Genomic DNA, 144,179 nt, shown 5'->3' on the forward strand with positions numbered 1-144,179 from the left:
TAGAACCAAAACTTAACCCTATCAAAAATGTGACTCCTCTCTGATTTTGTCATGCCCAATCTAAAAATATCACTAAAAATAATCTGATCATAGGCACAATCATTCACATTAGTAGTTGATAACTCTTTCTTACTGTTGCTCACATTATCCAAGCCACTAAGCATTTCACATTCACCATGAAAACATTCATCATGAATCAATACAAGGTTTCCATGCTCTCTAAGTGACACATCCATTCTCGTTATATCATCCACTATGACACACCTTGGAAGTATGATTCATCACACAAGTAGATGGCTGTTGTAAATGCTGAAAACACACATATACATCGTCATTGTCATCAACATTAGGTGTTTCCACCTCAAAAATCAAGAGCATATCCAACTCATCTTTTGAATCCTCTTGTATATAGGGGCCCTCATCAAAGAGTTCACTCAAATCCAGCAAGCTTTCTTTATCAAAATCAACATATGAGGCCTTTTGATGCTGATCAACATAGTGGATCTCATAGGCATACTCATCTTCAACTATGTGAACCTTTGAATTCTCATTTGCTACCATACCTCCAAGTTCATCATAGCTATTATTTTGAAGTTTAAAAAATGTTATGCCTTCATATTCATTGTTGGCTTCTTCCCTCTCATAGTCATAACTTGTGTCAACCAAAGAATACTGCCATCCCAAGCTACCGCTGGTCTCATTGTCTGATTCAACACAAGAGTATGAAACTTCCATTATATCAACCGACATTGAGGTAAAATGGTCTTGTATTCTTTGTGCTTCTTGTTCATCGACCTCATCATGGTACATAGGCAACTCAATCTAAGAAGAATATGAGGTACCATAATCTTGTTCACTAAAATTAGGCTCACATAAGACATATGAACTTACTTCTTCAGCCTCATGGAGATCACTTTCACATATTGACAAGACATCATCTTTATCTAAAAGTGCATCCTCTTCTTCAAAAAGTGGATTCGAGACCACATATGAATTAGTCTCAAGCATGTCATTGCAAAATACATGCTGGTTCATATCAATTGTTTCATCATACAATTGATTCTCACTTGTTTATACCATGTCCACTTGCTGGTCACTAAATGTCACCTCATCTATCTCAGGTGTGCATTGCTCTTGGATTTCACACATGTCAAATTGTTTTGCCATGTCATCCTCTTGTGAAATAAACTCACCATCAACATCTTCCTCTTCTTAATCATATGTAAGACATGAAGCCTCAACCTCTTCATCTTGCTCATACTCATACTCACCAACATCACTGAGGTTTTCCCCATTCTCACATGCTACAGCTGAGTCCAAATCTGATCCATACTCTTCATCCTGAGCATTAGGATAGCAAACCATATAATCCCCATCATGAGAATAAGTTGCACCATCATCTTCATAATCACTTTGATCAAAACTAGCATGGTTTTCAACATTTGCATGCACAAAATCAGCACTATGTCTTTGTGGTTCACTTGCTAATTAAAATGTCGTGTTATTGACACCCATGCCACAAATTATTCCTCTTTACTCAAAATCATCACAAGGCTGCCCTTGAGTTCTTACCACTGCCATGTTCTCATTTCTTTCGAACACCATTGTTTTATTACTGCTCAAAGATTGAATATACACCAATGGGTCAATGGCACCTTCATACTGCTGGTAAGAAACACAAGAGTCAACTTGATATTCATTCAGGCATATCACTGATTTTAGGACAACATGCTCATATTGATGTAGAATATCATTTGCAGGTTCATGCACATAACCAAGTCACTCATAGGTGTAGCTTTGAATAGGCTCTTGAGGCATGGACACTTCTTGAGGCACACTTGCTTCATCAAAACACATTGCATCAACTCTAGGTTCATAAACATCACTATGAAAAACTTGCTAATCAACATCTTGCAAAGGAATACATGAAGGGACAACAGGCTGGAAATCACCTCTAACTTTGGAACCATCTTGTTTGCTTGCACACCGAGCTCCCTTTTCTGGCTTCAACTTCATGCTCATCTTAAACTTGGAGACTTTCTCCAAAAAATTTGCTATCTGATAGGCCTAATATAAACTTTCAGGGTTTTCATTTCTCAGCCTATAACTCATCTTTGCATCAAAGGCTCCAAGGTAGACTACCAATGCAATATCATCAGACAATCTAATATCCTTAGGAATCCTCTTCAATGTCTTAGCAAATCGAAGATTCAAAGCTGAGACAAGTTCATCTTCTCCAATGTGAATCTCCATGAAATCTTGGATTAATGAGGAATTAGGGATCTTCTCACCAAACTGCTCTTTGAATGCTGATTGAAGCTCTTCCCATGAGCTGATTGAACTTGGTAACCCATTAGAGAACCACTCTCTTGCATCCTCTTTCAAAGAATGCACAAATAATCTCATGAAGACGTCTTCATGGTCAACCTCATAGTCTTCCATTAACTCATTGAACCGCTGCAAATGTTTCTTAGCTGATTCCTCTTTTGAACCACCAAACTTAGGATGCTTTTCTCTGATTTCAGGTGGGATAGGGTTTGGGAAACACACAATGTCATCAAACCTCAAGGCCTGATACCTTTGAATGATGAAATCTCTTTGACTACTTGGTTGGGACTGATTTCTCAACACATTAACATTGGGAGCCAAGTAGGGATACATATTGGGATACATTACAAATATTCTCACATAAGCCTTTGAAAGAAAACTACAAGAAACCTATGAATGCTTGTGATTACAAACTCTTCAAAGAGAACATACAACTACAACAACATGCTGATTTATCATAAAAAAGTAAAACTCAAAAAATAACTTTAGTATGTAAAACTTTTATTACAACTTCCCTCTATCAATGCTAATATCATCAAGTAGGGAAACATTCAAGTGCACAATATTCAAAACATTGTTCTCAACAAGACTTCTGAGAATACATGGAAGTATGCAACTGCTGGTCACTTTATTCTTTGATGATAATTTTAATGTTTGGAGCTTGCATTATCTCTTCACTGGGATCTTTGACAGAGTCACCACCTCCTTGCAGAGGAACAAGCTTTGAACAACAGAGAGCTATCCAAAAACTTAGTTTTCTAAATTCTCCACCAATAGAGCCACTTAAAACTCCATCATACAAGATGCAACAAAACTTCCTCCAGGCTGAGAACACACTTGATGTCTGAAACAAAGTTCAGATTCTTGACTTTCTTGACTCTTTCCAAATGGATTTATGGCCTTATCCCCACCAGAGTCGCCAATCTATTGGTTCCCAAATTAGTAGGTCCAAGTCCTAGAGGAATTACCACTAACTCATAATCAGACCTAAAAAAGGATTTGGCCAACAAACAAGACTCAATCACAATGACTGAGATCTCCTACACTTTTGGCTTCACAAGACCAAGGCGGGTGAACCTATTTAATGTCCTAATAACTTTCAAATTCAACTACTCTTGACATTACATGCTACAATGGATCATCTTAATGAAAATATACAAAGGAAAGATGGATTAACTCCTGGTTATGGCTTTAACCTTAGTTTCTATGGATCTATTAACTTCATTGAGGGAAGGGGGATTTCTACAATAATCCTACTCCTAATGTAGAACATAAATAACTTTTAATATAATTTGGAACCAATAGAACCAACATTTGAAAATAATTGACCAATGCCAGAGAAAGGGCATTGGAATCACATAAAAGATTATCTAAGTTGTTGCATCATAAACATGCTTTGAAGACCTTTGAATGCAAAAAATAATGCACAGAGCCAAAAAAATACCTCAAAATTTTTACACTCTTTGATTTTGATGATTTGGTGGGCGATTTATAGGTTTTTGGGCCTTCCAAGCATGATGGTGACCTCTTTTTTGTGCCAACATGCCTAGATTTTTTAGCTACACCCAAATTTTCCTTGAAAAATGTGCCCTAGCAAATTTGACCCCAAATTTCAACTGCTTTGATGTAAGAATAGTCGATCTTAGGTTTTTTTGATGTTGCTGATGCGATGGTGATGCCTATTTTCCCTCAAAAGTGACAAAAAAATCACCCATGAATAGATCCACAAAAAAGCAAATTTGGGACCCTATAACACTTTTGAGTAAGCAAACCCTCAAAAATTGAGAAGGGGCTTGCCAAATTTCAGCTTTGATATCATGTTGAAGTTTCAAAGCTTTGATACCATGTTGAATGTTTAAAGATCTGATACCATTTTGAATTTCACAACACAAGCCTGTAAGATCAAATAGAAAACAAGAACACCTTCCACAAGAGAGAGTTGCACAAATGAATGCTATGTTACTCAAAAGAAAAGACCATAGAACTACATGATGAATTACAATTGTACAACGAGGTGCTTATGAAGAAAGCACTGAGCTAAATTTAGGAGAAATAAAGTGCAAGCATGAGGAGCTAAATAAAGCTCAACTCTAGCTAAACTCGATGCATAAAAGCTAAAGTAGGTGCACAAATAAAATAAGCACACCTAAGTGAACTTAAGAAAAAAAACATAACTAGTTGTAGAAAAACAACTAATACCTAAATATGCTCTAACATGGATGAGTATATTTTATTTCCTAAAATAAATGATCCTTTCATATGAGATTCTAAAACCTTATTTATTTCAAATTGATACACCAAAAAAATAGTTTATAAATTCTTATACAAACAATTTTTTTTATACCTATACTAATAAATAATCCCACATTGGTTGGAAGGATTAGTTGTGAACAACATATACAGTCTAGTACGTGCCTTGATCTTATCCCACTGGGATAATACTATAATAAAATGACCATAAAATTATATAATGGTTGATTGGTCGTGCATTTATGCACTTTCTTTTTTATTTCCCCCTACTTTCTTTTCTTGGTCAAATATCTAAAGCTTTCTTCACAACAAGGTTTTAAGAAAATATTTTTTTGTTAACTTGTATATGCCTAATATTATATGTGTATATCTGAATTTTATCTTTGCCTAAAACATCCTTGTATCTATATTTAAACTCCATTGGTTAAAATGCTTGGTCTACAACATCATATATATTCCTATATACCATGTTCTTTATGACCAAGAGGTGATTTCTGAATGGAAGTGTCTTTCTTTCTAATATGTACTAGTTAATTGATTGTAGATGAATATGTTTACTTTTTGGGGCATCCCTCTCTTTTTTATGGTTTTTATAAAAAATTCCTTCCTAGAATTTTATTTTTACAAAATGTCTCTCTTTAAGTTAGACACACCTGAAAAAGAACTTGAAATTACTTTTACAACTTTGCAAATTGTCATATCGAGTTTTATAAAATAAATTTCTGCTACGAAATTACTAGTTAAAATGATCTCTTTTCAAATCATATCTACTTTATAGAAATATCTTCAAAATATTTCTACAATCTATTGAATTCAATTCTAAGAAGTAGATTTTTCTATTAAATTATGGAATTAGACCTCACTCCCTTCAAGTCATATATCAAAACAAACAAAATAGTCATATCTAATATTCAAATAGATTTTCCTATCAAATCATGAATTTAAACCTCTCCCTTCAAGTCATATATATAACTACAAAAATACTCACACCCATATTAAAGTAGATTCTCCTATCAAAATGTAAAACCAAATCTTCCCTTTCAAATCATATGTATAAAAACATTGAATTTAGTCATATTCAATTTTACAAAATTATTTTTGTTATCAAATCATATAATTAAGCTAACTCCATATTATTATATATAATTATATATATATCCTCACCACATCAAATTTTACAATAGATTCTCCTCTGAAATAATAAACTTTAAAAAAAAAAAAGATATAACCCCCCAAAAATTCTCTAATCCAATTGTGGGGCTGTTAACAAGTCATTTCATTCTATTTTTCCATGATGCAAAGAAAAATAAAAAATACTGCTGTGGAATGATATGGATAAGAAAAAGATTGTCCCCACTAAACTCTTTGCTATTTCGAGGACAAAAGACGCCGCTCCCTTTTCCAACTTGTCTTCATATTTGTAATGAAACATTATAGTTTAATTATTTAATGCATAATAAATATACTATTTATATTTAAATAATTCTGTAAGATAAAAAGTTAAGAATAACAAATTTTAATAAAATAAATAATAAAATCTAAATAAATGAATTACTGGCATTTAGTTTTAGTCTTGTTAGGAAATTGTGTTTATAGATCTGTAATTTTTTTTTATTATTTCAAATTTACTTTTGCAATTATAAAAATGATTTTATATCTATGAATTTAAATTATGTTGATATTGAGCTTACTAGTTTTGATATCAACTTTTACAACTTGTGTTTGAAAGGAGTAGCATCAAACAACTAGCCTATAGCTCAACAACAACAAAGAAAGAGCAACAAGGAAAAGACCTATAACACAAAAGATCAAAGAAAGAAAGCTAACAAAAAAACTAACACAGATTTTTCAAGACTTCCGTGGCTTCAACTTCCATCTGGTCCAGATTTAGAAACACCTTCCTCAAATCTTGTAGTTCAATATTATCCCGCTCTTGGTTTTCTTGAGATGCCCACGGGTCCGTGTTGATGGACCACAATCATCCTTAACTTGTTTACCCTTCTCTACCAAATCAACCTCAATAACAATGTTGTCCCCTAATTTCAAAGCCTACACATTCTACCACTAATTCACAAGGGTTTTAATCCCTTCTGCATTGCTATAAATAGTTTTATAGATCATGTTAACCAAGTTCATAAGGTTTTCAACAATTCTCCTTATTTTTGCTTCTAAAACCCAACCTACCTTCATAATCCGTATTCAAATAAGCCACATCATTAGCAACATTCTCAAGGATTGAAATCAATCTTGTCTTTCCTTCATTTGTAATCAAATTGCCATCTCTAGCCCATAAACTAGACCCACCACCACCTTGCTCCAACTCAACCATTTTTCTTTTGGTGGACTAGATATTAACATTCACCTGATTCATTTCCAAGAACAACCATTTTGAAATCCAAAATTGGTCAACCACAACATCCTTGGCAATGCCTAGATGATCAAAATGGTTCTTGAGATTACTCCCAAGAAAAGGTGAGTCCTTTTGTAGGTCCCTAGGGAAGGTGGGGTGATTGGTTATGTCCTCCTTAGCTGGATTAGATGAGGGAGGGGAAGGGACTGCTCCCATGGAGCCTTCCCCCACACCCACCACATTCTTTATTACCTTCATGTTATTCTAACGTGACTGATCTACTTTTCTTCTTTAAGCTTTGTTCCTTTTTAGTCTTATCCCTTGTTTCAATGCATTGCTTTTGCTGTTACTTACTGCTTACAGATAGTGATACTTCCTTGGACTATGATCTAGCTTAGTTCATTAACTATCTTATTATATTTCTCTTTCTTGCATCTATCAAAAGAAAGGGGTTTTTGATCTTTGAGAACTTACAGCTCTGTCATGTTGTTTAATATGGAAACACATATAGGGTTTTCATGCCACATAGGGTTTTGTAGACACAAACTTGTCCTCATGTTGCACTTGCCATCTTCAATTCTTGCTCACTGATTCTTATGTTGCTCTTCTCTGCAACATGAATATGGCTTTCTTTCAACCATAATGGCTACCTCCTTAAGCATATGATGACTTGAACTATTATATATTTCTATAAAACATGTGTCATGGCTGGCCTTAATCTTCTACAAGGATAGTCTTTTCATGTATTTCTCTACTACAAATATAGCCATGACAATGTCCTTTTGATGCTTATGATATTGGTGAATGAGGCCACTCTAGTCATAATGCTTTGCTCTTTTTGATGCAAGGATTCTTAGCCAACATTTTCTTTTAGTTTCTTCATATGCAGCAGAAGGAATGTTCTCTAAAGCACCTGATTGCATCCAACTTGCACCTTTAAGGATATATAAAGGAGCCACCAACCTCTATAATTTGTCTTGACAATGAAACATGTCATTGTGCTCATGTGATGAACAACTACTTCTATGACTATTATCATGAGTGCGTTGAGGTGGCACACTTTTGACTGTCTTTTGCTTTACTATATATTGGCATCCTTAATGGATTGTCATATGATTTCTTGACCTACCACTGTTATTGTCTCCCTTTCATAGAGTTTCAACTTATTTGAATATCAATGTGTTTTTTATCTGCACTCTTGCTATCTTCTCAGTTTGGGTTTAGTGTAGGATTTCAGGCTTGTCATCTCTTAAATCCTTTTCTCTGTCCTAATACAAAGCACTACTGAACTCTAGAATACAGTGGATGGTATTGAAAAAGATGCATTCTTTGTATTCTCCTTCTTTAACTGTGGAAATGTCCCTTCACTATCCATTTTGCCTTGGTATCCTCCATTTCCTTTTTCTTGTGCATCTATCTCACTATACAAACTTAAAAAAGGTCTACCCTTTTGACTGCATTTCTCTCTTGACGGTGGTAAGATCACTGTGATCCTTCCTTGGCCTTAATTATATCTTTGATTGCTTCATGGGATTGTATCCGCTGCCCTCAATGACTATCATTCATAGTCTCTTTGTGGTCTGCTCTGTCCTGGGCTGCTTACTATCTTTACTCTTTTCTTTAAATCTTAAGATTGATGGCCACCTTATTCATATCAGTATTTTCCTTCTTAGGATTGTAAATGGAATCTTTTGCAAAAACCCTACCCTTGGAAATATTTGCTCTCTATCAAACCCATTACGTTATTTAAGGAAAGATCATGATATTGTCCAATGAATAGAATGTCAAAAAGCTTTTTTTGTAGAGTAGAGCCTCAAAAAACCTACCTCAACGTGAGTCTTTGCTTAACTGTTCCTTTAACACTACTCTTTGACTACTCCTTTCATGCATAAATCCTTATATATCATGGGGAAACTGCTCCTTGACAACTCTTGATGATGTAGCAGAGGTCTAAATGTGTTTGCATGAATGAAAGACATGGGATGATTGCATGGACACTTCATCATGTTCTTTTCTATAGCTTAAACTTATAGCAACCCTATTCTCCACATTAGGGAAAGCCAGAAACAAAGCTTCAAGCAAACTCCATAGAAACCCTAATCTTGCAAAGAATTAAGTGATTAAAAGTTTAAACCTTTGATTCCCTCCATGCACGATACGTGATCTTCTTTAATTTTGAGAATCTTTTGACCCTCTCTAACCTCTTCCAATGTGGATTTTACAAGTTGAAGTTTATTTCCCTCCATGATACGTGGCTTCCCCATTGGAAAATATTAAAATTTTGCCAAAGAAAAGTGAAAATACTCTTCTCAAACTTTATAGACACAAATAATCTCATGTCTCCATGGGACTGCTTAAGTGAAATTTTTGCTTAAAATTAAGCGGCCAGAGTGTTCCCATGCAAATTTTTAATTAAGAGGAAAGGATAAATTGGAATCCTTTTCTATCGGGGCGCTGGAAATATGCAACAACTGCTTATTGAGAAGATTGACATGTGGCTCTCCAAAACAATTTCCCTCTTTTGATTTGTTTCCAATTTTTTCTCCATAATTTATGTGACCAATTAGAATTAAATATTTCTTTTAATAATGCAATTTAAGATGACTGCTTATTTTATAAGTAGTAAAATTTTACATTCATGGGACCACCAGCTCCACAAATTAATGCTAAAAAAATTGAGCAGCGACTGCTAGCCAAAATAAGCTAAGCAGCCGCATGGGGACCTGCCCTAAGAGGTATTTTATATAGCTTTTAGAATTTTTAAACCCCTATAAAACCTCTATACAATGCTTTGGAATCATTATAAAGCCTATTTTCGGCCTTGGAGAAAAAATATGTAACCATTTTTTCAATTGTGTTTAATTTTTTTTTATCCTAACTAAATTTTATGAGACTCTTATAGGAATGGGTTCTAGGTTTCACAAGTGAAAGACTATAACTTTGATTACATAATTTGGTGTCTGCATAGACATACTTTAAATTATTTACCATGGGTCTTAATTATTTATTCATGACTACCGACTTGCTATGGGCATAATTAGTCAAGTCCTAGGTTATAATATTTTTTAATTCTCTTATTGAAATATTAAAGAAATACCATTTATTGATTACCAAATCTGAAAGAAAAAGAGCAAGTTCCTTATCATATGCATTTCTTTCTAACCTTCCATTTTTCATCTTATGAACCTCATCTCTTTATTATGAAAGTGTTATTCTCCTTGTTTAGGCTTGAGATTTTGTTTTTTGTGAGTGGATCCATGGTTTTGAACACTAATAAATTGAAGAAAATATGTATTAATAAAAATTGAAATACATAATTACAATTTAGTTAATTACAATTTATTTTGTTTCTTTGATTAAAATATTTGAGTATACAAGCATAGCAACAAAAAAATATTTTACATGAAATAAGAGTAAATACATGTATCCAAATAAATTAATAAACAACGATATACATGACATATATAAAACAAATTTGAGAATTACATTATTACTCAACCTACAACCCAAAAATACAAATTATGGTGAAAAAAAGTGGATTGAATATATGGTTTTACTTATATAGCCTTAAATTTAGATATTTTTTTGCTATTTTTATGATATTAGAACTCCTAGTTACATCGTCAAATATTTTTTCAAAATAAATCTAATTTTTTTATAAGAACTCTTAATTTTAGCATGAAAAATATTTAGCTAAATATTGGTCGTTTTGGCCACTTGGGAAAAAAAAAATCTACTATTGCTACTCCAAGAGGTATGATATTGATAGAAATATTGTTGCATATATATGTTTCTAAATGAATAGAAGGATTATCTAATTACATAATGAGATGTATTAATTTGTAGTAGAACAAACTTGTAGGCTAGTTTTGAAGGGAAGATACCTAATAGAGATAAGTTTACAGATTGTTGTAGGGTCTCAAAACAAGTATAAAACAACAACACATATTTGTTAATTTTTCATTTTACAAAGTCAAAAAAAAGGGATTGGTAGAAGGAATGAAGGTGATGTCTTACATGTATCTAGTAATGGATATTTTTTTGTCGTAAAACATTTTTCTTAAATGTAATCACCTTTAATGTAACCAGTATATTTCTTATTTTAAACTATTTCATAGTTGAGAAGCCAAATGAAATCAATATCTCATGAATGTAAATCTTATTAAAATTGGATGACGTTGTAGTCTAAAATTGTAAAATTACGAGAGTGCATTTTAATTTATAGCTTAAGAGGAGCAAGAGATTGTAGTGCCGATTGTTTTGAATTATGGCTTAGACATATTGAATTTAGTTTGGAATAGATATTATCATCCATGTGTTTATTTTTTAGAGTTCTAATATACATAAATATTTACACAATTCTCTTGACTAATATTCCCACATCCTCATCCATTCTTACAAGACTTTGTTAGAGTTGGTATTTATCATCCAATTTTGAATCAATATATTCTATTGCAATAAAGAAGTTTGATTTTTATTTACCATTACTAAGTAATTTACCTTGACAACATGAAATAGTTAAAACAAATTCAGAATCTTGTTGTAAGGTGATAGAATAATTTTATCCTTTTCCTAAATATATATCTAGATTCTTTAGTTTATGGCTTGATCCATTTAATGTTTTGAGTTATCATATTCTACTTCTAGCCTACATATTTTCTTGCATGTAAGGTACATTGAATACAATTCGACCAATAAATATAAGAATGCATCTTTTATTGTCACATTTGACCCGCAAGAATTTTCTAATGATTTTTAATGAGTTAATGATAACATATTTTGAATGAAACAAACATGATGAAATGTACATATAACTATTAAAAAATTTCATAAAATAATTTTGTTAGTTTAGTACAATAATTTAATTTTTAATTGTTCAAGATAACATTTCTACAAAAATAATTTATATTATGAGACTAAACCATCATTTGTTTCTTATGACTCAAGAATTAGGTTGAGTTATGTTAAAAACAAGATATATTGAATACTACAATTATATATTTTGACAATGTCAAAAAATGTGAAACAAAACAACAAAGTAAAAATTTTCATTCCTTACATATATTATAAATTTTTTAATTTTTTTTTTATCTTGACACCCTTCCATGAGATCCCACTCTACATCTCACTCCCTAAAAATCATACACATAGATACATAAAATAGTCATTTTCAATTTAAAAAAAGATTTTTCTATCGAATCGTATAATTAAACCTTTCTCTCTCCCTTTCTCTATATAGATATATATATTTATATTTCAACTCCATTCAAATCATATATAAATGAATAGAATAGACATATTCAATTTTAAAATAAATTCTCCTATCAAACTACAAAATTAAAAATAGCTATTTAAATAAAAAATTATTATATGGGAAAACAATTTCCAATCCAACTATGGGGTTAAAAGTAACAGGTCAATTGTTTCTTGTCTTTTGTTTTTACGCTCCTTCATTGATGCAGGAAAGATAAAGACTGGTGTGGAATATGCGGGCCAACTATATTCCAATGATATCGTGGAATCGGCGTGTAAAGCGTGAATGTACAATTATTGGTAAGAGTCTTGAAAAAAACGCAGAGTTTGTCCCCACTAATCTCCCACTCCTTTCTTTACATTTTCTAATAACATTTGACGTGCATATGCTCTCACTTTCAACCTTCTCTTCGCATTTGTAATACAGTATTATATAGTTTAACTCATTAATACAGAATGGATAGACTATCTAGAGTTTAAATAAGTCTTTTAAGATAAAAAGTATGCAATGGTAAATATTAATAGAATAATTATTAGAACTTAAATTAATGAAATATTGTAGTTAGTTTTGAACTTGTTACATAATTATTTAGCTATATTGACCTCATTTTTTATGATTTCGATTGGCATTCAGCATGACTTTATTTCTAGTGGGCTCATTAAGGACCTTTCAACTTCACCAACAGATCAAGGGCCCATTGACAACTCTATTTATATATTTGAGTTATATTAATTTTGATACTCTTGTTGCATTTATTTTTAGATTTTGTTTTGGTAAAGAGTATTGTAGATGGATATCTTTTAGGAGTTTGGAAGTTTATGCATATTTTCCTTTCATCAAACATGGGTCACTAAGCTAGTGATAAAGAATAGTGGTCAAAGATGACAAATAGTTATACAAGATGTCTAAAATATTGTAGTATTTTTCTGATGTTGAAGTATTCATAAACTAGCTAATACTACTTGTATTGCTAGTGTTGGCTTTAAAAGCATTGGTTCATATAGCATAGATGGGACAAATACCCTAACATCTCCTTCAACCCACCCCAAGGATTAGGCCCATAGAATAGTAGGGGCCTACCCAACACATTATATAGTTCCCACACAACAACAACAACTATATATTGACTACCTATAGAATGGTAGAGGTGCAATGAACAATACTATCAGGTTGGGTGGGGACCAAGGGGCTAAGTAACAAATTTTATGTCTTGGTCATCCTTCAAATGAATTATTTCTTCTATTATACAACACCTTGACATCTAATAAGTATTTTATATTTTAATCTACTTATAAGTAATAATTAAAAGACAAAAAAAATCCAATAAAAAATTCAAATTTGAATTCTAAATTTATGATATAATCACTAATATAATAACTCACAAAAGGTGGTTATTGCATCTTTTTATGTTATCTTCTTGCTTGCACTATTATGTGTTCTAAATAATTTGCAAAGTATGTGATTGCTTGTCTTTCATTTGCCTATTGATATTGACAATCAATCCAATGTATCTCAATAAAATCTACATAAACATTCCACACCTTTTACACATGGTTTCCAGCCCCAATTCCTACTTGTCTCAATCAATTAAATTATATGTTTTCCTCCTAATACCAAAGTGATATATTAGATCACCTTTTGGTTGATTAAAACATCTGAATTTTAATGCATGTGATAAGATATTGCATTATAGTTGAATCATGCAAGTCAAGTTTCCACCATTATGTAATTTGGAAGAAAAATAAACCAAATCAAATTTCCAATAGATTGAGATCCTCTAAATTAAGATAAATGCATAAGCCCCATCAATAGTTCTAAAAATAATGTTTAAAATATCATTACGACTATTCAAGTTCCCTTAGAATATGGTTATAACATCAAGTAAAATGGACTTTAAAATGTGCTTTGAGACTATTTTAATCATTTAAAAAACTTAGAATGAGTATGTGCAAAAATTATCTCGTATTAGTTAGAAGAATTGGTCGAAAAGTATAAGTATTCTAGTATACCGTGATCCTTATGACAATGGAGATGAGGCAATTTAGTGGAAGTTTCCTTCCTATACTTAAACTAATGGTTAGTTTATTTTGGATGTGTATATTATCTTTCTCAAACTTTCCTCTTCTCTTTCTGGATATGGAACAAAATATTTTCATAAGAGCTTCTTAAATTTTCTTTTCTCTCAAGTTTGATACACTTAAAAAACTTATGTTTTAAGATTATTTATATAATTAAAATTCATGTTATAACTATACCCATAAAATAATGTCACATTGGTTGGCATGCTTGATGCTGAAATACATGTACAGTTCAATATATCTTGATCTACAATCAATGGGATGATGTAATACTAAAATTTAACCTAGCATTAATTTAATGGCTGATTGGTAACAGATTGTTGGAGTATAGACTCGCTCCAAGAGCTACAAACTACAAAATAACCTTCACGAGAGAGAGGAATAGTTTACCAAGAAATGAAATTGTATTGAGATGAGAATAAATAAACAAATCCATTATTTATAAAAGATGCAAGGGTAGGTAGGGAGTAAGTATAACAAACTACCCTACTACAAATATTAATGCAACCTAGGAAATCTTAGATGATAACTAACTTAAGGATAGACTTAAGCATGGTGAGTAAATACTAGTTTTCTATAATAAACCCCCTTAAGTGCAACTTAGGGACAAGTCTACTATGCAATATGAGAAAGATGCAAGATGGGTCTTGACAAATATGCCATGTTAGGTACCCATGTACAATGCAAATGCAAGTAAATGAAATCTCTCACGGATGTAGAAAATGAGAAAACCACATGTGGCAAAAATAATCTCAAAAAAGGAGAAGAAACAAGGTGCATGTATAAAGGACTCAATCACACCCCCAAAGGACTACATACATCATATATATACAATCAAATATCCCCCCATAGGAAGGAAAAAAGGAGACAACATAAGCCTCCCATGATGAAGAAGATCCAATGTCGATGAAGTTTGCCTGGAAACAAAAGATGTTCCAATGCCTACAAACAACACAACTCCCCTTAGGAAGAAACAAGTTGATGTAGGAGCATCCCTGGTTCTTGGCAATCTTGCATCAACCAAAAATATTTTCTGTTTGTTTTCTATTTTGCAGTTTCAACATTTCTTTCTATATTTTCTTGCATTGGCTCACCGGATCTTGTGGAGCTGGATTTTTCTTGAGGACATGATCATTTTCCTTATTCCTAAACCGCAGAACATTTGGGTCATTTTCCGGCAAGTTATTGATTCCAGATTTTGAGACAGTTTTCTGGCACAGGAACCACTTGGACCTATTTGCATTGGTGAATCTATCAGATCCTTTCCATAGCTTGTGGATCCCAGTTCATTGATTTCGATGTTCTTTGGCGTGTGGCCGACCTTCCCTTTGATCTGCACTTCATCCTTTGGATTTTTTGGAGGAATCTCTTTGGTGGAGGCCAACCAGTTGGTTTTACATATTTGATCCCTTTTGGCCGATCGGGTCCCCTTGGATTGTATAAATAATTGTAATTGAGCATTAGAAATTGGTAAGATAGAACATAGAGATAGATCCTCAGATTTAGAGGTTCGAAGTTGACCCATTTTGTAATTCAGGATGTATGTAGCAAGCCAGTTAGTCGAATCTTGTAATCCAGATGTTATCGATTATCTGTGATCAGTTTTCATGATCTAATTCATTTAGTTCTGCATTGCCTCCATCGTATCCTCTTGTTTCCATTGTGTTTACTCTTGTTGCACAGTCCAAATTGATCTCTTTGAGGTCCCTCCTAACTGGTGACTATGCTAAGTGTTATCAGAGCGAGATTTCATTCCAGAGATTGCGTTGTCTTGAGAATTTTGTTACAGGGCAATGGATTGTGGATCTAACCTACAACTGCAAAGGACTGGCATGAAGATGACACGAAGAGGAAATAGGAATGGTGGAGCACGTGGGAATGCAAACCCTATTTTGATGGAAATATTGTGAGGGATTGTAGCTCGGTTGGAAGCTGTTGAGACATCCTAGAGAAGAGGCTGACCCATTGAAGATGTGAGTGAAGTTGAAGAAGAAGCACCGATAGAACAAGTAGCAAATCCACCGGCGATCGATCCTGATGAAGAGAGGTTCTTGAGGGTCTTAAGTAGGACGGACACTATACCACATTTTACCCCACCGGAGTATGATGGAAAGTTGGATTCAGATGAATTAATGGATTGGATCTTCAAGATGGAGAAGTATTTTGATTTCGAGAACACCGCAGAAGAAAGGAAGGTAAAGTATGTCTGTACTCGATTGAAAGGTCATACATCTCTTTGGTGGGAACATTTGCAGGTTGTAGATAGAGAAGAGGAAAAGAGAAGATCAAATCATGGGAGTGTATGGTTGCTAAGTTAAAATCAAAGTTTATGCTAGCTGATTATCAAGTAAATGTATTCCGGAAGTTGCAGAACTTGAAGCAGAAAGAATCTAGTGTGAAGGAGTATACCGAAGCATTCTATAAGTTGAATATCAGATTTGGACATGCCGATGATGAAATTGAACAAGTTGTGAGATATTTAAATGGATTGCGAATGTCTATACATGATGAACTCAGTTTGATCAAGTTGCAAAGTGTTGAAGAAGCTTACTAGGATGCCTATAAATTAGTACATTTAGAATGCAACAAGGTCAAACACATGAAAAATGTGAGAATATTAACTTTTACAAAAAAACAGTGCTCAATTTTAAGATATTGATAAAAAAATTATTACACATTGATCAATTTCACATAAAATTGACCCATTTTATTACATGTACACTAAAAATAAGAAAAATTTCATATGGAGAGATAAATCTTGCTTTCCAATTATTCATTGGAATTAACCAAAAATTGATGATACATTGATTTTATTTGTGAGGGGGAATTGACCTCTTGCATACACGTACTTCAACATTCGTCTTTGATAGGTGAAAATACAAAGATTTAATAACTATTAATTCTCACCAAAACAATTTTCCCTCTATTTTAAATACCTCCTTTTTAAATTGATAACTTTAAACAACTTATTGAAATGATGAAGTTTAATGATATACTATTGTCACAAAAAATGATGTGCTAATTTTTCCTTGCTATTTGCTGGAGGAGAGTCATAGTCTTGCAAGGTGCTTGGAACCATTGAAAGATAGAATAAATATTCTCCATGCAAATCTATTCACTTAATTAGCAAAAGTTAGTGTGAGGATTACCAAATGTAACTCTTCATTGATAATTCTCAAATTAAAGGCAACAAAAATAAAGACTACATGTCATGTTTGGGACTGAAGGCATGGATTTGGTGAGTGGGATGCTGGATGAAGAATGTGACCAGATCATTTTGTACGTCAATGCTACCTATGAGTGTTGTTTATAACCCAACAAGTGACTTTGACTTCTTCTAATTTAAGCCATGCAAAGACTCCTTTTGAGGTAGCTGCGACTTGGAGTTCTAAGAATAAAATATTTGATTTGTTCATGCACAGGGGTTATGTGAGGCATGCGGGAGGTGCCATGAGGCCACAAAATTTCGACTTCCCAATCGATCCCTTAGAAATATTCTCAACCCACATTACAAGAGGCGATAGTACATTGGCAGACTGCTAAACAAAATGTTTTGTACACCTTATAAAAATAACCCCCAGGAATATCTTCATAAATATATAAGGTGACGAGGGAGATTTGGCAGTGCTCGATGACACAAAAAGGGAATCACTTCCTTATCAACCCTCCACAATAATAGTTTGCTAAATGCACAAATCCGCAATGTTGGTTTGATTTGTAGTAGGCCATGAGCACAAGCAGGTGAATGGATTGAGCTGAAATGCAAAATGGCGACGTGCATAAGGGTGTTGCTTGAATTTTGCCTCTACACCAATGGTGAAGAAACTAGAAGCCTTGTAGCACCTTCACAACTGGCATGAAAAGTAAGTTTAGCGCCAATTTGATTTTCCATGGGGGTTGCGGGATGAAATCCTCCTATTGCAGGTTGGAGAGAAGATAGAAAGCTCTACTTTGTGAGTACTTGAAGCATCCACAATAAAACCTACCTTTGTGCTTTCTCTATTAACTTAATGGTACAAATTAGCTGTCTCAATGGTAGTTTCCAAAAAAAATTTCAGATGAAAATAATTTAAGCTTTGTTTATTAAACCCTTAGCATCAAATAAATGGTGCAGGTATAAGTTTAGAGATATATTTGAGGTTCAATGTATTGGAACTCTTTACTCGAGCATGAATTAGAATAGAGATGCTAAAAAAAATTTAGTAGAAATCTTTAACACACCTTACACAAAATATTTGTAAATAGATTGATCTCGGCCAATAAATTTCTTGTAAATAAGATTTTTTATCCAAAAGATAAAATGAGTAGGGGATCACTTGGTTCTTTGCTAAAAGCATTGCTTTTTCACCCAAAAAAAACTATACAATACAAAATTTTGTATAGTGTATGGTCGTATGCTATAATTTACAAGAGCAAAAAATGTGCAAAAAAAGGAGTTAATATTTTTCATTAAACAAAGAGCATCTCTTTGTTTTACAAACCTTCTAGCCTTAATGAGAATGATGGTTTGACTCAATGACACTCCAACAATAGAGCTATGTGTGGAGTCACTTAGTTGTGAGAAGGAGATATACAAACTTGAAGAGAGAACTGGTATGCAAAAAGACAAGAAAGTTGCACATTCTTTATGCAAGCAATGAACTAGCACTATCAACAAAAACTAAATCTAATACAATGTTAGGATTAGCCATAATCAAGATGCACAATGTAACTTTCTACAAGTGAAACCTAATTAACTCAAATAGTGATGTTTATCATATATGATAAGAGTGTGTACATATAGATAGAGTGATTAGATCAAATCAGAAATCCATCCCAACATTCAATGAATAGTAACAAGTAAATTCTAACAATTGATGACATGTATTTTGGATAAGCTTGACCAATTCTCCAAATTACCACACAACCTACTTAAAATGACTTAAAATTATGTTCAAAATTAAAATATAATTATTAAGACTAAATAAATTAGTATAACATTTTACGTAACACTTTTCTTTAAATCATTTCTATAACAAAAGTCTACCATATCCACTTCTACAAGTAGATTTTCCTATCAAATCATATAATTAAAGAGTTTTCGCAAAGTCTTGTTTTTTCTTTCTTTTTCCACGATGCAGGGAAAGATAGAGACTGCTGCAGAACGTGGAGGAGACCAACGATATTCGCGTGCACACCGTGAAATGTAGAATTATTGGTCAGAATCTTGAAAAAACACTCTCGTCCATCTGCAACCCCATACCTTGCTATTCCAATGACATTTGACATCACATATTCCTTACGTTCCTTTTTTCTTTTACATTTTCCTTTTTTCCTTTACCCCGGTTGAGGGTTTAACAGATCTGAACTTAGAGTGCAGACACTGCGACTGCGTTTCAAGTTATTGTGGTGTGTAGGGGCTATGGCGACGGAAACGGTGGAACACTATCTTAAAAACATCTCTTCAGATGTTATAAAGCTGGGAGTTTCCTTGTTAGCGCTTGCTTATTTCATCTATCTAATCAAATCAGATGCACAGCAAGCGTACAGAAAAGGAGCACACTGGCTTCCGGGAAACGCCTTCATTCTGAGTGCCTTCACAATTCAACTTCTCTCCTACCTCGACATGTCGACTGTCAACATTTCAGACAAGCCCAGCTACAGCGAGATGATATTGCTGCTTGGAAATCATCTCTTAATTGAAAGCCAGAGACTCATAATTTGTGTGTTTATGGGCTATCTGTTGCCCGGAATGGCCCGTCATGGCTCCGGGGGGCAGTGGGGTGATATCTCTGCCTTGACCATCAGTTTAATCACTGATATCACCTCCGAGCTCTTCTTCCTTCATAAGAGCAAAGATCTCTTCCGACTCCTCACGGAGCAGAAAACCGTCCAAAAGATAGACTACGGTTATCAATATGAGATGGCTGAACAATTCAAGCAACAACCGTCTATTCGAGCATGGTTCATGGTATCCAGCGTGGGTATATTGGTATCTGTTATATTCCTCATCCTTTTCTTGGTCTGCGCCATTCTTGCAGGTAACACTATTCGAGGAGTTCTTTCTCAGAGGATTTTGGCGTCTCTCCCGTCAAAAGAGACGGAAAAGTCATGGAAAGGGTTTGAAGAAGAGGTGTTGAGATCTTGGATTGTGGCTCGCGCTTGCCGCCCGGAATATGTTATAGCGAGGTCTGTTTTGAGTTCAGCAGCTGGTATGGTGGTCACTCTTCGCATTATTTTGTCCTTACTCAAATTCAGCTATGTACAATATAAGAGTGTTATTCTTCGGCATGACGGGCTGGACGAATTAAGGAAGGTGAGATTGGTGTTTCAGTGGGTGTTCGTGTTAATAGGTTGGATAGCCATATGCTGGAGATGGATGACTGCTGTCATCTACTTTCCCAGGCTGAAAAATACAAGCAGATTATTTACCGTCGAGGATTTCTGGACAAGGGCCATCTGCCAGACGAGATTTGGCTGGAAAAGCTCTAATGTTCTGCTTGAAGAAGAGATTTCGAAAGCAAATTCAGTGAAAAGTATCAAATTGCGTGTTTACTTGTGTTTGCTGCGTTCAGCGCAGGCTTTTGTGGCAGGTTTTCTCATTCGACTGCAGAGTTTGGTGGTGTTGTTGGGCAAAATTTGTTGGTTTCTGTCGGAGATTGTAATCGGCAAGCTCCTCTGGACATTCACTTTGGGCCGCAAAGACCTGTCTTTGGATAGCGAGTTTATCAAGTATCGCCCAGTTTTGAAGCGGATCCGCATGCCGGGAGAAAGACCAGGCAGTCTCTGGTTAGCCAACAAAAAAGCTTTTCAGCTAACAAAGGATCGTATGCAAGAGGGATACAAGGACGCCGGAGAATTCTCAGATTTAGTTTCACTGATTAGCCACAGATGCACATCTTCAGGTATTAAAAACCTTGTTGACGAATTTGAGTCATTACCGGTTGTGAAAGCATATTTCCCCAATCTTGATAAAATGTGCTGGAAGATGACAGCTGTGTCTTACCTCAAAATCATAGTAAACATTTTCCCTACCTCTGACCGTCAGCGTGTGGACAGAGCCATGAAAGCCTTCGATCAGGCAAAGGATTTCATGAATTTCTTAGACAGCTCAGAGATCGAAGAAGCCAATGAAATGGAATTTCTAGACAGACTGGGGATGGAGGCCGATCAGATGAGCAAGGCCGCAGACATGGAGTTCAATAGGCTGAAATATGCTTCCACGGAAAGAAATATAAATATTCCTCCAGTGGAAGAGATTCAAAACCTAATGAATTCGGCTCAGCAGCTTCTGAAAAAAAACATGTTGTTTGATAAAGATGCCGATACTGATGATGTGGGGTTACAAGACTCCAAGGACTTGACGGAAATAGCGCCCAGCTACAGCCTGTTCAGAGTGTGCAAACACTTGCTGCAAAACACTGGTAACGATGTGATGGAGTTGGAAGATCTGTGGAATAAAATAGAAGATCAATTGGGTAATGTTTTTGCTTATTGTGTTTTACAAGTTTCAGTTCAGTTGGTGAAAAAGTGCAGGGACTGGGCAAGTGATTTTGAGGAAGAGAAAATATGGGACGCAGTTTCCATTGCAGGGAAGGTGAAGTGGGTGTCGGAAAGATGTGATGCCATGCCCAACTGGACTGAGGAACAGGAAAGCCCCACCGTGTGCCCAGCTTAAGGAATATTAAATATGTTGTGCTTTCTCCTTTAGTTTGCTTTTTGAGTGCCTTTCAAAGTGTGCCCTTTCTGATGTAACTGTACAGAAGTAAAGCTTATTTAGATTCTGTGTGCTACTTTTGTATGCCTTTGACAAATAGCTGGTAGGTTCTCCTTATTTTCTTGCAAATTGTACAATGCTTGTTTGCTTGGAGTCAGTTGCAGTCTATTGCATAAGGGAATTGTTGGAGATGGCTCTTATGAGTAGTGTTAAGAAGGTATGAAATGGAAAAGTGTGCATACTATGTATTTCATGTAATCTTGTCTATGGTGTTAAGGCAATAAAAAGTTTAACAATAAATTATGGTTGAAATGATTTTCAATAGCTAAACTGGCATTTCATATAATGGATTTCTGTAATAGCAATTTATCTTCTATTTCAGAATCACCTTTTATTGTAGTTGGTCTATTGTTTCTGAATTATCTTTCAGTTTGTTAAGAAATATACATTTCTAATTATTTAAATAATTTAATGTTTTAAAATTATTATGTATGATTTGATTTATGTATGTTGTTTATCAGAGGTAAATTGTCCATGTCATTTAAACAATTTTATCTTATTATTTAAAGAGAAAAAATTATAATAGACACTTATGAATTTTAGACTTGCACATTTTTTATTTTCTATATCATGTATTTGATGTCAAAGAAAAAAAGTGATATAATAATTAATCCTTATTAATTTTTCGTATAAATTGTGATTAAGCTTATTTTTAATAATCAAAGTGAACCTTCTACAATGAAGTTTTGTGGTATCCATTTCACCTTCTATTTAAGAAACACTTTTTTTTTTTACTTCTTCTATCTTCTCTTTAATTACCTTCCAATCTATTAAAAAATTTGCATATTGCATTATTTAAATAATTGAGATTATTACATGTATTTTGAAATATATATATGTTATTTATTGAATAGATGTCAAATTAGTCTAATTAATTAAATAATTTAACATTATTATCCATCTAAAAGATAACAAAAGATTAGATAATTTGTATATCCAAGAATTATATAATTATACTTACAATTTTATTTATTTATTATAATATTCATTTAATTTTAGTTAATAAGTTATTTTCTTTTTATGTACATTTTAATTTTACATATAAAATAATTGACATTCACTATTTAGTATTTTTTTAAATTTTATTTACTTTGAAATATTATGTAAGTATTGGATATTTACATGTTTCTTTTTACAAGTTTAATTATATAGTTTTACTATTTGATTTTTTTGTGTGTCAACTAGGGTGCTTTGTAATTTGTAGGATTTTTCTAGCATTTGTTTGAATGTGTTGTGGTCCTTTTGCATTTGATAGGCCCAAGGGCCTTTCCTTACAAATTTAAATAGCCTCAATTTTTCATTCTTTTGAAACTATTGTTGTTGGAGTTGAAAGCTTTACAATGATATCCCATGGCTTCCTCATTTATACGACACCAAAAATTCATCTTGAAGGTGTTGCATGAGGTAATTATCCTAACCCACCTAATATTGTTCTTCTAGTTTCAAGTTTGATAAATCCTATAATTGGATTGAAAATTTCACTGGTTTGAGATATTTCATGGGAAGTATTCCCCTTGAAAGTGTTCTTTGCAACTAGATTAAACAATCTCGGAGCCCATATGGGAATTGTTTTGTTGTCATGCAAAAGCTTACAATTTTTTACATTTAACTAAAAATAATCATGCTGATTTTGTTCTCACTTTAGGCCTATGAATTGTCCATTGCTCTATAGTCATATTCAAACATTTGAATTGTGCCTTTTCGGTGACAAAAATAATCTCTTTGTGTCCTAGTTTGGGCTGAATTCTCAATTCTCCCTCTAGGTTTCTTGCACATTGTTGCTAACATTACTTCCATAGTGGGTGTTTCTTTTTGTGTAGATTAAAAAAACTCTCATATTCCTTTATATAATCATCATGTTTGAATTGAGGTTGACATTTCAAGGGACCTTAAAGAGGTAGTGGATATTGAAATCAACCAAACTCATTATTTTGGGAGGATTCAATATATTAAACTCCTGAACACTTTTTATCAACACAAATCCTTGGATCATGAGATCAAGGATTATCCACTTGTTTCACTATGGACCAAACTGACTCCTTAGCCCTTTATGGAGTCACTTCTTCTTGTATATGAGAAGACATGTTTCTCTATAGTAGTTAATTGAAAACCTAGTAATGTTGACACTTTCAAACCTACTCCAAAACCCTTAGGCTTGTGATTTTTACTTCAACAATTTTGAAAGTCAATCATGATGCAGAGCATCCACACACTAAACCATATTAGGGAGATTATTCCTCCCAACTTACCTATTCAATAGGTACTAACCCTAACACAACTTCACAATTCGCCTCACAAGGCTACTAATCCACTCACAAGGCTTCAATAGCCCAAAACACATTTCTTGTTCACCAACTCCTTATCCAACCACTCACACACATTCTAACATACATATTCAACCATATTCAACCCACATCCATGCTCTAAAGCACTTAAATACCTTCAACCCCTTTATGGTCACTCAACCTAGACCATCCCCTATTAGGACTTCCACTCTTCCACCAATGTCGACTCACAATATGCAATGGTTTCTTACAAACACACATAATCTCTTGTCACTCCTAAAAGGCTTCTCAACATGTTCAAACTTGGATCTCTCCACCCACCTAACCTCCAAAAATGACATAACAATGTTTATTGAGGATTCATTGTTTTTAGGACAATCAATAATATGTTTAGGATCAGTCGATATCATGTGGATGCTTCTCACTTCATGGGGTCTTCAAACACTCCTAAAGGCTTCAAATAACCTCCTAGACCTTCCTCAAATCTCTCCCACTCTAACTCTCATCAACATTCACTCAATCTTGCACAAAAAATAGAGATGTTCATATCACTGTCAAATTAGGACAATCAACTAAGTGCAGGGACAATCATAAAATTTATTGGTTTGATTAGCCATTAGGGTTTCCAACCTCTTGGAACATGTTTGAGGCACCTTCATACCCTCTTCTAATTCTCCACCAATATTTACAAACCCTCCTTATAGTTCAACACATTCAAACACCACCAATACACTATTGTTCATAGTCTGAGACATTGAAACCAATCACATTACCATCTATTTACATATGCCAACATTGATATGAGATCCCAAAAGAAAAGTATAAATAAAATACATGGAATTTCTCTTTGTTACACCAATTTTTGTCCCTTGGTCAATGTGAAATGGAGGCTATTTACATTTTTTTCAAAACACTGTTTACCCTACCTAGGGTTTTAATAGTTTTTACAAAAATTAAGAGATCTCTCTCAAAACTTAATGAAAGGAAATGAAACAAAGATCAAAATCATGATAATTCTCCCTTCTATCATTACCAAATTCCTTATAATGCAAATGGAAGAGTTTCCAATGAGAAAAACATGAAAAAATCAGACCATCACGTCTGAAACATACAACCAAAATGCAACAAAATCATAATCTTTATTGATGTTCTTCTTCAATACATTGAAAAATCAACCACACTCAATGTCGGAAGGGAATTTTTAAAAATTCTCTAGGCCTCTCATCATTTGTAACCATTTTTACAACTTGATTTGAATAACCAACATATAATTACCTCCAAAATGCAATTTTTTTTGACATTTTTTGCTCAAATGGAACCTAGACCTAATCAAAGATGCACATGACCCAAAAATGACTCAAATATGTCCAAATAGGTTTAAAACACTCTGATACATCATAGAACTCCATACTAGACCCATTTACACACATTTGTGATATCTTGACAATTTTTGACAATCTTGTCAATATGATTTCATTATGACTCAAAACCCTATCTAATGATCTCAAAGACACTTATTACATCAAGAATGGTCATGATTGACATTATTACATAAAATTAACTCAAAATATTTATGATATTGCATCATGGCCTCATTAAAGCATTAAGGTCTATTAGGTGCTCCTGCACCAAATCAACAAATGTATGCCAATCACAATAGCATCTTCTAATTCTGAACATATTTTGGTCTCTTTGAAACCTTTAGATTGTGAAAATTGGCATAATTCACCACTTGTGACTGGAAAAAGAGGATCTCACATTCTATCCAGACATTTAGAAGAAATTGATTTTGTGCCACAAAAAAAAAGTTAGCTTAGCTCAATGTTCAAATGTGTATCTATGCATCTCTCAACAACATGATTCAGAATAGTTATTCTTCTCTTAATGGGATGGATAATGAGGAAATGAATCTTTATTGTTAAATGAATTTTATTTCTTGGAGTGTGAGAGGTATCATAGAATTCCCTCAAAAATACTTTGTTCATAATGTTTGTTCTAAAATTATTTATGATTAGACATTATTTTCCTTAAGGAGGTCAAAATATATGGTTTATTTTCCTTTTTAGTGCATGTCATGTAATTTGGCCTTCCAATTTTTCTCTTTTTTCCAACCATGAGGTTGGCCATAATGGAGTTTTCATCTTTCTCTTGCCTATGTGGCATCAAATTTTCCAAATGTTATTTCTTATGTATCAAACCATTGGTGAAAGTTTTCTTGTTAAGAGGATCTCCCTTCCCAATTTTAAGAAACAACTTGTTAATGTTATTTTTTCAATGGTTCTTTTCTCACTCTTTTCAAGGATGAATAGAATATCAAATATACTCTCAAGTGTCTTGAAATTTTTTGTCAAGCCTCCAACTCTAGCATACAATGAAGAATACCTTGTGTTATAGACAATTTTGTTGAAAGCCTACCTACCTAGGATCTTTCATTTGAAAATGGATTGATCATGGGGAATTTTTTTAATTTCTAGATATTTTTATTCCTTTTCATGCAAAACCTTTTGAGCTCTAGAAATTTTTCTTTGTAAAAATTGAGAAGATCTATAGGTTTATATTTTCTTTATGTTAGGGAATATTTATCTGTCCTACACATTAATAATGTTTTTACGTTATATTAATATGGGTAATATGAGAACACGTGGTATAATCTATTAATTACATGTATCACCCTAACCCATCTTTAAGTAGTTGAGTCTCACCCTCTTTCATATTTATTTGTCACCTCCCATAACCATTTGTTTTTCCTTACCTAAGTAGGTATAGCCATGTAATTTTGGAATTTACTTGGTAGGTAAAACTATTGCTAATTTTGTCCATTAGGAGTTATTACTCCTCTTAGAATTATTTGTCCCTTGTACTATCATAAAGGGTATACCTTAATAATTACTAACTAGGTTTAGATCCGCTTTGGTGGATGTACCTAATTTATTCTTCATTAAGCCTAGTTTAAGGATCTTTTTCATAAACTTAGTTCATTCCCCTATTCTTGACCTTGTTCATGGCTCAAATTTCCAAGACTATTGTGCTAGCCATCCTTGTCTTAAAAAAATGCACTCAACTTTTGAAGAATGAAATTCATCTTTTCCAATTATGGGAATTTAGATTTCTTTGTCAACCTTTCCTAATTTTTTTTTTTGAAAAGATTTAGATTACATATAAATACAACTCCTTTTCCCATTTCAAAGTCTATCAAGTTAAAATATATAATCATATCATCAAAGTAATGAATTCAAGCATAGATTAACATTCAAGAAGCAAAGCATTACATCATACAAGTCTAATACAATGATCATGATCACTTACATTATATTTCTTCATGTTAAAAGCATACACTAACATGTTACAGGATTTTAATCTATCACATCAAGCCTTCTTTGAGATTCCATGAAATATTATCGTACTTGAGGTAAATGTTGTTAATTTAGCATTTGATTACTTTTTTAGCCCGTGTCCTTGATTTATGGAAGACCCTATACAACACGACCATTTACCCCCACTTTATGGGTGCACAGATTTAGATCCAACAATAGCAAAATTATATGAGTGAAAAGTAGACAATGATAGATTATTATAGAATTTGAATGGATGAAAAAACTTGGACTAATTAGCCTAATGCCCCTATCTTACTATTTTGAATTGAATTTTTTAGAGACAATAGGACATGACATCCTAACTACATTTCTAATTATCTATTAAAGTCATAGACTCCTTCACATTAGTGAACCCAAAACCCCTATTTGACACAGTATACTACAAATTTTAGATCTAATTTCCTCTTAATGTATCTATTTCAAATCTACCTTACTGGATCATTTATTTATTCTATGTTTGTTATTTTTGTTAAATTCAATCTTTTTTCTATCATTGACCTAGATTACATAAAAATACTTCAAAGTCTCATTTCTTTTGTAAACAAGGAACATAATGCAAGATCATAGCTCTCTTTTAGGAATTTAGTTAGTCCTATTCATGTTGTAATGCTATGAAAGGAATTGGGATCTTTATTTTGTATCAATTGGTCTAGGATTCCATTTCCCAACATTTCATTTTAGAGAACCTAGCCTAGCTTACATTTGAAAGAATTTGTTTTTCTTTCATATCTCATTTCACTTGATTAATAGGTCAAATTAATTACATGCATTTAGTTAGACGGTTAACCAAAATTTCATCTTGGTGGACCTAATGTATCTTATGCTTTCATGTACCTCTAATTTATTGTAGTCATTTATACATTTTATTTCTTATATACTTGCACTTAATTGGTTAATTAATAGAAGCATTATTATATCATATTATATTTATTATAAAAATTGTGTGATAAACCAAAACTCTAAAAACAAAAATAAACCTCTCTCTTCTTCTTTAGATTTCTTATTTCCATTTCTTTATAGTATTACTCAAGTGTTTTTGAAACTTATACTTATTAATGAGTTTCATAACCCATTGTTCTAAATCTAATATTATTGCAAGAAGTTATAAGCTCATAACTTCCTACTCTTTGACTAGTGTTGGTGTTAAGCCTTGGTTGCATATTGACTTGTTCCCATCAAGAAACTCAAGAGATAAAATGATGCCCTAGTCCAAAACCTACCTTCCCTATTATACCTTAAACCAATTCACCTCATATTTATTAAGATAAGCATGACCCTATAATTTAAGTGCCTAGAAAACAATTGAAGAAGCTAGACAAGGAATTGGAAGGATTTCAACAATTTCTGAGTATAGAGAACTTGTCCAAAGAGGATGTCCCTCTTATTATGAATTTAAGCATATTGATATAGGGTAAATCACATGGTGTAGATATTATATATATAGTATAGCTCACATAGTAGATGAAAACAATATGATAGTAGCTAGTTGCTTAGAATTTCTTAGATATGTTGCTCATCAAAACCAAATGGAGATAAAATTATCAATACAGATGATGGTACCTTATATTCCTACATTCACTTTGATCATGTTTATTACTACACAAAATGATAATTCTACTCATGTTAATCTTGGGCCTAATCCTTTTAATCAATATTCTTATGTTCCATCTTCCTCTACTCTTTTATTTATTTTTAAAAATTACCTCCATACCTTTAACCAATCCTGTCCAGTTATCACCTACCATAATATCCCATAACCTACCATTAATTTTAGTGCACCTTCACATTCCAAATTCTTCCAAACTAATTCAACTAAATGATTATGCCATTAACCAATTATTGAAAAATGTATCTTCATTAGAAAAATAGTTAGCCAACATAAAAAGAACCCAATCAAAACCAACCCTTCTACCATATTGCACAAGTATGCCACTTTAATATACCATTCTAAAGTCTACCATTCCACCAAAACTTGAGAAATGTAATTTGAAAGGAGATCTTGGTACTCATCTGACAACTTTACTAATTTATGTTGTGATTTTATTCTTGAGGATTCTCTTCATGCAATTTTTTTTCCTAGGTCATTAAAATATATGGTTGTTGTAGGATTTGAAAAATAAAGTGCTACAAAGAGTAATCAAAACCCTCAAAGATTCAAGTCTCAACTATCCACTTGGAACAAACCCTCGGATAACTATGATCACTGACTTTGGTCACTATTTTAAGATAACAAATATTTGATAAGCTATATTAATTAATTAAATTGTTTAGACTTCAAAAGATAAAAAAAATAGGTCATAGAGGCCTCCTAGGTATATTAGTGAGTTCTTTGCCTAGGACAAATGCATGATTCTTGGATGAATGTGCACATTTTGGTGACCACTGACAAGCATGTTGGAGAGGCCACCATGCTTATAGCATAAGAACCAAAAAGGTACATAATGAACTGTGTCATATTTTGAAGACTAAATACTATGTGTAGCATTGTAAATTGTATCCCTAGACAATTCCATCCTCACCTAGGCCTCATTTTTTCTTTTTGACCTCCCATACCTTGATTCTATTTTAATTCTTCTCAAACCCACCTAAATTTAGCATTCTTTGTACCTATGCAGGAGCAGGTTCAAATTTGAGTCCTAATTGGCAAGATTAGGATGTCATGGGTGCGATGGTCCTTCCAAAATGGGGCCCAAATTTAGACCCTGCAACACTCACATTTTAGGTGTAGGAAAATATTTTTCTTATCAACCTACCTAAAATTTCATATATATTTTCTATAGTTAGGTATAAAAGAAAGAGTAACACCCTCATTTGGGTATCTCTATAATTTTCTAATTGCACTTTTACAAATTCAAGCGAGCAAGCAATTGAGCATAATCAAGGTAGTGAAGGAAAGGTCAAAGTTAAAATTTCAAGCATTCATGATAGCATCCATGATCAATATTTTATGAAATTAGCCTTGGCATGAAGACTTCAATGCAGGGTTCATCAAAGTATCAAGCTCCAATTCAAGCATTTCAAATTCAGATTTAGCCTCATCCTCAAAATTCAAGCTTTTCAACTCAGTCAATTCCATTATCAAATTTAATTTTAAATTTAATCCAAGGTTTGACCTAAGGAAAACCCCCATCAACAACACCATTTTTATTCTTTTTAGGTGTAGGTAATAAATCTAGGAGCCATGGATAGAGATTCTAGTAGAGGAGACACTAACGATCAATTCTTATTTTTGTAGAGGAAAAAATCAAAGGACCAAGTCATCGAGTGCCACATGATCCCAATAATTTCCAATGAACCTCTAGGAACATATTTTGAGTGACATCCTAATTCTCAAAGATTATTATATATCCATATTTGACAATAGGGACCAAGATGCATAGTGCCATATGGTCTCATACTTTCAGGATGAAAATGCTATTATAGGTACTCCTCAATTTCTTCTACGTAGACCTAGCTTTGTATCTTCATTTTGTGTTTGTAACTTGTTTTTCTTATTGTTTTATGTCAATTCTCTATCATTCACCCTAGAACTAGCTTTCAAATTACACTCTCTCAATTGCGTCTACAACTAAACAAAAGAAATAGAATTCAATCAATATTTATCATCCCTCTCTTTTTAATATAATTGAGGTTGGATCTATTGAATTCAATCTCCTTTTAATGTTTTGTATGGAAATAAGTGGACTTCCTAGTTTACATTTTCTTAGCTTCTGAATGCCCTTACTCCATTTTTATACATTACATTTTGGTGAAGCCAACATTGTGCTTGCATTAATTCTGATTTTTAGATCTGACTTGTATGTATTCTATCAAATTTGCACTCATATATCATTTATGCACTTAATTTGCATAAATTTAGAGGTTCAATGCACAAAATTTCAAACTTATTTTGATAAAATTCACTTGTGGGTTGCATAATTTCTTATTTATACGTTTAGATCTTATTGTTATGGCATGCCATTTTCAAATATAAAGGCATTTCATAAATCAACTTACTTTATTTATTGGTTAATCAGTCATCTTACAAGGAAATGATTGATTAACCTTCAATGCACCTTACAAAATACTTGCAAATATATTGAATTGGGTTAAAAAATTTCTTGCAAATATAGATTTTCACCCAAAAGACAAAATGGGTAGGGGTTAGTTGGTCCTCTGCTAACGAAAATTTCTTTTTCACCCCAAAATTCATACAATATTAAGTTTTGTATAGTGTACAATCATATGGTATAATTTATAAGAGTGGGACTTGTGCAAAAAATGAAGTTACTATTTTTTGCTAAACAAAGAGTATTTATTTGTTTCTCAAACCTTCTAGACTTAATGGCAATGATGGTTTGACTCCATGACACTATTTGTGTGTGGAGTCACTTAGTTGCGAGAAGAAGACACACAAACTTGAAGAGACAAGTTGTATGTGAGAAGCCAATAAAGTTGAATAATCTTTATGCAAGCAACAAACTAGCAGTTTCAACTAAAAGTAACTCTAGTCCCATGTTAGAATTCCCTAGGATCAAAATGCACAATGTAACTTTCTACAAGTGAAACTTAATTAGCTCAAATAGTGATGTTTATCATATATAATGAGAAAGTGTACATATAGGTAGAGTGATTGAATGAAATTAAAAGTCCATCGCAACATTCATTAAATGATGACAACTTCATTCCACCAAATGAAAAAAAAATGATGACAAATGTTTTAGATGAACTTGACCAACTCTGTAAATTACCACAAAACTTACTTAAAATGACTTAAAAATCATGTACAAAATATAATATATAATTATTTAGACTAAATAAATTACTATAATGTTTTACCCTAACACCTTTAAAAAGTATACCTTATCCAGTTCTACAGGGAGATTTTTCTATCGAATCATATAAATAAAGTGTCGTTTCTTAAAAAGTCTTTTTTTTTCTTCCAGCTCCTCACCGACCGGAAAACTGTCCAAAAGATAGACTATAATTCTAATTTTGACCTGGCCGCAGAATTCGAGAAACAGCCCTCTATTCGAACATGGTTCATGGTATCCAGCGTGGGTATATTGGTCTCTGTTATATTCCTCATCCTTTTCTTAGGCTGTGCCATTGTTGCAGGCAACACTTTTCGAGGAATTCTTTCTCAAAGGATTTCGGCGGCTCTCTCGACGGAGAAGACAGAAAACGCATCGAAATGGAAATGGGTTGAAGATAGAAAACTCATCGAAATCATGGGTTGAAGAAGAGGTGTTCCAATCGTGGATTGTAGCTCGCGCGTGCCGCCCGGAATATGTGATAGCGAGGTCTGTGTTGAGTTCAGGAGCTGGTATGGTGGTCACTCTTCGCATTATTCTATCCATACTCAAATTCAATTCTGTGCAATATAAGAGTGTTCTTGTTCTTAATGATGGGTTGGATGAATTGAAGAAGGCCAGATTGGTGTTTCAGTACGCGTTCGTGTTAGTAGGGTGGACAGTCGTATGCTGGAGATGGATCACGGCAGTCTACTACTTTCCCAGGCTGAACAACAGAACGAAATTCTTCGCCGTCGAGGATTTCTGGATAAGGGCCATCTCCCAACTGAAATTTGGCTGGGAAAGCTGTAATGCTTTGGACAAAGAAAAGCTTTCGAAATCAGAATTCATATCGCGTATTTATTTGTGTTTGCTGAGTTCAGTGGAGAATTTTGTGGCAGGATTTCTCATGGCTCTGCAGAGTCTTGTGGTGTTGTTGGGTTTTATCGGAGATTGCAATAGGCAACAAGTTCGTCCGGGAATCCGTTTTAGGACGCCCAGACCATGATTTCTTCATAAATTATGAAGCTGCCAAGAATAAGTACGAAGCTGCCAAGAATGAGTACGAGGAGTTTCGTGGGAACTACCGCAAAGTTTTGAAGCGGGTCTGTATGCCAGAAGAAAAACCAGGCAGTCTCTGGTTAGCCAATAGGAAATCTATTGAGGAAACCAAGAAGAGCATGCAGGATGGATACGAGGAGGCCAAAAAGTGCACAGAACTGATTGAACTGATCAGTCATTACCCATCTGCAAGCACTGAAAGCCTTGTGAATAAATTTGAATCACTACCACTTGTCAAAGCTTATTTCCCCAATCTGGATAAAATGTGCTGGAAGATGACAGCTGTGTCTTATCTCAAAATCATAGCCAAAATATTTCCGGCTATGACCTTCTGAATAGAAGAATCAAAGTCTATGAACAGGCAGAGGATTTCATGAGTTTCTTAGACAGCGCAGAGATAGAACAACACTGCTAAGCCTCTGTCCTGAGGATGAGCGTGTGAAACTGGGACACTAGCGTGGCGCGCTGTCGACTTGTACGAACGAGGTACAGAGGTCGTACAAAAACAACAAACGCAATTATATTACTAAATAAACATGGAAAATAAAAAACTAAGCTAAAAACATAGAATATGAAATATTAGTGTGAAATGAGAAAAAGGAATGAGGGAAACTCATAGCTGGTACACGATTGAAGCCTCCCGTAAGATGACTACCTTCTCATGATTATAAACTTGCACACTAGCAAGAAGGAAAATGTTGGAGTTGTCTTTTGGAGTCTGTCTTAGTCAGACCCTCGTTTTGGTGTTTCCACCTCTATGGACAACCCGGATAATAGAAATTGTGAAATGGAATGATAAAGATGAAAGAACCACAATTAAGATAATAGATTGATTGAAACAAAAGTTTACGAATATGTAAATAAACCAAAGAAAGTAAGTGAACTCCCCTTCCAACACTTGTGAAGACAATACAGTGGACTAGTTGAGAGACTGCAACAATGGTGGTCCTCAAAGTACTATGAATATTGCTCAAGAAGATTGCTCCAGATTATTTGTTGGTTCCCTTTAGATACCTCTTATAAACTACTAAAATTTTCTTGGAAAAGGGATAGAGAGATTTCTTGAATTAAAATTCTACTACTACTAGGAGGTGACACACCAAAATTTATCTTTCTACTTGCTTCTCTAGACTCACAGTTAGACTCAATGGATGAAGTTTCCTTGTGCACAACTTAAATTTACTCATGAAATGTAAAATGTTTTATAAGGTGTTGTTTTTAGCGTTTGCATAAAGAAAAACTGAGTTTTCACAATATTAAACTACTTTGACCAACCTAACACAACTTATAACCCACATTAAGATGAAACTCCTTGCTTTGACATTTACATAAATGAGATACATTCAGAGGTTTTCAAAAGAAAAACATGGCAAACATATCAAATCATTCACTCACAATGTTGAAAACTAGAAAATTTGAGAAAGAATACTGTTTCTTTATTGAATTTGAAAGGACTTTTATTGATACAATCTGAAAAATGCTTTGAAAACTAAAATTACTTAAAATATGAATTACCATGTTTATTTGATTTGCTAAATGTTACAAGCCAAAAGAAACAACTAGAGAGAAACAAAAGAAAAGAAGAGGTTTTAATCCAAAGAATCCTTGAAATAAACTGAGGTTGAAGTGACGATGAACTACTTTTGCCTCCTCAAACTTGCCTCCAACTGATGGTCTTCTATCATGATTTATGCTCCAATTTTCATGATGAACTTCTGGAGTCATACATGATAAAAAATGCATGCAAATGAGGGGCAAAACTGCTAGTAGCTAGTAGCTTGTGCACCCAAAACTTGCCTTAAGTGGTGCATTACCTATGTGGGGTCTTAACTGATGTAGGACTTTTCCATCTGCTCTCAAAAGTCCTCTTTGACCCTCTTAAAATGACTTTGTACTGATGCATGATCTGATCAACTAACTGTTTATCCTCCTTGAGTTGTTACATGATGCTAAAGGCCCATGAATTCTCGAAGTTCTTACTTAGACTTTCAAAGATTGAGGGAAACTCAAAGGGATAAAAGTGCAATTCTTATTATATCTCTCTATTAAGTGATGGGGAATTTTTTCCATGAAGGCAACCTTTCTTCTTTCAGACTACTTTCTTTGTGTAGAATTTACATACACCTCATATGAAATTGAGTTGTCATACCCTAAATGTACTAATAATACCCATCTTCTTGTGTCTCTACCTTGATGGATTATGAATTCATTCTATTGATTCATGGTATCTCCACCATCATCTGACAAGGATTACCCTACAAAGCTTATGGGCTACACTTATATTACTAGGATCTACAAACTTTGTCTATGTTCTCATGTTATTGGGCAATCATACACATTAAAGTGAGTGTCTCAAAGTGTTACGTTGTCCATTACCTTTATCTATGACTATGCTCTGCAATGTGATTGCATCCTGCGTTGCTCATGGTCCTAACTCTTGTCCAATGATTGAAATGTTCTTTCTCTATCTTCTTCAATGGACTATATTGGAAAATGATAAATAATTGTGATCCTTCCTTTAATGAGGGGCGTCCAACACTTTTTAGTGTATTCTCTTATCATAAGGGCCATCATGTTGAGATAGGGTCATTTTTTATCTTGAACACTGAGAAAGGGTCCATTATTCATTGTTGTTTTATTTAATATTGCCTCAGGCTTGTCACTATTATTTCCTTAATTCCTTAAGAGGATATGGCTTCCATTTGTTGCTATATCAAAAACTTTATTCACTACTTTCTATGTACTTTGAATGCATGCATTAATGTCTTCATGAAAGGGTCTAGTTTTTGTCCTTACCCCATTATCGTTGCCTCTTCCTAATGTTGTAGACTAAAATGCATTATTGTTACTATTATGTTCCTTTGTTCTTATATATGCTCTCTATTGCTCTGTAGTATCTCTAAGAGCTTAATGATTGTCCTAACTATTTGGACCTCATTTTTTGTTTCTCATAAACCCATCATTAATGTAGCCTTTGTAGATCCATATTGTTATTGTTCTCTTTCCCTATCAAAATACATTAAAATCTTGATACTAACATTATCTCTCGTCTTGATCTTACCTTTGCTTGTATACATTATAACAACCCTCTTCATGTTGACAGTCCCTAAAAACCATTTACTTATAAGTTTATGACAATGACTGTCATTACTTGTAAATAAAAGGATGATCCCAATTGAATCTGTTCATGAAAAAATTCCTCTTATATTGATCCATTGTTACTTGGGAATCATAAATGTCTTTATATGGTTTTCATGGCACATAGGGTTTTTACGACACAAACTTGTCCTCATGTTGCACTTGCTATCTTCAGTTCTTACTTATTAATTATTATGTTACTCTTCTTTGCAACATGAATATGACTTTCTTTCAACCATAATGGTTGCCGGTAATGTCTATCCAGCCCTTATGATGCACCGACATCTTATACATACAATACATGTTATACATACATTACATGTTACACATACATATAATTGCATGGCAACATCTACCACATCCTATGCATACATTACATGTTACCCATACATTAAATGTTATATATATATATATATATATATATATATATAACCGCATACCTACATGCTGGTGCATCGTAAGGGTTGGGTAGACATTGCCATGGTTGCCTCCTTAAGCATTTGATGACTTGAGCTATTATATATTTCTATCAGACATGCCTCATGACTCCTCTTAATCTTCTACAAGAATAGTTTTTTCATGTATTTCTTTACTTCAAATATAGCCATGCCAATGTCCTTTTGATACATATGATATTGGTAAATGAGACTACTCTAGTCATAATGCTTTTCTCTTTTTGATACAAGGATTCTTAGCTAGCACTTTTCTTTTAGCATCTTCATATGCAACAGATGGAGTATGCTCTAAAGCACCTGATGCATCCAACTTGCACCTTTAAATATATAATATTGATCCACCAACCTCTATAATTTATCTTGACAATGAAACATTTCATTGTGCTAATGATGAACAACAACTTCTATGACTAATATCTTAAGTGCATTGAGGTGGCACACTTTTGACTATTTTTTTCTTTACTAGATATCAACATGCTTAATGTATTGTGATCTGATTTCTTGGTGTACTAATGTTAGTGTCTCCATTTCATAGAGTTACAACTCATTTGAATATTATTGTTCCTTATCTACGCTCTTGCTATCTTCCCAATTGGGTTTAGTGTAGAGTTTCAGGCTTGCCATTTCTTAAATCCTTTAGCATTGTCTTAATACAAAGCACCACTGAAATCTAGAAGACAATGAGTTGTATTGACAAAGATGCATTATTTGTATTCTACTTCTTTATCCTCATTATGTCTTGACTTCATCATTATTGGCTCTCGTGAAAGAACAAAAATAAAATAGATTTTATTGATTTAAATAAACATATTGCATTGCCTTTATTTATAGAAGACTTGACACCATGGATGGCAGAGATCAAATACAAAAATGACTATCAAACTTAATAGCTTTTACATGCATGGACAACAATTAGAGAGGATGGAGAAAATTGTCTGTTTTATTAGCAATTGTGACTAATAGATTGACAAATTTAACAAATAGAATTGGCTAACATGTAGTTTAGTTAGAATTGACTATTTATAAGGAGTAAAAATGAGAAAATAAATTCATAAACTATAGCACACTATAGTTCAATTTCAGCTTCTCTAACATCGACCGTCAGAGAAATTACTTCTTCCAACACTCCCCTTTAATTTTAACCACATATGCTTCAGCATTTATCATATTCAAATTCTTCTTTTTGCCTAAGTTAATTGTAGTTTGGAGTATGACAATATTGTTGCTCTCCCCATCATTTCTTCAATCATTTGCTAACGATATCTTGAACTTTTTGACAATATCACTTATACTTCTACAACTATAGCTTTGGCTACATTGGGCAACTTCTCTTCTCTATATCACCTTGGGATTTTGTGGCTTATCCGTAACCAATACAAATCTAAAGTGGTTTTGGCTTACCATGAACCATCACACTAAGTGGTTTCTAGCTGACCATGAATCTCGAATACAAGTGGTTTCACATGACCACAAACTTCACAAACAAGTGGTTTCAGATGGCCACAAAACTTAACAAATAAGTGGTTTCAGACGACCACAAACTTTACATATAAGTTGTTTTTGGTTGAGCATGAACCATTATGATGGAGAAACAAATTTACAATACACACTTTTTGAAAAAAAAAATTGTCATCACCTAAACATTTATCCTTGCTTCTACAAGATTTCATCTTCTTTTCAGTTGCTCTTTCTAGTAGCTACTGCTACAATAGTTTCCTCACATTATCTACAATCTGATTTGGGTCTTCTACTTTAGCGTTAATTTTTTTCTAATCTCTAAAAACCCTTTAGACTCTTTTCCAATCTTTAATTTACTCTTTGATCTCTTCAGGACCTCATGCAATGACTAGCAACGCAGGCTCTCCCTTCTTAAGCTACAACTTCACCTTGCCTTACACAGATTTCTTGGCACTTACAATTTAACTCATTACTACAAACTTACACAATTTGAAGATATTTTAGGGTTGTGTTTCCCCCATATTTGGAATACCTAAAATTTTAATTTCAAATTGATCTCAATGTTAAATGAAGATCCAATAGGTGTTTTTTGTGTAAACAGTGAACACGCAATCCAAGGTCATTGCCAGTCAGAATATGAAAAATGAAAGAATTTTGAAAATTACTAAAAATTGAGGGAAATCAATTGACAGTCAGGATCTAAGCATCATTTTATATCACGTGGCCAAGTTTCACTTGAACCCAGTTCATACTTTGTCATCTTTTAAACTTTCAATTTTTGGTGTCTGTCACCCCAAAATGATTAAAATATCTCATCCTAGGCTTCGTCATGAGGTGTAAATAATTGTGTGGACCTATTTCCCTATCTTTGCCACATGTTTCAAATTTTAGGACCTAACTCCCTACCGTTTTAAAGTTATGTCATTTTTCTCTAGCCAAAGCAATAAATTTAAAATATTTAAATTATTTCTTAAATAATAATTTACTATTTTAAATTATTTTAATATGTCTGGTCATTTGCGATAAAAAGTTGTCTAAAAGCACTAGTTACATTCCTCCTTGAATTCTTAACCTCATTTCTTAACCTTTTGCTGAAAAGGTTAGAAATGCTTAGTTTTTTAGCATTCCTAACCCATATTTCTAACCCCTCACAAAAAAGTTAGGAATGCTCCAAAAATGAGCATCTCTAACCTCATTTTCTAACCTTGTGGGCCCGCTTTGTCAAGAAGGTTAGAAATGCTCCATTCTGGAGCATTCTTAACCTCCTTCATAAGAGTTTATTAAAAAATGATTATGAATAGGTTATGGAGATTCATCAAAGCATACAAGGGATAGATGAAGTTATTCAGATGTTCTAGTTACAAACTACTCTGGAAAACATAATTGCATGTCATGAAAGTACACACACTACATGTGAAGTGTTTGACAGAATGTTGCAAAATGCAGATCGTGGGACATACTTATGACATGAAAATTATCTTACAAAATGCCTTAGAGATGTCATCCCACTCAATGCAAATGTGGAAGCAGAGGTAGCATGCAAAATGTTTGACTATTTGCCTATAAGAAGTGCGAGTTGAAAATTCATAACTTTCTGTTTGACAAAATGCCAAATGTGGAAGCATAGGTATCGTATGTGAATCATTTGAAATGTTTCCTCGAAAAGATGTCATCTCATCTAATGCTATGAACACAAGATCTGTAGATTTGTTATAAAGTTTTAATCTTTCAGAAAGTGCAATTGGAAGGTTTAAAAACCAAATTCAACAACCTTTGTTATCATCTTTCCAGCCCGCACAAAGCTGGAGAAACATACATGACATATGGAGGAAGCGGGGCATTAGGTTATTGGTGATACACAATTCATATATCACTCACACTATGTTTTATCTGCTTGCAAGGAGTAGAAACCTATTGGAATTGCATTTTACTGAAGGTATAAGGATGTGTACAATTTGTTGGGCAGATTGTCTTAATGATACATGTGGAAACATATGCAATAGATGAGGTCCATTTCGATATCATAGTTTGAAATGCTCTGGTGGATATGTATCCAGATTGTTGAAGATGCACAATAATTTTTTGATGAAAAGTCACAAGAGATATGATCTCATGATAGGTTTGTGAAGTGTTGAGTATGCTATGGACAAATCATGACCATGCTTAGCATTTGTTATTCTTGACTTAAAAAAGGGGCAATTGGGGTGAATTTCAAATGGTACTTTGACATGATAAAAAGGATACAAATCAAATTTCTTCAAGTGCCTGATAATTTGAAGAGGATTTGGCTTGATATCGATCTGTATCCACGACTGGGGCTAGATCCCCAATTGCCTTTATGACTACTGACTATGGCTTTCAAATCATCACTATATCTCGATCTTTAAATGGAATTATACGGCCTATGAACCAGACCTCATGCTGCTCATGGGTTGGTAAACTTCCTAAGCGTTGGGCTGGTAAGCATCCATACCTCATGCTAGTTGGTGGAGTGGTCATCGTCCCGACCTCGTGCTCGGTTAGCAGGACTTGACTGACTGATTATAAGGCCCCAAATTGTTTACCTTGAACCAGTAACAGTATAAGTAAAGGCAACATAATGATAATCACTCTAAAAGGTGGCAGCATCTCTTGCAGATGCAAATGATATCTCTTGGATACCAACGCTGTAGAAGAGAGCACTAAAACAAAAGAAAAAAAATGGACATTCATGAATGAACAGAGGTATCATTTTCATAAATCATGGTGAATATGTATGCAAACTATGAAGTCCTAAGATTGTAGCATATATATAAAATGATGAATGAAATGGTTGTAGATTATACAGGAAATGAATTCATTGAAGATGCCTTGGATATTCTTAAACATATGTAATTAATGGATCAAAGCAACAACTCTACGGAGTCTGGTTCCAATTCATTTTACTTTTAAAGAAATCTCCTCATAGAAAGCAAAGAACAGAGTGTGGAAGCATAGGAAAGGCAACGGACTTGTTTGATAAAATGCCTTAAAGATTAGAGGAGAATCTTTTTCTTAGAGAAATGACATGAATTTGAAAGATGCATTGCATTTGATTAGTCCAACTAATGAATTTGAAACCACTATGGTCATTGAATTTGGTTATTGCAATCATGGTTAAAGATAGGGATTTACATTAATTATAAGGATGAGAAGTGGTTGATCTTTTGCAAGGGAAGTTATACTTTTATCCTTCCGGTTAGATGAATTCAAAGAATGTGAATTATCATTGTGTTAACCATTTTTGATAGGCAAGCGACAACCACAATTCTTACAAGTGGTAAAATAACTATGAAGATTCATCTCAAGTGTCATGCAATGGATCATGAAGTCAAGAAAGGACAAAGCTTTTCATGATGGACATCTCCTAACAACAACTTGTTTCTTCTTTCAAAGTCATATTTTTTTGTAAAAGTGACTTATGTCACATATTGTAACCCAAACTTAGAAAGTTCACTTCTTCTATGCATAAAAGTGTAAGTTACTAACTCATTGAGATTTATGCAAAAAATAGTTAGTTATTAACTTAGGATTGAAGTTGGTTATAAGGTAGTTATCCTATAAGCCTATAAATAGAAGGCTTTTTGTTATGGTTAGGGGAGACTTTCTACAGAGGGGAAAGCTCTGCTGGAATTCTAGGAGAAACTTGTAATGATATTTTGATTTGCACTATGTATAGAAAGGATTTTGGACTTGTATATTTCCAAAAGGATAATCAAGAATACGTCTTAGTTCGTATGTTCTAAATGTATTCATGTGTTATCATTTCCGATTTCTCATATGTGAAATTGGTAGTCTTTTTATGCATCTGTGATTTGTACAATTGATGTGATGATGCACAAGAAACCTTTGGTATCTCAGTTTGAATGTGTTGAAGTTTCTTATCTCTACGTATGTTGAGATTTGTCGTTCTTCTTTATCATCATCTCATGGCTAAGCATATTACATTATAAACTCCCCTTGTAATTTGTTTCAAATGTTGAGAAATCTTAGTTGATGGTCGTATGTCTGTTGTTGGGGTTTCTATCTTTATTTCTTGTTTAAGTTCTATGTTTTCTCCATTACGTACTTTCAGGCTAAAAGTACACAAAAATCCTAAACACCCCTATCATACAAGGGAGTTGCCCCTCTCAAACACAGAGGAAGATCGTGTTTCACAGAACGATCTCTCCAACTGTTGGAGCGTTTGTCATTGCTTATCGGGCAAACAGGATCAGTTTTAGGTAAACGACCGCAGTGACAAATCTATTTACCAATAGGTTGTCAAGAACATAGCCTCAACTGCCTTGATTGCACCAAACTTAAAAAACTCTTTGAAAAATTGGCTTTGATACTAATGTGAAAGAACGGAAATAAAATAGAAAGAGATTTTATTGATTCAAATAAATATGTTACATTGCCTTTATTTATAGAAGACTTGACACCACTGATGGTGGAGATCAAATACAAAACTAACTGTCAAACTTAACATCTTTTACATGCATGGACAACAGTTAGAGAGGATGACAAAAACTGTCCATTTTATTATCAAATGTGACTAACAGATTGACAGATTTAACAAATAGAAATGACTAACATGCAGTTTAGTTAGAACTGACTATTTACAAGGAGTAAACATGGGAAAAGTTCAGTTTCAACTTCTCTAACATGGAACGTGGGAGAAATCACTTCTTCCAATAGCTCTTTGTAGGGTCTTTGTGATTGCAATATATTCCAAGCTACTTGACTATGGAAATATCCCTTCACTATCCATTTTTGCTGTGGTAGCCTCCATTTCCTTTTCTTGTGCATCTATCTCACTATGCAAACTTTAAAAGAGGTCTACCCTTTTGACTACATTTATCTCCTGATGGTGATAAGATCACTGTGATCCTTCCATAGCCTTATTTATATTCTTTGTTTTCTTCATGGGATTGTATCCACTGCCCTCAATGAATATCATTCATAGTCTCTTTGTGGTTTGCTCATTCATTAATAAAAATTTAAATACATAGTTATAGTTTAGTTCTGTTACAATTTATTTTGTTTATTTGATTAAAGTATTTGAGTATAAAAGCATAATAACATAAAATAATTTATATGAAATAAGAGTAAATACATGTATCCAAATAAATTAATCTACAACAAAAGACATGACACATAGAAAATAAAGTTGAAATTACATTATTACCCAACCTATAACCTCAAAATATAAATTATGGTGGAAAAGAGTGGATTGAACATATGGTCTTATTTATGTAGCCTTAAATTTAATTTTTTTCCCCTTTTTTTATGATATTAGAATTCCTGGTTACTTCATCAAAAATATTTTCAACATAAACCTAGTTTTTTTAATAATAACTTTTACTTTTGGAATGAAAAATATTTAGCAAAATAGTCGTCATTTTGGTCACTTGGGAGAAAATAAATCTATTATTGCTACTCCAAGAGGTATGATATTGTTAGAAATATTATCGCACGTATATGTTTTTCGAATGAATAGAAGGATTATCTAATTACATAATGAGAAGTATTAATCTCTAGAAGAACAAACTTATAGGCTAGTTTTGAAGGAATATAACTAGTAGAGATAAGATAATAGATGATTGTACGGTTTCAAAACAAGTATTAAACAATAACACATATTTGATAATTTTTTATTTTACAAAGTGTTAAAAAAGGGATTGGTAGAAGGAATGAAGGTGATGTCTTACATGTAACCAGTAATGGATAATTTTTTGTGCTAAACATTATGCTTAAATGCAATCACCTTTGATCTAGGAAGTATATTTCTCAGTTTAAACTATTTCATAATTGAGAAGATGAATGGACTCAATATCTCATCTATACTTATTCAATGGATGTATCTTATTCTAAACATTTTTTCTTAAAATTGGATGGTGTTGTAGTCTAAAATTACATAATTATGAGACCATATTTTATTTTCTAGCTTAAGAGGAACTAGGGAATGCAGTGTGGAATGTTTTCAACTATGGCTTAGACATTGAATTTGGTTTGGAATCTATGATCATCCATGTGTTTCATTCTTGATAGTTCTAATATACACACAATTATTTACACACTTCCCTTGATTAATACTCTCACACCCCCCACCCTAGAGGAGAGGTAAGTAAGGAAGCTGGCAATGAATTGAACTCCCAACACTCAACTTTAAAGCTTATCCACTTCCTGGTGCTCCCATAAATGAATTTATCTCAACAACATGAAATAATTAAACCAAATTTGGAATCTTGATGTAAGGTGATAGAGTAATTTTATCCTTTTCCTAAATATATATCTAGACTCTAGAGGTTGTAGCTTGATGCATATAATGTTTTGGGTATTCATGTTTCTAATTCTAACCTACATACATTCTTGCATGTAAGGATAAACAATTCCTAGACTACCATGTTCTTTACATTGAATACAATTAGATTGAATAAATATAAGAACACATCTTTTATCGTCACATTTGACCTATAAGAAATTTCTAATGATTTTTAATGAGTTGATAATAGAACATTTTAATGAAACAAACATGATGAAATGTACATGACTATGAAGAATTTTCATTGCAACTTGATTCTATCTGCTATTATAAGAAATTTGTTAGTTTAATACAATAGTTTGTTTTTTAATTGTTCAAGATATCATTTCTACATATTTTTTATACTTTGAGACTAAAGGGGATTCCTAGATTTATATGAGTAGAGCCATGTTTAAGTAGCTACCATTCTGGAACGATCTACTATGGTAGAGCTTCAAAAGGAATCATAAAATCGTTGATTTTAATTATTGAAAACCTATAATAGAATAAAATGACAATCATGTATTAAATATTCAAATTACTCAAAAAAAAATTTGTATACAATTGAAAAATGTTTATATCATTCTAGTCAATCTCTAAAGATATCCATCCAACTCTAGGAAGTAGTTTTTGCTTGTCAAATCACAGGGCTAATACGAAGCCACCATTTGTTTCTTATAACTTAAGAATTAAGTTGAGTTATGTTAAAAACAAAACACATTGAATACTACAATTATGTATTTTGACAATGTCAAAAAAATGCAAAACAAAAGAACAAAACAACAAGGGAAGCATTTTCATCCCTTACATATACTATAAATTTTTTAATTTTTTTTATCTTGACACCCTTACATGAGACCCCGCTCTAAATCTCACTCACTTCATATCATACACATAGATACATAAAATAATCATTTTCAATTTAAAAAAGATTTTTCTATCAAATCATATAATTAAACCTTTCTCTCTCCCCCCTCTCTCTATATAGATCTAGATATATATATTTCAGCTACTTTCAAATCATGTATAAATGCATGGAATAGACACATTCGATTTTAAAATAAATTCTCCTATCAAACTACAAAATAAAAAATAACTTTATTCAGAAAAGATAAAGACTGGTGTTGAATGTGCAGGCCAACTATATATTCCTATTGTGGAATAGGCGTGCAAAGCGTGAGTGTATAATTATTGGTCGGAGTGGTTTAAAAATCAGAGAGTTTGTCCCCACTAATCTGCGACTCCTTTCCTTACATTTTCTAATAACATTAATAATGCAGTATTATATAGTTTAACTCATTAATGCAGAATGGATACACTATTTAGGTTTTAAATAACTCTTGAACGTAAAAAGATTTACAATGGTAAATATTAGTAGAATAAATAGTAGACATTAAATTAAAGAAACAATCATAGTCAGTTTTGAATTTGTTACCAAATTATTTCAATTGGGAAAACCTCTGTTTATTATTTTGAGTTGTTTTAGCAATTATAAAATTGATTATATATATACATATATGGATGGAGGTTTTCTATCCACAAAGTCCATTTAGTTCTTTGATACGAAGCACACGCCTTAGGATGAACGACTTTGGCTAAGAGCTAAGGTCATCTAGAGCCTGATCTTAGCATCATCCCTTATGATATCGGAGCCTTGCACTGAGAAATACTTAATCCTTGGTGGGCTCATTAAGAACCTTTCAGCTTCACTAGCATACTAGAGGCTCATTAACAACTCTTTGTACATATTTAAGTTATATTATTTTTCACAGTGTTGTTGCATTTATTGTTACATTTGTGTTTGTAAGGAGTATTATAGATAGACACTCTTAAGGAGTTTGGTAGTCTATGAATATTTTCTTTTCATCATTCATCTATTACTGAGCAATGATAAATAATAGTGATTAAAGCCAATAAATAGTTATACTAGATGTTTAAAATATTGGAGTATTTTTGTGATGAAAGATTAAACAAATTTTATGTCTTGGGCATCTTTCAAATGAATTATTTTTCCTTTTATGCAACACTTTTAACATGCAATAAGAATTTTACATTATAATCAACTTGAGTAAAAATTAAAAAATCCAATAATAAATTTAAATTTGAACTCAAAATCTATGATAGAATCAACAAAATTTAAATACAATAGCCAGTTGTTCCACATTTCTATGTTATCTTCTTTCTTGCAATATTGTGTGGTCTAAATAACTTGCAAGGTGTGTGATTTCTTGGCTTTCATTTACAAATTGATACTGGCAATCAATCTAGTGTATCTCAATAAAATTACATAAACATCCCACACCTTCTACACATTGTTTCTAACCCCAATACCTAATTGTTTCAATTAATTAAATTATATATTCCTAATACCAAAGTGATATATTCGGTAACATTTTATTTAATTAAAAATATGAACATTAAGGACTTTGATAATATATTACTTTATAGATGAATCACTTGAGTCAAGTTTCATCTTTGTGTAACTAGGAAAAAATAAAATCAGATCAATTTTCCAATAACATGAGTCTCTAAATTAAAATAAATGAATAAGTCCCATCAATATTTTAAAACTAATGTTTAAAATAGTATTATGACCATTAGAGTTCCCTGAAAAAAAAATTATAAGATCAAGTCAAATGGGCTTTAAAATGTGGCTTGACATTATTTTAATCATTTAAAAAAAATTAATATGCATATGTGCAAAAAAGATCTCATATTAGTTAGAAGAATTGGTCCATGAAAATATATGTAGTCTAATGTACCATGATCCTTATGATAATCAGGGTATTTAGTGGAATTAGCCTTCGAATAGTTAACATAATGGTTGATTGGTTTTGGATGTGTATATTTTCTTTCCCAAACTTTCTTGTCCTCTTATTTGGATGTGGAAAAAAATACCTTCATAAAAGATTCTAAAATTTTATTTTCTCTCAAGTCCACTACACTCTAAAAACTTCTGTTTTAATATTTCTTATACAACTAAAATTCATTATACCTATACCCATTAAATAATCACATCGATTGACAAGGTTGGTGGTGACCAACATATATAGTTCAATATTTCATGATCCAATGTCAATGAGATGTTGTGATTTAATAAAAGTAACCCTATAATTAATTTGATTATTTTTTATTAGAGGAAAATAGGTTTTGAAGGGACCTTCAACCTTTTACAACAAAACCATATAGTCAAAAGAAATCAGATGCTAACTAATCAGTAGACATAAGAAAAATAGAAGCACCAAAAACAAGGGACCAAAACCCCAAAGAACTTATAGGGTTCTCATTAAACTTACATTCATTTGAATCAAATTTTGATGTATTCTGTGCACCTTATGGACAATGTTGTCAATGGGAGTTATGACCTTGTATCAAACACTAACCAATCACTAGACATAAGAAAAATATAATAACCAAAAGCAGGGAATCAAAACCCAAAAGAACTTACAGGGTTTTCATTAAACTTACATTCTTTCGAATCAAATATTGATGTATATTGCACACCTTATGGACAATGTTGCCAATGGGAGTTATGCCCTTGTATCCAACACTAACTAATCACTAGACATAAGCAAAATAGAAGCAACAAAAACAGGGGACCAAAACCCAAAAAACATAAAGAGTTTTTATTAAACTTTAATTCTTTTGAATCAAAGCTTGATGTATACTGCACACCTTATGGACAATTTTCTCAATAGGAGTTATGCCCTTGTCCCTGCTACACATCCTAGTATGAGGACTAGGAGAAGAAACAAAAGCCAACTCATGAGTGTCAACCTTCTTCATAGATTTCACACTGGAAGTTAGAGAATCATCACCCGCTTTGGAGAGGCTCTGAATAGCCTAAGCTTGGGCATTTAGCTACTAATGTCCTTTAGAGCTATTTTCCATGGCTATCTAGCTCACTACCACAACAACCCTCAACTTTTTCTATACAATTGGAAATGACTCCTCTAGAGCTTTAATGCGTTAGTCATGCCCTTCCTTCAGATCCTTAATTCCCTCAGCCAACTCTTGAATAGTAGCGGAAATTTTGTCCATGCTCTGCACATTAGAATTTTGAACAACCTTGTCCTTCAGGGCATTAGTCTTACACACCATCCACAAAAATAGGGCACTCTGACTATTTATCACATCCTTAACATTCCTAATCATGATCCTAAAATCACTAACAAAAGAACCTTTCTCCCAAGGGGGTATCAATGCCAATGTCCATAGGGATTTCAACATAAAAAATCGCTTCAATACTATCATTTGGACATTAGAGGATTACAAACTAGGGTCAATCTTTCTCTCCATTTTATACTTTGACTTCTTTTTATGGGAAGAACCATCCATTGAATGGGAGAAATATTTTCCCTTCCCTTCACCAACACATAAGAGAAACGCCCTAAATTTTCTTTTCCCTTGACATCATGACTAGGGGCCAAAGAATCAGGTACATATCCATTTGAAGGGATACAATAAGAGTCCTCATCATCCAAAATCATAGTTTTACATGGTGGGCGAAGTAACCTCTTTTGGGTCATTTACGTTTTCCTAAAAGGTTACATGCATCCTCATTTGAGGGAGTATCCTCTGAGTCACTTGAGAAACCCTCATGACTAACATTATGCTCATTTTAATTCCCAAATTTAGGAGTAGGGTTCTTCTAGACTAAAATAGATTTTGCATACTCCATTCTGAGAACGAACAAACCCTCACAAATGATCGAGATAGAGGGATTTATACCATGAACTTTTAGACTATGACATAGGGAATAAAACAAATATAAGGTCAATGAAATATATTTATCATGCTGGAAATGATTAATAATGACAAAATGATAGCTAAATAGTCTACAAAACTGACTATCCAGAGTAACATACAACATAATGGCTTTTGCAACTTCCACCTAGAGGAGCTTGAGAGTGGTCCTATCATACCTATCATAAGTAGTCCTTTCCATTTTATCCCTTGCCCCTTTCTCAAAGAAAATTATTATGGCTTCAATAGTGCATTTCTTGTCCCTATAGAACTTCCTTCCTTTCACCAAGTATTGGACACCTTTGCCACTTACTCCTTTGAGACCACCAGCTCCATGCCATACAACTTGAGGATACCCTCATTCCATCCCTCCACAAAAGCAACAATTAGTTGTGGATCATAGCCATGCAATTTCTCAATATAGGGCATAAGGCTCCTAGTTGAAAGCTCTCCACAAACCTCATGATTCTCCTACCATTTCCGATACATAATAGGTTCAACCCTATTTTGATCACCACCCATGTTGTAGAGATAACTAATAAAAACTGAAACCACACAAATGATAGCCCAAATGTAGAAAAGGAAGATCATAAAGAGGGGGATATAAGAGCACCGCCATAATGAAGGACATGCCAATTTGCATGAATTTGATAAATGATTTTATCGTTTCCCAAAAAACCTTCAAGTTAACATTTATTTTGATCATTTCGAATAAGCATTTTGATATCCTTAAGGATGGTGTCATAGTTCTCCACCTCGACATATTATGTTGAACCACCTTAGATTGGCCATCTTATTAGAATCCAAGTTACCTTCATGATAAGTATGACTGACATTAAACTCTTCAAAGCAGTTAAGCATACTTCTGCTATCAAGAATCAATGTCTTAATGGTCCAACTTGGGGTTTGAAACCTTCTTAGGAAATTAATGATATTTAATGAATCAATTTCAACCTAGAACTTAGTGAAACCCTTAGAAACCACCATCTTCAAGCCAATGTAGGCTGCATAAGCCTCAGTGTAGTTGTTTGTCTGAGAAATTAATTTAATTGTTGATTGCTTATGGATTCTTTATTATCTTTCCCTATCCCCTTTTTGAGATAAAAAATGTGCATATTTATTTTAAAAAAATTTCTAATAAAATTCAGATTCTCTCGAGTTGAATATACCTAAAATATATGATTTTAAATCCCATATATGACCAAAAAGTCCCCATTTACTAGTTGAAGTTGAAATGCTTGGTGTAAAATATCATATATAGTCCAACATACTATGTTGTTTATTAGAATGTGTGATTTCTCAATTTAAGTGACCCTCCTACCATATAATGGTTAAATATGAATATGTTTATTTGCTTCACCTTCTTAAATGGACATTAAATTTTATTTTTTGAGCCTTCCTTCTTCTTTCTACGATTTATAAATCTAAAATAAAATATATACATATATATTTTTTACAAAAAATACTTCTAAACTATATAAAATTAGAAAAAAACATCTTAAACATTAAAAATCATTGTATTCAATTTTATTAAATTAATTATCCTATCAAATTATTCATTAAATATAAGTCCCTCTAAATTACATATAAGTTTTATTAGAATTAGCCAGAATAAAAATGCACAATGCAACACAAATAAAAGCGTCTATCATATAAAATGAGAGTTTACATATAGGTAGAGTGATTCGGATGAATCAAAAGATGATCCTAGTACTCAATCAGTGGTGCCAATTAACTTGCACCAATTGGCAAATAAGTGGTGACATGTATTTTGCATGAGTTTGACCAACTCTAGGGTTGCCATATAACCCACCTAATGTTTTTTAAATTCATGTGCAAAATATAATATATAACTAGTTTGGCTAAATAATCACTTATAATATTTTACACTAACAAACCCCTTAAGAAATTATAATGGGGTTTAATGTTTAGGTTCATTGAGGAGGTTATCTCTAAGGACTCCTCTTCCTCCTAGACTATGGGATTGAAATGGATCCTTGATAATTATATCCCTAATGTTACTATGATGGTCCCTAACTCTTCTATACTAACCCTAGTTTCCCCTACCTCCTCCCGTATTTTGTCCACTATTTCTCAGGATTTATTGAAGATAGCATAAAAATTTAACAAACTTTGCATCACTTGTAACTGGTAGAATGAAATCATTTGATTTCTCCTAGCCTAGCTCCACACTACTAAGAGAAAAATTAATAGACTGGAGGCCTTGGATGAGGCATATGCTAGGGCTATTGACTAGTCGGTAGAGGATAAAGATGGTAGAGTTTGGATGGCTACTAATGATCTGGTTGAGTGGCTTATGAGATGGGAAAAATTGAATAAGGATGTCCAACTCTGAATGCCAAGGTGACCCAAAAATAAGAAAGAAAGGAAATTGAAAGGGCTATATCTGGTCAACATCCAAGGCAACCAAAAACATCTAAAATGAAAATGAAAAGAGATTGCAATGTATAGTAGGGAAATGGCATGCAAAAAATTGGCTTCTATGAAGTTATCCAAGAAGAGATCAATAAAAGGAAAGCTAGGGCTATCCCACATTAATGGTTCCCACTTTTGCCAATGAAGGAAAAATGAGGTGGAAGGAAAAAAAATTTGGAGGGGGTTCGAGCGAAGTGGGGGTGTTCGAATGAACTACCCTTTGGGGTTCGAGTGAACCCCCCACTTCGCTTGAACCCCCTTTTTCGAGTGAAGCACCTTTAATGCTTGTTTATGTCATTTTTTAATTATATTGGGGGGGTTCGCTCAAACCCCCCTTCATTCGAACTCCTTTTTTTACACTTCTCTAAAGCTTCCTACATTTTTTTGTAGACTTTTAGCCTTCAAACCTCCGGTTGAAGGCTCAAATGGAATGATCTTGACAACCCAAAATGTAGTATGGTAGTCCATGAAGCAAGCTTTCCAATGACTATAATTTTATTACATCTTGAGTTTATTATGGACTTGTTTTTTTAATTTTACCAAACATAGGTTTTTCACCGAACATGAACTTCTCTGTTGAATGCATTGAGAAAAATAGGAAACTAATTCAAAAAAATTCTGAAAAATATCTATGCCCCAAGCATTGATGTCTCCTTTCTAACAAAAAAATAATTTGAATTTCAATATATATAACAAGTTATGTGTTCAAACTCAAACCTATGTCTGAATTATAACTAGTTGGACTTCAAAACTTAATAAAATGAAAAATATTCAACATATCACTATCAAACCAACCACAAGCCCTAGATATTGATGTTACAAACCAAAATTCGAAAGAAATGAGTTTTTATCATTTATAGAAAAAAAGTTATGTGTTTCGGGAGGCACATCACTCTTGAAAAATGTAGTTTTCTATAAAAAACTACTTTTCGAGGGAGATGGAATTTTTTTTTAAAAGTCCTTTAAAAAAAATTGAAAAAAATATATAGAATCTACAAAAAAATGCTACAAATCACTAATTTACATCACCTTCAAATTCTTAATAGTTTAAAAGTTATAGTTCTCGGAAGTTGAAGATTATTTTAAAAATGTTCATCTCAGTGTCAAAAGTGGCAAAAAAGTGGGAACCATTTTTGTGAATTCACCCGCTAAGAGGAGGTCCATGGATATTGTGGTTAGAACTACTCTTGAGTCAATTGATACCATCATAAAGGAAAAATCTTGTAGAAGTGGATGATCAACCACACCAACCAGGAATCATCTACAAGAAAAAAAACTATCACACAAAAGAGATCAAGCAAATATTTTATGCTCTATAACAACCAAATAAAAGGAGAAAACCCTTGTGGGAAAAAATCCTCTCTAAAATAGAGAAAATAAAATACCAAGATAATGCATGGATGACTCAATGATTATCCCCAAGAACTAAATACATCATGTATATACAATCAAGTATCCTTCCCTAGGAAGGAAAGAGAGAGAGATTGTATATCCCCCCATAATGCATATAGTCTTACAAAAATGGTGAGTGCTTGAAGACAAAACATAGTCTGATGTCTACAAACAAACTTTCTCCCCTTGGGAAGAAGATAAACCAAGTAAAAATGCAAGAATGCTTCCCATTTTAGATAAGAATTGGTAAGAAGAGAAATCCAATTGTAAGATGATGATGTGTTTAAAATTTCTCATGGGTCACTAAGACCTTGGAATATGATGCAATGAGTCAATTAAGTACATACTCAAACACAATACAAGGTGACAAATAAAGAACCAATGAAAATTAATCTTGAATAATCTCCAAACGCAACTAAGATGTGACAATAGGTGCATCATAACTATAATAAAATAGGAGAGATAGACCCTCAAACGTGTCTCACAAATATAAAATATGATCTACCTCCACAAACAATTAAGCAATGTCAAAACCAAATAGGAATCCCAATTTGGAAGATAAATAAATGAATTATCCTACTTAATAGGAATAAGAGTCTCAACCAAAGAGGGTACAAAAAAAGTCTCTGCAACCAGAGGAGGAGAAACTTTATATTTAAATGCACTCTCAAGCAAGAGTTGAAGAGAATTATGTTAAAAATTATAACACATTTAATGACCATTTTGATTGCTCCCATAATATTTACATCTACAACCCTTATACATGATTCACTCATCAAGATAATCTCCAAAATGGTACAAAAATAAAAACCCTCAATACAAATAAAGAGCTGGAAAGGACAAGATCAATATCTCTAAGTACCTAATGAAAATTCTATAAAAAGGACCTAAGATATATATAGAGGACTTCAAAAGGTTTCTAACAATGTCAAGTTTTCATAAACAAAGTTCCAGTATAGAGAAAGGGCCTCCCCAACTGATTCAATAATTGAATGAGCATTGCCATAGCATCAATTGTAGCTTGAGGGCTCGTGTACCCACTTTCTTTGGGGTCTACCAACCACCAAGCAACTCTCTTTAGAGAATGAACAGTCCCAAAAGCACAAAAATGAAGAATGACTTTGGAGGCTTGTTACCAAAATATGGTATAGAATCTGATCCAACCAATGCTGTGAGAAAATTGGTGTCGAAACCAACTTTGAAATGATACATAGTTTGCACAATTTCAACTCTGTATGACAAAGTTATGGCAATAAATCAACTACTGCTTTTTAGGGTTTTGACACTAAAATTAGAGGCAATAAAAATTAGTTAAGGGGTAATAAATATACAGAAACCCCCCAAGTTTAGTAGGTCATCCAAAAGAGGATGACATCAACACTATGTAAGTCCTACACATGCAACAACTACATACCTGTTGTCCACCTTAATTGACATTTTTGAAAAAGAAAAAAAGTCCCCTCTTTTTAAAAAGGAATTCATGTCTTTCTTTTCATAAAAAAATGTACAATTTTTTAATTAAAAAAATATTTTGACTAAAAAAATGTACAAATTTTTAATTACAAAAATGTTTTGACCAAAAAGGAGAGGATTGCAAACCTGTGATAATGGAAGGGCATGAATTTTTGTGTAGGGACCCGATCATATGCTTGCATAGAACAATATGCTGATAAAGATTTATGTACAAGAATTCAAACCCTCAAATTTTGTTCTCTATTAAAGTTATTATCAAGAAAAACTAGATAATAGCTCTATTAAAGTTATTATCAAGACAAACACAAACAACACCAGAAAACACCACCCACAAAAGACATGGATTGATGGTCTATAATGTGGGAGTTTTGACACCTTGCCAATCTTGGCTAAGCTCCTTAACTTTCTCACAAAACACAATCTTCTAATCATTCCCTTTCCAGGAGTAGTATCAAAGGACTTAGCTTCATTGGAGTAATATTTAATTATTTATTAATTAGATTAGCTTCATTGGAGTAATATTTAATTATTTATTAATTAGATCCTTTAATTAATTTTTATTTAAGAACCAATTTGATGTCTTGCAGCATGTTCATTGGTGGCATCAAAAGTAAGTTAAAAACCAATTTGATTTTGCATGGGAGTTGTGGGTTCAAATCCTTCTATTACGTGTTAGGTTGAAAACAAAGAGCCCTACTCTACAAGTGCATAAAGTACCCAAAATTAAAAATAGCTTTGCACTCTCTCCATTAAATTTCATATTAGAAATTAGCCATCTAATTAGCAGTTTCTGGAATTGAAAATGCATATGCATGAGAAATGAGTACTGAATTAGGCATAGAGAAATTTAGCAAAATAATTTTTGGTGTTTTGGAAACCCTTTGAGCATCAAATAAATAGTGCTAACTAGTGCCAAGCCTAGACATATATTTGAGGTTTAATGTATTGGAACCCTTCACTGGAGAACGAACTAGAGTAGAGATGTTGACAAACTTAGTAGAAACCTTCAATACACCTAACAAAATACTTGCAAATAGATTGATTTGGGCTAATAAATATCTTGCAAATATAGATTTTCACCCAAAAGACAAAATGGGTAGGGGTTAGTTGGTACTCTGCTAAAAGAAATTTTCTTTTTCACCAAAAAATTCATACAATATGAAATTTTGTATAGTATACAGCCATACAATATAATTTACAAGAGATAAAAGTGCGGAAAAAATGAAGTTACTATTTGTGTGTGGATTCACTTTGTTGTGAGAAGGAAACACACAAACTTGAAGAGATAAGTTGTATGTGAGAAGCCAAGAAATTTGATCAATCTTTGTGCAAGCAACAAACTCACACTTTCAACTAAAACTAACTCTAGTCCCATGTTAGAAATCGCTAGAACCAAAATGCGCAACGTAACTTTCTACAAGTGAATCTTAATTAGCCTAAATAGTGATGTTTATCATATACAATGAGAATGTATACATATAGATAGAGTGATTAGATCAAATTATAACTTCATTCCAACATTCAATAAATGATAACAAATTCGTTCTACCAAATTACCACATAACCTACTTAAAATGACTAAAAAAAATCATGCACAAAATATAATATGTAATTATATAGACTAAATAAATTACTATAATATTTTATCCTAACACCTTTAAAAAGTCTATAAATCTACCACATGCACTTGGACAAGTAGATTTTCTATCAAATGTATAATTAAAGAGTTGTTCGTCAAAAAGTCTTGTTTTTTCTTTCTTTTTCCATGATTTTGGGAAAAATAAAGACTCGTGCGGAACGTGGAAACCAGCGATATTGGCGTGCACACCCGTCCATCTCCAACTCCTTATCTTGCAATATTCCAATGACATTTGACGTCTTACCTTCCCTTTTCCTTTTTCATTATCTCTATTCCTCACTCCGGATGAGGGTTGAACAGATCTGGAGTTCTAGTGCAGACACTGCGAGGGCGTTTCAAGTAATTGTGGTGTGTAGACAGTATGGAGATGGAAAAGGCGCAGCACTATCTTAAAAACATCCCTTCAGATGTTATAAAGCTGGTATGCTCCTTGTTAGGGCTTGCATATTTCATCTATCTAATCCAATCAGATGCACAGAAAGCCTACAAAAAGAGAGCATACTGGATTCCGGGAAACGCCTTCATTCTCAGCGCCCTCACAATTCAAGTTCTGTCCTACCTCGACACCTCCACCGTCAACATTTCAGACAAGCCCAACTATAGCGAGATGGCACTCTTGCTTGGAAATCATCTCTTGATTGAAAGCCAGAGGCTCATTATTTGTGTGTTCATGGGCTACTTACTGCCTGGAATGGCTCGCCCTGGCTCCGGAGGCCAGTGGGGAGATATCTCTGCCTTAGCCATCACTCTATTCACTGATATCACTTCCGAGCTCTACTTTCTTCATAAGAGCAAAGATCTCTTCCGACTCCTCACCGACCGGAAAATCGTCCAAAAGACAGACTACGATTATAAATTCGACATGGCCGTAGAATTCAAGCAGCAGCCCTCCATTCGAATATGGTTCATGGTATCCAGCGTGGGTATATTGGTATCTGTCATATTCCTCATCCTTTTCTTAGTCTGTGCCATTGTTGCAGGCAACACTATTCGAGGAGTTCTTTCTCAAAGGATTTCGGCGGCTCTTTCGACTGAGAAGATAGAAAACTCATCGAAATCGGTTGAAGATGAGGTCTTCAAATCGTGGATTGTAGCTCGCGCGTGCCGCCCGGAATATGTGATAGCGAGGTCTGTGTTGATTTCAGGAGCTGGTATGGTGGTCACTCTTCGCATTATTTTATCCATACTCAAATTCAATTTTGTGCAATATAAGAGTGTTGTTCTTCTTAATGATGGGCTGGATGAATTGAGGAAGGCCAGATTGGTGTTTCAGTATGCCTTCGTGTTAGTAGGGTGGACAGCCGTATGCTGGAGATGGATCACGGCCGTCCTCTACTTTCCGAGGCTCAAGCACACGCGGAGATTCTTTGTCGTCGAGGATTTCTGGACAAGGGCTATTTCCCAGAAGAGATTCGGCTGGGAAAGTTCTAATGCTTTGCAGAGAGAAAATATTCTGAAGGAGAAATTAGCTAACCGTATCAGATTGCATGTTTATCTGTGTTTGCTGCGTTCGGTGCAGATTTTTGTGACAGGTTTTCTCATGGCTCTGCAGAGTCTTGTGGTGTTGTTGGCCAAATTTTGTTGGGTTTTATCAGAGATTGCAATAGGCAACAACTTCGTCCGGCTATCCGTTTTAGGACCCCGAGACCTTGATTTCTACCTGAATTATGAAGCTGCGAAGCATGACTATGACGAGTTTGGCAAGTACCGCCATGTTTTGAAGCGAGTCTGCATGCCACAAGAAAACCCAGGCAGTCTCTGGTTAGCCAACAGAGAATCTATTCAGCAAACTGAGAAGCGTATGGAAGCCGGATACAAGGATGCCAAAAAGTGCAGAGAGTTGATTGACCTGATCAGTCATTACCCATCTGCATGTACTGAAAGCCTTGTGAATAAATTTGAGTCATTGCCTCTTGTCAAAGCTTATTTCCCCAATCTTGGTAAAATGTGCTGGAAGATGACAGCTGTGTCATATCTCCACATAATAACTGAAATCTTTCCGGGCTCTGACCTTCTGGACAGAAGCATCAAAGTCTACGAACAGGCAGAGGATTTCATGAATTTCTTGGACAGTGCAGAGATCGAACAAGACAGTGAAATGGAATTTCTGGACAGACTGGGGATGGAGGCCGATCAGATGAGCAAGGCCGCAGACATGGAGTTCAATAGGCTGAAAAAATATGTTTCCACAGAAAGAGAGATTCTTCCAGTGGAAGAGATTCGCAAGTTAATGGATTCGGCTGAGAAGGTTCTGGCAGACAACAAGTTCCTTTATGAAGACGTGGATGCTGATGGTGTGGAGTTACAAGACTCCAAGGACTTGTTGAAAATAGCGCCCAGCTACAGCTTGTTCAGGGTGTGCAAGCACTTGCTGCCAAACACTGATGACGATATGATGGATGTGGGAAATCTGTCGAACAAAATAGAAGATAACTTGCGCAATCTTTTTGCTCATTGTGTTTCACAAGTAACAGATAAGTTGGTAAATAACTGCAGGAACTGGGCAAGTGAATTTGAGGAAGATAAAATATGGGAGGCAGTTTCCCTAGCAGGAAAGGTGAAATTGGTGCTGGAAAACTCTGAAGTGGGTGCTCAAGCTTGAGGAATATTCAGAATGTTGTGTTCTATCTTTTTTAGTTTGCATTTTGAGTTGCATGAGTGTGTCACTGCTATGATGTAATTATAGAGAAGTTTAGCTTGCTAAGATGGTACAATGCTTTTTTGCTTTGAGTCAGTTGGAGTCACTTACAGAAGGGTATTGTTGGACATGGCTCTTCTGAGTGGCGTTAACAATGATAAGGAAATTGGGGTTTACAAAGCATGTACAGGTAGCCAATGTTATAATAGACGCCTGTGAATTTTAGGAAGTAGAAAATGCAAAGCCTTGCATACTTTTTATTTAATATATCTGTATATGGCGTCCAGGAAAAAGAAAAGTGTAATAATGATTAGTGCTTATCTGCTTTTTATTATAAATTGCGGTAAAAATGATTTGTGTCATTCGTACAATGGATTTTGTGGTAGCAATTTTATTTTCTATTTAAGAATCAATTTTTATTTTGGTTATATATCTTGTTTATAAGATAAAGAGTTAAATTAATCTTATTATTTAAATAATTTAATATTCACATTTAACGAAAGAGTGATAAGAGCTAAAATTATATAAGATGCTTGTAAATTTTATGAAAGTGAAAAAAAAGATTTTTAATTCATATATACATGATGTTAAGGCAAAAAGAGTCTAAATAATACCTTTCATCTATTTTTATTATAGAATGTCGTAATTTTTAATAATCAAAGTGACACATGTACAATGAATTTTTGTTCGATTAAGCTTTTTAATTCATATATACATGATGCTAAGGCAAAAAGAGTCTAAATAATAGCCTTCATCTATTTTTATTATAGAATGTTGTAATTTTTAATAATCAATATGACACATGTACAATGAATTTTTGTTCAATTTCATATTCTATTTCAAAATCATTTTATTTTTTAACTTCTTCTATCTTTTCTTTAATTATCTTCCAATCTATTAAAATATTTACATATCACACTATTTAAATAATTGTATGTTGTAAAAGTAATAATTGTCTTTTGATTTATAGGATAGGTGTAAATTTTTTTTAACTATGTAAACAATCTTATAATTAATTAAATAATGCAATGATATTATCTATCTAAAAAATGGCTAGAAATTACGTAATTTGTAAATTCAACAATTATATTATTTTACTTTTGAATTATTTCATTTACTATATGAACACATTTTTTATTTTATTCTATTTTAAGTTAGAAAGTTATTTGGTTTTTTTTTTAATCTATAATTTAATTTTAGTTTTAAAAGAATGACCTTCATTATTTTAGTATTTTTTTAATTTTTATTAACTTGGAAAATTTTAGTAAATATCATATAGTTATATGTTATTCATATGTATGTATATGTGTGTCTGTGTGTGTATGTATATACACATGCATAGACACATACACATACAAATACACATATAGATACACATACGCATACACACGCACACGCACGCACACGCACATGCACATGCAGACACACATGCACATGAACACACACATGCACATGCACACGCACACGCACACATACATAGACACACACACACACACACACACACACACACACACACACACACACACACACACGCGCACGCGCGCGCGCGCACGCACAGACACACACACGCACACGCACACGTGCACGCGCGTGCGCACACACACACACACACACATATGCTTTATATTGTGAATTTCATATTACATATTTTTGCAAGATATATGTAGCAGTTGTTTGAATGTGTTGTGATCATTTTTGTATTTGTTGGGCCTAAGGGCCTTTCTTTGCCCCTTTAAATGACCTCAACTTTTAATTCATTTGCAACTATTGTTGTTGTAGTTGAAATCCTGACAATGACATCCCATGGCTCTCTTGACATAAGTCCCCTAACCCACCTCTTTATATTGTTCTTCTAATCCAAAATTTTGATAAAGCTTGCAAATGGCTTGAGAATTTTCCTCTTTTTATATATTTCATGGGAATGGTTCCCCTTGAAAATGTGCTTTGTGACTAGGTTAACAAATCTTGGACCCCAAATGTGGTTTGGTTTGCCATTATACAAAATCTTACAATTTATTTTTTCATTTCACTAAAACCAATCAAGAACAGGTTGTTCTCACTTAAGGCCCATGGGTTGTCCATTGTTCTAAACTCATGTTTAAACTTTGGAAATATAAAAAGTTTCTTCATATCCTAGTTTGGGTTGAATTGTCAAGTCTTCCTCTACCTTTCTTTCACTTTCTTATTAAGATTACTTCCATAAAGGGCACTTTTGTTTGTGTAGAATGCAAAAAGTTCCATTTTCCTTGCCCTAATTTTTATGTCTACATTGAGTTTGACCTTTCAAGGGATGTTAAAGAGGTAGTGGATATTCAAATAAGACAAACTTGCTATTCTAAGAGGATTCAATATATTAGTCTCTTGAACAATTATTATTAACACGAAATCTATGATGACAAGTTTAATGATTTTTTGATGATTCCACAATGGAACAAACGCACTCCTCAGCCCCCTATGGGGTCACCACCTCTTTCAAAGGATAATACATTATGGTCTACAATAGTTGACTACAAAACTAATAATTCTAGCACTTGCTTCCAAACCTACTCCAAAATCATCAAGTCCATGAGTTTTAGTTCCACAAGTTTAAAAGTTGATTGACATATGTATGTCAAACACAATGAAATCTTTTAATTATCAAACTTGTTTTAGCTGGTTCACAACCTCTAGCTTGTCAATCTCAACATACTTCCCCACCTGTGGTTGGCCAAAGAAGATCTTGCAAGCCATCTAGGCATTTGGAAAAAGGGAAGTTTGTACCACAAAAAAAATAGTTATGTCAACTCAATGTTCAAATTGGAACTTATGCATCTCCTAAAACCATGATTTAAAATAGTTATTCTTCTCTTGATGGGATGGATAACAAGAAAATTCATCTTTATTGTTAAATTAATTGTATTTCTTGGAATGTGAGAGGTCTAATAGACCTTCGTCAAAGATAATTTTTTTATGATATTTTTTAAATCTCTATAGAATTAGACACTCTTTTTCTTTAAGAGGCTAAAATGTTTGATTTTTTTTCTTTTCTTTGAATGTCATGTGATCTTTGTCCATCCAATTTTTCTCTTTTTTCCATCCATGAGGTTGGCCATGGTGAATTTTTCACCTTTCTCTTGCCTAGTGGAATCAACTTTTCATTGATCATAGATGTAACCCCATTAAATAATTTTCTTTGTATTTCTTCCATGGGAATAATTATTCCTTTGGGTGACTAATGTTTATGCCTTCAATGACTCTATTAAAAGATATAACATTTAGTGTAGGATGATGATTCAATGCCGACTATTAATTTGGTCTTGTACAGGTATTTTAACCTGATTGAGTTATCCAATGAGAGAGATCAAAATTTATCTATGCATTAGATAGATGGTGAAAGAGAGGAATGGTGGGGTATTTTCAACCCCAATTATAGCCACTATTTGATTATTCTCCTTGGTACATTATTTTCTTTCAAGAGGCCAATATTTTATATTTTGTTTTTGCTAAATGTCATGTCATTTGGCCTTCCAATTTTTTTCTATGTTCCAACCATGAGGTTTTACATGGTAGATTTTCCACCTATCCCTTAGCCATGTGGCATCATCTTTTTGTTGATCATGGATATAGTTTGACATTGAATGAGTTAAATTTTATCTCTCCCATACAAATAATTTCTTTGGGATTCTAATTATGTTATTGAAAGATGTACTCTCTAGCATTGAATAGCCCCTTTAATGTCATTCACCACTTGGATATTGTGTAAAAAATTTAACATAACTGAGCTATGTCACAATAAATATAGAACTTTTACCATGAATTAGATAGCTATAAAAAGAGAGATATGGTTGGGTCTTTTTGATCCAAATTTCAACCACCCTTTTGATCATTGTCCTTGGTACACATGGACTAACTTACAATATGGGTTTGATAGAGTGTTAAAGTAGCTTGATCATGCTATGATTATGACATAATACTTCTTTATGTTTTTCAATTGATATTCCTTATATATTAAACCATTGGTGTAAGTTATCTTATGTGACCACTTTCCCATATAGTTTTGCATTGAATGGAGAGCTATAGTTCCCAAAGCTATGAAGAGACAATTCTTCCTAATCAAATCTTTTCTTTATCACAAGATCATGCCTGCTCATATCTATCTTGTACAAAATCTTGAGCCACATCCCTTTCATGGAATTAGATGGATCAAGTGTTGGGATAATTATATAACCCATATGTCTTGGTTTCTTTGCATCTATAGGTTCCACTTGTATTTTTTTGACCCTTTCTCTTATGAGCCCACTACCTAAGATCTCTTTTCACCCATCATCACTTTTCAGGCTCAACCATTTGATTCCACTACTTAATGTTGGCTAGTAAAACTATGTCAGTAGAAGAAAATTATAGATGTTGATTCTTTTTAGGGTAACTTGATCAAATCTAGGATACATTGTCTTAAAATGGTGATATTGTATTGAAAAAAAATGTTTAGGGGACCAATCCTCTTATATCATAAAGAGAAATTTTGAAGGACATCAACTCTTCCAAGAGTTGGTTGATTTTCTCTAGCATTTAATATGACATTATGAGAAGGTCTTTGATACGTATGAATAAAAACTTGCATGAAAAATGGCCTTATAATAATTTCTTGAGGCTATGTTGTACCAAGTATCAAACTCTCAATGCATTTTTATAACAAACTCCTCTCCCAAGGTGATCTTAATGATGTATTATTTTATGTCTGATGACAAGGATCTTATCCTTAATGGCTTCCCTTGCAAGTTCTATAAATCCTTTTGGGACATAGTTAGTAGTGACCATAATAATGTGTATCTTGAATCCATTCAATCAAGGCCATTTGGTAATTTATCCCATGATTTTCACACCCTCATGGTTAAAACTCTTGTAGTTGGGTTTCCCTTGAAGGATTCATACCTAAAGGTTCAAAAGATCCTTAAATATTTTCTCAAGATTTAAAACAATGGGAATCATGGCTTCCATCAGGGGACTTAGAAATGTTCTTACTTTCCATGAGAGGTTGGAGGTCTTGGTTTGATCTCTAATCAATAACAAGAAAGTTCTTTGTGTACTAAGTGGATAGTTACATGGCATTCATTGATATTGAGGCATGGAAAATTATTGTTCACCATTAAATTTGTAATGGGATTCCTCATGTGTAACTAGTCTTCAAGGAATTGAATATTGGCACTCTTCTTGCCACAAAATAACCAATTATCATTCAGGGCACCCTTTTCATCAAAATTATTTTAAAATTATAGGAGACTCTTAAGTACTAAGTTTGTTGCGTTGGATATGATTTTCATAATAGTTTATCCACTAATCAATACTACATTTGTTGGTCCCATATTTTTTGTTCTCAATGGAGGTCATTGGCCCTCTTACCTCAAAGTTGGGCTCTAATTATTTTTTTAAGGATAAAAAACTTGGTCAAATTTTATCCATTCTACCAACAAGAATTTTCTACTTTGGTTATATTGCAAACTAAAATATAGGCTTTCTAACTAAGATTATAAGACTTACTAGATAGTTCTTGATTCTATACCTCTATTGTAAATTCATAAGAAGTGTTGCTTTGTTTCAAACCTTGGTGGAAGGACAAGAAATAGTCTCATTTGCAAAGTTACAAGGTATTTAAGGGGTATTCTTGTCTGTTACCTCACTTGCATTTGGTTGATCAACCTAATTTTCACTAGAATTTACTTTCTTCTAATGGGACATTGAAAATAATATTCCAAGATGTTTTGAATATCTTTCCTAAGCCTAAGCTAGCTCGATTTTCTTGGTTTTAGTTGTACCAAGGTCTTCCTATAGGGGCCTACCTCACTTGAATGGGTATTCCCACTTTGAATTAAGCTTTTTGTGTGAAAATTGAACCCCTCAAATACCTTTTCTAGTTCTACCTCCAAGCTAAAGAAGCCTAGAGCTAGATTTGTGACTTCTTTAATCCCTTTAGGCCTACACCTTTCCGATTGCACCTTTTTGATCGCACATGGTTTTTCATATGGATTGGCCTAGCCTCTCCTCAAGTTTAAAACCAATCTCTCATTTATACAAAATTCAATAGAGGTATATTCTTATAAATAATTCTCATTAAAAAAATTGATTTTGTATACTAAATTTTCATAATCATGAGAGTAGAGAGTTTAATTATAACTTAAGGGGATCACTGAAAATTATTTCAAATATGGCCTAGACATCTTAATTTTTTTGAGTAAAATATCTTCCTTCTTGTTCATTTTTTAGAGAGATCATTTATCCAAATAAAAATTAAGCACCTTTCTTCAGAATGTTCCCACCCTTGCATTAAATCAATATTTTCCATTGCATTGAAGAAGTTTGAATATTTGACTACTAATAAATGAATTTATATTAACAACGTAAAAGAGTAAAAATAACCTACCGAGCCTTTCAAATACTATTCACTTGTTTAGAAGCTAGAATCTTTAAGTAAGGTTATATAATGATTGTATATTTCCACTATGTATATATCTAGGCTCTTGAGGTTGTGGGTTTTTTGATTCATAAATGAATGAGATTCATCTAGTTTGTTGATCCCTATAGTGTTTTTATTATGCATTTTTTAATGATTCCTAGACCACTACATTCTTTACATTGAATGCCATCGACCAAACATATATAGTAATGCCTCTTTCATTACAATATTTGGCCCACATGAATCTTTTAATGATTTATCTTGAGTTCATGATAACATGATATGAATGAGAGCAATACGATAAAATATACACATGGCTAGCTAAGAAGCTTGTTGACAACTTGAATTCTACTTATCTTTATGAGAAATTTGTTTTTTCAAGACAACAATTTGTTTATCAACTTTTTCAAGATCGCATTTTCATATGTTCTCTAGAGAGACAAGGATGCTGAGGTTTCTTAAATTAAACCCATAATTAGTAACTTCCTTTTGAAAAGATCTAATATGATAGAAGTCAAACCATAGAATAGTCAATTTCATTTATGAAAAACATATAATAAAATAAAATGATAATCATTTGCAAAATATTCAAATTAAAAAAAAAAAATCTCCCATTTAAAAATTCTTTTGAATGATACCAAACTTTAGAGATGATTTTAAGAAAATCATTCATTCTTAAGAATATCATTAGACAAAAATGTGATGCCTCCTTATATTTGTATGCTAACAATTGATGTGCTAGGTTATTTCCTAAAACATATAATTAAGCATAACCTAATTATAAGCACATTGATGTCTCTCTAGTAGCCTTAAATTCCTATTTTTAGAGGGCTATATATTCTTTTTACTTTAACCACGGAATAATGCATGGGAAGAGAAAGTTAGATTGAATGGCAGTTCTTCCCCATTGGATGGAATAGTCATACTCAATGTTTCTTGTGGACTCCTATCCCATACAATTCTTCTAATGTTAATGGAATAGAAAATATTTATAAATATTTAAAGTTTATAGTTTGATTGGTTGAATATAATAAGTGATGATGATGGTATGTTTTTTGATCAAGACATTTACCAACTTTATAATATAATAGAGATATAAAAATAAAAGATGAAAGTGAAATTATATTCTAGATGATTTTGACAAAGGAGATATCTCTTAAACCTTCTATATTAATTAAATAGATATCAGTTTAGACTTATGTTCTTATTTCAAATAAGAAATAAAAAACTTAGATTTGACATAAAATCTTACATGAAAAAATTAAAATAACATTCATAATTTGTATGTATAATGTAATAAAATATACTTACGTGTTTGACTACGTAACAAAATAATGAATACAATAAGATCTAAATCAATTATAATTGAAACATAAAAATAATAAAAGAAATTATGTAAAGTGTTACGCTTTTGGCTCATTGTTGTTGATTATGAAGTTTTTATTCTTAGTTATGATTAATGATCAGAATCAATATTTAACGTAAGATATGCATTATGAAATTTTTGTGAATATTTAACAGTGATAAAATTAGTATTAAACCATGTCACATGAACTATTTATCCAAGAATGCTTTTCCCCTTGTACATTGGTCTTCTATTAATGTGACTTTTCGCTCTTCACTCTTTCTTTTAGTAATTGTGTTTGAAAAATATATTGTGTTGAAAATAATAGAGGGATTATCATGTGTAGAGGGAAGACTCCTTTTTCTTCCTTCAATTATATGCCAAGCCCTAGTGTTGATATTAAGAAATTTAAGACATTAAATACACATTACAATGTCTATGATGTTAGTGTCGATGCTAAAATGCACATGATTCTAACTAATATAGTCCAATGATTTCCAATATGATATTCTACTGATTATAAATGAAGCATTCCTATTTATAACTACAAGGATGTATATTGTTATACAAAGGTGTTTTGGCATGTTATTTGACGTTTAATAGAAAAATTTGAGAGAAGTTTAGTTTAGCAATAGATATTTTCAAATTTGAAATGGGAGGACTAAGCCAAAGTATGACCTAATCCAAGTGATAGGATTGTGTGTATAGTCTAGGTGAGGAGGGAAAAGGCCCTAATAGCTTCATAGTTATATTTTATGGATAAGGATATTCGAAGTGAAAGGTTCAAGAGTAAGATTGGGCTATGTGCCATTCAAGGCACATTAAGCACTACAATGATATATTTATGAGAATGTAGAAAGATATAAAATAAAGGAGTAAAATGACAGCGTATTGACATTAATTAATCTTACATTATGCTATAAATATTCCATAAATTTTATCTTTACATAAATAATAGAAGGAAAAGACTAGCCTCTCATGTTTGATGAATCGATTAATAAAATAATAGCATACACTTCCATTTATATCACACATTGTTGAAATGTGGCGACTGATCAGCAAAGTACTGTACACTCAGCACGTATCCTTGCCGAGGTCTAGGGCCGGGCCAGGCCCCAGGCAGAGGTTCAGGGGCGGCAGCCCCCGAGAAAAGCGAGGGTTCGGGGGCAGCAGCTCCCGAGAAAAAAAAAAATTTTGCCGTTTTTTTGTTGATGAAAACCGACATTGTAATAAAACCCTAAAAAAGGCCGACTTTGTTTGTTGCCCTAAAAACGCATGTTATAAGTGGCTGGGATGCTTAAGGCATTGTAAGGTTGATGTACTATTTTTGTTGGATAATAAGAAAGATTGGACGGCTGTGTATTTTGGACGTAACCCATTCTGGGTGAACCACGTTAAATCTCTGTGTTATCTATGTCCTATTTTATTTCTTTATCTTTTGTATTTAAATCTGCATATAATTGTTAGTTCATATTTGCTTCGGATTTGCTTGAAACTCTAACAATTGGTATCAGAGTGAGGTTTTCTATAAATTGGCAGGACTTTCAGATTTGAGTGGGAGCAATGGAGGATTCCAAATTCAAGGTCAAAAAGTTTAATGGCCAAAATTATCAATTATGGAAAATGCAGATGGAGGATTACCTGTATCAAAAGGATTTGTGGCGGCCATTGGAAGGAAAGGCAAAGAAACTGACCACAATATGAGATGAAGAGTGGGACATTTTAGATAGAAAGGCACTGGGATCCATTCGATTGTGTCTTGCGTCGTCTGTAACATTCAATATAACAGAAGCAAAAACGACTATAGATTTGATGGCAACATTGGCTAAGCTGTATGAGAAACCCTCAGCTTCGAATAAGGTATTTCTTATGAAGCGTTTGTTTAATTTGAAAATGAGTGAGGGAGGATCTGTTGCAGAGCACTTAAATGAATTTAATACAATTACCCATCAATTGTCTTCGGTAAAAATTACCTTTGCAGAAGAGGTTAGGGCTCTCTTGATTTTATGTTCTTTGCCAGAAAACTGGAATAGCTTGGTTATGGCTATAAGTAACTCTATCTCTGGTAAAAATACTTTGGTATTTGATGATATTGTTGGTGTTATCCTAAGCGAGGAAATGCGAAGGAAAAGAACAGGTGAGACTCCAACATCATTGGGTAGTGTTTTGAATGTGGAGAACAGAGGAAGATCAAAGGAAAGAGGAAAAGGCCCTGGGAATGAGAAGTCACGAGGGAAGTCAAAGAAAGGATGCTCTCAATCTAGAGGAAAGAAAGATTGCTGGTACTACGGAAAGCCTGGTCATCTAAAGAAAGACTGTTGGTCTCAGAAAAACAAAGGAGGAGACAAAAATGAAAATGACAGTAAGGAAGCTAATATTGCAAGTAATACTTTACAAGATGCTTTAATCTTATGTTTGGATAATGTTAATGATTCCTGGGTAATAGATTCTAGGGCCTCATTTCATGCTACACCCCATAGAAAATATTTTCTAGATTATGTTCAAGGTGATTTTGGACAAGTATATTTGGGTGATGATGAGCCCTGTCAAATTGTTGGAAAAGGAAAGATAAAGATCAAGTTGCAGAATGGTAATGACTGGTTTTTGCAGGAGGTAAGACATGTTCCTAATTTAAGAGGAAATTTAATTTCTGCAGGGCAGCTAGGTAGTGAAGGTTGCATAGTTACCTTCTCATACAGTATGTGGAAGGTCACTAAAGGATCATTAGTAGTAGCTAAAGGTGCGAAGGTAGGCACATTATATCTGTGTACTGGTAACACTTACTCTACCTTAGTTGCTATAGATAAAGTTACTGCAGGGACAACAACAATAAATGTTGCAAGAACAGATTCGATAATGTGGCACCATAGGCTTGGGCACATGAGTGAGAAAGGGATGAAAATCCTTCACTCCAAAAATCTATTGCCAGGACTAAAGAAGATTGATTTAGAGTTCTATGAAAACTATGTTTATGGTAAACAGAAAAGAGTCAGATTTCTCAAGGTTGGGAAAGAGAAGAAGAGTGAGAAGTTAGAGCTTGTACATTCAGATGTATGGGGATCGGCTTAGGTATCATCTCTTGGTGGATCTTGTTATTATGTTATTTTTATTGATGACTCAACCAGAAAAACATGGTTATATTTCGTAAAACAAAAAATAGATGTTTTTGAAACTTTTAAGAAATGGAAAGCTTTGGTTGAGAATGAGACAGGAAAAAAGTTGAAGTGTCTCAGATCGGATAATGGAGGTGAGTATTGCAGCAAAGCATTTGAAGATTACTGTTCCTTAAATGGGATTTGAAAGCAGAAGACAGTTCCAGGAACTCCACAGGAAAATGGTGTGTCAGAGAGAATGAATAGGACCATCATGGAACGTGCGAGGAGCATGAGATTGCATGCTGGATTGCCCTTACATTTTTGGGTAGATGCTATACATACTGCTGTCTATTTGATAAATAGAGGACCTTCAACCCGTTTGGATGGTGGTACTCCAGAGGAGGCATGGACTGGTAAAAAGGTAAATTATTCTTTTCTAAAAACTTTTGGTTGCGAAGCTTTTGTCCATGTTGATAAAGAAAACAGAACCAAGCTTGATGCTAAATCTCAGAAATGTACCTTCATTGGATATGGGATAGATGAATATGGCTATCGGTTATGGGATTTTGAAAATAAGAAAATAATTAGAAGTAGAGATGTTATATTCAATGAGAAGGTTATGTATAAAGAACAGATGTAGGAAAAGAAGCATGAACAGGACAAACAAGAATATGTCATGTTGGATGAGATTCCTGAAAATGAAATGCCATAGGTACCTGATGCTCAGCAACAATAGATTGTCCCACAAACTTCTGCAAGTGTTAGACATTCTATGAGGACAAGTAGACCCCCTGAAAGATTTTCTCCTACTTTGTATTCTATTTTATTAATGGATTCTGGTGAACCAGAAGAATATGAAGAAACAATGCAGGTGGATGCCAAACAATAGTGGCAGCTAGGCATGAAAGAGGAGATGGACTCCTTGATGAAAAATAAGACTTGGGACTTAGTCCCTTTACCTGCAGAAAAAAGAGCCTTGCCTAACAAATGGGTTTACCGGCTGAAGGAGGAGGAAGGAGGTCAGAAAAGATATAAGGCCAGACTTGTGGTAAAAGGTTTTGCACAGAAAAAGGGTATAGATTATGATGAAATATTTTCTCTAGTTGTAAAAATGACTTCAATTAGAACTGTACTTAGTCTTGTGGTTGCAGATGATTTACATCTTGAACAATTAGATGTCAAAACAGCTTTTCTCCATGGAGATTTGGAGGAGGAAATTTACATGTTGCAACCATAGGGATATGAGGTCAAAGGTAAGGAGAACTTGGTGTGCAGGTTGAAGAAAAGTCTGTAAGGCCTAAAGCAAGCACCCCGACAATGGTATTTAAAATTTGATAGTTTCATGGCTGAACACGGTTATCATAGATGTCATTCTGATCATTGTGTATATTTTAAGAGATTTGATAATGGTAGTTATATTATCTTGTTTCTTTATGTTGATGACATGCTTGTTGCTGGGTCTAACATGCAACATATAAATGATCTTAAACAGAAATTAGCCAGGTCATTTGCTATGAAGGATTTGGGTGCAGCTAAGCAAATTCTCGGTATGAGGATTACATGGGATAGGAAAAATAGAACCTTGAATTTGTCCCAAAGTGAGTATATAAAGAAGTTGTTGAAAAGATTTAACATGCAGGATGCAAAAGTAGTTAGTACACCTTTGGCTAGTCATTTCAAATTGACTAAGGAGATGTGCCCAAAGGCACAGGAAGAGGTTAATAAAATGTCTAACATCCCGTATTCATCAGTTATTGGCAGTCTAATGTATGCAATGGTATGCACAAGGCTAGATATTACACATGCAGTGGGAGTTGTGAGCAGGTTTATGAGTAATCTAGGTATGGAACATTGGAATGCTGTGAAATGGATTCTTCGGTATTTGAAAGGAACTACTACGAAGGCATTATGTTTCAAAGGATCTAATGCTGCTCTAAGTGGATTTGTTGACTCTGATCTGGCGGGTGATATTGATTCACAGAGGAGTACTACAGGGTATGTTTTTACTATATGGGGAACTGCAGTCAGTTGGATTTCTAGGCTACAAAAGGTTGTTGCACTTTCAACCATTGAAGCTGAGTATGTTGCTGCTACAGAAGCCAACAAAGAGATGATTTGGTTGCAATGTTTTCTGAAGGAATTGGGTTAGACACAAGAGGATAGCCCATTGTATACTGATAGCCAGAGTGCCATTCATCTTGCGAAGAACTCTGCTTTTCATTCAAGGACAAAGCACATTCAGCTCAGGTACCACTTCATCCAGACTATTTTGGAGGAGGGTCAGTTACGGCTTGAGAAGATTCACACAAGTGAGAATCCTGCCGATATGTTCACAAAGGCAGTTCCACAAGAGAAGCTGATTTCTTCATCAGTTTCTGTTGGTCTTCTTAATTGATAATTGTGGAATTTATACCAGTCAAGTCCTAGTGTTTTATCCAGCGGATGTTGCATGTACAGTGGGGTCGTGTAGTATCAGTCTCCAAGTGGGAGATTGTTCAGTGTGGAGCCTGATCAGTCTCCAAGTGGGAGATTGTTGAAATGTGGTGGCTGATCAGCAAAGTACTGTACACTCAGCACGTATCCTCGCTGGGGTTCGGGGTCGGGCCGGGCCCTGGGCAGGGGTTTGGGGGCGGCAGCCCCCGAGAAAAGCGGGGGTTCAGGGGCGGCAGCTCTCGAGAAAATTTTCTTTTTTTGCCATTTTTTTGTTGATGAAAACCGACATTGTAATAAAACCCTAAAAAAGGCCGACTTTGTTTGTTGCCCTAAAAATGCATGTTATAAGCGGCTGGGATGCTTAAGGCATTGTAAGGTTGATGTACTGTTTTTGTTGGATAATAAGAAAGATTGGACGACTGTGTATGGTGGATGTAACCCATTCTAGGTGAACCACGTTAAATCTCTGTGTTATCTATGTCCTATTTTATTTCTTTATCTTTTGTATTTAAATATGCATGTAATTGTTAGTTCATATTTGCTTCGGATTTGCTTGAAACTCTAACATAAACCAATCTCAAAATTCAATTGTATTCTTCATATGTATGGTTATGATACTTCTCTATAGATAATTATATAATTAGAATATAAAAACTATATTAAATATAGTATAAATATAATTTAAATTACAAAAGAAGAGTTTTACAACTTATTAGTGATCTTTTTTTTATATGGTCTTGACATTGCCAAAACATGTAAAATAATTAGTTTTAGAAAACTTGGATACGGTTTTACTTAACCTAAATGACCTTCGTGCAATAAAAATTTCTTGTGTTAAGTGTACTAAATATTTGATTAAGAAAACGACTTTGGAATTATGAGGGCAGAAAACAATAAAAGACTATGTGATATAGAAACTATAAAAATTTAAACCCTAGCAAAACTAACATAATTAATAATATTTCATTTTATTGGGCCATGCAATGTAGTCTATTGTAGGATTTAAATGCCATTTATAAACATCCCACACCTTTTGCACATGGTTTTAAACTCGAATATTTTCTTGTTTCAATTAATTAAATTATCATTTTTCCCCATAATAACAAGGTGATATATTTTTAAGATTATCTCCAAAGTCCTTACCCTTAGACTGCTAGTTGTTCTCCCACTTTTAACTTCTCCCCAATAGAGTGGTTTTGTTCCGAGAAGACAAATTCTTGACTCTATATGTTGGCAAGAGATATTGTTCTAGTGAAGACTAATGCATGGAAGATTCTTAGCAGTTGTCATTGATGGTAACTGAGTCTAGAAATTACATCCAGTGTACATACACTCGGCTTATCGGAAGTCATATTATTCATGAGGCATAAGTCTGGAAGGTGGAACACTATAACCGGTGGAATGTGCATATCTTGATTTTGATTGGATAATTTTGGTTGTAGTGATTAAGGAAGATGATTCGAGGTTCAAGGAAGATTATTTCATGATCCTGATATTCGGTGTTGATTCGTGAGAAAAATTGAAGGTCCAGTATCTAGTAATTTACTTAGAGCCAAGATATTTTTGTGTAACGTGTGTTGCAGAATTGTTGGGTTGATATCGGTGATTGGTATCGTATTCAAGGTGACTGGGTTGAATTATGGGAAGCTTATTATCTTCATGTTTTGGTCTGCATTTGGATTTATGGATGGATTGAGATGAATTGGTGATACACGTTTCATGTTGCGTGTTATGCGATTTTCGAAAGTCGACATGGTAAATTATTCTTTTTGGTTGTGCGGATATATAAGATTGTTATGGATCACCATTTTGATGTGTGTTAAGAGTGAAGGAAGTCTATATGAGGGAGTTTCAAAAGGTTGGTGAATGTGATTGAAGTTTTTGGTGCTCTGGTGTATGACAGTGCAGGAAAATAGAGCAGAAAGACAGACCAGTTGTAGAAGATAATCTGAGCCTAATCGAAAATGTATTTTGGCATATGTAGATGTTATACTTTAGTTCATTCATTATTGTAATCAATTGTAATATCCTGTAAGGCAATGAGCCTTCCTTCGGGTTGTAGCCCTTCTGTACTTGAGCAGTGAGCTCTAGGCAGTGTGTCTGAATGCAAGTGCATTAGGCTCATGTAATATTATCATACTTCTAGCCATAGTATAATAATATTATGGGTTCAAATCCCACCATGGTTTTTCCCTTTCCGTGTTTCCACATAAAAATATTGGTGTTATGGTTGTCTGGTTAATTTCTTTATGTTTTTGCATTTCACTTTCATTCAAATGCATACGGTGGTTTAAGAATCATGTTAATAAGTTTGCAAATTACAAAACACTGATGCACCCCCCTCTTAGTGTTCATTGATTCCAACAATTGGTATCAAAGCATAGTTCCTTAGAAGAAGATTAACAACTTGAGGAAGATCTGGAAGATTGAATCAATGGACTCCAATTTGCAGAAGAAGCTTATTGTGGTACTTCAAGACCTTGATGTTGCTGTGAAAGAAAAGAGTAGTTTGAGGAGAAGTTTGGAAGCAGCTAAAAATTTCATTGAAAATCTAAAATAACAAGTGAGTACATCTAGAGAGAAGAGAAAGGAATTGCTGGATAAATTGAAGGAGACAGAAGAAAAAAGCATTGACAATCAAGCCCTATAAGAAAAGACAAATGAATGTGAGAAGGTTGCTAGAGATAATGTGACCCTGAAGGATGAGATGCAATATATTGTGTTGAAGTTGACAAAGGAGATTGAAGTTCGGAAGAAGACTGAAGAAAATATGACTTAGTTATTTAAGGGGGGTATGATGAATGTTGCAGATTGAACTATGAGAATGATCAGGTGAAGCTTGAATTGGTGCAATGCAAGAATGATGGACAAGAACTTGAAAGGAAAAGCATAATTCAAAGAGATGAGCTTTCTAGTGCTAATGAGGACAAAAAAAAATTCAAAGCCAGTTCAGCCCGGTTAGATGAGATTATAGAAAGTTAGAGACATGGGAAAGACATGCGAGGACTTAGATTTTAGAAAGGAGAATCCTTCGGTTCTAGACAAAGAAATAATAAAAAAAACAAGAAACCTCTGGTAAGATTGCCTAATGCCTATAAATGATTATGCCACATGATTTTTTCTAGTTTTTTATTGAATATTAAATTATGATCATTTAAGTTGTTGTAATATGCCTCATTTCTTGTCATCAATGTCAACTCCTCTTGATCAAAAGTAGTCCAGTATCTCCTACCTGGTTCGGTTAATGAATTTTTTTTGTATATTCAGCTTCCGAATATTCATATTTTATCTTAAGTGGCCCCAAATATTGAATAAATGTATCTTGATAGTTTTTGGGAGTATATGGTAATTACTTTTTGGTCTGGAACAAGGAGTAACGAATGGCTAATGACATTTGAGGGCATGTGGTAGCCTGTGGAATAGATGGATCTCTTATAGAGGTTGGAGCCAAAAGCATACACATTTTTTTGTGTCCTGCATTAACAAATTTGGGTGTTTTTGGTTCGGAGGCAATATACACGTTACATATCCCTCTAGCTGACTTTATAATATATGTGTTTTGATCTGAATGATATAAGAAGGTAAAAAATATTTTGTAATTATATGTGTGAACATGAGAAAGGCGAACAATGCAAAGATGATATAGATTTGGAGTAGATCCGAGATCTAGAGACTTAGTAGATGAATCAAAAAGTGCTTTAACTGCAACTACTATCAACATTGTATAGATGCTCCTTAATTTTATAGTTCAAAGCATATTGCATATTGTACTAAACAGTTATCTGTATCTTGCCTCGAAGAAGTGATCTTTAGTTGTGCAAGTAATCTTTTGTATCTTTCCTAAGATAATGTACCTTAGTTTTCAAGTGTGGAGTGGTAACTGCTTTGGCTAGTGGCCATATTTATTGTAAATAGTGAATATTCATATTGTGAGTTTGATTCTAATGCCATGGTTTTTCCTAGTTTGGGTTTTCCATGAAAACATATGGTGTTACTGTGTGGATTACTTTATTGCTACTACTATTTACTTTTAGCTCATTGATATGAATGAATGAAGAATATAGAATCATTTTAATTTCGTAATATTTTGGTTTATGTTGATTCAACCCCCCTCTCAACATTTCGTAAGTGTTCAACATAAGTTTCCTTCATAGAAGATTCTTAATAAGTGGCTTCCCCTTTAAGTTAGATAGGCTTAAAAATATGACTTGGCATTGTTTAAATGACTAAAATTTATCATAAATGTATATCCAAAAGTTATCACATATTATTTTAAATACTTGGTCCAAGAAAATATATAGGTTGTCTATTATACTATGATCCTTATGCCAATGGAGGTGAGGCTAAAGTGGACATGACACCCCTATATCTAACATAATTATTGATAGGGTGTGGATTGTTGAAGTTTTAAAGCTCTGGTACCATGTTGAATTTTTCAACACAAAACATTGCAACACAAGTTGTGCGATGAAAAATATGCCTGCTAAGTTGAGGGCTAAAAATAAAGCTAATTAACCAAACAAACACAGTACATCATACACCTCAAGATTAGAATGGTAAAACTAAAATGAAGAGAAAAATGATAAACAAATGCAAACCATAATTCTCGCTTTAATTTTATTATTCCATGATTGGATGTGTGCTCATGACGTAGCTTCGGATGTTCAATATTTCTCCATGACAACAAATGCAAATGATAATGGATGAAAATGATAAAGGATGGGTTGAGTGATAATTTGAGTAGAGTAATGGTATGATGTATGAAAAGTGGATGAATTGGTCTAAAATGAGGGGGATTAAATAGGATATGAGAGGAAGGGAAGGGGAGGTGAAGAGTGGACACTTGTCCTCCAAAAGGGACAAGTGGCTCAACTAGAAAGAAAACACATGTCTATTTTGGGCAAAGCCACCTTAAAATAGGAAGAGTGGCATGTGTCCCTGAGGACACATGTCTATTTTGGGAAAAGACACCCAAAAATAGGAAGAGTGACATGTGTCCAACACATGTCTATTTTGGAAAAGGCCACCCAAAATAGAATATTTTCCCCAAAATAAGCAATTGGTTAGGATGTGCACACACATGTGTGGAAGGTTAGAAGGGATAGTATAAGGTTGGTTAGAAAGGATAGGGTAGTTAGAACCCAAGGGTAAGGATAAGGGGTAGGTTAGATGGGGGTTAAAAGTAGGAGCCAAGTGCTCAAATAGGATTTGAGTCTAATTAATTAATCCATGGGGGCTTTGGGAAAAGGAACATTTAATTAATTAAAGGTAATTAATCAAATGGGATGGCAACAAGGGAATTAATTAAATAGGTTAATTAATTAGGAGGAAATGGGTTGGGGGGTTAATTAATTAATTAGAAGGATAGGATCAAGGATTAATTAATTAGACTAGTTAATTGGAAGAATGGAATGCGAAAATTAATTAATTAAATTTTAATTAAGTAGAGAAAAGGGATTTAAATTTGATTAAATTAATTAGTCAAATTTAGGTGTCTACATAAGCTTGCAAAATCAAACAACAAACAAGAACATCTTCCATAAGAGAGAGTTGCACAAATGAATGCTATATTACTCAAAAGAAAAGAATACAAAATTACAAGATGAATTACAATTGTAAAATGAGGTGCTTATAAAGAAAGAACGAAATGAAATTTAGGACAGGTAAAATGTAAGAATGAGGAGCTAAATAAAGCTTGACTCTAGCTAAACTAGATGCATAAAAGCTAAACTAGGTGCACAACTAAAATAAACACTCCTTAGTGAGCTTAAACAAGAAAGCATAGCTAGTTGTAAAAAAACAACTAAGGGCTAAATATGCTCTAACACCCCCCCTTAAGTGAAACTTAAGGCGAGTCAAAAAAATATAAATGCATGAATGCACAAATGGATCCTGGCCACAAAATGACTAATTAGGTACCCATGTATAAACTAATGAAGTCTCTCTAAGTAAAGAAAAATAGAAAAACCATGTGGGAAAAAACTCCTCTCCAAAAATGAGAGATGTAATGCATGAAAAAGAATAAATTGCTAAAGGAATGGACTAAGAAGCCTCCAAGAAAATGATGTCCCAAATGAATAGGAACATGAAGAAGATCCTCAAAGCACAACAAGCTAAAGACAACTATTGAATGGAGAACCTCCACTGGAACCAAGATGATGATCAAGATCAAGAAGACAATAATCTGCATGAGTGCCCCCAATGACACTACTCAAACAATTAGATGGCAAACAAAGGAAAAAGCATATGTCAGTCAAAGATATAGATGGCACGTGAATCTGAACTAGTGACCCCAACAACACTACTCAGCCATGCAAGGGAAAACTACTAGTCAAAAATACAAGTGACAATAATCTAAAGAATTTTGATTAATTGGGGATGAAAGGTCTCTTCCAAGACAAAACCAAGGAATCATTAGCTACACTAACAATAGAAACCCTCATAATGCTAACAAGGGAGAGGCATGATAGGTCCTCTGCAACTGTGTGTCACCATGAAGTGAATGAAGGATAATTTGAATGTGCTCATGAAGGTACTTGAAATTGGAAAAGGGCATGCAACTAATGCACACACGCATGAGACTAGATTCACTATAATTTGATGTTTTCATGGAGGGACACTCACTAGACAAAGGTGTGATGGAAAAGGAAATATCACTATACACAAGCCCTCATGGAGCTCTATAATATAGTTCATGTACAAAATAAGGCACAATAGAATGTGCAAAATCCTCAAAATACATACACAAGAGTGACACTTTATCCTAGTGCACGTCTACAACCAAAGAAGTGAATGAAAAGGATGTTTGAAATGCCCATATAGGGTAAAGTTTTGCAAATACATGTAGGGAAGCCCAAGTGAAGCTATCCACTGCAAACAGAAAGATTCCACAAGCCAAAATAACCAAGTAATCAGCCATGAAGTGAAAACACAAAAATATGAATAAAAGTCACCTAGATAAGAATATTAAAAATCTAATAGCTGATCTGAATAGGTGACTCTGAGATCTTTCTGATGTGTAAAATTCAAAAAACGGAGTTCATTTTCCCAAGTTATAGCCCTAGAAGAGCAAAAAATAATTCTAAATTTGAAGGCATGTAGAAGATACCTAGAGAAAAATCTAACAAAACTACCACCATTTACATATTGGTGCTAGAATGAGCTTTCAGATGATATCCAAAAATTGAAAAATGGAGCTTGTATGACCAAGTTATGAGCAAAAAACTAAACCCTTCTTTTTATGACTTGGAAGATCAGACTAGTCAAACTAGTCAACTGTGTTGATGTGGCACACGACACTTTGCTGATGTGGCACTATTGATGTGAAAAAAAACCCCTAAAAAAAGCTCCAAAATAGTCCTTAAATGGCATTGCAAAAATCCCTTGGCCAAAATTAGAGGACTCACTAAAAATAGTGAAAATGCCAAATTTAGGAAAAAAGACACCAATTTTAAAAAAATATCAAACCACCATCTCACGTGGGCATGCACATAGCTGTAAATGGGTAAAATTTGTACCAAATATTAATGCTGCCCCCTTAATGAAGAAAATTTAACCCTCTTTTAATCCTTTGTGGGCACAAAAATTAATGAATTTTTTACACAAAATTTTAATGAAAATTTTGGAAACAAGTCCGCGTGAAAACTTTTACTAGCAAATGAGCTAGAATTTCTTTTATGAAACTGATTTTTTTGGAAAAATAATTCTAATGTAGGCACAGACGCACATGCAGGGACAAGAAAAAATAGTGCACAGATCCAAAAAAATATCTCAAAATTTTTACACACTCTAATTTTGATGATTTGGTGATCAATTTATGGGTTTTAGGGCCTTCTACGCATGATGGTGACCTCCTTTTTATGCCAACATGCCTATATTTTTCAGCTACAACCAATTTTTCCTTGAAAAATGTGCCCTAGCAAATTTGATCCCAAATTTCAATTGCTTTGACGTAAGAATAGTCGATCTTAGGGTTTTTTGATGTTGCCGATGTGATGGTGATGCCTATTTTCCCTCGAAAGTGACAAAAAAATCACCCATGAATAGATCCACCAAAAAACAAATTTGGGACCCTGTAACACTTTTGAGTAAACAAACCCTCAAAAATTGAGAAGGGGCTTGCCAAATTTCAGCTTTGATATCATGTTGAAGTTTCAAAGCTTTGATACCATGTTGAATGTTTAAAGCTCTGATACCATGTTGAATTTCACAACACATGCCTGCAAGATCAAATAGCAAACAAGAACACCTTCCACAAGAGAGAGTTGCACAAATGAATGCTATGTTACTCAAAAGAAAAGACCATAGAACTACATGATGAATTACAATTGTACAACAAGGTGCTTATAAAGAAAGTGCTGAGTTAAATTTATGAGAAATAAAGTGTAAGCATGAGGAGCTAAATAAAGCTCAACTCTAGCTAAACTAGATGCATAAAAGCTAAAGTAGGTGCACAACTAAAATAAGCACTCTTAAGTGAACTTACGAAAAAAAGCATAACTAGTTGTAGAAAAACAACTAATACCTAAATATTCTCTAACATGGATGAGTATATTTTATTTCCTAAATAAAATGATCCTTTCATACGAGATTCTAAAACCTTATTTATCTCAAATTGATACACCAAAAAAATAGTTTATAAATTCTTATACAAACAATTTTTTTAATACCTATACTAATAAATCATCCCACATTGGTTGGAAGGATTAGTTGTGAACAACATATATAGTCTATTACACCTTGATCTTATCCCAATGGGATAATACCATAATAAAATGACCATAAAATTATATAATGGTTGATTGGTCATGCATTTATGCACTTTCTTTTTTATTCTCCCCTATTTTCTTTTCTTGGTCAAATATCTAAAGCTTTCTTCACAACAAGGTTTTAAGAAAATATTTTTTTGTTAACTTGTATATGCCTAATATAATATGTGTATATCTGAATTTTATCTTTGCCTAAAACATCCTTGTATCTATATTTAAACTCCATTGGTTAAAATGCTTGGCCTACAACATCATATATATTCCTATATACCGTGTTCTTTATGACCAAGAGGTGATTTCTCAATGCAAGTGACTCTCTTTCTAATATACTAGTTAATTGATTGTAGATGAATATGTTTACTTGTTGGGGCATCCCTCTCTTTTTTATGCTTTAAAATTTTATAAAAAATTCCTTTTGAGAATTTTCTTTTTACAAAATGTCTCTTTAAGTTAGACACACCTGAAAAGGAACTTGAAATTACTTTTACAACTTTGTAAATTGTCATATCGAGTTTTATAGAATAAAATTCTCCTACAAAATTACTAGTTAAAAGGATCTCTTATCAAATCATATCTACTTTATAGAAATATGTTCAAACTATTTCTACAATCTATTGTAATCAATTCTAAGAAGTAGATTTTTCTATTAAATTATGGAGTTAGACCCCACTCCCTTCAAGTCATATATCGAAACAAATAAAATAGTCATATCCAATATTCAAATAGATTTTCCTATCAAATCATGAATTTAAACCTCTCCCTTCAAGTCATATATATAACTACAAAAATACTCTCATCCAATATTAAAGTAGATTCTCCTATCAAAATTGTAAAACCAAATCTTCCCTTTCAAATCATATGTATTAAAACATTGAATTTAGTCATATTCAATTTTATAAAATCATTTTTGTTATCAAATCATATAATTAAGCTAACTCCATTGTATATATCCTCACCACATCAAATTTTACAATAGATTCTCCTTTGAAATAATAAACTTTAAAAAAAAATCAGATATAACCCCCAAAAAATTCTCCAATCCAATTGTGGGGCTGTTAACACGTCATTTCATTCTCTTTTTCCATGATGCAAAGAAAAATAAAAAAGACTGTTGTGGAATGATATGGATAAAAAAAAGATTGTCCCCACTAAACTCTTTGCTATTTCGAGGACAAAAGACGTCACTCCCTTTTCCAACTTGTCTTCATATTTGCAATGGAACATAATAGTTTAATTCTTTAATGCATAGTAAATATACTATTTATATTTAAATAATTATGTAAGATAAAAAGTTTAGAATAACAAATTTTAATAAAATAAATAATAAAATTTAAATAAATGAATTACTGACATTTAGTTTTAGTCTTGTTAGGAAATTGTGTTTCTAGATCTGTAAATTATTTTTTTATTATTTCAAATTTACTTTTGCAATTATAAAAATGATTTTATATCTATGAATTTAAATTATGTTGATATTGAGCTTACTAGTTTTGATATCAACTTTTACAACTTGTGTTTGAAAGGAGTGGCATCAAACAACTAGCCCATAGCTCAACAACAACAAAGAAAGAGCAACAAGGAAAAGACCTATAACACAATAGACCAAAGAAAGAAATCTAACAAAAAAACTAACATGGATTCTTCAAGACTTTCGTGACTTCAACTTTCGTCTAGTCTAGATTCAAAAACACCTTCCTCAAATATTGTAGTTCAATCTTATCCCGCTCTTGGTTTTCTTGAGATGCCCATGGGTCCATGTTGATGGACCACTATCATCTTTAACTTGTTTACCCTTCTCTGCCAAATAAACCTCAATAACAATTTTGTCCCCTGATTTCAAAGCCTACATATTCTACCACTAATTCACAAGGGTTTTAATACCTTCTGCATTGCTATAAATAGTTTTATAGATCATGTTAACCAAGTTCGTAAGGTTTTCAACAATTCTCCTTATTTTTGCTTCTAAAACCCCAACCTACCTTCATAATCCATATTCAAATGAGCCACATCATTAGCAACATTCTCAAGGATTGAAATCAATCTTGTCTTTTCTTCATTTGTAATCAGATTGCCATCTCTAGCCCCTGAACGAAACCCACCACCACCTTGCTTGAACTCAACCATTTTTCTTTAGGTGGACTAGATATTAACATTCACCTGATTCATTTCGAAGAATAACCATTTTGCAATCCAAAAATAGTCAACCACAACATCCCTGTTAATGCCTAGATGATCAAAAGCATTTTTGAGATTACTCCCAGGAAAAGGGGAGTCCTTTTGTAGGTCCCTAGGGAAGGTGGGGTGATTGGTTCTGTCCTCCTTAGCTAGATTAGATGAGGGAGGGGAAGGGATTTCTCCAATGGAGCCTTCCCCCACACCCACCATATTTTGTATTACCTTCATGTTGTTCTAATGTGACTGATCTTCATTTCTTCTTTAAGCTTTGTTCCTTTTTAGTCTTATCCCTTGTTTCAATGCATTACTTTTTCTATTACTTACTGCTTAGAGATAGTGATACTTCCTTGGACTATGGTCTATCTTAGTTCATTAACTATCTTATTACATTGCTCTTTCTTGCATCTATCAAAAGAAAAGGGTTTTTGATCTTTGAGAACTTACAACTCTGTCATGTTGTTTAATATGAAAACATATATAGGGTTTTCATGCCACATAGTGTTTTGAAGACACAAACTTGTCCTCATGTTGCACTTGTTATCTTCAATTCTTGCTCACTGATTCTTATGTTACTCTTCTTTGCAATATGAATATGAATTTCTTTCAGCCATAATGGTTACCTCCTTAAGTATATGATGACTTGAACTATTATATATTTCTATCAAACATGACTCATGGCTGGCCTTAATCTTCTACAAGGATACTCTTTTCATGTATTTCTCCACTACAAATATAGCCATGCCAATGTCCATTTGATGCTTATGATATTGGTGAATGAGACTACTCTAGTCATAATGATTTCCTCTTTTTGATCCAAGGAATCTTAGCTAGTATTTTTCTCTTAGGTTCTTCATATGTAGCAGATGGAATGTTACCTAAAGCACTTGATTGCATTTAAATTGTACCTTTAAACATATATAAAGGATCCACCAACCTTTGTAATTTGTCTTAACAATGAAACATGTCATTTTACTCATGATGAACAACTTCTATGACTATTATCTTGAGTGTATTGAGGTGGTACACTTTTGACTGTATTTTGCTTTACTAGATACTGGCATCCTTAATGGATTCTCATAAAATTTCTTGACATATTGTTGTTATTGTCTCCCTTTCATAGAGTTGCAACTTATTTGAATATCATTGTTCCTTATCTGCACTCTTGCTATCTTCTCAATCTAGGTTTAGTGTAGGATTTCAGGCTTGTCATCTCTTAAATCCTTTTGCTTTGTCCTAATACAAGGCACCACTGAACTCTAGAATACAATGGATGATATTGACAAAGATGCATTCTTTGTATTCTCCTTCTTTATCATCATTATATCTTGACTCCATCATTATTGGCTCTTTGTAGAGTCTCTTTGATTGCAATATATTCTGAGCTTCTTGACTGTGGAAATGTCCCTTCGCTGTCCATTTTTGCCTTGGTATCTTACATTTCCTTTTCTTGTGCATCTATCTCACTATGTAAACTTTAAAAGAGGTCTACCCTTTTGACTGCATTTCTCCCTTGACAGTGGTAAGATCACTGTGATCCTTCCTTGGCCTTAATTGTATTCTTTTTTTTCTTCATGGGACTGTATCTGCTGCCCTCAATGACTATCATTAATAGTCTCTTTGTGGTATGGTCTGTCCTGGACTACTTACTATCTTTACTCTTTGCTTTAAATCTCAAGATTGATGGCAACCTTTCTTGAAGATTTATAGTTGCGATAGAGATCTAAGATAATATCTATCTCCTCCTCTCCATTGTGGAGTCTCTTCATTTCCCTGTCGGTGACTCTTCCTCTCCATGATGGAGTCTCTTCAATTCTCTGTTGGTGACTCTTCATGTCTATGTGGCTGACGGTGTAGTTGTGGCTATCAGTGACTCTTCATGTCCATATGGCTGTCGATGAAGATGTAACTATTGGTATCTTTTCTTCTTCCTTTGTGGTGTCTCTTTACTTGCAATTCTGCTTCTTCTTCTTCGACAGATTGAGATATATATTGCTGGCTTCTCTCATTTGTTTGGAGCAAGTTGAGAATATTGTGTATGCAGTCTGTCAGATCAGATATATATATATATATGTTTTCTGTGTTCTGAATTTTTCAGACTTATGAAGGTTTATAGAATGTATAAGAGATATATCATTTGACTTCATTGTCAAGATTGATTTGTGAAGAATCAAACTTATGTTATTGAGATTGATAAAAATCTGAAACTATCAATAGTTGTATTCATTTCCAGAGATATAATAAAGTTCATTTTTGAGTGGGTTGGGTTTTTCACCCTCAAGTGGAGGGTTTTCCTAGGATAAATTTTGTATATTTTGTTTTAGATTTCTGTGTTGCTAAAACATTAACATGGTATCAGAGCTAGGTTACATCTATAGAGCCTAACCGCTTGAAGGTAGATCCTATGCTTCAGAGGGAGTCTGACATATCGTCAGAAGTAACCTTAGACGAAGAGGTCAGAAGATTGATTTTAGCTTCAGAGGGAGCTTGTGGAAGCCTTACATTTCAACTTCAGAGGGAGCTTGGCATTTCAGCTTCAGAGGGAGCTTGTCATTTCAGTTTCAGACAGAGCTTGACATTTCAGGTTCAGAGGGAGCCATGTCATCATAAAATTTTGGTTAATACATTTTTCTCTGTGATGGAGAAATTTGAGGTGAAAGCCCTTGTTAATGATTTCTTCTCTGTGAGGGAGAAGTTCAAGGTGAAATCCCTTGTTAATGAGTTCTTCTCTATGAGAGAAGTTCAAGGTGAAATCTCTTGGGTAATGAGTTCTTCTCTGTGAGAGAAGTTCAAGGTGAAATCTCTTGCTAACGAGTTCTTCTCTGAGAGAGAAGTTTGAGGTGAAACCCCTTGTTCCACCCTCTGGGAGTAGCTATGGTGGATCCACCCTCTGGGAGTAGCCATGGTGGAAGTCATGTGTGTGACTTCAAGAATTTATTTTCTATTTTTTTGATTCACCCTCTAGGAGTAGCTATGGTGAATATTTTTATGCTGAGATAACATTTTTATTTGTGAAAATCTGTGATGAGATTTTTTGTTGACATTCTTTTGGTTGGAGCTATGTGTACTTGTCAAATGATGACATTTTGAAGATCTCTCTCTTGCTAAGAGGGAGTGTTGAAGATTTATAGCTACGATAGAGATCTAAGATAATATCTAACTCCTCCTCTCCATCGTGGAGTCTTTTCACTTCCCTGTCGGTGACTCTTCCTCACCACCATGGAGTCTCTTCACTTCTCTACTAGTGACTCTTTATTTTTATGTGGCTGACAGTGTAGTTGTGGCTGTTGGTGACTCTTCATGTCCATATGGCTGTCGGTGAAGATGTAATTGTTGGTGTCTTTTCTTCTTCCTTTGTGGTGTCTCTTCACTTGCAATTCTGCTTCTTCTTCTTCAAGAAATTGATAGATATATATTGCTAGCTTCTCTCATTTGTCTAGAGCAAGTTGAGAATATTGTGTATATATATATATATATATATATTTTCTGTGTTCTAAATTTTCAGACTTATGAAGGTTTGTAGAATGCATAAGAGATGTATCATTTGACTTCATTGTCAAGATTGATTTGTGAAGAATCAAACTTATCTTATTGAGATTGATAGTAATCTAAAACTATCAAGAGTTGTATTCATTTCCAGAGTTATAATAAAGTTCTTTTTTGAGTGGGCTGGGTTTTTCACCCTCAAGTGGAGGGTTTTCCGAGAATAAATTCTGTATATTTTGTTTCATATTTCTATGTTGCTAAAACATTAACAACCTTATTCATATCAATATTTTCCTTCTTAGGACTCCAAATGGAATCTTTTGCACCCTACCCTTGGAAGTATTTTCTCTCTATCAAATCCACTATATTATTCAAGGAAAGATCATGATATTGCCCAATGAATAGAATGTCAAAAAGCTTGTTTTGCAGAGCAGAGCCTCAAAAACCCTACCTCAACATGAGTCTTTGCTTAACTGTTCCTTTAACATTGCTCTTTTACTGTACTCTTTTCACGCGTAAATCCTTGCATATCATGGGTAAACTGATCCTTGAGAACTCTTAACGATGTAGCAGAGGTCTAAATGCGTTTTCATGGGTGAAAGACATGGAATGATTGGATGGACACTTCATCATGTTATTTTCTGTAGCTTAAACTCATAGCAACCCTATTCTCCACGTTAGAGCAAGCTAGAAACAAAGCTTAACGCAAACTCAATGGAAACCCTAATCTCGCAAGTAATAAGTGATTGAAGACTTAAAACATTGATTCCCTACATGATCTTCTTTAATTTTGAGAAGCTTTTGACCCTCTCTGACCTCTTGCAATGTGGATTTTACAAACTGAAGTTTAATTCCCTCCAAGATACGTGGCTTTCCCTTTGGAAAATATTAAAAAAAATTACAAAGAAAAAGTGAAAATAGTCTTCTCAAACTTTGTAAACACAAATAAGAGGTATTTTATATAGCTTTTTTCACCCTTTTAGAATTTTTAAACCCATATAAAACCTCAATACAATTCTTAGGAATCATTATAAAGCATATTTTTGGCCTTGGGGCAAAAATAGGTAACAATAATTTCACTCGTGTTTAATTTTTTCTAATTCTAACTAAACTTTATGAGACTCTTATGAGAATGGGCTTTAGGTTTCACAAGTGAAAGATAATTCAAGGATAACTAGTAGAGATAATATAATAGATCATTGTAAGGTTTAAATAAAAGTGTAAAAAAATAACACATATTTGATCATTTTTCATTTTATGAAGTGGAAAAAAAGGGATTGGTATTCTAGGAATGAAGATGATCTCTTCCATGTAACTAGTAATGGATAATTTTTTGCATGAAACATTATGCTTAAATGCAATCACCTTTGATATAAGAAGTATATTTCTTATTTTAAACCATATCATAATTTAGAAGCCTCGAATCAATATCTCATCTATACTAAATTCAATGGGCGTATCTTATTCTAAACAATTCTTCTTAAAATTGGATGATGTTGTAGTCTAAAATTGCATAATTATGAGAGTGTATTTTAATTTATAGCTTAAGAGGAACAGGGAAATGTAGTGTGGATTGTTTTCAATTATAGATTAGACATTGAATTTGGTTTGGAATCTATGATCATCCATGTGTTTCATTCTTGATAGTTCTAATATACACAAAAATATTTACATGCTTCTCTTGACTAATATTCTCACATCCCCCATCCCTTCTTACAACACTTTGTTAAAGGTGGTATTTATCATCCAGTTTTGAATTAATATATTGTATTGCATTAATGAACTTTAAAATTTGTTAGCATTACTAAGTGAATTTACTCAACAAAATGAAATAGTTAAGAGAAATTCAAAATCTTGATGTAAGGTGATAAAGTAATTTTATCCTTTTCGTAAATATATTCCTAGACTCTTGTGTTTGTTGCTTGATCCATATAGTGGTTTGAGTATTCATGTTTTTAATTCTAGCCTACATATTTTCTTGCATGTAAGGATAAACAATTGCTAGACTACCATGTTCTTTACATTGAATTCAATTAGACCAAATAAATATAAGAACACATCTTTTATTGTCACATTTGACCCATAAGAAATTTCTAATGATTTTTAATGAGTTGATGATAGCACATTTTAAATGAAACAAACATGATGAAATGTACATGACAATGAAGATTTTTCATTAAAAATTGATTCTATTTACTATTATAAGAAAATTGTTTTTGATTAGGTAAACAGGTTTTGAGGGTACTCGAAACCCCTTACAACAAGTTTTGAAGGGACCCTAAACCCTCATATTTTACCACGATTTGAAATCCAAAACAAACAACTTCAAATGATACATCAAAAATAAACATGAACCTAAAACCAGCCTAGTAGCAAAGAAATATCAATGAAACCTAGTTGAAAGAGGAGGAGGCCAAAGCCTTTCACTAGCTCAAGGGTTTTATCAAGGCTCCCATAACCTTCGACAGAAACCAAGGGTTTTTACAGGCACCCATAACCTGATTAATGGGTTTTACAAGGCTCCCACAACTGGAATAAGGGTTTCCCCAAGCTCCCATAACTTGTAACAGAAGCTCCTAGCCACAAAAAACCACACAACCAATATCGAACCAAAAACAAACAATGGCTAGACTAGGCCATTGAAAACTGCTAGCAACCAACCAGTCCCAGAAAGAAACTAAAAACATAGGGTTTTTCTAGGCTCCCTCAACCTTGAAAGTGGGTTTTACAAGGCTCCCACAATCTTCTAAGGCCTAGAAAATATCAACATTACCTATATGCATAATTTGGCCAAGAGGGTTTTTACAAGCTCCCACAACCAAAAAACCATTCTGGGATACAATGATAAAACTATGAACCCAAAACCATCTGTGAATACCACCATGAGGGTTGATACCAGCTCCCTCAACCAGCAACACAGATTGCAACAACCAACATGCTCCTCCACACCTACTCTCCAGCTCAATAGTAGAAAGGGCCACCTCAATAGGACAAGAAGGAACATAGGTCGACATGAAAGTGGGTTTTAGAAGGCTCTCACAACTTGCTGAGGCCCAGAAAAAAGTATCTTGACCTAAAAGCGCAATCTGGCCAAGAGGGTTTTTACAAGCTCCCACAACTAGCACACCATTCTGGGAAACAGGGGAAAAATTGTAAACCCAGAACTGTCTATGAAGAAAACCATGAGGGTTTTGACTGATTCCCTCAACTAGCAACACGAACATCAGTAGACGAGAAACTCTCCCACACCTACTCTCCACCTCAATAGGAGAAAGGGCCACCTCAATAAAACAAGAAAGAGAGTAGCTCGACTGCCTAGACAACTCAAACACAACCCAGAACCCATGCGGCCACTCCACCTCCATAGGAGAGAAAAACACCTCATATAGAGGTCCATGAGAACTGATAAAAAGAGCATAAAAAACCCTTACCGAGGAATAAACCAAAAAAGAACAGAGGGTCCACACAGAAAGGGCAACGAACAAAAGCAACAATCCATCCAAAACAACCAAGCCACCCACAAGAATGGAAGTCCCACAAAATTTGTGTAGAGCAAAACCCGTAGCAAACCAACCACAGAAACAAAAAGCCCCAACCCCAAAAGATTGAGGCTTCCATCTCCAAGGCTGCAGAGAAAATAACTCACTCCCAAAGCCAAGAGCACCCACCACGACCACCGCACCTTCCTGTAACCAGACATAGCCCTGCCTCCAACACCCCAAAAAAGCTTGCAGTCCCCAACCCTTGCCAAGGAGATCAAGGGAAAACTGGAGGAAGAGTCCTTCCCCATCGTAATCAGCCCAAATCTCCAGAAAACTGCAACCAAAAGTGAAACTTAGGTTGGGTTACATTCGAAACAAGACACATTGAACACTATAATTATGTGTTTTGAAAATATAAAAAATGTAAAACAAAAGAGTAAACTGATAAAGTAAGCACTTTCATCCCTTACATTATACTATAATTTTAAAAGAAAAAATTATCTTAGCATCCTTCCATGAGACCCTACTCTAAATCTCACTCCCTTCAAATCATATATATAGATACATAAAATAGTCAATTTCAATTTAAAAATAGATTTTCTATCAAATTGTATAATTAAACCTTTCTCTCTCCCCTTCTCTATATAGGGGAAAGGACTCAGTAGTTGAGCATGTACCAATTGTTGTGAAGATTGTTGATACCTTTTGTTCCAAAAATTGAACAAATAAAACCTATTGTTTGAAACAAAAAATATCAATTTTTGTTAGGAAATGTACCAACAGTTGTTAGGAAATGTACTAATAGTTGTTAAGAAATGTACTAATATTGTAAAAAGTAACCAATCAGGGGATGCCATGTCAGCTGCTCAACTATTGGGGTCTCTTTTACATGCCTATTGGTCTCACTTTTTTGGGGGGCTGTTTTGGACACCTTGGCAAAAAGCATGCTGATGTGGCATCATATTTGATGATGTGGCCCTGAAACCTTAGTTATAAGCAGGGGACTTGCCAAGTAAGCTGCTGTAAAAAAATCAGAGTGATTTGAAATTTACAAGTAAGATTTTGAGAAGCACAAAGTTAGGGTGCACAACTACTGGGTCCTTTCCCCTGGATATGTATATTTCAACTCCTTTCAAATCATCTGTCCATAAATACATAGAATAGATCTATTCAATTTAATAATAAATTGTCCTATCAAATTACGAAATTAAAAATCTCTATTCAAAAAAAAAAAAAATTATATCGGAAAAAAATCTAAATCTCCAATCTAAATTACATTTTCTAATAACATTTGACGTGCATATGCTCTCACTTTCAACCTTCTCTTCGCATTTGTAATGCACTATTATGGTTTAACTCATTAATACAGAATAAATAAGCTATTTAGGTTTTAAATAATTCTTTAACATTAAAAAGGTTTACAATGGTAAATTTTAGTAGAATAAATAGTAGATCTTAAATTAATGAAATATTGTAGTTAGTTTTGAGCTTATTACAGAATTATCTAGCTATCGCGATCTCATCTCTTATGATCTCGACTTGCACTCAGCATGACTTCATTTTGGTGGTCTCATTAAGGACCTTTCAACTTCACCAACATACCAAGGGTCCATTGACAACTCTATTTATATATTTTAGTTATATTATTTATGATAGTCTTGTTGCATTTATTTTTACATTTTGTTTTTGTAAAGAGTATTATAGATGGATATTCTTTAGGAGTTTGGAAGTTTATGACTATTTTCCATTCATCAAACATGTGTCACTAAGCTAGTGATAAAGAATAGTGGTCAAAGATGATAAATAGCTATACAAGATGTCTAAAATATTGTAGTATTTTTCTGATGTTGAAATATTTATAGACTAGCTACTGCTACTTGTATTGCTACTGTTGGCTTTAAAAGCTTTGGTTCATATAGAATTGATGGGACAACTACCCTAGCATCTCCTCGTCCAACCCACCCTAGGGCTTAGGTCTATAGAATAGTAGGGGCCCACCAAACACACTATACTTCCCACTTACCAAAAACAACAACTATATACTAACTACCTATAGAATGGTAGGGGCTTGATGAACCATCCCACCAAGTTGGATGGGAATAAGGGGGTTAAGTAGCAAATTTAATGTATTGGTCACCCTTCAAATGAATTATTTTTCCTATTATACACCACTTTGACATGCAATAAGTATTTTACATTTTAATCATCTTATAAGTAATAATTAGAAAACAAAAATAAATCCAATAAAAAATTTGAAGTTGAATTCTTAATGTATGATATAGTAGCTCACAACAGGTAGTTATTCCATCTTTCTATATTATCTTCTTGCTTGCACTATTATGTGTTCTAAATAATTTGCCAGGTGTGTGATTGCTCATCTTTCATTTCCCAACTAATATTGACAATCAATCCAATGAATCTCAATAAATATCTACATAAACATCCCACACCTTTTACACAAGGTTTTCAACTCCAATACCTACTTGTTTCAATCAATTAAATTATATGTTTTCTTCCCAATACCAAACTGATATATTGGGTCAGATTTTGGTTAATTAGAAAATCTCCATTTTATTTCAAGTGGGAAGATATTACTTTATAGGTGAATCTCTCAAGTCAAGTTTTCACCATTATATAATTTAGAAAAAATAAAAGCAAAATGAATTTCCAATAAAATGAGTCTCTAAATTAAAATAAATGCATAAGCCCCATCAATTTATTTCTAAAAATAATGTTTAAAATATCATTATGACCATTTGAGTTCCCTTAAAATAAGATTATAACATCAAGTCAAACAGGATTTAAAATTAGCTTTGACATTGTTTTAATCATTAAAAAAGATTAATATGTTTATGTGCAAAAATTTATCTCATATTAGGTAGATGAATTGGTCCATGAAAATGTATGTAGTCTAATATACCATGATCCTTATCACAATAGGGGTGGGAAAATATAGTGAAAGTGTCCTTCCTTTAGTTGACACAATGGTTAGTTGGCTTTAGATGTGCTTCTTTCTCAAACTTTCATCTCCTCTTATTTGGATGTGGAACAAAATACTTTCATAAAAGTTGCTTAAATTTTCTTTTCTCTCAAGCTTCATACACTTGAAATAATTGTTTTTTAAGGTTACTTACACAACTAAAATTCAATATAACTATATTCAAAATAATCTCACATTGGTTGGCAAGCTTGGTGGTAAATAACCTACATAGTTCAATATTTCTTCATCTGCTATCAATGAGACATCTATGGGACATTTAATGTGATAATAAAATTAAACCTAGAAATAATTTAATGGTTGATTTATTATGGATAATTATTCTTTATTTATTATCTTCCCTTCTCCTCTTTTTGACTCAAAAATCTTCACATTCCTTCAATAAAATATTGTAATGAATGAAATTCATTTTATCTCAAGTTTAGTATACCTAAAATATGTTATTTTAATTTCCATATATGACCTAATGACCTCATTTATTGGCCAAAGTTTAAATTCCTAGTATAAAACATCATATATATATATATTCTAATATACTATGTTTTTAATGACAATGTGGTGTTTTCTCAATGTGACTCTCCTACTATAGAATGGTTGTAGATGAATATGTTTATTTGTTTAGCCCTCTTAAATTGACAATAAAATATTATTTTTTGATCCTTCCTTATTCCATTTTACAATTTATAGATCTTAAAATAATCTATTCATATAATTTATTTTCAAAATACCTCTCTTTAAATTGTATAAATCTAAAAAAATAAAAAATATTGATCATTAGAAATGAACATATCCAGTTTTATAAAATTATTTATCATATCAAATTATTGTTCAAATATAAGTCCCTTCAAATCACATTATGATCAATTTCACATAAAAGTGATCCATTTTAATACATCTACATTGAAAAATAAGAAAAAAAACTCATGGAGAGATAAATCTTGCTTTCAAACTAATCATTGGAATTAATAAAAAGGTGATAATTACAATGGTTTTATCTGGGAGGGGGAATTAGCTTCTCGCTTATGTGAGCCTCAACCTTCATCTTTGATAGGTGTAAATACAAGAACTTAATAACCATTAATTCCAATCAAAACAATTTTTCCTTTAATTTAAATGCCTCATGTTTATGAGCATTTGACTAACTTAAAATTGACAGCTTTAAAAAAGTAATTGAAGGGATAAATTTTACTAGTATACTACCATCAAAATATAACGTGCTTATTTTAACTTGCTATTTGTTGGAGGAGAGATGTTGTCCAAGAAGGTGTTTGGAACCTTTGAAAGACAGAGAATAAAAAATTCGCTATCCTAATCTAGCCACTCATTTTGCAAAATTTGGTGCAAGAATTAGCAAATGCAACTCTTTATAAAAAATTCTAGAGTCAAAGGCAAGAAAAGTAACAAATGCATGTCATGTTTAGGAGTGAAGGAAAAGGTTGAGTGAAATGAGATGCTAAAAGAGTAGTGTGACTAGATCCTTTTGCAGGTCAATACCGCCTATGAGTTTTGTATAGAACCCAATGAGAAACTTTGAATTATTTAAATTTAGCCATGCAAATATTCCTTTGGAGGCAACTAGGAGGTGTTGTGAGGTGACAAAATTGTAACTTGCCAATTGATCCCTTGGAAATATTCTTAACCCGACTTACAAGAGGTGATAGTATATTGGCAGACTACTATAATAAAATGTTTTATACACCTGGTAAAAATAACCCTCAGGAAGATCTTTAAAAATATAGAAGGTGATGAGGGAGATTCGATAGTGTTCGATGAAAAAAAGGGAATCACTTCCTTATCAACCCTTGACAATAATAGCTTGCTAAATTCCCAAATCCATAATATTAGTTTAGTTTGGATTAGGCCATGAGTGCAAGCATGTCAATGGATGACACACATGGAACTAGAATGCACATTGGCAAATTTATTATTTCTAATTGAGAAGCTTTAAGAGGTAGTACAACATATATGAAAGTTGGAAATTCATTATTGGATAAGGGTATTTTTTGAGGAAATGACTATCTAGCTCCTAGGATGCACCAATGCATAAGTTATGGTGTATGAGGACAACTTATGCATTAGTGTATCTTATCTATCCCCTAGAATGCACCAATGCATAAGATATGATGTATGAGGGTAACTTACGCATTAGTGTATTCTAAGGGTTGGATAGACATTTCTGTTGTTTGAATTTTGTTTCTCCATCAATGGTGAAAAAAGTAGATGACTTGTACCACCCTCACAAAGTCGCATGAAAAGTAATTTAAATGCCAATTTGATTTTACATGGGGTTATTGTATCAAATCATCCTACTGAATGTTGGAGAGAAGTTTGAGAGCCCTCCTCTTTGAGTACTTGAAGTGCCCATAATAAAACATAGCTTTCCAGTCTTCCATTAACTTTCATATTATAAATTATCTAGCTCATTGACATTTTCCACAAAATTGCAAATGCCTACACATGAGCAATGGGTAACAAATTAGGTATAGAGAAATCTAACAAAATAATTTTAGCTTTGTTTTGGAAACCCTCAAGAATCAAATAAATGGTGCTTGGTCATCTCAAGCCTAGAGATATATTAGAGATTCAATGTATTGGAATGCTTCACTTGAGCACGGACTAGAGTAGAGATGTTGAAAAACTTAGTAGATATCTTCAACACACCTTACAAAATATTAGTAAATAGATTGATTTGGGCTAATAAATTTCTTGCAAATATGGATTTTTATCCAAAAGACAAAATGAGTACGGGGTCACTTGGTCCTTTGCTAAAACCATTTCTTTTTCACCTAAAAAATCATACAATACGAAATTTTGTATAGTGTACACACAGATGGTACAATTTATAAGAGAAAAAGTTGTGCAAAAAAATGGAGTTACTATTTTTCACTAATCAATAAGCATTTCTTTGTTTTACAAACCTTCTAGACTCAATGACAATGATGGTTTGACTCCATGAAAAACCAACAATAGAGCTATGTGTGGAGTCACTTAGTTGTGAGAAGGAGACACGTGAACTTGAAGAGAGAACTAGTATGCAAAAAGCCAAGCATCTTGAGCATTCTTTATGCAAGCAACAAACTAACACTTTCAACCAAAACTAACTCTAATACCATGTTAGGATTAGCAAGAATGAAAATGCACAATGTAACTTTCAATAGGTGAAACCTAATTAGCTCAAATAGTGATGTTTAACATATACATTGAAAGTTTGTACATTTGGGTAGAGTGATTGGATCAAATCAGAAGTCCATCCCAACATTTATTAAATGGTGGCGAGTAAGTTATAGTGATGAACATATACAATGAAAGTGTGTACATATGAGTAGAGTGATTGGATCAAATTAGAAGCCCATCCCAACTTTTATTAAATAACGGCAAGTAAGTTCTACCAAATGAAAAAGAAGTGATGACAAATGTTTTAGATGAGCTTGACCAAATCTCCATTTACCACATAGCTTACTTAAAATCGTGTATAATATATAATATATAATTATTTAGTAAAATAAATTATTTCTATAACAGAAGTGTACCTTATCCAGTTCTATAGGTAGATTTTTCTATCGAATCATATAATTATTAAAGTGTCATTTCTTAAAAAGTTTTGTTTTTCTTTGTTTTTCCCTGATGCAGGGAAAGATAAAGATCGGTGCAGAACATGGAGGATGTCACGGGGCTAGACCAACCTGCTGCCCAAACAAGCTTTTTCCTTCCAAAGGAGGTCCAACCTCATGCGACACTAGCAAACCTTACTCACGACTTCCATTGCGGACAAGTCCTTTCTTGTTTCCAAACTACGCCATACCTTTTCAAGTGTCCACCACCTGACCACATTAACACACACCCATGCGGAGTAGAAGTGCATGCCAACCCTCTCACGGGTTTCTTTCATCCTGATGCTCCTAGCACTCCCTTCAAGTCCCTGACTCTACTCTAGCACTGTCTTGTCGCACCATCCTTGCACCCCTGGTACAAGCTTACAGGTCTCCTTGATGCCATCGTCTTCTTGAGTCCCCCATAAGACACTGACTACTAACACTGACCCATCCGGAACTCCTTAAGTCCTCCGACTCCAACTCTGCACACTCCCGCAGCACTGGCGCCCCATGTTGGCCTCCCTCAATTCCTCTGAACCCTCAAGGACCAAACATATCTCATGGGATGACTAGACTCCCTGAGCTAGCTTCTTGTTTGTCCATCTCCACACAATGAACACAACACTAGGGCAATAGATAGCTTTATTGTTATGAAGAGATGGCCCCTGGCTTGATCTACAAACAATTCCAACTCTGTCACTAGTCACTACCCCAAATACTTCCCAAGCATCCGATTACAAGTTCCTGCCCCTAGATCAATGTCCACTCTTAAAAAACCAGTACAGATACCACTGCACCTCGCCCTTGGCGATAGCTTCTCATATAGACTCCTGATCCACGAAGACCCTGTCTCCTTCGGAACTCAACCTGGCACACCACTGACTCTCTCATGAGCCCGCGACGACTTACCTAGCACACAACTCAGAACCCCTTCCTGAATGAGGGCTCCAAGTCACACTGCTTTGGGCCCTTGGCCTATGCCTACATGGCTTCACTGGTGAGCCCGGTTCCCTGTACATCCTATGCATAATAACCAGTTCCATGCAAACACCTAGTCTAAGTCTCTTAGACTGACAAAACACTTTGCACTCCTACTTGGGTGCCAAGCTCTTCGCTCCATGATCCAATCCAATATCCTTGGTCGCTGAACTCACTTTCAACTCGGCTGTGCTCCCCGAACAACTCGCCTACGAACCATGTCCCCTTTTCGGTCATGCAACTCAACCATCTTTGTCACCCTCTTGGACTCACCTCATGGCTCGGCTCAACATGAGTACACTTTCAGAACCCGGTCCCTACTGCCACATTTGACCCCCACTCTAGGGCCTTGAGATCCTGGACCCCAATGCAAATCCCACTTCAGGTAACCTAGGTGCATGCCCGATGCATCACCCCACTTGTTCCACAAGACACATGGACTTCTAGCTCTGCAACTCAACCCACATAGCTTGCCCAACTCTCAAGCTCCAACATTCCGACATAGATAGCCCATTGCACGGCCATCCCCCTTACAAGATCTTGGGTACTCCATTTCCGCAACTAGGACAATCCATTGCACGATCGTCCTTCTCGCAAGAGCCTAGGTACTCCGCTTCCCTAGTCCTCGAGTCATAGACAACTCCCTGGGAGTCATCCCCAACATTGGCTCAGTTACTCCTCTTCACTGAGATTGGGACCATGAGAATGCATCCACCAGTAAACCTCACCATCCAATGATAAGGCGGGGTTACTCTACTTCACCCCTAATGTCCATGTAGGACCTCTATCTCCCTGAGACTAGAGGGCAGGGTTACTCTTCTTCACCCCTAAGAGGAGGTGTCTACCGCAGACCACCTTGGTGCACTCCTGGCACTCAGCTATTCTTTCAACTGACCCCCATATATAAGTTTTTCGTCCAATTCTCACACAATTGTAGCTTGGCATTAACCCTTTGTCAATCACCACAACTTCCACCTACTGAGAATAACAAGGGACTTACAACCCCAGAAGCCTACTGATCTCCCCGAGATAGCAGCCCCTTACATCCTCCCCCATTTAAAATAGGCAACGTCCTTGGCACCGGACCATTCGACCCGAGTCTCGTCCTTCGCAACATTAGGACCTGTTAAAACTGAACTTTGGATTCACTGTGCCGTGCACTTGTATCATTTCTGTCCGTGACATGCTTGATACTTGCCAGCATACCCCATACTGGACTTTCACTTGCATGAATCCCATCCATGGCTAACTCGCTTCGGCAAACCCCCTGAGTCCAACTCACTGCCTCCGCACTGATCTTTGTTGCTATTCCTCGACTCAAGAACATATTGCAAGAACCCAGTCCTTGACTTCCACTGAGATGACTGTCCTTGTTTGAACATTTGTGAAACAACTCTGTGATATTCGGTTGCACCATGCCCCATACCGGCTTCTACATCTCCAAGACTCCACCGTTTGCACCGCAACACTACAGAACACCACAAACCATGCTCACCTCTCAACTAAGCCACTAGTGCCATCCTCGACGACACCCTTGTCTTCCAACTTCCACTGCTCCTGGATCCAATCCTAGCATCCATTGAAAGACACGCCTACTACCAACCCTGTTGTGCAAGCCCCTAGTATCTGGCCACCTTGAAGACACATACTCCACTGACCACAACACACAACTGACTTCCCAAGTCGCACATTCAACTTTTGGCTCTCAACTTCCTTTCTGTAGTGTCATCCTGATTGCCTGTTGACTAACCCTGGTGCGCCCCGCGTCTTATCCTATCCCCAACAACTCAACCAAAGAACAACAACCAACATACTCCCGTTGATCCACCTCTAGTTGCACATGATCCTCCTGGTACTTGTCAACCATTTCCACCTCTTTGGTGTACTCTTGCAAACCCACACCTCATGAGTCCGCCTAGGTGTGCTTCCCTGAAGACACCCATCTTGCATTGCATCCCACACATTCGATCTTGTCTACTTCAATCTGTTGTACTACTTTGTCTGACTGATGCACTGTCCATGGAACGCCCTGTGCCCTCGGTGCTGCAACCCAAAGAAACTACCAACGTCATTCAGTCGACCAATCTCTTGTGCATAATGCCTCTGCAATCCACATCCAATGTGGGCAAGGTACTCACTCCTTCCCTTGACTTTCTCTGTGGCAGTCCCATCTTTGGTTCCCAACCTTCAGACCTAACTTGCCACAAATTCATACCTCAGATCATGTCCCAGACACAATCCTACATCTTAGGTGCACTTCCCTGAAGACACCCAACTCTTGCATTACATCCTACACATTCAGTGAACTCACTTCCATCCATTGTGCCACTTTGTTTGACTGACGCACTGTCCACGGAACACCCTGCGCCCTCGATGCTGTAACCCAAAGAAGCCACCAACATTTGTAAGCTAGCCAACCTCGTGTGCCCGATGCCTTTGCAAACCACATCCAATGTGGGCAAGGTACTACCTCTTTCCCTTGACTTCCTTTGTGACTTGGCCCCTCACTGGCTTTCCACCATTGGACCTGCTTCACCACCCAATTTACACCTCGGATAATGTCCCAGACACAACCCTACACACTGGGAATGACCCTAAGACATCCCGCAGCCCAAACTGTTACACCTCAGGTCCATCCTAGATAAGACCTTACACCACACTGTACCATACAGCTCCATCAATTTCACCTCGGATCTGTCCTTGACAAGACCCTACACCACACTGTTCCTCACAGCTCCTAACTCCTTTGACTGGTCTTATATGCCACTACCCTTGGACACTGCCATATCAAATCTTGTGGCCCTGCCGACTACTTCCAGCACTGAACCCATTTCAATACCAACTCACACCTTGCCTACTTCGCTCCACCTAAACTACTAAGGCACCTCCCATGCAAGATTTTCCCCACCAAGAGATCCACTCCTGATCCCTTGTCGCTCCACTAGCATAGTCCCTTCTCGATGGAACTCGGCCCCAGGCACAAACTCCAACCAGCTGACTACCACTCATGGAACTCAACCACGGACTTCACCATCCTTATCCCTACCTGGATTGGCCTCACATTTCTAGTGACCACACCCTGCTAGCCACTTTGGTCTACCTGTCACTTGATAGCCCAGCTACCTCTGCTCATCTAACTGGCCCTACCAATTTTTATGCTCTGATACCAACTGTCACGGGGCTAGACCGACCTGCTGCCCAAACAAGATTTTTCCTTCCAAAGGGGGTCCAACCTCATGCAACACTGGCAAACCTTACTCACGACTTCCATTGCAGACAAGTCCTTTCTTGTTTCCAGACTACGCCATACCTTTTCAAGTGTCCACCACCTGACCACATTAACACACACCCATGCGGAATAGAAGTGCATGCCAACCCTCTCACAGGTTTCTTTCATCCTGATGCTCCTAGCACTCCCTTCAAGTCCCTGACTCTACTCTAGCACTATCTTGTCACACCATCCTTGCACCCCTGGTACAAGCTTACAGGTCTCCTCGATGCCATCGTCTTCTTGAGTCCCCCATAAGACCCTGACTACTAACACTGACCCATCCGGAACTCCTTAAGTCCTCCGGCTCCAACTCTGCACACTCCCTGAGCATGCCCAACACTCCCATAGCACTGGCGCCCCATGTTGGCCTCCCTCAGCTCCTCTGAACCCTCAAGCACCAAACATATCTCATGGGATGACTAAACTCCCTGAGCTAGCTTCCTATTTGTCCATCTCCACACAATGAACACAACACTAGGGCAATAGATAGCTTTATTGTTATGAAGAGACGGCCCTTGGCTCGATCTACAAACAATTCCAACTCTGTCGCTAGTCACTACCCCAAATACTTCCCAAGCATCCGATTACAAGTTCCTGCCCCTAGATCAATGTCCACTCTTGAAAAACCAATACAGATACCACTGCACCTCGCCCCTAGCGATAGCTTCTCATATAGACTCTTGATCCATGAAGACCCTATCTCCTTCGGAACTCAACTTGGCGCACCACTGACTCTCTCATGAGCCCGCAACGGCTTACCCAGCACACAACTCAGAACCCCTTCCTGAACGAGGACTCCAAGTCACACTGCTTTGGGCTCCTGGCCTATGCCTACATGGCTTCACTGGTGAACCCGGTTCCCTGTACATCCTATGCACAATAACCAGTTCCATGCAAACACCCAGTCTAAGTCTCTTAGACTAACAAAACACTTTGCACTCCTACTTGGGCGCCAAGCTCTTCGCTCCATGATCCAATCCAATATCCTTGGTCGCTGAACTCACTTTCAACTCGGCTGTGCTCCCCGAACAACTCGCTTACGAACCATGTCCCCTTTTCGGTCATGCAACTCAACCATCTTTGTCACCCTCTTGGACTCGCCTCATGGCTCGGCTCAACATGAGCACACTTTCGGAACCCGGTCCCTACTGCCACATTTGACCCCCACTCTAGGGCCTTGAGATCCTGGACCCCAATGCAAATCCCACTTCAGGTAACCTAGGTGCGTGCTCGGCACGTCACCCCACTTGTTCCACAAGACACATGGACTTCTGGCTCTGCAACTCAACCCACATAGCTTGCCCAACTCTCAAGCTCCAACATTCCGACATAGATAGCCCATTGCACGGCCATCCCCCTTACAAGATCTTGGGTACTCCATTTCCCCAACCGGGACAATCCATTGCACGATCGTCCTTCTCGCAAGAGCCTAGGTACTCCGCTTTTCTAGTCCTCGGGTCATAGACAACTCCCCGGGAGTCATCCCCAACATTGGCTCAGTTACTCCGCTTCACTGAGATAGGGACCATGAGAATGCATCCACCAGTAAACCTCACCATCCAATGATAAGGCGGGGTTACTCTACTTCACCCCTAATGTCCATGTAGGACCTCTATCTCCCTGAGACTAGAGGGCAGGGTTACTCTTCTTCACCCCTAAGAGGAGGTGTCTACCGCAGACCACCTTGGTGCACTCCTGGCACTCGGCTATTCTTTCAACCGACCCCCATATATAAGTTTTTCGTCCAATTCTCACACAACTGTAGCTTGGCATTAACCCTTTGTCAATCACCACAACTTCCACCTGCTGAGAATAACAAGGGACTTACAACCCCAGAAGCCTACTGATCTCCCCGAGACAGCAACCCCTTATAGAGGAGACCAACGATATCCGCGTGCACACCGTGAAATGTAGAATTATTGGTCAGAGTCTTGAAGAAACACACTCGTCCATCTCCAACTCCTTATCTTGCAATATTCCAATGACATTTGACGTCTTACCTTTCTTTTTCCTTTTTCCTTTTTCATTATCTTTATTCGTTACTCCGGGTGAGGGTTGAACAGATCTGAAGTTCTAGTGCAGACACTGCGAGGGCGTTTCAAGTAATTGTGGTGTGTAGACAGTATGGAGATAGAAAAGGCGCAACACTATCTTAAAAACATCCCTTCAGATGCTCCTTGTTAGGGCTTGCATATTTCATCTATCTAATCCAATCAGATGCACAGAAAGCCTACAAAAAGAGAGCACACTGGATTCCGGGAAACGCCTTCATTCTCAGCGCCCTCACAATTCAAGTTCTGTCCTACCTTGACACCTCCACTGTCAATATTTCAGACAAGCCCAACTATAAGGAGATGATTCTGTTGCTTGGAAATCATCTCTTGATTGAAAGCCAGAGGCTCATAATTTGTGTCTTTATGGGCTATCTGCTGCCCGGAATGGCCCGTCCTGGTTCTGGAGGCCAGTGGGGAGATATCTCTGCGTTGGCTATCACTTTAATCACTGATATCACCACCGAGCTCTACTTCCTTCATGAAAGCAAAGATATCTTCCGACTCCTCACCAACCGGAAAACCGTCCAAAAGATAGACTATAATTCTAATTTCGACATGGCCGCAGAATTCGAGAAACAGCCCTCTATTCGAACATGGTTCATGGTATCCAGCGTGGGTATACTGGTCTCTGTTATATTCCTCATCCTTTTCTTAGTCTGTGCCATTGTTGCAGGCAACACTATTCGAGGAATTCTTTCTCAAAGGATTTCGGCGGCTCTTTCGGCTGAGAAGACAGAAAACTCATGGAAATGGAAATGGGTTGAAGAAGAGGTGATCAAATCGTGGATTGTAGCTCGCGCGTGCCGCCCGGAATATTTGATAGCGAGGTCTGTGTTGAGTTCAGGAGCTTGTATGGTGGTCACTCTTCGCATTATTTTATCCATACTCAAATTCAATTTTGTGCAATATAAGAGTGTTCTTCTTCTCAATGATGGGCTAGATGAATTGAGGAAGGCCAGATTGGTGTTTCAGTACGCGTTCGTGTTAGTAGGGTGGACAGTCGTATGCTGGAGATGGATCATGGCCGTCCTCTACTTTCCCAGGCTGAACAACAAAAGGAAATTCTTCACCGTCGAGAATTTCTGGATAAGGGCCATCTCCCAACTGAAATTTGGCTGGGAAAGCTCTAATGCTCTGGAGAAAGAAAAGCTTTCGAAAGCAGAATTCATATCGCGTATTTATTTGTGTTTGCTGAGTTCAGTGGAGAATTTTGTGGCAGGATTTCTCATGGCTCTGCAGAGTCTTGTGGTTTGTTGGGCAAGTTTTGTTGGGGTTTATCGCAGATTGCAATAGGCAACAAGTTCGTCCATGAATCCATTTTAGGACGCCGAGACCATGAATTCTACATGAATTATGAAGCTGCCAAGAATAAGTACGAAGCTGCCAAGAATGAGTACGAGGAGTTTGGGAACTACCACAAGGTTTTGAAGCGGGTCTGTATGCCAGAAGAAAAACCAGGCAGTCTCTGGTTAGCCAATGGGAAATCTATTGAGGAAACTAAGAAGCGCATGCAGGATGGTTACGAGGATGCCAAAAAGTGCACAGAACTGATTGAACTGATCAGTCATTACCCATCTGCAAGCACTGAGAGCCTTGTGAATAAATTTGAGTCATTGCCTCTTGTCAAAGCTTATTTCCCCAATCTGGATAAAATGTGCTGGAAGATGACAGCTGTGTCTTATCTCAAAATCATAGGTAAAATATTTCCGGGTTCTGATATTCTAAAGAGAAGCATCAAAGTCTATGAGCAGGCAGAGGATTTCATGAATTTCTTAGACAGCGCAGAGATAGAACAAGCCAATGAAATGGAATTTCTGGACAGACTGGGGATGGAGGCCGATCAGATGAGCAAAGCCGCAGACCTGGAGTTCAAGGGGCTGCAAGGTAATGTTTCAACAGAAAGAAATATTGCTCCAGTGGAAGACATTCGCAAGCTAATGGTTTCGGCTAAGGAAGTTCTGGAAGACAACATGTTGCTTTATGAAGACGTGGATGCTGATGGTGTGGAGTTACAAGACTCCAAGGACTTGTTGGAAATAGCGCCCAGCTACAGCTTGTTCAGGGTGTGCAATCACTTGCTGCCAAACACTGGTGACGATATGATGGATGTGGGGGATCTGTCGAACAAAATAGAAGATCAGCTGCGCAACCTTTTTGCTCATTGTATTTCACAAGTAACAGATAAGTTGGTAAATAACAGCAGGAACTGGGCAAGTGAATTTGAGGAAGATAAAATATGGGACGCAGTTCACATAGCAGGAAAGGTGAAGTGGGTACTGCTGGAAACCTCTGAAGTGGGTGCTCAAGCTTGAGCAATATTCGAAATGTTGTGTTAAATCCTTTTTAGTTTGCAGTTTGAGTTGCTTGAATGTGTCATTCTTGTGATGTAATTGTAGAGAAGTATAGCTTGCTTAGATGTTGTGTGCTTATTTTTGTATATTGCTAGGGTACTCCCCATTTTCTTGTAAATGGTACAAAGCTTGTTTGCTTTGGGTCAGTTGCAGTCAATTACAGAAGGGTATTGTTGGAGATGGCTCTTATAAGTAGCATTAGCAATGATAAAGAAATGGTTTACAAAGCATGTACAGGTAGCCAATGTTATAATAGACGCCTGTGAATTTTAGGAAGTAGAAAATACAAAGTGTTGCATATTTTATTTCATATATCTGTATATGGCGTTCCAGGAAAGAAAAAAGTGTAATAATGATTAGTCCTTATCTGTTTTTATTATAAATTGCAGTAAAAATGATTTTTAGTAATAATTAAAGTGCAATTCGTACAATGGATTTATGTGGTAGAAATTTTATTTTCTATTTAACAATCAAATTTTCTTCTAGTTTTACCTTTTCTTTAATTATCTTTTAATTTGTGAAAAAATATACATATCTTATAATCTAAATAATTAGATGTTCTAAAATTATTACATATGATTTGATTTATATATATTGTTTATACGATAAGGGTTGAATTAGTTTCATTATTTCAATAACAATTTATCTTATTATTTAAATAATTGAATATTCTTATTTATCTAAAAACAATGAAAGTTAAAATTATATAAGATGCATCTGAATTTTATGAAGGTACTGTTTTTCATTTCATACATACACGATGTCAAGGTAAAAAAAGGTCTAATAATAGTCTTTATCTATTTTTATTATAAATTATTGTTAAAAAATAGTTTTAATAATCAAAATGACACATGCACAATGAATTTTTGTGTGGTATGATTTCACATTCTATTTCAAAATCACTTTTTCTTGTACTTCTTCTATCATCTCTTTAGTTATCTTCCAATCTATTAAGAAATTTACATATCACGCTATCCAAATAATTGAATGTTCTAAAAGTATTACTTGTCTTTTGATATACATATTTTTTTTATAAGATAGGTGTCAAATTATTCTAATTATTTAAACAAAATTATAATTAATTAAATAATGCAAATTTTTTATCTATCTAAAAAATGTTGAGAAATTAAATAATTTGTATGTTCAATAGTTATATTATTTTACTATTTAATTATTTTATTTACTATATGAACACATATTTTTTATTTTACTTTATTTTTAGTTAAAATGTATTTTTATTTTTATTTATTTATAACTCTAGAGGTATCCTTGCGACCCAGCCCAGAGCCCAACCCACCTTACCTTGGACTTACATACTGCCAAGTTGGGGTCAAGAAGGGGCGAGCTGAGAGACTAGTCCTCTAGGGATGCATGCAGTCGCCTGCAAGCCACATGCATTAGGCAAACCCGAACCTCAGAGTCAAACCTAAGACCAATGGGGAGCAAACCCATGACCCAAGCCAACTCCGCTACTTGTGCGGACTAATGTATTTGGTTTTTTATTAAAATTTTAATTTTAGTTTTAAAAGAATCTCCATTCATTATTTTAGTAATTTTTTATTTTCATTTACTATAAATTTTTTTGTAAATACCATATATTTATATTTTCTGATTCAATAAAAAATGAGAGAGACTCAAACCATTACATAACCGCAAAAGCAAAAGGACTAGTGGTCTCATGAGGAGTGAGAGAACCCAACCAAAGAACTAGCTATCCACAAAAAACTAACTAGAACAAAAAACTAGACTGAGAATGGACAGATAGAGACCCAAAAAAGAACCCATACCACCCACTGAAGACACAAACAAATCATCTACTTGGTGGGGGTTTTTCTTCTTTGCCAATCCTTTCTCAACATTTTTACCTTGTCGAAGAACAAAATGATTAGAACCTTTTCCCGATGACATAGCAAGGGACTCTAGAACAACCTTCGCCCTTGAATCAATCAAATCCATCAAAAAGGTAGAAGACAATTCCATATGGTGCCTTTTCTTCTCATGCCTTCTATCAAGTTCCTCCTAAATATCTTGAAGAGAGGCAGAGTTCTTCCTTACCATTTTTGTGTTAAGTGCAATTGTCTCATCCTGTTAGAGTAATTGGGTATTTACTTGATTAATTAAACAATATTTATTCAATTCTTTAAGTTCCCTATTATCTTTTTACACAAGCTAACATTAGGTGCATAATAATTAATTCTTTTATTAATTATTATGTGCAAGCCTAGGTTTTCCCTTTTAGGTTTCTTGACCTATTAGAGGTTATTTTTCTTTTCTTTGTATCTTTATGACATTACACATTTTGTTGAATATTGAGCTCTCCTCTTTTGAGCATATTTTCTTGTGTTTTTGTTCTTCAGATTATTTTTTCTTCATTGCTTCTCCTTGTAATAGATTGTTTTATCTTGTAGAAGATCTTTATGCTCCTATGGTGTTGTGATTCTCAACAATCATATGGTATCAGAGCTCAGATTTGCAGCTCTTTGTTCTTGTTTTTGAGAAATTTTGCATTGGAAGCAAATATGGGCTTTTAGGCAATTTTTTTGTGTGCTTAGAGATAGGCGCTTTTTTTTTTTTGAGCACTTTGGGCCTAAATGGACCTCACCATCGTGCTCAGAAGGCCCAAAAACCCCTATAGTCATATAAAATTTGTCTAATTTTGACTCTGGGCATCTGGGTGAATTTTTTCTCCAAAACTAGGCCATACGGCTCTGGCATGCAAATCGAGAAAAAATTTCAAAAAAAAATATTTTTGCCTTTTTACAGCATGTAGGCCAGATTTTTGATTTAAAAAAAAAAAAATCAACAAAAAAAAATCTCCAAAAGAGGGCAAATCAAAGAGGGTTTCAATATTTTTTTTTTGGTTTTAGGGCTTGCATAGGGTACGAGACCGATAGTCCAGCCGCCATATGGCGACCGACCCTACCAGTCTAGCCCTGGCCCCTGACGGCACCGCTCCGGCCCCTCGCCAGCCCCACATTCTGACCCCTACTGACCCTCCTCCCCGCCTGGCCCGACCACCACCACTGTCGCCATCCTGCCACCTCCTCTTGGCTCCTTCACCAGACCACCACCCTCTAGCCTTTTTGAAGGGGGGTTTGTTTCTTGGTCTTATTTGAGCATTTGGAGTCAGTTTTTGGAAAACGAATAGGCGTCGAAAAGCGGATTCCAAGCTGGACATTGTGGTGTTGGATTTTTTTTCCAACTCTGCTATTTGACTGTACTTTTTTCCAGTCAAAGTTGGGCCTCTTTTCTGCACTTCCGGGGCCGTAGAATGGGCAAACGGACTCCGCTTTTCGAAAACGAATAGGCTTTAGAATTATCTCGGAATGCTCTATTCAGATTCGTGATCTTTTTTCTCAGAATTTTCATTAGGTACATGAGATATCAGTTTGAAGTTATTTTTCTTATGCACTACTTCCTTCTCATCAGTACGTACTAGGGTTTGGGTTTATCTATTGTGGGGGGGTGTTTTTTTCTTGCTTTCTATCATTTATATCAAAAATCTAGAACACCAAAACTCTCAAAACAAACAAACCCTTCTGCATCTTCTGTCTATTCAGAAAGATCACATAATAAAAAAAAACCAACAAGTAGGTGCAAGTGCAGAGTTTTTGTTCTCATGGCAGATCCTTCAGTTGAGTTGTTGTTGACTTCACATAACTATCAGACCTGGAAGCCTCGCATCATGAGGCTTCTTAGGGCATGGGGTTTGTGGTCTTGTTTGGATGAGGTTCAACCTATATTGCAACATCTTTATGAGCTTCTTCAGCATAGGAACAAGATGGATGAGGCCATGGGTTTGCTCTCCTTACATGTCTTCGATAGTCTTCTATTTCACGTTGATGATTTGCTCACTCCTTGGGCTATGTGGTTGAAGTTTGATTCTCTCTTTGGGAGGGTTAATGAGATTCAAACATTACGAATTGAGGCAAAGTTGGTTTCTTTGTCACCTGATTCCTTTCCCACCATTAAGGATTTTTTGAACAGGTTCAAGACTACCCGATCTGTTCTTCAGGGACGTGGCAAGATCAAGATAGACATAGAGTGCATTCATTTGATTCTTTCGAAGCTTCGAGGTCATTTTTCAATTTTTTGCCTCTGCTTTCTACTCCACCATGGATGGCTTGGGTGCTCATTTCAACATGCCTACCTTTGATGTCTTTTGTGAGCGTTTGTCTCATGAGTAGTCTCATCTTTCTCAGCTGGATATGCTTTCAGGATCTAAGAACAAAGCATTGGTTGCTCAGTCTTCTAAGGAGAAACAAAAGCAGAAACTGAAGTCGAAGAATCCTTCTGTAGGTAGTGAGCATTCCTCCAAGCCTGCTTCTAAGTTTTAATCTAAACCACCATTTCCTCCCAAGCATGGGAAATCTTCATAGTCTGGTGAGTCTTCCTCCAAGACTAAGAAGAAATCAGGAGATACTTGTAGTTTTTGTGGAAAGGAAGGACATCTCGTTTCTAGGTGTTGGAAACTTTTAGAGGCTTTAGAGGAAGCCATGCAACAGCATCACATCTCCTCACCTCAGGCATCTTCTCCTTCCACAGGGAAAGGTCATGCTCTCATTGCTCGAGCTTCGACCTATGGGTCCACATGGATACTTAATTCTAGTGCTTCTCATCATATGACTCACACTCAGCAGTTGGTTACTTCTCTTTCCTCTTGTGGTACTTCACAGATTGCAGTGGGTGACTCAGTTCAACTTTCAATCTTGGGTTCAGGTTCTGTCTTATTGGATGGGGGTACTCTGCAGGATGTTCTGGTTGTTCTTGACGTCTCGACGAACCTCCTGTCCATTTATCATATTTGCCACTCTGGCTCTGGTATGATAGTTGATTTCTCACCACATGATGTGGTTATTCGGGACCTCCCTGATTCTGATTTAGTTGTTGCTACTAGGAGTGTTGATACCGCTTCTCATCTGTACAGATTTGATGGATTTGAGCCCTCTGTGGGTGCTGGGTTGTTTCTTATAGCACATGCAAATTCAGTGAGTAAGCTTTGGCATGAGCGCTTGGGCCATGTCAATTACAGATATCTTTAGCAGATGAGTACACAGGCACTTGTTCTTGGGCTCCCACAGATTTCTTGCATTGATGGTGTTTGTCATGGTTGTGTGCTTGGCAATCATCACAAAGATCCCTTTCTGAAGGGAGGAGCCCCTTGTGCTTTGGCACCCTTGGAGTTGATTCACAGTGATCTCATGTCATTTCCCACTCCTTTTTCTAGGGCCAAGTATGTCCTCACTTTTATTGATGACTTCTCTAGACGCACATGGGTGTACTTTCTTAAATACAAGTCTGATGTCTTTGATTCATTTCAAATCTTCAAGAAATTTGTCAAGAAGCAGTCAGGTTGTTCTATTTGGTGGATACGTACAGATAATGGGGGGAGTATGTGAATCAGGCTTTCAGAGATTTTTGCACTGAGCATGGTTTACAACATCAGTTTACTGTTCCCTACACCTCTCAATAGAATGGTGTCACTGAGCACAAGAATGGAACCTTATGGGAGATGGCGAATTGTATGATTCAGTCCAGGTCCATGGATTTGTCTTTTTGGGCTAAGGCAATCAATTGTGCTGACTATATTCAGAATCAAATGCCTCACAAGGCTATTTGACATATGACTCCTGAGGAGGCTTGGTCTCATGACAAGCCTGATGTTTCTTTTTTCTAAGTGTTTGGTAGTGAGGAATGGGATTTTATTCCTGATGCTCAGAGGAAAGCCATGGAGCGGAAGAGTCGACCAGTCATTTTTGTTGGCTACTATGAGGATGTTAAGGCGTATAGGTTGTTTGATCCTGATTCCAGAGAGGTCTTGTTTCGACGGGATGTTCAGTTTGATGAGCACCTTCCCACAGTGGATACCTCGACTCCAGTGTCTCCTCCTCTGCCTACTCCTTCCACTGCATCTCTTCAGGATCTTTTTGAGGATGATTCTAATGATGGTGTTGATGATCCACCATCCCCACTTCCACCTGCTCCACCTCAGATGCCCAAGTGGGCTCGCTTTATTGTTGAGGTGGCAGGTCCTCTTGCTAGTGATCCTTCAGATACTCGTCGGACCCATTCTCATACTGTGGGTTATAATCTTTTGAGTCATGCTATTTTAGATGATCCTCAAAAGTTTTCAGAGGATACCGGTCACCCTAATTGGGATTGTGCTATGGAGGAGGAGTATTCTTCTTTGACGAGGAATCATACTTGGGATCTCTGTCCTCTTCCTAAGGGTAGAAAGATGGTTAGGTGTCGCTGGTTGTATCACACCAAGTATGCTACTGATGGTTCCATTGATAAGTACAAAGCATGTCTTGTTGTGAAGAGTTTCTCACAGGTTGAGGGTATTGATTACTTTGAGACCTTTGCCCCTGTCACCAAGATGAACTCCATTCGCTTTGTACTATCTCTTGTAGCTTCTCGGGGTTCACCTATTTTTCAGATGGATGTGAAGAGTGCCTTCTTGCATGGGGATCTACAAAAGGAAATCTACATGGAGCAGCCGCAGGGATTTGTGTAGGATAGTTCTTTGGTTTGCAAACTTTGGCATTCATTATATGGTCTCAAATAGGCCCCTCGGGTTTGGTATGAGAAGATGGATTCTTTCTTGCTCTCCACTATGTTCACCCGTAGTCACTCTGATCACACAGTGTACATTCAGTTTCTTGAGGGTGAGATCCTGATTCTTGTGCTATATGCTGACGATCTCCTCATCACCGATAGCTCATCCGCTATGATTTAGCATACTCAGCGAGCCTTGGTGGAACAATTTGAGATGACAGATCTTGGTCTTTTGCACTATTTCCTTGGTCTTCAGGTGATTCAATCTTCTGATGGGATCTACATTTACCAGCAGAAGTATGCTCTTGACATGCTTTGGCACTTAGGTATACTTGATTGCAAGCCTTCTCCCACTCCATTTCAATCAGGGGTTTTTTTGATCACCACTTGCCCCACTCCTTTAGTAGATTCTACACTTTACAGGAAGTTGGTTGGCAGTTTGTTGTACCTAACTCACACATGTCTTGATATTTCCTTTGCGGTTGGCCTTGTCTCTTGATTCTCCCATGATTCTCATGAGAGTCATTGCCAAGCAGCCAAATGTATTTTGCGGTACATTTAGTCTCTAGTTCTCATGGCATTCACTATACATCAGGGGACCCTCACATTGTTGGCTACACTGACTCAGATTGGGCTGGTGATGTCAATGATTGGAAGTCTACTTCTGGCTTTGTTTTCTGTCTTGGCTCTGGTCCTATCACATGTTCTTACAAGAAGTAGACTGCTCATGCATTATCATCTACAAAGGCTGAGTACCGAGCTGTTGTGCTTGCCAGTCAGGAGATCTTATGGCTTCGATAGTTGATGACTGAGTTTGGTTTTCCTTCTGATAGTCCCACTGTTCTTTGGTGTGACAATCAGAGTGCTATTCATATTTCCCACAACCCGGTAGAGCATTAGCAGATGAAGCACATTGAGCTTCACATGCATTTTATCCACCAGTTGATTCAGGATGGTGTTCTCATTCTGGAGTACATTCCCACTGCCAAGCAGGTTGTAGATATCTTCACAAAACTTTTTGCATCACTGCGCTATCTTCAGTTGCACTCTATGCTTGGGGTGAAGGAAGTTGTCCTTGGGGGGTCTTTATGAGGCCTTCCTTCCTTCTTCTTCTTTCAGCATGTTCTTTTATCTCTTTTTGGAGAGGAGTTTTTTCCCATTGGGTTTTCTTCTTTTTATCCATTTCATAGAGATTTCATTGTATTTGGGTACCTGATCAGGCCTTGTTGCCGGGACCCATTTTCCTGCTTTTAGTAGTTATTCTAGGTTTTAGCTTCTCCCTAAGTCTAGCTTAAGGGGGGTGTTAGAGTAATTGGGTATTTACTTGATTAATTAAACAATATTTGTTTAATTCTTTAAGTTCCCTATTGTTAGCCCCATATAGAGCCAAATTAAAAAATTCAGAATTTGGGTCTACTTTGTGTCAATCCTTGCTGGTGGACATTTTATCTATTAAGAATGAGTATTGAACCCCTTTGAACTAAGTTCAAAGAGGTTCGAAGATGTTCAAAGGTTTATTTCAAAGGTTCAGTTCAAAGATCAACTTCAACAAGGTACAATTGGTTCAGGCAGGCTCATATCTACAAATTGTGGCCATTCATGTGAAGATTTTTTGTTACAACATGTGAAGAAACGTTGCATTTCCACATCCTTTTATAAGAGGCAATGAGAAATTATTGTACTCTTCAATGAGGAAATTAAAGTAATATGGTTTCAATTCTGAATGAATAATTGTTAATGGAAACCATTGAAGAACACTTGATAAATGTTGGAGTTTGGACAACAAGTTTGATTGTTCTGATAGTTTTATATACCTCCACTCAGACATCAATAAATTTTGTCTCGGACATAATTTGCTCGATCTCTCCACTCAAGTTGTGCTAAATTCGGAATTAAACAATATATCCAAAAATTGACAAGATCCAACGTGGGGTAAAAAGTTATGTCCCCCGCAGTGAGACCCAATTTGACTGTCATAAAAACATCCGCCCATCATCAAATTTTTATTATTATTTTGGACTAATGTTTTCATATCCCACCTATCCAAATATGCCAAAATGACATTTATAAACTATTGAATGTAAATTTTATAAAGACTTGATTTTATAAAGAGGATGGGTGGAGAAAGTAAAAAGGAAAGGTAAAGTAAAAAAAGGTGGAACCGGTTACATTTCAAGAATCGGTTGTAGAAGAAACAGAGATTATGACAAAATGATTTATGGTAGAAATTGATGGGGATTTTTGGGGGGATGGTAGCCAAGGAAAGAAGGAGAGTTTTTCTACAGGATTGAATGGTCTTTGAGCCATGTTTTTGGTATTTGTAAAAAGAAGAGAACGTATGTTAAATCTTTGAATTTAAGTATGTTTTCTTTGATTGGAGATGATCTTTGAGTTGTCCCAATAATTTCAGATGCTGTCCTATTCATTTGAAATGTGTATGTGTTTGTTAAAATCTTTGAATTTTAATTAGTCATATATCTTAAATGAAATGTCAATCTTTCTTTTGTTTCCTTGAAGTTGGAAGACTAGACAAATGGCCTTTGTGCCTTTTATTTAGTTTTCTTTAAACTCATTAAATCTATAATCACATTCATCTCATGTTAATGGATGAATGTTAGTTTACCTTCTTTGTCTTCGGGTTAAAGGCGTAGCAAGTTATTTAATTCTTTGCAAATCATTCGAAGGTAGCTGCACCTTGGAAAATAAGCACAGAGCACTTGTATATAATTGTGGCAAGTGACTCAACTGTTATGTTGCAAGTTTCTCTTTCCGCCTTGGGTGTTTAGGAGTCATTTTGTGCAGGTGTTTTGAGAAAAAAAATCTGTTCACTAATAGATTTTTTGGCAACTCTGTTGGGGAAAGGAATCGCAGTCTCAGTGCTTTCTTTTCTCAGAAATTTGAAGGTACCTCCCCGAGGATGGAGGTTGGTGGCTCTATTGAAAATGAATACCATGAGGTATATCAAAGATATCCAGAAATTTTAAAATATTGGGTTCCAACAAGAAGTGAAGATATCTCTAATATTTTTATCTTTATTCCACCATTTAAAGAAAACCCAATCAAAGAAGCTACACAAGATTTGGCAAGGGAAGTAGGATTTCTAAAATCCTTCTATGGTGTTGTCCTTATCAAGAGAAAATTCGTCATGCAAAAACCATCAGCAAGGAAGAAGGAGCAAATTGGTGTTGAAGAGCTCGTGAATTCAAATGACAAGGTTTTGTCACAATCTTTCTTCAGCCTAGAAGTATAATCTCTCAACTCCATAGGTATGGGATGTCATCTAGATTCAAGTAGTTCTAATAATAAAGATTTTCAGACTAGTATGCAGCAGTGTGAGGCTTTTAGTTTGTTTGAAAGGATGAACAAGGATGATTCTTTGCACTTTGAGATTTGTAATCAGCCAACTAAAGAATCTGTCAATGGTGATATTGAAGTAATATCATGTTCCCCTATTAGAATTTGTGTTGATAATAAGATGTCATATGTTCATGATAAAGATTTATCCATTTCTGAAAATATATTTTACAAAAAGAATATTAAGATGGAATGGGAAGATGACCGTGCCTATGAGATGCCGCAACAATAAGAAAGATCAACTATCAAAGAAGAGAACCTCACTGTGAAAATTCAAGAATATAGAAATGGGGTTGAGCACCATGATGATTTGATAAATGAAGAAATAGATGGGATGCTTGGTATGCGTAATGATGATGTGCTTCTTTCACAAAGTAAAGTATGTATTTTTATGAGAGCAAATTTCATGCTTAATAAAATAGCTTGCTTTGCTGAAATATGTCATTATACTAGAGATTTTGTAAAAAAAAATGATCTTGGTATCATTTATTTTGAAGATTATGTAGTTTCCCTTGAGGAGGTTTCTAGACATCATTTCTTTCAGCCCGAAATTGAAAATCATTTGGGAAATGATATGCAAAAAGCCCAAGGAAAATAAAAAATTTATGATGAAGAATGGCTTTTCGGGGGTGGATGGTTATTCAAGAAAGTTTTGCATGTTACTAATATGATTTATAACATTAATGGAGTCATCAAATGGCAGTTTTTAAGGACTACACCTAAGAGGCACCGTCAATTGCTCCGTAAAGGCTCCTATTTCTCTCAGCCAGTCAATGGCTTCGTGTAAGTTCTTGCTTCCGGTTATTGTGGTAGGAGTTTTTCCTACTTATGTACATTTTGTATATATATTTTGGTGTGTGTAACATTAGTTCGAATAATGCCCAAGCTTTGGGCCAACCACTTGTCTGGGTGGTTTGTTGTTTTGGCTTTCCTCCTTTTTAGTTTTAGTTTGTTAGTTTAGCCCTGCTCCCCTCCACCCACATTGCAAGAAGCTTCCCTTCCACTCTTTGTGACTCTATTGCCCAATGGTGATAGGAACTTGTCTTTTCAACTAGAGAATGTTGGAGTTCTCTATTTTCGTATCAAAAATAGTCCCCCTGTAGAGCCAATGTTAGCCCCATATAGAGCCAAATTTAAAAATTCAGAATTTGGGTCTACTCTATGTCAATCCTTGCTGGTGGATATTTTATATATTAAGAATGAGTATTGAACCCCTTCGAACTAAGTTCAAAGAGGTTTGAAGATGTTCAAAGGTTTATTTCAAAGGTTCAATTCAAAGATCAACTTCAACAAGGTACAATTGGTTCAGGCAGGGTCATATCTACAAATTGTGGCCATTCATGTGAAGATCTCTTGTTACAGAATGTGAAGAAACGTTGCATTTCCACATCCTTTTATAAGAGGAAATGAGAAATTATTGTACTCTTCAATGAGGAAATTAAATTAATATGGTTTCAATTCTAAATGAATAATTGTTAATGGAAACCATTGAAGAACACTTGATAAATGTTGGAGTTTGGACAACAAGTTTGATTGTTTAGACAGTTTTATATACCTCCACTCAGGCATCAATAAATTTTTCCTCGGACATAATTTACTCGATCTCTTTAGTCACATTGTGCTAAATTAGGAATGCCCCCTACAGTGAGACCCAATTTGACTGTCATAAAAACATCCGCCCAACATCAAATTTTTATTATTATTTTGGACTAATGTTTTCATATCCCACCTATCCAAATATGCCAAAATGACATTTATAAACTATTGAATGTAAAGTTTATAAAGACTTGATTTTATAAAGAGGATGGGTGGAGAAAGTAAAAAGGAAAGGTAAAGTAGAAAAAGGTGAAACCGATTACATTTCAAGAATCGGTTGTAGAAGAAATAAAGGTTATGAAAAAATGATTTATGGGAGAAACCGATGGGGATTTTTGGGGGGATGGTAGCCAAGGAAAGAAGGAGATATTTTCTGTAGGATTGAATGGTCTTTGAGCAATGTTTTTGGTATTTGTAAAAAGAAGAGAACGTATGTTAAATCTTTGAATTTAAGTATGTTTTATTTGATTGGAGATGATCTTTGAGTTGTCCCAATCATTTCAAATGTTGTCCTGTTCATTTGAAATTCATATGTGTTTGTTAAAATCTTTGAATTTTAATTACTCATATATCTTAAATGAAATGTCAATCTTTCTTTTGTTTCCTTGAAGTTGGAAGATTAGACAAATTGCCTTTGTGCCTTTTATTTAGTTTTCTTTAAACTCATTAAATCTGTAATCACATTCATCTCATGTTAATGGATGAATGTTAATTTACCTTCTTTGTCTTCGAGTTAAAGGCATAGCAAGTTATTTGATTCTTTGCAAATCATTCGAAGGTAGCTGTGACTTGGAAAATAAGTAGAGAGCACTTGTATATAATTGTGGCAAGTGACTCAACTGTTAGGTTGCAAGTTTCTCTTTCCGCCTTGGGTGTTTAGGAGTCATTTTGTGCAGGTGTTTTGAGAAGACAAATCTGTTCACTAACACCTATTATCTTTTTACACTTAAGCTAACATTAGGTGCATAATAATTAATTCTTTTATTAGTTATTATGTGCAAGTCTAGGTTTTCCCTTTTAGGGTTTCTTGACCTATTAGAGGTTATTTTTCTTTTGTTTGTATCATTATGACATTACACATTTTGGTGAATATTGAGCTCTCCTCTTTTGAGCATATTTTCCTATGTTTTTGTTCTTCAGATTATTTTTGCTTCATTGCTTCTCCTTGTAATAGATTGTTTTCACTTGTAGAAGATCTTTATGCTCCTATGGTGTTGTGTTTCTCAACTCTCACACATCCAACTTCCTTTTGAGGGTTGTCCAATTTCCCTAAATCTCCTCAATGAATCTAGTTGTCTCTCTCCTATCATCCTTCTGATCTACCTTCACCCTAAGCTCCCTAATTTCCTATTTCATACCTTCCCACTTCTCAAGTCTATCCACTAAACCATTGGATACCACCCAAACCCTTTGATGTTTTTCATCCATGACCTAGCTAGAGGCTTTTGCGTTTGCCTCAGCAAGTTCCTTCATCCTATTGATCTTTTTATTAGCCACATTGACTTGTCTAAGGAGCCAATAGATGTAATGGCTTCCTACCTATTATACCCATCACATGACTCATTCATCTTCTTTACTAGCACAAGTCTCATTTCCATGGGAAATTGATAGGGGAGGGGAGAGGGGGGAGGGGAGTCCAATGAGGATGTAGAAGGGGTAAAAAAATTCTCCTTAGGGTTATTTGGTGTCCATTTAGCATCAGTGGATGAAGAGGATGTAGTGTCCTTGGGAGGAGGAGCCTTAGTTTCTAGCTCTTCAGACATAGAAACTTTGGGGGGAGGGGCTATTGAATTATTGTTTTTAGCAAACCGATTAGCATTAACATGTGTAGGAGTATCTTTGTGCATGCAGGTAATGATATGGCACCTTTACAGACTAGGTTTTGAGATAACTCAACAACTAGGGTGGGTTTAGTGTTGATAGTAGTGTTAGCATGGACAACAGAAAGAAATTTGTAAATGGATATCCTCTCTTAAAAGGTAGAGAAAACTTCACTCCAAGTTTCCCAGAAGGCTAGGTATTAGCCATGAAGGGTAGATCAATAGGAACAAGTGTGATTGTATACAAGGGGGCCTCCTAGTGTCAACACTTTAAAACTGATACTATGAAATTCTTTCATTTGAGCACTGAAAAAACTCATTTTTTGGATTTTTTTGGGATAAGATTTTCAACAATTAATCAATAACAACAAATATACTCTAGCATTTCTACACTAATTATTCAGATGAAATAAATTACAAAAGATGAGGTTACTAAAGATAAACTAAAAATCAAATCTATCAAATGATGTTAACTAGAAGATCATTTAAAGCACACGAGGATTAAGTCATATCAATAGAAACTATATTTACACAAACAAGATCAACACAATTCATAAAAATATGATGCAATCATCTAAGGAATGAAATAATAAAATAATTTTTAAAATTCATCAAACTGCAACTAGAATAGTAGTAATAATAGACCAATAAAGTAACAAAAATGAAACAACAAGTATAGATCTAAGAATAAAGATCTGATGTGTACCTATGATAAAAAATTAAACTTGTTTTGGCAAGACCAGGGTGAACATCACCCTGATCTGAGAAATTGGGCTAAGCGGCAAACTAGAGGACCAATTTTTGAGATTGTCTAACAAATTCCTATGAAATATGGAGCTAATTAAAGAGGACCAGAGCGTGGGTCACCCTAGTCCCTGAAATCAAGGTCCAATTGTCGGTGATGAGTCTGTGCCTAGTTGCTGAAATCTTTCAAAAACAATTTGCTCTGATGGGAGCCTGTAACTGTACCTACAAGTTAAAAATGGTGTGTTTGTGGCTATATAGGATTTTCCCTTAGTCAAATCCCTTCTTTTGGTTATTTCCACCTGAACAAAAAGATAATCTTGTAATTGAAAATGTGTGTGTATTGTAGTGTCGTAAATTGTACACCCTTGCTAGGGTGGTACAATTTTACACTTAGGTTAGCACCTGCCTTAGTGTGTTTTGTATCTTGCATTTTTCGTTCCCCTTTAAGAATTTGATTAATTAATTTGATTAAACCTAAGGTCATGTCTCATCACTTTTACACATTACAAATTTGGGCCCTTTACCTTAACTATGCCCTTTTCATATTATTCCTCCAATGAATCATTTAATCATAAACCCTAATTATGTCTTATTTTGACTATTTAGGCTCAATTTCGCACATCAAAACATCTCAAAATCAGCCCTAACTTTGGGATGTGCTCTAATGTCATCATATCTAACGGTCTTGAAAATTCAGTGAAAAGTTGGTCGGACCGTGGTGGGAATGCACATGGTCCGCGATTTTTTTCCTAAAATTTCAGAAGCACAATCCTATGATATGATAATGCTTAACCTCAAAATATGAATGGGAAATTCTAATAACTCAATGATGAACAATGAGTACCAAACTAGTACTGAGAGGGGGGGGGGTGAATCAGTAAAAACACAAAAAAATTTCCTGAACCAGTTGGACTACAAATAGTGCACTTGACAGACAAACACTAATATCGGTCTAAACCAAATTACTACCGGTTAAACATAATGAGTCTGCGAAAGATATAAACTGACAACACTTAGCTTTCCATACAATCTACTCCCTCATTTCAACTTCATCCTTATGTATAAACAAATAATCTATCATCAGAGATACAATAATTTACTAGAACAACATGATTCGCCACTAAACAGGAAATGACAAAACATCACATGAAAGAGGCATCACACATGACACACATATTTTTCACATGGAAACCCAACTGGGAAAAACCACAGTGGGGATGAATACCCACAAGCTATTTTTGAACTCTTTAGAAGTCTACTCTGTTAGAAGCCTAGTCCAGTTAAAGACTATTACAACAAGTTCTGTTAGGAACCGATCTTGTTAGGGATCACCCAGTTAAGGGATGGCTAGAATACTCGGTCAAGGGTTAAACCCTATTAAAGGTTACCTTGTTAGAGGATTTTATGAACTCAATGGCTTTGAGTCACCCTGTTAAAGGATTTACAACAAGTTGGTTAAAGCTACCCCATTAAGGGATTTTCCAGCTATTGAAGTGATTAGAGATCAATAGGTATTACAATGATCTAGTAATAGCACTCAATGCCAATGCAGATCCATTTTAGTTCCTTCCTTCTGCATACACACTTTGTAGGTATCAATTCTCTTATTTGGTCTAGCAAGAATCACATATCTCTGCACTTAGATACACACACAACATTTGCCAACAACCTCAACATGAAACTCAACATTGACCTTATAGGAAACAGATAGGTCGGTAGCATAAACCCTAAACCCTAAACATTTAGGTTGAGCAATTCAGTCAGTTCAATCCTGACTATTGAACACTTTGCATTTGAATACAATGGTCTTGAAAAGATCTCAAGACATTCTCCATCGTTTTTTCTTCACCACTTCTTGGAGGCGATAACCCATCACGTGTTCTTCATCATTTGCAAGGACTTCACACATTCTCGAGGTAGATAGGATCAATCCCCTTCATGCAAGATCCTTCATGCGCACGAGGCTGACATGGCAACATGATCTAATCTCCATTACAATGCTAACTCATCACACAATGCCATCGATTGAATCACACAAGCTCGAAACACTGCAACCAGAAACCCTGAGGCTGGGACTACCAACCAGTAGTTATACCATATTAAATCTTGATAGAAAACATTCCATATACTAGTTCAATTGGACAAACATACCGCTTCACCTTTTACACATATACTAGTTCACAACATTATACCGGTTCACTTTCCTAGTTGCTTAACTTCAATAAACTGGTTCACTCTTCAACATATTACCAGTTCACTCCAGCATATTACCGGTTCTCTCTTCAGCATATTGACATCAATGACAACATAATATCATCATGTCAACATACTCTGCACATATGCCAATAATCTCCCCCTTTGGCATTGATGGCAATATACAAAGATATCTCTCTTTTTGCATCACATCTTCTCCTTAATTCTACAGATATCTTCTCCACTTCACATCTTCTCCCCCTTTGACAACAATGCCAAAGTGGAGGCACGAGCTTCCCTGTTCCACTATGCTGCTCCCCTTGAGGAGTAGCATCCTTCAACACATCAATCTTGAAAAGATATAGCAAAGTAAGATCTGACTGATGTGGAGCACAAACCTTTAGTTTACCTCTTGAAGGGGCAGTACCCCTAATTTACCTCTCAGATAGGTAAAATTAGTCTTTGGTAGAGGCTTGGTGAATATGTCTGCTAATTGCTCCTTATTGGAAACATGTTCCAATACCACCTCTTTGTTCTGAACCTTTTCCTTCAAGAAATGATACTTGAGTTCAAAGTGCTTGGTTCTAGCATGTAAAACCGGATTTTTGGAGATATTAATTACACTTGTATTGTCACAAAATATACTTACCGGTTCAGATACAGGAACTTTGAAGCCATTCAATACATGCTTCATCCAAATAGTCTAGGTGCAGTTCATAAAAGGTGCAACATACTTCACTTCTGTTGTAGACTGAGAGATACAACTCTGCTTTTTACTCATCCATGAGACTAGTCTATCACTGAGAAAGAATGCACCACCAGTTGTGCTCTTCTAGGCATCCACATTACAAGCCTAATCAGCATCTATGAACACTTTCAGGTTGAAATCATCATTATATGGATACTATAATCCATAGTCAATAGTTCCCTTCAGATATCTAAGAATCTGCTTGATTGCTACCAAGTGGGATTCTCTTGGGCTTTTCTGAAACTGAGCAGTAATACCCACTGCATGTGCAATGTCTGGTCTGCTATGCACTAGACATAATGCAACTTACCAATCTTTGATCGATATTCCTTCTCATTTACCAATGCTGAGTCATCCTCTTTTGATAGTTTACAACTGATCTCCATTGGTGTACCAACCAGTTTGCTGTCTTCAATACCAAAGGTCTTCAACACCTCTTTGACATACTTGGATTGAGTAATAAAGATTCCATCTTCCATTTTCTGAATCTATAGTCCAATGAACAACTTAATCTCCCCTATGAGTGACATCTCAAATTCCTTCTTCATCTCATTTGCAAAGTCATGACTCATCTTGTCATCTCCACCAAAGATTATGTCATCAACAAATACTTCACAGATCAAAATCTGATCTCCTTCTAATTTCAAGTAGATATTGTTATCTTCACTTGTTCTTTCAAATCTTATCTTCACAATATGGGAGTGCAAGCATTCATACCATGCTCTAGGTGCCTACTTCAGTCCATACAAGCTTTATGTAGCCTACACACCATGTCACTATCTTCTAATAGGGAAAACCCATCTGGTTGCTCTATATACACCTCCTCTTTAAGTATTCCATTTAGAAATGCACATTTTACATCCATTTGGTATACCTTGAATCCTTTAAAAGATGCATATGCAAGAAGCATACAAACTCCTTCCAATCTTGCTACTAGAGCAAAGGTTTCTCCATAGTCTTCTCCTTCTTCTTGGGCATATCCTTTACATACTAGTCTAGCTTTGTTCCTTACCACTATGCCATCCTCATTCAGTTTATTTCTAAAAACCCATTTGGTTCCAATGACATTTTTACGCTTTGGTCTGGGTACCAAAGACCATGTACCATTCTTTTCTATCTAATCAAGTTCCTCTTCCATTGCCTTGATCCAGTCTTCATCTTTATGTGCCTCTTTGAATGATTTAGGATCAAATTCAAAGATCATACATGAGTTTTCTCTGACCTTTCTTCTTGTAAGAATTCCTACATCTTTGTCTCCTATGATCTGCTTTAGATCATGATTGAGTTTGACATACCTAGGAATGATCTTAGTTGTTTCCTCTTGCTTTTCTTCTTCATTCTCATCTTCATTAGCATCGGCATCCACCGGTGTAGGAGCACTGTTACTGGTGCTTGGCTATTTTGCAACCGGTTCCCAGAAGGTTACTATGGGTTCATCTCCAACATGCTCTCTGCTAGTTTCCTTAGGTTTCTCAGAGTTTTTATCAACCCTAACATTGATGCTTTCAACAATTCTCTAAGTCCTTTTGTTGAAATATTTTAGAGCTTTACTCTTGGTGGAATATCCTAAGAATATTCCCTCATCACATTTTGCATCAAATTTGCTTTGATGTTCACTCCTCTTGATATAACATTTGATTCCAAACACTCTGAAGTAGCTTACTACTAGTGTCTTACTGATCCAGTACTCATAAGGAGTCTTATCCTTTCCTTTCTTGATGAGTACCCAATTCATTGTGTAGGCTGCAGTGCTCACTGCTTCTCTCCAAAAGGTGTGAGCAACCTTTCCTTGGATCAACATAGTTCTAGCTACTTCAACCATAGTCCGGTTGTTCCTCTCTACTAAGTCATTCTACTGTGGAGTCCAGGGGGCAGACAATTGCCTCTTGATGCCAATCTCTTCATAGTATTTGTTGAATTCACCAGAAGTGAATTCTCCTCCTTGATCGGTTCTTAAGCACTTAATCCTCTTACCGATTTCCTTTTCAACAAGTGCTCTGAAGGCTTTGAACTTTCCAGAAACTTCAGATTTGTCCTTCAAGAATGTGACCCACATCATTCTTGAGCAATCATCAGTAAGAATCATAAAATACCTATCTCCCTGCACACTCCTAGTTAGGACCACACAAATCAGTATGCACAAGATCAAGTAAATTGTCTGCAATGAAAGGTTTACCTTTGAAGGTTGAGGAAGACACTCTCCCCAGTTGATGCTCTTTGCACAAAGGATTTTCTAGTTTGCTTAGCACCATCAATCCTCTAACTGCCTTGATCTTACTGGCCTTCACAATGTTATCAAAGTTGACATGGCAGAGTCTCCTATGCCATATCCAGTTATCATCAAACTTGGCCATAAGACATGTACTGACTTTTGCATTTAGCTGAAATAGGTTACCTTTGGTCTGCATACCGCTGGCCATCAGTTTACCATTCTTTCCTTTGATTTTGCACACTCCATTTTTAAATTTTAGAGTGAGTCCACTATCATTCAGGTGGGCAACACTCAATAGGTTGTGCCTTAGACCTTCTACCCAATACACATTGTCAGCACTGCTTCTTCTATTCAGAGAGATGGACCCTCTACCTTTTACCATACATGGTGCATCATTACCAAAATGAACCACACCACCATCATACTCTTCCAAAGATAGAAACTTGCTCTGGTCACTAGTCATATGGTGAGAATAGCCACTATCAATAATCCACTCATTAGAATTATCAAAGCGGGAGACAAGAGCCTTCTTGTGTGACACATCTTCCTTGACTGCAACAAACACAATATCTTCATTTTCTTCATCTTCTGATTCCTCATTAGTGACACCTTCATCAACTTCTACAAAATAGTTTCTTTGGTTTCCTCCTTTGAACTTCTTGAACCTCTCTGATTTATCCTTGTTGTCACCATTAGGATAGTTTACAACAATGTGTCCTATTCGGTTATAAGAAAAGCATTTCAAAGGGAGCTTACCTCTATTCTGTCTTGGTTCACCACTGGTACTAGCTTCTTTGCCTTTTCTAGATGGTGCAACAGATGCTTTGAAGGCTGATTCAATCTTCTGAATACTGCCATCATAATTATTTAGCTCATAAGCTATTAGGTTTGCAATGATGGAGTCCAGGGATACCTTTGTCTTGTCTATAGACCTCAACTCCTGAATAGTTGCAACCCTTATTGCATAGACTGATAATAAGGATCTCAAAACTTTGCTAACAATAGTGGAATCTTCCATTTTACCACCTGAACTCTTGATATCTCCAACAACAATTTTGATTCTTATTCCATATTGTTGAATGGTCTCTCCTTCAACCATCTGCATGTCTTCAAACTTTCCCCTAAGGCTTTCTTCCTTAGCTTGTTTCACATGCTCATCACCACCATAGATATTCTCAAGAGTATCCCATACTTATTTAGGATTCTCTTTATCCTAGACATCAATAAACTCAATGTTAGATAAGCTATTGATTAGGGCTTCCATGACTTGGCCATTCTCTTGGATCTCTCTCTTTTGATCATCGATGAGAGTACCAATAGGGATAACATAAGCATTCTCAACATATCTCCAATGTTGAGCATCCATGCTTCTGATGTATATCTTCATTCTATCATTCCATATTTTGAAATTATGTCTGTTGAACTTTGGACCTTCCCTCTTCATCATTAGAATAGGATCTTTTCCTCAAGCGGTTAAGCTTACAACACAAAGGACCTAGAGGACGCTCTGATACCAATTGATAACTCAATGATGAACAGTGAGTACCAAACCGGTACTGAGAGGGGAGGGGGGGTGAATCAGTATAGACACAAAAACTTTTCCTGAACTGGTTTGACTGCATACAGTGCACTTGACAGACAAACACTAATACCGGTCTAAACCAGATTACTACCAGTTAAACATAATGAGACTGTGAAAGATATAAACTGGCAACACTTCGCTTTCCATACAATCTACTCCCTCATTTCAACTTCATCCTTATGTATAAATAGATAATCTATCATCAGAGATACAATAATTTACTAGAACAACATGATTCACCACTAAACAGGAAATGACAAAACATCACATGAAAGAGGCATCACACATGACACACATATTTTTCACATGGAAACCCAATTGGGAAAAACCACGGCGGGGATGAATACCCACAAGCTATTTTTGAACTCTTTAGAAGTTTGCTCTGTTAGAAGCCTAGTCCAGTTAAAGACTGTTACAATAGGTTTTGTTAGGAACCGATCCTGTTAGGGATCACCCAGTTAAGGGATGGCTAGAATACTTGGTTGAGGGTTAAACCCTGTTAAAGGTTACCTTGTTAGAGGATTTTATGAACTCAATGGCTTTAAGTTACCCTGTTAAAGGATTTACAGCAAGCTGGTTAAAGCTACCCTATTAAGGGATTTTCCAGTTGTTGAAGTGATTAGAGATTAACAGGTATTACAATGATCTAGTAATAGCACTCAATGCCAATGTAGATCCATTTTAGTTCCTTCCTTCTGCACACACACTTTGTAGGTATCAATTCTCTTATTTGGTCTGGCAAGAATCACGTATCTCTGCACTTAGATACACACATGACATTTGCCAACAACCTCAACATGAAACACAACATCAACCTTATAGGAAACAGATAGGTCAGTAGCATAAACCCTAAACTCTAAACATTTAGGTTGAGCAATTCAGTCGGTTCAATCCTGATCGTTGAACACTTTTCATTTCAATACAACGGTCTTGAAAAAATCTCAAGACATTCTCCATCATTCATTCTTCACCGCTTCTTGGAGGTGATAACCCATCACGCATTCTTCATTGTTTGCAGGGACTTTGCACATTCTCGAGGTAGATAGGATAAATCCCCTTCATGCAAGATACTTCACATGCACGAGGCTGACATGGCAACATGATTTGATCTCCATTACAATGCTAACTCATCACACAATGCTATCGGTTGAATCACATAGGCTTGAAACACTTCAACCAGAAACCTTGAGGCTGGGACTACCAATCGGTAGTCATACCATATTAAACCTTGATAGAAAACATTCCATATACTGGTTTACTTGGACAAACATACGACTTCACCTTTTGCACATATATTGGTTCACAACATTATACTAGTTCACTTTGCTAGTTGCTTAACTTCAATAAATTGGTTCACTCTTCAACATATTACTGGTTCACTCCAGCATATTACCGGTTCTCTCTTCAACATATTGACATCAATGACAACACAATATCATCATGTCAACATACTCTACATATATGCCAACAAATTAAATTCCTAGGTCAGCCTAAACATGAAATTAAGATCGAGGGTTTCATACTTAAGAGTTGTCGTTCTTCATTTGAAGGGGTTTTCTGCTAAGAATCTAAGAGCAGTTTTTTGGAGCATTGGACCCTTCTTTGCAGTGAAATACTAGATCTTTGAAGTCTTAAAAAAAATTCAACATCCATCCACCACACATTCATCAAGCATCATTTTATCAATTGGGGGCTTATGAAGATGTAGAAGAACAATATGAGATCACCGACTGATGATTGGCTTGTACCTCTCCCTTGGGATTGGGTATGGTTTCATGTTGTTTTCATATGTTTGCATAAGCTTCATTTTGATTCATATTCATTATTTAGATCACTTTGCATTATGGATTTAGAGCTTTTACTTTGTCAATTATAAGCAATTAGGGTTTACTCTTTAGGGTTGCTCTAGGTTGTTTACTTTCATTCTTAGGATCTTGCATATACACAAGGTTCTTGTTGACACATTTTTAGTACATTATCGACTATTCGTGGAGGTGGAAATAACCAATACAGGGGTTTGACTAAGGAAAAACCCTATATAGCCACCCCAAACCTTCCCTTTTTAGTTGTAGGTGCAAAAATAGGAATCCAAAAGCGGTCTTAGATCTGGAACAGGCATCAACACCACCCAGAAGTCTCAGAAGTGTAGAAATATTTCAAGGATAGGGGTGTGACGCCCTGGTCCTACCTAGGATAGTGGTGTGGTGCCATGGTCCTTCCCTCTGTCAGCAGGACTTGGCAGAACAATACTTTGTAGATCTCAGAATCCCTCTTGTCAGTTGCAGCTCCAGAATTACAGAATCAAGACAATGGCGTGGCACCCTGGTCTCGGACATTTCTGCTTAGATTTTAGACATAGGTGAACCTCTGATTTTTCCTTTAGATCTGTACTTTTTAGTAATGTATTAGTTGTTCTTTGATCTGCATTCTCAGATTAGGATTTGCTTGTTTATTTGCTTTCTAGGTTAGATTGCATTTTGCATCATTCCTCTCTCTCATTTACAACAAAGGAATATAAAACCTAAGAGTTAATCCATGACTCTCTCTTTCTCATAAGAAGTAGCCGACATGCATTACCTCCCTAGGCTCTTTCATATTCCATGATTGTGTATGAGAGTGGGATTAGGGTTTCCATACTTAGTCTCACTTTTTCCCCTACACATCTTTGGTGAACCTGATGTGAACATAAATTCATTTTCATTGCATTGTATTGTTATATCTATATCTAGTAAATTTCATTTTCTATCAAAAAAAAAAGAGGAAAAGAAAAGAGAAAAAGAAAAATAAATATAGGTTTCTTTCATTTTCCTTGCATTGTGTGTTTAAGTTTCATGCAATTTTCATTTCAAAATGTCAGATTTCTATTTGCAAGAAGTTCATGTTTTTGATGATGTATGCAATTTTGTTGATTATGAGTTTAGTAAAGATGAACTAGATGAAGCTCTAGATGAGTTTTTGAACCCTAAGCCTTCTAAACCTTCATTTTGTCAAAAGTTAATCAACCTTGTTACTATGCCATTTCGTGGTGAATAGAAAGATAAGTTGAAATATCCCTCTCATGGGTATATTCCTATCAACTCCTCCACTATTACCATGCTTTATTGGATGATGCCTTGATGACTTTATGTCTCTTCCTAAACTTTCAAACAAGAATAATGCATCTAAAAAGTTAATCAACATGATCAATGTGAATGAACATAGAAAACCTCTCTTTGTTGTCCAAGGTGATTTTCCTTCTCCAACTTCATCTTTTCCTAATCAACCTCTTTTCATGGTTCAAGGTGGATATAATCATGATTCCTTTAGCACTCTAAACAAACCCATCATTATGGTTCAAGGATGGAATCCCACTAAGAGTCCTTATAGCTATTATAGACAACTTACTAAGGAGAGTTATAATGCAGTTTCCCATACCTATAACACAAGAAACAATAGGCAACCTAACCCTCCTCTAGTTGTTTAGACTCCTCTACCTGATCCTTAGCTCATTCTTCCCCAAGCACCTCGTATTTCACAAACTCTTGGTAAGGAATATGATCTTGGCGAACAACTTAAAGCTACTCCTGCCAAGATATCCCTTTGGGATTTTCTTCAAACTTTCTTGACTCATCATCGAATGCTACAAGATGCCTTGAAAACATTGAGTGTCCCACCCACAGTGACAACTAATAATATGGCCTCCTTGATTCACTCTATTACATCACCTAAGGCCCAAATTGTGTTGACACAAGCTGACCCGCCTTCTAGTGAAATTCAACAAAAATATTGTAGTATCATAAAATTGTGCCTCCTACAATTTTAACCACATTTTAGGTCCTCACCTTGGTGACAACATCTTCTTCCCCAATCAAGACCTATTTCTGTATTTTCACCCTTGACCCCTTCCTATTTGAGCCCTGAGATAGCCTCAAGACCCTGTCCAGGCCCCAAGATATGGCAGGACATGGGTGTGGTGCCTGTGTCCCCCCTAGGAAAATGGCATGGCACAGTTGTCCCACCTTCTTAGGGTGGCCCCAAGATAGGTCCCCCCAACCCCATTTGCACTTTGGGATCCTAAATCTCCCCGATGTCGACCTTTTATGAGATGAGTTAATCTTTAAGAGGCATGTATAAAAGGGAATTGGTTTTCTCATTTTCATAAAGGAGGAATGGGAGACAAAATTCAAGTGAAGGAGATAAGCAAGCATAGGCGAAGATATACATCATCAAGCATTTAAGCATTAAAGTCTTCTTCATTCATCCATTGGAGCAACATTACAACATCCATTTGCAAGCATGTATGTGTGTTAGGGTTTTTTATTGTTACATGCCATTCCATGCAACACTTGTGATTACATTCAAGAAGCAAAGCAATCATCATCAACAAGTTGCAAATCTACAAGTTATACATTTCCATTGTTTACATTCAAGCATTTGCAATTACTTTCTTTCAAGGTTGATTCCTCAACCGGGGTTTGACTAAGGCAAACCCCTATCCACAACCCCCTTTTCCTCTCTCTTCTGTGTGTAGGTTACAGGTGCGCAGCTGTAATTGCAGGTTTGGGCTTCATTTGTAGAGATAGAAGAACCCTTTTCATTTCACAAATTTTGTGGAGGACCATGTACATTCCCGCCATGGTCCCGATGACTTTTCTCCAAATTTGCAAGGTAGATCCCTATTAGTCTAATTAGCTCAGATCCAAAGTTACAACACAATCCAAAACCAATAGCTCTTCATTTCACTCATTTTCTCTCTCTTTTCCACATAGTCAACAAGTCAATTTTCTCATTTACAAAAGAGGGTAAATCACACTTCAACCATTGAAATCCACTTAGTATTCAGATCCTTGTCTCTCTTGGATTTGGATCTAGTGGATTCAAGTCCCTCTTTTGAATGTAAAGTTCCTCCAAGTGAAAATCATCCTAGTGGCTTCCTTTCTCTCTCCTAGGTGGGGAGTCACTAGGATCCAATTTTCCACTTTACAATTTGGTGAACCCAACGTCCTAAATCTTAATCTTGATTTCTCATTATTAGATCTGAATAATTGCAATTTGAATTTCAAAATTTCATTTCCAAGTTTGATCTTTTTGCAAATTTTAGAGGTTAATTGCATAAAAACCCTAATTTTTCATTGTAAGGAAATTAAGCTTGTGAAGTGTAATATTTTAATTGCTTGTTTCAGATCTGATTTCTATTTCAAAATTGTAATTCAAATGTGTCTCTTTATTCTGAAAATTTAGTGGTTAAATCATAAAACCCTAATTTTTAAGATCTTTCCATTTTCGACCTTTGACTTCAAATTTGGCTGATCTAGATATCCCCAAATCAGTTGTTTTTTTGGATTTCACATTAAAATCATAATCTCTATCATCCCTGAAAATATCAAAAAAAGTTGGTCGAACCGTGTGCGTTCCTGCCACAGTCCTCAACTTTTTTCTCGAAATTTTGAGAGATGAAATTTACTGTATTTTTTTGCTCAGATCTAGAAAATCGGCGTACTTAATCAATTTTAACACTCTATAAGGTCGAACGAATTCAAATTCAAATTTCAAATCTATAATTCAAATTTCATTTTTCCCTCCTTTATTCAATTTTCTATGCATGTATGGGGTCAACATTATTATGGTTAAATGACATATGAGTTTCTTGTTTGATCATAAGCGCATATGGAGTTATTATCTTATTTTGCTAAATCAATTTTTAGTTACATTAAAGATATTCATGATGTTCCCTTTCATGCATATGATGATAATTTAGTTCTCCCTTTCATTCATAGCTATGATTTACCTTCTCCCAAAATTGATCTCATTAATGAGGGCACATTGGTGCAAAAAGGGAATATGGACACTTCTTTCAAAGATCTCCCTCCTAATGATGGATCTTTGGAGAATTGTGTTCCTTCTTCTCCTAAAATGTACCTCTCTCATAAGGATTATTTGGTGCAAGAGGATGATATTATGGCTAATTATCCTAGTGATACCATACCTTCTTTTCACGATCTTCCTTTTGAAGATGAAGCATTAATTACATATGATAGTCCTTTTTCTAATGAGTGTCTTGAACATAAATATACCTTAGAACAAGAGGATGATATTATTTCTCATCATAATTCTCTCTCTCTCCCAAAAATCAAGAGCCTAACAACAATCAAATCCATTCCATTCATGTTCCTACGAAACCAAAAATTCTTCCTAATTATCATGCTATGCCTTACACATATAATAATGAGGTAGTTGATGAGAACATAAGTGAGGCATCATATGGTTTCTTAGTTCCTACAATCCTCTCTTCAATTCGCTCAAATACCCCATCTCTTACCAAAGAAGTTCCTAAAGAAGAACTCTTAGAGGATGATTAGGGGTCCTTATATTTCACTCCTACCTTTTCAAGAAAGTCTAAGATTCCTGATTTTCATATTCAAAATTTTTCTCTTAACACAAATCTTGAAATTGATTGGAGCTCTTTAAACTTTAATCCGATTACCCCTAAGAGTGAACTTTCTTTTGAACATACATGCAATGGACAAATGTTTGAATGTGAGCGACAAAGTCTTGAGAAATCACACTTTCCTTTGTCCACATTTTCTTCTCCATTGTCTTGTAAATCCACAACTTCTCATTCTAATTTTGAGTTACAAAAAGAACATGTGTTGACCAATCTTCTAAACTCCAAATTCATATCTCCTCTTTTTCCTAAATGAAGAAGAAAACATAACCAACATTCTCAATCTTCTTCTTTTTGTAAATATCATCAAAAACACAGCCATTCTACTAATGAATGTCAAGCTTTTAAAACACAAATATACAACATTGCATTGGTTCAGGAATTTCAAAAATAACATTTGACAATGAATGACCTATTCATCATGATCATTTAAAATAACATTCAAATTCCTATTATGTTTCTCCTCACTATGTGACATAGTTAGCCTACCTATTGGGGGCTCTTTGTCATCCGTGGTGGTATAGTTTCAGGCGCAATGATACTTAGTGAGAAAAATGATAGCCTATTTATTCTTGCCTCTATGCTTGGGGGGCAAGAATATTCCTTTTCCTCTTTCTAAGGTTTCACTATTTTCTTTATGGAGTGCATTATTCATAAACTTGATGTCCTTTCTTGCATGGAGTTTTCCTTCATGCGAGCGCATGTCTATTCCGTGCTTAGGATATTTTCCTTGCTTGAAATGGTACGTCTAATATGAACAATCTCTCCTTTAAAAACCTTTGTGAACCTTCTTCTTCTTTCTCTCTCTTTTCAAATTACCTCTTCTATTGAATTATTCATAAACTTGATGTCCTTTCTTGCATGGAGTATTTCTTCATGCAAGCACATGCCTGTTCCATGAGTGGGATGTTCTCCTTGCTTGAAACAGTACATCTATTATGAATAATCTCTATTTAGAGGACTTTTTGAACCTCCTTCTTCTTTCTCTCTCTTTGAAAATTACCTCTTCTATTGTGTTATTCATAACTTGATTTCCTTTCTTGACTGGAGCTATCGTTCATGCGAGCACATGTCTGTTCCTTGGTTAGGATGTATTCCTTGCTTTAAATGATACATCTTTAATGAGAAATATCTCTCTAGAAGTTGTGTAATTATTCTCATTGTCCTATAGTTAGGGGGGATATGTTTTCTCTCCCTCTTTCTTTTTCCAAGGATCCACTTTTCCCTATTGTGTGGATGGTGTGAGCTTTATTACTTGATGTCTTTCCTTGTGTGAAATTGTTGGTTGTTTTCTCAAGGATTCTCTCTTATAAAAGAGGTGTAAGTCCTTGATTATAACCTCTTTTCCACTTGGTAATGTACATCTATGATAAATTCACCCATCCCTCTCAGGGATAAACATGAGTCATCCTTCATCAAGAATCCCTTTCACCTAGCAATAGGAGGAAGGATTGCATTCTTGTTCTCTTCTGCACTTCATTCTAGAAGATGTTATACTTGTCTAAGACAACTCCTCTTTGGGGCAGATGTCTTTTGAACAAAGATCTCTTCTCCTCCAAGGGTCACCTTTACTCTTACAACAAGATATCTCTTTTCAACTATCTTATCCTTGTTGGAAGAGTATGCCCTCTCTTGCTTGGATTTATGACATTGTTGCATAACAAATATCTTCTTTGTGTTTACGATAGGTATCCTTGTTCTACTTTCCTTAAGATATCAACATCAACCTATGTTGACATCTTAAGGGGGGGCACCCACATTGCTCCTTTGTATTATACTTCTCTCATGCATTGTACAGTGGGACATTCTTGGAACTAGAGGGAAGCCTCTTAGAGAAAGATGTCATCACTTTTCTTGTATAGTGAGACATTCTTGGGACTAGAGGGAAGCCTCTTAGAGAAAGATGTCATCACTTTTTACAGTGGGTTATTCTCAGAACCAGAGTACAGCCTCTTAGAGTGATATGATGATACTTTTCTTTTATGCAGGGTGATTATTATAAGAACCATAGCACATACTCTTAGAGTGGGATGTCACACCTTTCTTAGCACATGTATTATACAGTTTATATAGGTTGTAGCGTACTCAGGAATAAACTCCTATGATGCACTTCGAACCTCACTTGCACACATGCACATGAGGTTGAGTGGAACTAACAGAGTTATCACTATCTCTCTTTACATGGATCACCTAAGAAAGCTCCAGGGGAGAGATTTTCCATGTCCTTCTCTCCATGGATCACCTATTTTTAGGGGTGAGATGTCCATGGTTTCTTTCTTCTTTTCTTTTCTTCTCATGGATCACCAAAGTGTGTATTCATGGCCTCTCTCTTCTTCCTCTCATGAACCCATATTTTTTCTATTGATGGTTCATGGATGATGTCAGCTTTCTCTTTTATGTGCTTGCTTGTGTTTATGTGGTGGCATTGGTCTTTGTCTCCTGATTAGTTGTTGAGATATCTGAGTATCGAGGTCTCTTCTGCTAGTTGGTTTTTCATCTTGTGTCTTGTCTTGTCGTGTGCCTTTTGTGCTTTGTTTTTGTTTTGTGCATCTTGTTACTTATGTTTTGTATGCTCTCACTAATGTTTGAGTGAGTTAGGATCCTAAGATTGGGGGCTTGGTTCCTCGAGATTACTGACATCTTATACTCCTTATGATCTTGCTCTGCATCTCTTATCTTCATCTCTATTTCTTCTACTTTACGAGCAGTAGTGGTGTAAGCCATACTCCCACTAAAGTGGGGGCCAAATGTAGTGTCATAAAATTGCGCCTATTGCAATTTTAACCATATTTTAGGTCCTCACCTCGGTGACAACATCTTCTTCCCCAATCAAGACCTATTTCTGCATTTTCACTCGTGATCCCTTCTTGTTTGAGCCTTGAGATAGCCTCAGGACCATGTCTGGGCCCCAAGATAGGACTAGACAGGGGTGTGGCACTTTTGTCCCACCCTCTTAGGCTAGCCCTAAGATAGGTCCCCCCTGTAGACACCTAAAATTAATATTTAATTAATTCAAGCCTATAAACAAAATTAATTAACTTAATTGTGTTATCCTTATTCCTCTCAGAATCAATTAAATCTAATTTAATTAATCTTGTCACTATTGCCCAAATATTAATTTATCAAATAAATAAATTATTTCCCTACTCCTCTAAAGTCCCCTCCAATAATCATTTCCTCTAAACCCACTCAGTTAATTAATTCTAATTAATTAAACTAGTCATGTGATTCCTACAAATCACTTTTCCTAATCTCATTAGCCTAATTAATCCTTCTAGAATCTCTCATAATCATGCTTATCATTATCCCTCAATTTTTAATTCCCACTCATGTCACATCAATATTGAGTCTCTCAAAGAAATTCAAATTTCTTTGAATCCCTCAATGCATCCTTATTTTGAAATTTTTAATTCCTCATATTTGAAATTCAAATTTCTCCCCCCTTTTTCCCAAGGAATTTTATATTCCTATTTATTTTCCCAAGGCACCCTTGATCCATGCCTTCTATCTAAAATCAATCTCAACCCTTCATGACCAAATCAATCTTGGCCCTCCATTGGCCTTCTCCAATCTATAAATTGGAGCCTTTTCTCCTCACAAATAATCTACTTCTCATATATTGTCATGTTACCCATTTCTTTTCTATCTTCTTCCTATCATACCCTCATAATGCCCAAATATCCTCTCATCTAATCCAATTCATCTCATTCATCCTCATCATCCAAATCCAATCCAAACATAATTTCTTTGAGCATTTGGAGAACAATCCACATCCACATCAAACAAGGAGCACATCAAGTGGAGCATCAAGGGCGCATCCTCATCATCAACTTCATCAAGCTCAATTTGAGGGAGAGGTGAAAGACAAGGTATAAAGTTGGTTGTTTGCATTTGTATTGTGTCATTGTTTGGTTTATTTGCATTCTAACCTCCTTTTATCCCTTCATTCTTCTTCCGTCTTTTTCCCCTCTTCATTTTGGCACACCCGATGGGACCCACATCCCTATTTTTAACATTTTTATGAGTTTGAAATGTTTTTAGATTGCAGATTATTGTTCCAGTGCATCCATCTACACTTCATCGCGTCTACCTCATTGGTTTAGTGCGTTCATAGGTCAAAGAGCATAGATGATTCAAAATTTGAATTTTATGGCGCCATTTTTGCATTTTTTTGGTCAATCAGCACATCCGCTCATGAATTAGTGCATCCAATTGCTAATTAGCATGTGCGTTTGATAAAAAATTCATTTTTTTCATTAAAACTATCAAATAGTGCATGCACAGGCAAAAAAATGCCTACGCTCGTGCCAAAATGCACGCACACAATCAAAAATCATAAAAAACTGCAAAACAAAACCTATGCATGCACTTTAGTGCATGCGCTTCTGAATCAGCGCGAGCGACTGCAAAACAATGCGAGTGCCACGGGTTCAATGCATGTGTTTAGGTAAAAAAATGGATTTTCTAAAATGGGCAATATCATTTCGCTCAGGTGTTTGATTTCAAAAACTAAAAATGCGTTAGAAAGGGGATTCAAAGATCTAAAATGGGTTGTCTTTATATTTTTCATATATGTTTTGAAAAATTATTTTATCACGTGCAAAATCAACCCTTATTTTTGGACTTTATATTTTCATAATTTTAGCATATAAAATCAGTTTTTATTTAAAAAAAAATTGAAACTACTTAGAAAATCATAAGAAAACTAATTTTTGCAATATTTTTGGGGCTAATCATCATGTGTTTGCAGCTTCTTTTCTTTTGAAGGCCCAAGATCGATTATCACAAAAACTACTAATCCATCATTCTTGCAGGTTGCCTAAGGAGATACAAGCAAACATTGTGTCCTTTTAATCATTTTCTTAGGAACCTAGATCTAATTAGGGGGAAAAACAATCTTGTATTGAAGATTCAAAGGGTAGGAGAGTATGCTCTTGCCTATCTAGGCAATCAAAAATCTAGACCCCTTTGGTCTTTTCTAAGTTTATTGCTTGTGTTACCCTTAGTAGGCTTGCCCTCCCGACTTGCTCTTTGAGAAGGTAAGAGGGGAATGACCCAAGTGAGTACACCTGGACTTGGGGTTCCCAACTCACTATAATAAATAGGCCATTAATGATGAAAGGGTCAATGGTTGGGGTTATATGAGAGTTCACTCTCACATTGGGTGCTTAGTAGGATCCTAGAGATCTCAATCACACTTGCATGACTACTAAGTTCTTGGTGCTTCTTTGGGCTATAGGCCTCAATTGCGCTTGTGCAACTACGAAGGGTAGCTCGTAACGAGAAGCCATACTAAATACCTTGTGCATAGTGGCCAAAAATCTTCTAGTCATTGGTGTAGGAGGACGGACCTGCGAAGCCATCCATATTTTTACAGCCCTTAGTAGAGACACAAAGTTCACCATGAGGAGTTTTCATGGGAATTGATGCTTGGCCGCCTCAGAGAAGTGAGTGCCGTGGAGGGTAGCCAGTGGGGTCAACCATCTAAGTGTCTGCTCTGGGTAAGCGTAGCTGGGAAACCAATTGGGATCCATTAACTATTGTCATTACTCACCATAGGATATGTTGTGAAGGAGCATGAGTGTCTTTTGAGTCTAACTTCATTTGACCATTGTGTTTTCTTTACTTGACATCTCTTTCCAAGTCCATTCCCCACAACCCATCAATCCTCCCTCTTTCCAAATTCCATCTTGTCATCATCAAATCTTTAATATATTTCTATCTATCCAAGAAATTATCCAATCCCCAATCCTCTTTCATCCATTAAAACAATCATCCTTCCTCAACTAATATTCATTCTGCCTCTAATCCAATAAAATCTCCAAAATTCCAATTAATCAAATCCATCCATCTTCCTAATCCAGTTATCCAATCCTCTATCAAGCAATCATCTAATCAAATCTAATTCATCATCAATTCCAATCAAGTCCTAATCCAAGGACCAATCCAAATCAAATCCAATCTAATCCAATTCAATCCAATCCAAATCCAATCAAACAAGGTCCTAATCCAAGGACTAATCCAATTCAATCCAATCCAAATCCATCAAACCAAGTCCTAATCCAAGGATCCAATCCAATCCAATCCAATCCAATCAAATCAAATCAAATCCAATCCAATCCAATTCAATCCAATCCAATCCAATCAATTCAATCCAATCTATTTCAATTCAATCCAATCTAATCCAATCAAATCTAATCTAATCGAATTCAATCCAATTCAATCAATCAACCAATCCAATCAAATCAAGTCCTAATCCAAGGCCCAATCCAATCAAGCCAAGTCCTAATCTAAGGACCAATCCAATCGAACCAATTCCAATCCAAATAAAAATCCAATCAAAATCTAATCAAATATAATTCATCATCATTCCAAGCCAAGTCCTAATCCTCATCTTCATTTAACATCTTCATAATCTTTCCCCTCCAAAACATATTCGTCCAATTCCAATCTAATCCTTCACTCTCAACATGACTACCCAAAATTTCAAAGCTTGGTATGAGAATATGCTCATGGAAGTTCACAAATCTTCCTACCAAGTTAATCCCATAATCTCCCACTCACCTATCATACCTTCATCCATCCCATCTCAACACATTACACCCAATCCCAATCTATACCATATCTCTTATCCTTCTTATTCCAGCTTATTCCCCATCCAGTGAAAAGGGAAATCCAGCTTATTCCCCATCCATATCTCCATCTTATTCCCCATCCATATCTCCATATTATCCCTCATCCACATACTCCTCTAATCCAATATGTATACCTCCATCTCCCCCCCCATCTACATCCCAATCCATTCATTACCTGTACTCCCCATCCAAATCCTTTACTCCATATTCCTCCAATCATTAATCCTAATTCACCAATCCATTATCCCAATCCTCCATCCAATCCAAATGCTCCACCCAATCCCAATCCTCCATCTAATCCTAATCCTCCAAAATCCATATTGTCCATGTCCTCCAAATCCATCATCCATAATCTTATCCAAGACATGCTAGCAAAGGAGACAAAATCCTCACCTCAAAGCAAAGTATCCAAGTCTCCTCAAGTCCTCCATCCACCCCAATCACCTCCACCTCAAAACAAATCCCAATCCCCCACACTTCATGATACTCCAATTTCCCTATCTACTCACATCAAAGCTTCCATATCTTCCTCCATCACACAATGCCCACAACTCCCAACATGTCAAAAGCTTGTTCCAAAGCATGCTAGCATAGATGATCCCATCCCCTCCACTTCCTCTCATGATCATATGATTCCTCTATCATCTCATGGTCCTCTTCCATCTCATGATCCAATCACCCCTTGCACTCCTTCTCATGATACCCTCCCTAGTCAAGATCAAAGTATCCCTACATCTCCATGTCATGATCCCAATCCATCTAAAGATCCTAATCTTCCTTCCACATCTCATCCCCCTCAAAATGGACTCGCATCTTGTTTCCGAAATAATAAGGGTCCTCAAGATAATGCTCAAGATGTTGGTATATCCTCTATTCCTCCTAAATCCAAATTTCCCTTATACAATTCAAAATCCCATTATCCCTCATCTCCCGCATCCATTTTGGGACCCTATGTTCCAAAGTTAAACCCTTCATTTCTTCCATCCATTTTGGGCCCCTATGTTCGAATGCTCAATCCTCCATCTCTTCCATCCATATTGGGTCCTTACATCCCTCCATCCACCACTCCATCACCTCAAATAATCCCTAAGCAAGAGCAACAAAGGCACACATCCTTGGATGCCTCCCAACACTCTCTTTCCACCATCCCAACCATAAAACCCATCAATCCTTCATCCTCATGCACCCATCCCATTGCTATTGAAAGCAATTTGGATGCCCAATCTAAAAAGAATAAAGCTCAAAATCCAAAAAAATCAAAGGATCAACATGTCCCCTCAAAACGACATACTCAAAAAAAAATGTGATCCAAAAGAAATAAAAATAAAAAAGGCCCCAAAAGAAAAACTCAAAAACTATGTGGATTCCCAAAGAAGCAATGCATCCCAAAGAAAAATCAAAATTGGCATCCAAACTTGCTAATCCAAAAGCTCCATCCATTCATAAGTCCTCCAATCCTCCATCTAACACTCCTCCATCTTCAAAATCCATTTTGGGTCCTTATGTCACAAAATCCACCATCCCAACTCCATCATCCCCTTCTTCTATTTTGGGTCATCATTTCCCAAAATCCACACTTTATCCCCCATCCAATTCAAAACACTCTCCTCCACTACTCCACCACCCTTCAAGGTGTGTGCCAATGTTGATATTTCACAAATTCTTCAAAACCCCATCCATTATCCACCATCCACCTTTCACAACCCCATTCCTTTAGTCCAATCCTTTCCAAATCGTTATCTTCCATCCCCTATCCATTTTATTGTTACCAACATCTATGAGCATACCTCCACTTCAAATAAATACTAAGGGATATCATATATGGAACTAGATGCTTGAGTCCTCCTTTACTCTTTCATATCCACTCATTCTCATCCTTATCCATCCAAACTATTCGAAAAATTCAAAAAGTTCAAGATAAAAAAAATAAAAAAATCAACAAAAATACAAAAAAAAATCAGAACAAAAAAGGTAAAGAAAAATCATTTCATCCAATGGTGAAAACCACTTCTTGTGGCGCCTTGGATAAGTACCATGATGAAAAATTGGCAAACAAAAATCATGTGTAATCCCCTCATCCCCTTGCACTCTACACTTGGGGGCAAACTTCATCCACACAATCCTCCCATCCATCTGCATCCTATCTAAGTCCATTCTCCTTTCCTATCTTTGATCTTGACTATCATATCCATATCCTCCATCTCATATCCCTCATCCTATCAAAATGAATCCTCCATTCCTATCTTTCTTCTTGATCATATAAGAGGAAAAAGAATGTATATGCATGCATGCTTTGGAGAATTCAAGCCTAAAATCCTCTACCATCCATATCCATTACACATTATCCTCCCACCTCATACATCTTTATCCACCATTCATTGCATCCTTAATTCCACTACCTCTAGTGTGGGGCATTGCACTCCTTTGCAGCATAGTCTTGGGTCTCCATCACCCTAGCCTCTAGTCCTCCATATCCTAAACATATCCATCCACTCCATCCATTTCTCCTATCTAAACAATAACTCCCTCCTTCCATTCATCCATCCTCTTACCTACCCATTGGTTATGCCTTGTCATTGGTTCCAGTCAATCAGATCCTATTCACCAATCCACCTCATCCTATCTTATCCAATCATATTCTCCATCTCTTCCAATTCAATCAATAATCCCATCCCCAATCCAATCCTTTTCAATCATCCATCCCCCTTTTCATCCTATCTAACCATTTATCCTTCTTCCAATCCTATCCAATCCATCAAACTGAGCTTTCCCCATCTACCTGAGGTCGCACTGACTTGTGCCTAATCCAAGCAACAATCCTCTCATCTGCAGATCTTGCACATCTAACTTGTCTTTTGTCATCAATCACTCCATCACTCTACCCATTGGGATGAATCCTTCACATGTTTGGCGGTCCTTCAAAATCCACCACCTACCCATTGGGATGTCTCCTTCACTAGTCTGGCAGTTTATCCAAATCCATGCCCTACTCTTGGAAAGACATGTAAGTTGGTCATGTGCATATTGTTTGCATGCTTGAGATTGTCGCTTTGTTTTCATCTTGTGTCCTAGGACTATACTTGTTCAAGACTACCTTGATCACCTATATCTTGGTATGTCTTGGCTAGTGTATAATGGGGCATAGTTTTCATGGCATGGTGTGTTTGAAGGTATTCCTTGTATGAACTGACAACCCTGCATTAGTGTTTATCAACACTTGTATGATTGTGTGCAAGACATTCCTGTTGGACTAAGCATCAGTCCATGCCTCAAATCTTCATATCATCCTGGTTCTTATAATCAGTGGTATAGACTATCCATGGCAATATCAAATCTAGGTTTTCTCTCTATACTTGCTCAACAAGAAATCCAATCCATTTATCATTTCATGGTCTCATTTCATTCACAACACTCCAACCCATCCTAGTTCCCTCTTTCATTATTTTTATCCTCTCATCACTTATTCTTATAATTCCTTTCAAGAGCACACCGATGTTCTTGAAACCCACATCTCCTCTCGAGGGGGCATACCACTGCTTCCTTGTCATGCTTCCTCCTTATCATTCTTCCTCATCCCATGACTAGGGCATCATGCTACTAGTCCTTATCCTTTTTCTTCATCTCATGACTGGGGCATCATGCTACTAGTCCTTATCCTTTTCCTCCACTATGTTTTATTCTTCTTTGATATAACATCATTTCACGACGCTATATCAAAGAGGGGCAAAATGTAGACACCTAAAATTAATATTTAATTAATTTAAGCCTATCAACATAATTAATTAACTTAATTATGTTATCCTTATTCCTCTCAGAATCAATTAAATCTAATTTAATTAATCCCGTCACTATTGTCCAAATATTAATTTATCAAATAAATTAATTATTCCCCTATTCCTCTAAAGTCCCCTCCAATAATCATTTCCTCTAAACCCAATCAGTTAATTAATTCTAATTAATTAAACTAGTCATGTGATTCCTACAAATCACTTTTCCTAATCTCATTAGCCTAATTAATCCTTCTAGAATCGCTCATAATGATGCTTATCATTATCCCTCAATTTTTAATTCCCACTCATGTCACATCAATATTGAGTCTCTCAAAGATTCAAATTTCTTTGAATCCCTCAATGCATCCTTATTTTGGAATTTTTAATTCCTCACATTTGACATTCAAATTTCTCCCCCCTTTTTCCCAAGGAATTTTATATTCTTGTTTATTTTCCCAAGGCACCCTTGATCCATGCCTTGTATCTAAAATAAATCTCAACCCTTCGTGAACAAATCAGTCTTGGCCCTCCATTGGCCTTCTCCAATCTATAAATTGGAGCCTATTCTCCTCACAAATGATCTACTTCTCATACATTGTCATGCTGCCCATTTCTCTTCTATCTTCTTCCTATCATACCTTCATAATGCCCAAATATCCTCTCATCTAATCCAATTCATCTCATTCATCCTCATCATCCAAATCCAATCCAAACATAATTTTGTTGAGCATTTGGAGAGCAATTCACATCCACATCAAGAAAGGAGCACATCAAGTGGAGCATCAAGGGCGCATCCTCATCATCCACTTCATCAAGCTCAATCTGAGGGAGAGGTGAAAGACAAGGTATAAAGTGGGTTGTTTTCATTCGTATTATGTCATTGTTTGGTTTATTTG

The sequence above is a fragment of the Cryptomeria japonica genome, chromosome 3 (genome assembly GCF_030272615.1).
Source record: "Cryptomeria japonica chromosome 3, Sugi_1.0, whole genome shotgun sequence".
NCBI classification, from domain to species: domain Eukaryota; kingdom Viridiplantae; phylum Streptophyta; class Pinopsida; order Cupressales; family Cupressaceae; genus Cryptomeria; species Cryptomeria japonica.